Source organism: Sorex araneus, chromosome 5, assembly GCF_027595985.1.
Source record: "Sorex araneus isolate mSorAra2 chromosome 5, mSorAra2.pri, whole genome shotgun sequence".
Lineage (NCBI taxonomy): Eukaryota > Metazoa > Chordata > Mammalia > Eulipotyphla > Soricidae > Sorex > Sorex araneus.
In genome coordinates, this window is record NC_073306.1 from 135,211,008 (window position 1) to 135,347,883 (window position 136,876).

The 136,876-nt window shown below is 51.9% G+C and overlaps 1 protein-coding gene across 1 annotated transcript; it reads right to left on the reverse strand.

Moving 5' to 3' along the window:
• Window positions 1–22,693: 22,693 nt before the first annotated feature.
• On the reverse strand, window positions 22,694–121,223 carry BCAS1 (brain enriched myelin associated protein 1). The gene is made up of 13 exons (XM_055140408.1): window positions 121,115–121,223; window positions 118,134–118,215; window positions 107,833–108,392; window positions 80,708–80,845; window positions 78,917–78,961; window positions 76,549–76,683; window positions 66,662–66,841; window positions 55,091–55,132; window positions 46,629–46,802; window positions 35,082–35,147; window positions 30,401–30,709; window positions 27,928–27,998; window positions 22,694–24,174 (listed from the first exon to the last, which is right to left on the reverse strand). Exons 1-13 carry the CDS (start codon window positions 121,184–121,186, stop codon window positions 24,105–24,107), a joined length of 1,944 nt encoding a protein of 647 aa, XP_054996383.1. The 5' UTR covers window positions 121,187–121,223; the 3' UTR covers window positions 22,694–24,104.
• Window positions 121,224–136,876: the final 15,653 nt, after the last annotated feature.

The following is a 136,876-nucleotide window of genomic DNA, read 5'->3' on the forward strand; positions in this document are numbered from 1 at the left end:
CCCGCAGCCGCCCCGTGTCTTGCAATCAGAGCCGGGCAGAGAAGGGCTCTCCTGGGAGCTGAGGGAAGGGCAGCAGCGGGAGTCCCTTAAACCCCACCGCCGAGTCCGGAGCAAGTTCAACTCCATTAGCGATGCCGAGAGAGATTTATGGAGCCTTGGGAAGGCCTCGTGAAGGGGCGCGTCTCCCCGTGAAGTGACTGAAGGTTTCTGCTCTGCGCTGGGCTCGGGTCTCTGGCCAACCCTTGCTGAGTCATCACTATTGAACTGAAGACGAGAGGGGGGCTGCCCCTGAGCATTTTGGCAGTGGGGTTTGCCTCCTGGGTGTGTCCCCAGGGCCACAGAGGGCCGACAGCCCCTGACACTGATTCCCCACGCTAAGACAATGTGAGCATCTGCATACAAGTCTCGAGTTCTGGCGCTCCTTGGAAAAAAATAATCAGGGGACACTAGATGCAGATGCTAATAAAGCAACCCCACCTGGGACCGACACGCCTTGAGTTGCACGCCCCCCTCCTCTTTCTGGGGGGGTCTGTTGACCCAGGCCCGCTGTGCTCTTGGTGGGCTGCAGAGATTTCACAGAGAGAGAGAAAGAAAGAAAGAAAGAAAGAAAGAAAGAAAGAAAGAAAGAAAGAAAGAAAGAAAGAAAGAAAGAAAGAAAGAAAGAAAGAAAGAAAGAAAGAAAGAAAGAAAGAAAGAAAGAGAAAAAAGAAAGAGGAGAAAGAAAAAAGAAAGAAAAGAAAAGAAGGAAAAAAGAAAGAGAGAGAGAAAGAAAGAAAGAAAGAAAGAAAAGAAAGAAAGAAGGAGAGGGAGAAAGAGAGAGAGAGGGAGAAAGAGAGAGAAAGGAAGGAAGGAAGGAGGAAAGATGGAAAGAAAGAAAGAAGGAAAGAAGAAGGGATGAAGGGAATAAAAGAAAGAAGGAAGGGAGGGAGGGAGGGAGAAAGGAAGGAAGGAAGGAAGGAAGGAAAGAAGGGAGGGAGGGAGAAAGGAAGGAAGGAAAGAAGAAAGGAAGGAAAAGGAGGGGAGAGAGAGAGGGAAGGAAGGAAGGAAGGAAGGAAGGAAGGAAAGAAGGAAGGAAGGAAGGGGAAGGGAGGGAGAGAGGAGGGTGGAAGGAAGAAAGGAAGGGAGGGAGGAAGGAAGGAAAGAAAGAAAGAAAGAAAGAAAGAAAGAAGGAATGAAGGAAGAAAGGAAAGAAGGAGGGAGGGAGGGAAGGAAGGAAGGAAGGGAAGTAGGGAAGGAGAGAGGGAAGGAAGGATGGGTGGGGCGGAAGGAAGGGAGGAAGGATGGAGGGAAGGAAAGAAGTAAAGGAGGAAGAAAGGAAAGGAGGGAGAGAGGAAGGGAGGAAGGGAAGAAGGAAAGGAGGAAGAAAGAAAGGAGGGAGAGAGGAAGGGATGAAGGGAAGAAGGAAAGGAGGAAGAAAGAAAGGAGGGAGAGAGGAAGGGAGGAAGGGAAGAAGGAAAGGAGGAAGAAAGGAAGGAGGGAGAGAGGAAGGGAGGAAGGGAAGAAGGACAGCAAGCAGTCGGGAGCAGACTTCAGAAAGGAGGTGTGGGCCAGGCTGCGGGGCCCTGGGCGAGCAGGGCTGAGGAGGGAGGGGCCGGGGAGCAGCTCTCCCTGCGGGGTGTGAGCGAAGGGCTCAGGGGTGGCAGGACAGGAACAGGCTGTTGGCAAGTCTGGGTCCTCCGTGGCTGGGGTGCCGGCGCCCAGGCTCTGCCCGTAGGGGCTCCGGCTCCAGCCCCCCCACTGGGAACATCGAGGGCGGGGTAGCCCCCAGCGCCCGGGGATGTGCCCTCCGGCACAAAGCAACGCGGGAGGGACAGCAGGGCGGGGAGGTGTCCCCTGACACGCGGCAGGCCCCGGGGTCAGTGCTCGACTCTGGAAAGAACAGTAAGAGCAGGGGGCGTGTGCCTGGAAGGGGGGCTTCACTGCAGTCTGGGGCTCTGCCTGCCCGTGTCTGGGCTGCACTGGAGAAGTCCCGGGGCACAGAGAGGCAGGAAGGAACGGGGCAGAGAGGAGACCCAACTCTAAGACTCCGTTCTTGGAGTTCAATCACAGGCAAGTCCAACATGGTCCACAGGCAGCAGTGAGGACGTATTCTCCCCCCACAGACGGGACCCCAGGGCTGGGGAGATGGTGGGCAGATATCACTGTATCACTTGTCATCCCGTTGTTCACCCATTTGCTCGCGTGGGCGCCAGTAACATCTCCATTCATCCTTGTCATGTGCTAGTGTAGTCTGATGGCATACTGGGGCCTCTTTCAGGGTCAGGGGAACCAGGACCGTCTACCGAGCCTTTCCCACCCGCACGGCAGAGCCTGGCAAGCTACCCGTGGCGTACTTGATATGCCAAAAACAGTAACAGTGGGCAGGCACTTGTCTTATTTGCAGCTGGCCCCGGGTTCAATCCCCACATCCCATATTGTCCCCTGTGAGCACCGCCAGGAGTCATTCCTGAGGGCAGAGTCAGGAGTAACCGTTGACCACTGCCAGGGGTGGCCACCCAACACCAAAAAAAATACCCCCCAAAATAGGACCCTGCTGCCTTTGTGTGTACACGTACACGCACGCATGCGAGAACACACACACACACACACACACACACACACACACACACACACACTACACTAGACCATCTCTGTTGAAGGGGAACGCTGCCAAGGTCTGGGATCTCTGGTTTACGGACTTTATCTTTCAGCTGTTAATTACATGAACCAAGAAAGTGCATTTCTGCATCACTTGTGCAATTAAAAGTTAATTGGAAGCACATGCAGTTGGCCTTGTGCAAGGGCTGCCTCAGCAGAGCACGGATGGAAAACAAGACGACAACACCTCGGGAAGAAGCAGGGAGAAGGGGCCGGGCATTAGAGCTAAGGGGAGAGGAGCAGAAAGACCCCCAAGGGTGGGAGGCAGGAGAGAAAGTTCTTTGTTGGTTGATTTTTCACTGGGGTCACCCCAGCCCTCAGCACAAGGGCGTTTGGCTCCCCCGAGCACGGAGTCAAGCTCTCACCTCTCATTCCTGGATATGGAAGAGTCTGGAAGGGTTTTGGTGAGAAATCAGACTTGCTTGATGGGGCCACGTTGCCTCTGCACAGGTAAAATGTTGCCTGGGAAGAAAATGCACCTGGACATCGGAGAGGGCAGAAGAGTGGGCGCCGATGGACCCAGGAAGAAACACTACAGTTGGGGGGCTGGAGTGATAGCACAGCGGCAGGGCGTTTGCCTTGCATGCGGCTGACCTGGATTCGATTCCCAGCCATCCCATATGGTCCCCTGAGCACCACCAGGGGTGATTTCTGAGTTCAGAGCCAGGAGTAACCCTTGTGCATCGCCAGGTGTGATCCAAAAAGCAATAAAAAAGAAAAAAAAAGAAAGGCTACAGTCAAGGGTGAGGTGGATGGCGGGAGAGAGTCATTCAAACACAGGCCGTCACTCTCTGGTCTCAAACAAGGGCGACCGTGGGTGAGAGGACATGTTCTGTGACTGTGGCCAGTGGCACTTACTGGGGATGAGTCTACAGCCCCCCCCAGCCCTTCCATGGGGGGTGGGGCGGAAGCAGGAGGAACGTTCTCTCGTCCAACGGGCTTCTCTCTGCTTGCTGGGGGAAACGGGCGACTTTGTTTTTCATGCGTTTCTGTCGACACAACAAGTTTTTATCAAAAACATGATTGCTTTATAATTCCCCAGAGGCGATGTTTTTAAAGCCGTAGTTTTGAGGATCGTGTATGAGGGAAGGAGCCAAGCAGGGCAGGGGCCTGGCGTGGAGCCCCAGCGGCCTTTGTTTTATTTTAATTTTTATATTTTGCTTTTTGGGTCACACCCGGTGATGCTCAGGGGTTTTACTCCTGGCTCTACACTCAGGAATTACTCCTGGTGGTGCTTGGGGGACCCTATGGGATGCTGGGGATTGAACCCGTGTTGGCCGTGTGCAAGGCAAACGCCCTCCCTATTGTACCATTGCTCCAGCCCCCGCCAGCAGCCTGTAGAACTGCCTCCTTCCCACATGCCCCCGACCCTTTGGCCCTGATGTCGGATGTAAGGGCTGCACGTAATTAAAAGGACCTAGAGAGGGGTGGAAGCCCTAGGATGGTGGGTCGGGCAGGCGCTTGCCTTGCATGCATGCAGCTGATCTGGGTTCAATTCCTGAGCACCACCAGGAATCACCCCTGAGCATCGCCAGGTGTGCCCCCCTACCCAAAGCACCCAGAACGATCCACTTCCTTGACACTGAATGACCAAAGTCACCCTGTCCTCCTCCCCAGGGGCTGCTGTTTGTGCTTAAATTCACACGAGCAAACACAGGGCTCAAATTGGCTGGAGCTACACTCAGACAAGGAACGTTTTCCCCTTCTGCTCTGGCAGAGCGGAGAGTGTCAGGAAAAGCACAGTGAGAAGAGCCCTTTCTCCAGCACCCACGGACACAGAGCCCCCAAAACTGCAAGGAAACCCACGTGTCACCCTTCCCCTCTCACGCTGCAGCTCTGCGGCTTCCGGTCAATTCTGTGACTTCTTTGGTCTCCAGTTTTCTCATGTACGAAAACTCCACCTCCCATCTGCTGCCTTTGAGGAGTTGATGAAATGAAATGCATCCATTTGGTTTGATGGTTCCAACCAGTGGCTTGCTGGTTTTATTTCTCAATTTCATCATCATCATCATCATCATCATCATCATCATCATCATCATCATCATCATCATCATCCTGTTGATCGTCGAATTTCTCGAGCAGTCTCAGTAACATCTCCATTCGTCCTAGCCCTGAGATTTTAGAAGCCTCTCTTTACTCATCCTTCCCAATGGTGCAGCATTGGAGGCTCTTTCAGAGTTAGGGGAATGAGACCCATCATTGTTACTGGTTTTGGCATATGAATACGCCATGGGGAGTTTTCGAGGCTCTCCCATGTGGGCAGGAAACTCTCGGTAGCTTGTCAGGTTCCCCCAGAGGGAGAAGTCGGCTATAATAAGAAAATTTTATTTTCTTTTCAATTTTTTTTTTTTTAAATCGCTCTTGGACTGGAGCGATAGCATAGCAGGTACGGCGTTTGCCTTGCACGCAGCCGACCCAGGTTTGATTCCTCCTTCCCTCTCGGAGAGCCCAGTAAGCTACTGTGAGTATCCTGCCTGCACGGCAGAGCCTGGCAAGCTCCCCGTGGCATATTCAATGTGCCAAAAACAGTAACAAGTCTCACAATGGAGAGGTTACTGGTGCCCGCTCGAGCAAATTGATGAACAACGGGAGGACAATGCTACAATGCTACAGGACAATTTTCTTCTCACCCTAGCTCAGAGGCTGGAATAAGGAGAATGAGGTGGTTTCTCTGTAGAAACCTGGGGGGGCGGGGGGGAAAGACTCCTCCCTCTGGTCCAGCGTGGTGATACCTGCAGCCAGCGAATGAATGCCTTAACCAGAGCCCCTTCCAGGACGCCCCCTTCCAGCCACATACCCAAGTTGTCCGTGGATGAGCAGACCCCACGACGCCCCCTGCAGGCCAGCCAGGAAACAGCGCCTTCCACCTCTGGGCCGCCTCTGCCAGCTCCTCTCACAGGAAGTGACGCAAGCGCCTTGCTTCTTCCCTTTTCCAGTGCATTTGGAAATCAACCCAAACGGGAGAGAAAAAGCAATCTGGAGCGAGGACGTTACAACTTGGAAGCGCAGGGACTCGGACGCAGGCTACTTTGGTGACAGCTGGCTCGCCCAGGGGTGCAGGGGAACGTGTGATGAAGCGACCCTTCTGTCCTTGGCTGGGTGCAGAGACCCCCCCGCTCTGGATCCCTGGGGTCTCCTGGCTGGGAGGTGGGCGCTGGCACGCAGCTGCTGCCTCTGTCTGCTCGGAGGTTGAGATTTTGGGGGTGCTGCTATGTGGTTGCAATTCTTTCCCTGCACCTTTTGAAAAGGCCAACTTTGAGGTAACCCAAACTGTTCCCCTTCCTGCCACCCGCCCCCCAGTCTATCTTGGGTGTGTGGATTGTGGCTAAGGGTGATTTTTGTGTATTCCTGAATATATCAAAACACTCCTGGGCGGGTGAGGGAGGGAGGGATAGTACTGGGGCTAGAGCACTCGCCTTGGGCGTGGCTGACCCTGGTTCGAATCCCTGGCATCCAGCATCATTCTGTAGCACTGCCGGTGCTTCTCTTGAGCACAGAAGCAAAGAAATAGTCCCTGAGCACTGCTGGGTGTGGCCTAGCCCCCTTCCTCCCAGCCCACTCCCCCCAAACTCCCCACATCTCCTAACTTTCATTGAGTTGTTTTGGGAGAAATGGTGGCTTTAATTACAGGTGGGCGAGGGGAGAGAAAAACAATGCTTCTGAGGGAAAACGGGAACACGCCAAGATTTCATCATCTCATGTAGTTCGTTGTTTTTATTTTGTGTGTGTGTGTGTGTGCGGGGGGCATATCCGGTGGTACTCAGGGCTCTTACTCTTGTCTCTGTGTTAGGAATCCTGCCCGTCAGGGCGCAGGAGGTTGAATATGGCTCTGGGGATCCGACCTGGGTCGGCTGCATGCAAGGAAAGATCTCTACCCACTGGACCGTTCATTGCTCTGGCCCCTCCTGCAGCTAATTTTTAGAATTTTTATTTATTTTTTAGAGCCCGCCCTTAAAGCAGGGGGCCCATCTGCATTTAATGTTTTTGATTTCCCAACTTAGACATTTTCATTGAGAATGTATATCCTATGTTCTACAAATGTCTTTAGAAAGTTTACGTGCCAGATAAACTTTAGGTTAGGGCACTTGCCTTGCATGGGGCCAAACGGGGTCCAATCCCTGAGTCATAAAATTGTCATATAACCTAAGAAACTAAGTGGCCGGTCTATGACATAACTCTGGGAACACAAAGCATGACCTAAAATAGCACCAAAAAGGGCAGTTAAGCAGCCACGAGGTACTTTACTGAGTATCATAAAAAGCTGTTACGTCAGGTACTTAGTGATGATGAAATGATTGATTCAGGGAGATGAGATGATGGCAGTGGTTTTACCTCTATTTGTCCCGTCCCTTGGGATTTGGTCAATGTGGGTAGCCGGGAGAGGGTGCGCGAGTGAAAAGGAGACAGACACAGACAGACACAGGAGAATGAGACGGACACAAGAAGAATGGGAGCAAGCTCCAATTTTATTTCTCCTAAGCTAGTGTTTTACAATTGATTAGATGAGGAAGTGGGCAGAATGGGAGAATAGCAAAGAATGCAAACGTTTAACGAAACTGGATGTGGGCCCTGATGGCAGTTCCCCTGGGCATTGTTCTGCAACCTTCAAAGGGTACTTTGATATTTTTCCCAAGAAGCGGTTGTTCCTTGGTTACAGGTCAGTTTGTACTGACATACTGGTTCCCAGGCACTGGTTCCTGGCGTTCCCAGGCACTGGCTCCCGGCATCTATTACCCACAAAGATTAGAAAATAGATTGTAGTTCCATAATTTAAAAAAAGACAAAGAAATACATGAAGAGCAATATAGTAACAATTTCAGACGCTCGCCTACTGCACCGGCACGGAGGCCTCTGCTCTGCATAGACTGCATCATGGGTTTTTATTTTTTTTCTTTCTGGGTCATCACCTGGTGATTCACAGGGGTTCCTCCTGGCTCTGCACTCAGGAATTACTCCTGGTGATGCTCAGGGGATGCTGGGACTCGAACCCGGTTGGCCATGTGCAAGGCAAACGCCCTCCCTGCTGTGCTATCGCTTCTGCCCCAGATGCGGCATGTTTAATGATGTTCTTCGTGACGCAGGTTTATCCATAACTTCACTTCGCTCGACAGTGAAGAAGCTGAGTCAAGTTTCACCTCAAGCCCAGGGGCTTCGAGTCTGAGAACCGAGTTCCAGAACGTTCTTCACTTCTGCTGCACACGTCACTCAGACTGTAGGTGTGGGCTGTGCTGCCCAGAGTCCCGGGGCGGGGGAGAGCTCCCTGGACTTGGGGGTCTTCTCTGCTCACCCCGTGACCACGCCCCAGACCCCCACTCACCGAAGAACAAGTCCGTCCTGCTCTGATAGAAGTGGCCAGAAGTGGGGTGTCCCCCTGCCCCCGTCCTGACAGTTCTGGGGGGCTTCCACGTGCTTCTTCAGGGTGCTCAGAATTCCAAAGGGGACAGAAGGCGAAGGCCACTCAGCACACAGGGGAGCAAACAGCACGGGGAGAAGACGGGGGTAACAGCAGGGCTTGGTTTCACCCGGGGAACATTCTGGAAACTGAGTTTGAAGGATCGATTTAGGTTCCTTTGAGTGTAGATTTGTGCTGGGGCTGACTCGCATATAAATACTTGTCACTAAATACGAGGGACACACAAGCACCAGAGCAGACGACACCAGACCACACGATACCAGACCAGACCAGACCAGATCAGGCCAGACCAGGCCAGGCCAGACCAGACCAGACCAGACCAGACCAGACCAGACCAGGCTAGACCAGACCAGAACAGACCAGACCAGACCAGATCAGACCAGATCAGACCAGACCAGGCGAGACCAGACCAGGCCAAGCCAGGCCAGGCCAGACCAGACCAGACCAGACCAGACCAGACCAGACCAGACCAAACCAAACCAGGCCAGGCCAGACCAGACCAGGCCAGACCAGGCCAGACCAGACCAAACCAGGCCAAGCCAGACCAGACCAGACCAAACCAGACTAGACCAAACCAGACCAGACCAGGCCAGACCAGACCAGACCACATGGTACCAGACCAGACCAGACCAGACCAGGCCAGACCAGGCCAGGCCAGGCCAGACCAGACCAAACCAGACCAGACCAGGCCAGACCACATGGTACCAGACCAGACCAGACTAAACCAGACCAGACCAGGCCAGACCAGACCAGACCACATGGTACCAGACCAGACCAGACCAGACCAGGCCAGACCAGACCAGGCCAGACCAGGCCAGGCCAGGCCAGACCAGACCAGACCAGGCCAGGCCAGACCAGACCAAACCAGACCAGACCAGGCCAGACCACATGGTACCAGACCAGACCAGACTAAACCAGACCAGACCAGGCCAGACCAGACCAGACCACATGGTACCAGACCAGACCAGACCAGACCAGGCCAGACCACATGGTACCAGACCAGACCAGACTAGACCAGGCCAGGCCAGGCCAGGCCAGGCCAGGCCAGGCCAGACCAGACCAGACCAGACCCGACCAGGCCAGGCCAGGCCAGACCAGACCAGACCAGGCCAGGCCAGGCCAGACCAGACCAAACCAGACCAGACCAGGCCAGGCCAGGCCAGACCAGACCAGGCCAGACCAGACCAGGCCAGGCCGCACCTCTTCTGCTCCCAAGCATCTGGGAGGCTGTGGGTCTCCGTCTGTCACACTCCAGAGCCGACCGCAGAGCTGAGTCTGCTGGGGCAGCCTCGGTCCTTCCTCTCTCCCTGCCTCCAGCCCGCACTGCCACTCTCGCTTTCTGACTCGACCTGGAGCCCCCTCGCTCTCCCCCTCTTCCCTCCCCACTTTCTATATTTCTGCAACTCGGGGCCCCTCTCCTGCTCTCCACCCTCGAGGACAGAGGCTCTGCCCAGCTGCACGGCTGACATGTGGGGCCTCCAGGGCCCCCTGAGCCCCGCCAGGTGCAGTGCTCGCACAGCCAGCCAGGAGCACCCTTTGTCTAAGGGATTGTTGCTTCCAGGAAGTCGAAGGTGCGGGGTTCAGCGGTGGACCCGCTGTCCCTCGCAGTAGCATCTAATGTCCCCCTGTATTGCCACAGACATCAGCTTTCCTACTGAGACACATTGGCCTGCGGCCCACAGGTGTATGTACCCAGGGCTTCACTTCACGCGTGCATGTATGTCCTGAGACACAGCCATATGTTGCCCACATACTGACCACCATACATTACACGGGAGTGTGCATCCCCAGTGCATTACACCCACTGCACTTTATATGTTAGTGACCAATCCCAAACACACCGTATATTACCCACCTCAGACATTACACGGTGGTAAATAGACTAAAACACGTAATTATGCTGCCCACGTCACCCTCTGAATGTCACCATTTCTACCTGGGAGTGTTAATATATTATATGCATTGTGTTTTATATATTACTGGGCATATGCTCAGCTACACTACTATTTTATCCACATCACACACCAAACCTTAGTATATATACTAAGAAGTGTTCATTTATTATTTATGTCACACTGTACATATCAACATATGTATACTCAAGTATATTATCTACATTACACTGTCACTGTATCACTGTCATCCCATTGCTTATCAATTTGCTCGAGTGGGCATCAGTAACGTCTCCATTGTGAGACTTGTTGTTACTGTTTTTGGCATATCGAATATGCCACGGGGAGCTTGTCAGGCTCTGCCCCGTGTGGGCGGGATACTCTCGGTAGCTTGCCGGGCTCTCCGAGAGGGGTGGAGGAATCGAACCCAGATTGGCCACATGCTTTAATGTTTAAACTAAGATGTACTAGTAAATTACCCATACACCTCTTGCACATTAGCATTTGTACTTGGCTTGTCAATGCATTATATATAATTTATTTTATATATTATATATTATATATGTATATATACACACACTGATGTGTGCATGTTAATGTATCTCTCACATCAGAAAATGTATATATAAGATACATTAGCATGTTACTCACACCAGATATTAGCATACACACTGATACATTTGTGAACTACCTACATTGCATGCTATATGTTTGAGTGTGTATGTGCTCATTATACTTATGTGGAATATATGCATTAGTATATTCCGCACATCACCCTGCTGCCCTAGTGCAGAGACTGAGGCCCAGCTAGTGCATGGCCATTGGCCCAATGCACACACTGCGTCCCTGTGTGTTCCACGGACACTCAGGTGGGCCTCGGTGGCGGGCCGCTCTCTTAGACGCTCACCAGACCCAGCCCTTTGCTTTCATGTCCACACTCAGAAGCCCCCTCTGCAGTGTGCAGCTCTCACTACTCCCCACCTCCCATCTGCTTTCCCCGGCTTACCTCTCCCTGAGCTCTCTGCAGCCTGGGCAGGTGGTAGCTGTGGCAGGGCATGACACAGGCGCCACCATAACGACCACTAGGCATGCATTGAACAGACACGGTGGTCAGTTGCCACCAATGTTGCAGGCTTAAGCCCATGCACGCCAACCCTCGCTCGCAACTTTGGTCGAAAGCACGTTGAGAAATCGTTGAGAAATGTCTTTTCCAAGCACCCCCACCGTGGGGCTTTGTCTTCTTCCTTTCTTCTTTTTTTTCAATTTTATTTTTCATAAAGTTGTTCACAATAATTGATTACATTCAATATTCCAACACCAATCCCACTTACCCTTACACCTTCCCACCATTGTTTCGAATTTTCCTGCCAACATTCAGGCCTACCCCCCAGGCAGATGCTAGACAATATGTTTTGTATTGCTTGTGGCGAATAGCACGAGATGTCCTGGAATTCTCGAGGCCCAGCGGCATCTCTGTGGCAAGTCGCTCAGTTCTGAGATTCATTGGTGAGTCTCTGAATCAAGGCCCCTATCCCTTGAGGCCTGGAGTTGCAGTCACTGGTCCCGCGTACCTGGACTCTTCATTGGTTCTGGAGGATTGCTGCCACTGGGATTCATATGGGGCAGGTGGAGGGACAATGCCCGCTCCTGTCTGAGGCACCCGGCGAGGTTGGCCTGGCTCAAGGTCCGGAGACGTCTCTGGGCAATCTCGGTTCTGAGATTCATTTGTGAGTCTCTTTTCCTTTTCCTTTTGGGCCACACCCAGCAGTGCTCAGGGCTGACTCCTGGCTCTGGGCTTGAGAGGGACCCCGGTCGGTGCTCAGGGGACCACTAATGGTGCCAGGGCTGGAATCCCGGGTTGGCTGCATGCCAGGAAAGGGCCAGCCCCGCTGTCCCATCTCTGATCCCTCCAGAGACCCCAGGAGGCAGGAGAGGACTGCTGAGTCAGCAGGCCCCGCCCCCGGCACAGCAGCCAGACCTCTACCTCTGTCCGTATTTCCCTAGCGTTGTGGGCGGATTTACCGCTCTTTGATTCTGGGAAAGGAATCAAGCTTCTCTCGAGGGGCGAGGAAACTGGACACCACTCCTGGCTGTGCTTGGAGGGCCCAGCAGTGTCAGAAGTCGAACCCAGGTCTCTCCCAAAGCCTGTCCGGTGGCCCTTTGAATTGTCTCCCCTGCCCCGGGATTCAAGACTAAACTAGAGCTTCTCTAAGGAAACGGGGTGTGTGGATGCAGAGATGCATACTGGAATGAGCTGCCTCCTCTCGGTACTGGCCCCCAGTCTGGAATGGGGGGTTTCCCTCCCCTCCCCTCCCCTCCCCTCCCCTCCCCTCCCCTCCCCTCCCCTCCCCTCCCCTCCCCTCCCCCTCCTCTCCCCTCCCCTCTCCTCCCCTCCTCTCCCCTCCCCTCCCCTCCCCTCCCCTCCCCTCCCCTCCCCTTCCCTTCCCTCCCCTTCCCTTCCCTCCCCTCCCCTCCCCTCCCCTCCCCTCCCCTTCCCTTCCCTCCCCTCCCCTCCCCTCCCCTCCCCTCCCCTTCCCTTCCCTTCCCTTCCCTTCCCTCCCCTTCCCTCCCCTCCCCTCCCCTTCCCTTCCCTTCTTCTTGGCTCACACCCGGCAATGCTCAGGGGTTACTCCTGGTTTTGCGCTCAGGAATTACTCCTGGCGGTGCTTGGGGGACCCTATGGGATGCCGGGGATTGAACCTAGGTTGGTTGCATAAAAGGCAAACGCCCTCCCCGCTGTGCTATCACTCTGCCGGGGGTGGGGGGGGGGAGGAGGAGCTCTTTTCTCCAGTATTATAGATTCTGCTGCCCATCCAGGGCCCCCCTAAATAGCACCTGGGCATCAGGACAGAACACAGAAGGAAGGCACAGTGACTCCCCTGCCACCCCCGCCAGGCCTCCAGGCCCCGGGCTTCAGCTTTTCTGGGTGCAGAGTTTGAATCTTTGTCCCACAGAGGAGATGAGCTAGCTTCCCCGCCCAGCAAGTGTTCCTGTCCTGGGCCGGGAGGAGAAAAGTCATCTTCGAGGAACAGTCCGCTCCTTCTCTAGAAAAATCACGTTAATGGAGCTTTAATTACAGAATTAAAAGCCAGTTGGGGAGGGAGATGACAGATTAGCCTCCTTTAGGGCAAGGGGAAAACATGCCTTATGGATGATACATGTGCTCTGTCGCTGATAAAAGTGTTCGGGTCCAGCTTGTTCTTTGCTTCTTGACGTCCAGCTAATTTCTGTTGTCGGGGAATATATTTTCTTTGCTTTTATCCTCTGAGCTCTGTCAAGACGCTGCTCTGGTGTGTTTCTTCTGTGTGCCTGGAAGGAACGCTCTGTGCAGTTCTGGGTTGCTTCGCTCCATGTCAGTTGAAGGATGTAAATAGTGTTGGTTACGACTTTCCGTGTTTATTGACTGTCGTTTTGTTTGTTAGACACTCACAGGCATTTGTTAGGGTCTGCTATAATCGTGGATTTCATCCTTCTTTCTTTAAGACCAGGCAGTCTCTGCTTTACATGAACGAAGGCTGTTGGAGTTATTGTAGATTTAGAATTTTTTTTTAATTTGCTTTTTGGGTCACACTCGGCGATGCTCAGGGGCTACTCCTGGCTCATGCACTCAGGAATTACTCCTGGAAGTGCTCAGGGGATCATATGGGATGCTGGGGATCGAACCTGGGTCAGCTGCGTGCAAGGAAAAAAAGTCCTACCTGTTGTTCTATCACTCTGGCCCTGATTTAGAATTATTCTAAATCTCAATCTTGAGGATAATTATTGGATGCGACAAACCATAAACAATTCTAAATCTATAAACGTGTGTGTGTATGAGAGAGAGAGAGAGAGAGAGAGAGAGAGAGAGAGAGAGAGAGAGATTATAAAATCTATTAGGTCTCATCTTGCCTTGAAATCCACTTTTTTTTTTTAAAAAAACAAATCTACTTGTTTGTGAACTGGGGGCTAGTGCAGTGGCCGGGCACATGCTTTGCAGTGACAGATGTGGGTTTGGTCCCTGATAGCACATCCCGGAGCACCGCTGAGTGTGGCCCAGCAACTCCTAGCACCGCTGGCATCATCCTGGGGCAGGGTTAGGGAGGGGTAGGGATGCCTCCAGGCTCCTAAACAGCAGATAAAAAAGAACTGGGGCTGGAGAGATAGCACAGCTGGGGCAGTGCAACCCGGCCAACCTGGGTCAATCCCCCCTCAGATGGTGCCCCCCTGCACCTCCCCTACATCCCAGGAGTGACCTCAGTATGCAGAGCCAGGATTAAGTCCTGTGCACTTCCGGGGGTGTGGCCTCCAAACCAACCAACCAACCAAAAGCCAGCAGAGTTTGCCCGGGGTCTAGAGAGAGACTCCCTCTAACGACTCTCCTCTTGGGGAGGTCTTGGACCGCAGGGCGTGTCCCCAGATAAAGCGACTTGCTTCCCTGGACACCAGAATGCGTAACGCACTTCCTCCTGGCTCGAGTGTGCCGTGCAAAGTTCATTTCCATGCTTCTGGATGCTCCTCTTGGATGTTTGTCTCCCGAAAGCAGAGAATAATGGGGGTTTTACTTCCTGTTGACTTTGCACTCTGTCTTTTAATTGGAGTAATTTGTATGTTTATATTTAATGGACTTAGGAATAGGTGGCGAATATATTACTAGTGGTTTTCAACAGAATGCATTACGAATTCCCTGTCCCTTCTTTACAACCTTGTACACAAATGAACTTTCAGTTTGTTCTTCGGTTTCGTCTGTCAGCAGGTTTATTTCTGGGTTTCTTTTCCCTGCTGTTGTTTACAACTGTGGATTACAAATTTGTTCCTTGATTTAGTCGAGTCTAATAAGTTAGTGCTTTCTCTTCTCTGGCTACACGAGGAAACTAGAGTTTAATTTTATTTTCTCTTTGTTTGCCTTCTGAGATGGCTTTGTTTAGTGCTTGGGCCATGTCCGCTCGTGTTCTGGGATCGCGCCAGTTGGGGTTCACGGAGCTGGACACAGCTGGGGACTGAGCCTGGGTCAGCTGCAGGCAACGCCAGTCCCGCTTTACCCACTGGGCTCTCCAGCCCCCTTTGGCTGACCTTTGTGTTCTGGCTCCAAACAGCTTAAGCCTACAGTTATTTTCAATCCTCTGGGACATCTTTATGATTTTCCACACAATCAATATTTATTTTTATTTCCTCAGACCTTTATCCTCTGTGACTCTTTATGTCTTCCTAATTTCCTATTCTTCCTCTTGAGACCAGTTGCTTTCCCCCTAAAAAACTGTTTTGGGGGTTGGAGCGATAGACAGCAGGTAGGGCATTTGCCTTGCACACAGCCAACCCGAGTTCGATTCCCAGCATCCCATATAGTCCCCTGAGCACCTCCAGGAGTAATTCCTGAGTGCATGAGCCAGTAGTCACCCCTGTGCATCGTCGCCGGGTGTGACCCAAAGAGGAAAAAAAAAAAAGAAGAACTGTTTTGCTAGGATTGCTGGTAATGCATTCACTCAGTTTTGCTTATTTGAAAATAGGTTGATTTTGCCTTTCACAGGGATGGCAAGCTCTCTCTGGGCGTACAACGACAAGCCACCAGCCATGGTTCTGTGCTTCTTTATTTAAGGGGGTGGCTCCCTTAAATAAAGAATTGTCTGGGGGCTGAAGAGATAGTACAGCAGGTAGGGCGTTTGCCTTGCACGTGGCCAACCCGGGTTCGATTCCCAGCATCCCATAGGGTCCCCTGAGCACTGCCAGGAGTAATTCCTGAGTTCAAAGCCAGGAGTAATTCCTGAGTTCAAAGCCAGGAGTAACCCCTGTGCATCGCCAGTGTGACCCAAAATGCAAAAAATAAATAAATAAATAAATAAAAGAATTGTCTGCATTGCCCCTTTCCAGGGATGCCTGCTCGCCTCTAATCTCGAAGCCCGTTGACCCCGTGTCTGCTCCTGCTGTTGTGTCTTCCCCGCCGGTGACATGCCTGCCACAAGCTGCTTGCTAACGTGGCAGAGAAAAGTCTGACACGTGATTTTGCAGACTACGTATCGTTTGCAAAATCACTTTTGCTCTCTCCAGAGAATACGTGTGGGATCTGCTTGTGAGTTTAGGAATGAGAGACAGAGAAAGGCGGAGAAGGTTTTCTTGCTTGCTGGGGTTGGGGCTCAGCAGTGGACACAAGCCACGGATGCGGGGGGGGGGCCCTGAGTTTGATCCCCAGTTCCACACACATGTGCCCGAAAACACACACACACACACACACACACACATGCTACTCACACCCCACTAGAAGGGATGCTACTTGCAAGAGTGATCCTAGAAGCTTAATGCACATCCCTAGGACGAGGGAGACAGAGAGAGAGAGAGAGAGAGAGAGAGAGAGAGAGAGAGAGAGAGAGAGAGAGAGAGAGAGAGAGAGAGAGAGAGAGAGAGAGAGAAAGAGAGAGAGAGAAGGAGGGAGGGAGAGGGAGAGAGAGAGAGAGAGGAGAGAGAGAGAGAGGAGAGAGAGAGAGGAGAGAGAGAGAGGAGAGAGAGAGAGAGCAGACTGGTAAATGGCATTGTCTGAACATTGTGGCCCTAGAATTCTACATTCCAGTTTCTATTTATTTGTTTGGCTCCACTGGAGAAATTGAGACAACCAGCAACCAGAGAGGTCAATCAGCCAGTCTGAACTCACACAGCCCACACAGGTTCTGAGGGCTCCAGAGTGCCCACTTTTATCCACCAAACTTGATTAACAAAGCCCAGAGACTTAAAAACATTGTGGCTTGTAGCCACCAGAAATACACCATTGAGGGGCTGGAGCAATAACACAGCGGGTTGGGCATTTGCCTTGCACGCGGCTGACCCAGGTTCGATTCCCAGCATCCCATAGGGTCCCCTGAGCACCGCCAGGAGTAACTCCTGAGTGCATGAGCCAAGAGTGACTCCTGTGCATCTCCAGGTGTGACCCCCCCCAAAAAAAAGAAATACACCTTGGGGGATGGAGAGATAGTAGAGCTGGGGTGGCGCTGGCCTTGCACACGGCCAACTGGTTTGATCCCTGGAACCCCGTCTGGTTCCCGGAGCCCACCAGGAGTGATCCCTGAGCTCCAAGCCAGGCCTACGCCCCGAGCACCACTGGGTGTGGCCCCCAAAGCAAAAAACAACAGAAAAGAAAGAAACCTTAAAATTCTCCGCTGACATGGCCACTGTGTGCCACTTCTCAACATTCCCGAGTCCCCACGTAATACCCGTTGCACCGGTTTGTGGACCACGAGTTCTTCTCGTTGCGCCTGTTCTGGTCTGTTCTGCTCTGTTCTGTTCCAGCCCATCCTGTTTCACTTTGTCAGCTGGGCTGACCTAAACGATTGTCCCCACCAGTCTAGACAAACCACCCGTCCCCAAGCTCAATGACTCTCGTTAATGATTAAGAGAGTGTGTGGCTCTGATCCGCCGGACGGAGGGGAGGGGACAGCGGTGGACACACTGGAGGTAGCTGAAACAATTTTTTTCTATTGAAACCATCATCTTTGTCATGATTGTAACGATTAACCACCTAAAACATATTAAAATAAAAAAATGAAATATCAATAAAATAAAAATCCGAGAAACAAAGTCTTTTATTTATTTACAAATAGAAACCTGGGATCGTCTTTCACGGATTTGATTTCACTGTCTTGGCTTGGGGGCCAGAGCTGGCGGTGCTCGGGGCCCCCTCCCGGCTCTGCACCGGGACATGGCTCTCGGTGGGGCTGGGGGTCAGGGGTGGTGCTGGGGATGGAAGCCGGGTCGGCCACGTGCAAGGTGAGTCCCCCGAGCTGTGCCGTCCCTCCAGCAGCCTCACGGGGATGGAACCCCCAAACAGCCTGGCTCACCCACCTCACCTGGCCCTAACGTTCCTCACATGCTGAGCCGGTGGGGAGTTGCTTGGTCTGTTTGGGACCCGGCCCGGCCCCTGTCTACACTGGCAGCCCTGTGAACAATGATGCTGGCAGTGCTGTGTTCTCGGCTCTCTCAGCCCCAGCAGCCAGTGAAGGAAGAATCTATGTGTCTCTCTGGGGCCGTGTCAGCATGGAAGACTATTCTAGACTGTTCTAGACTATTCTAGACTAGTCTCGACTATTCTCCATCAGTCTGTCCCTTTTCCACAGTCTCAGGCCTGTGCAGCCCTGTGGGGTCAAAGCAAAGAGCCCTCTCCTCCTCCTCCTCCTCCTCTTCCTCCTCCTCCTCCTCCTCTTCCTCCTCCTCCTCCTCCTCTTCCTCCTCCTCCTTCTCCTCTTCCTCTTCCATCTCCTCCTCTTCCTTCTCTTTCTTTCCTCCTCCTTCTTTCTCCTCCTCTTCCTCCTCTTCCTCTTCTTCCTCCTCCTTCTCTTCCTTCTCTTCCTCCTCCTCCTCTTCATCCTCTTCCTCCTCCACTTCTTCCTCTTCCTCCTCCCTCCTCCTTCTCCTCTTCCTCTTCCATCTCCTCCTCTTCCTTCTCTTTCTTTTCCTCCTCCTTCTTTCTCCTCCTCTTCCTCCTCTTCCTCTTCTTCCTCCTCCTTCTCTTCCTTCTCTTCCTCCTCCTCCTCTTCATCCTCTTCCTCCTCCACTTCTTCCTCTTCCTCCTCCTCCTCCTTCTCCTCTTCCATCTCCTCCTCTTCCTTCTCTTTCTTTTCCTCCTCCTTCTTTCTCCTCCTCTTCCTTCTCTTCCTCCTCCTTCTCTTCCTTCTCTTCCTCCTCCTCCTCTTCCTCCTCTTCCTCCTCCACTTCTTCCTCTTCCTCCTCCTCTTCCTCCTCCTTCTCTTCTTCCTCCTCTTCCTCCTCCTCCACTTCTTCCTCTTCCTCCTCCTTCTCTTCTTCCTCCTCTTCCTCCTCCTCCACTTCTTCCTCCTCCTCCTCTTCTTCCTCCTCCTCTTCCTCCTCCTCCTCTTCCTCCCACTCTTCCTCTTTTTCCTCATCCTCCTCCTCCAACTCCTCCTCCCTTCCCTCCTCCCTTCCTCTGCTTTCTCCTCCTCCTCCTCCTCCTCCTTGCAACCCCCCCTTCCAGAATTTTCTGTGGTGTCTTGTGGTCGCCTTCAGAGACTTCGGGCCCGCCTCCTCTTCCTCACCATCTCTTCTCCATGGTCTCTGACGTCATATGTGTGCAAAGGAAATGAGTCAGTGAGTTCAAGCTCTTGGCCAGAACCCGCTTTTGGGAGGCACTGTGCTGGAGAACTGGAGAAATTTTAGGGTGAAGGGTCGAACCATGAACCTCAGCTGCTGTCCTGTCCTGCGGGGTGTGGCTTCCCTCCTTGGTACCCTCAGAATAGCCTCTGCCGTAGAGATGGGGTGGCGGGGCCCAGCTCCTGGCCGGTGGTGGTGTCGGCAGGACAGTGGGGCTTTGGGTGGCCTCCAGCTCCAGAAGGACCCCCTCAGGCTCGTTAGCAGGACCCACCACAGTGCTCCCTTTGTGCTCCTCATCCCAGACCCACCCTGCACCTCCCTCCCTTGTTTCCTTCCTGAGTCCCCCACCCTCCCCCGGTCCGCCGGTCTTGTGGACCCCCTTGGGATGACTCGCCCTGGTGCCCCCTTGCAGTATCCTGGGGGTGCCCATATGCCCCCGGCAGAGAAGCCGGCTCTAATCCAGTCAGCTCAGTGAACCCCCACCCCCGCCCCGCGCTGTTCTGTAAACCAGGACCAGTGACCGTGGGGACCCCCCGGGGGGACCTAACCAGGACCTCCCTGATCTTTCTTCCTCCCTGGAGTTAGCCCGATGCCCTCTAGAACCATTCTTAGGGGGTCCCTGTCACACAACACTTGGCCTGCTCTGTGCCATTGGGCACGGTTCCACCCAGCCCACCCCCCATGGCACCAGGATACTCCCCCCCATCAACAGGAAGGCGCAGCCCCCAGGGGTGGGACAGGAAGGCATCCCTGGGGTCTCTGTGACCCCGCGGCCCTGCCCAGCAGCTGGACCCCTGATGCTGAGCTCACACACAGACTCGAGGCCCCCCGTGAAGGCAGGTGGTTTATTTGGGCAGAGGCCAGGCGCGGGGTTCACGGGCGGCGGCTACTGGGGGCAGCTTCAGCTCTGTCTGGCTGCGGACCCTTGTGGCACCTCAAATTTGTCCCACTGATTGGTGGAGACTGAAAGGGTGACTTGTCCTCTCCCTGCCCCCCGCCCCGGCTGACCATTGCCTCCCAGTGTGGGAACACGGGACGGGGTGGCGCTTCCCCGGGGCCCGAGCAGGTCCAGCAAGGCTGGGAGCCACCAAGGAAAGCAAAGACCCAGACGGAGGGGGCGGGGAGCAGGGCTGCAGGGCTGGGGGAGGGGAGTGGGCAGGAAGCACGCTCAGAACATCTGCTCCTGGTGGTGGCCGGCCATGGGCATCAGGGACCAGGACACACACCAGGAGGCCAGCCGGGCCCCGGGTCCTGCCCGGAAATCCAGCCGTGCTGTCCCAGGGACGGGCCCAGGAAAAGCGACTCCTGTCTCGGCCTCCTGCCTCCCCGTTTTCTCTTCTTGCGCAAGCGAGTCAGCCGGGTGCCAGGATGGGGACCCTGAGGCAGGGTGGGTGGGTGGTGGGTGGTGGGGGTGTCCTACACGGGGGCACTGAACCATGGTCTCCGACCCCCAGGAAGGGAAGGAGGGGACTCGTTCCGCTGAATAAGCATGTTGGTGCCCACCTCTGCCAGTCCATGCCAGGACATACTAGGTTATGCCATGATGTGCCAGGCCATGCCAGGTCATGCCAGGACATACTAGGCCATGCCATGATGTGCCAGGCCATGCCAGGTCATGTCAGGACATACTAGGCCATGCCACGATGTTCCAGGCCATGCCAGGCCATGCCAGGACATACTAGGCCATGCCAAGCCATGCCATTTTGTGCCAGGACATGCCAGGACATACTAGGTCATGCCAGGCCATGCCATGCCATTTTGTACCAGGCTGTACCAGGCTATGCCAGGCCGTGCCAGGCTCGCTGCCCTGCTGCTGCCCGTCCTCTGTCTCAGGACTCTCAGGCCTTGCAGGTGCATCTGCACCCCCAGGGCACAGACGGAGGCGCCTGGGGTGAACCCCTTGCTCCCCCCATACAGCCTCGTGGCCTCGGCCCCGCCTCGCTCAGGCAGCCCAGAGCTGTGCGACCCTCCTCTGTGGGGGGCTGGGGGCTGCGGGCCCGTCCCCCCCATTCCATACTGTGGGAAACAAACCTGGCGCTGCTGGCGGGGCTACCCCTGGGGTCCGGGGAGCCCCCAGAGACGCTGCTCACGCTGTGTGGGCACAAGGCGCTGAGCTGAGCTTGGTTTCCCGCGACCTGCAACCCCCGAGCAAACCCGCCTGTCGCTTCCGCTCAGACCCGCAGGGCTCCCAAGGCCCTGCACCCCTCCCCTCCCCCTCCGCTCTCTTCCCCACCGCTCTAAGACCTCCCCCTGCCGTGCGGAACTACATGCGGTTCTTTCTGGAAGCCCCGTGGCCTCCCCGAAGGCCAGCCTCTTCCCGCCGCAGCCTAGTAGCCGTGCCCGGCGCCGTGCTCCGTTTTCTCTCCTCTTTACCGTCTTTCGGCCTGCCAGCTTGTCCCCCAAACACATGGCCAGCCACTAAGACCTGCCATTGCGTGTCAACCTGGACCCCGCCATGCTTGGGCAAAGGAGCTTTTCCTCTCTGAGCCTCGGTCTCTTCATCTGTAAAATGGGCAGAAGGTATGACTGTATCACTGTATCACTGTCATCCCGTTGCTCATCGATTTGCTCGAGCGGGCACCAGTAACGTCTCCATTGTGAGACTTGTTGTTCCTGTTTTTGGCATATCGAATACGCCACGGGGAGCTTGCCAGGCTCTGCCGTGCGGGCGGGATCCTCTCCGTAGCTTGCCAGGCTCTCCGAGAGGGGCGGAGGAATCGAACCCAGGTCAGCCGCGTGCAAGGCAAACGCCCTACCCACTGTGCTATCATAAGGAGGTTAATTCAAGGTTAAGAAGACAGGTCGTCACGATGCGCCAGGCCTGGCAGACAGCACTTTTTACATCAGCATCTTCCGAGGCGGTGTTTGGGCCGAACAACTGATGCTCTGCGATGAGGCACCGGGGACTGGGCCAGAGGTTTCAGGTGTCTCTCTTGTCTTCGAGCACTGGGAGGCTGGCTAGAACACAGATTGGGTGGGGCCCCACGGCCAGAGTGTTTGATCTACAGGGGCTGGAGTGGACGTGGGAACTTGTCCTTTGGATTCTCCTCAGGTGAGGACAGGCGAATCCTTCTGGGACTCGCCCTCAGACCGCTGGGCGCTCCCCAGGGCTCACCAAGCTTGGGACAAAAATACTCTCAGTTTTGGGGCTGGAGCGATAGTACAGTGGGAAGGACATTTGCCTCACACGCGGCCGACCCGAGTTCGATTCCCAGCATCCCATAGGGTCCCCCGAGCACCGCCAGGAGTAATTCCTGAGTGCAGAGCCAGGAGGAACCCCTGTGCATCGCCAGGTGTGACTCCAAAACCAAAAACAGAAATAAATAAAATAAAAACTGGGTTTCTCCTTAAAAAAAAAAAAATTCCGTTTAGAGCACAGGACACCTGCTTCCCAAAGGAAGGGGCCAGAGTCATCCAACCATGCTCCGGGGGTTCTCCCCCGGTCCAGGCATGGGCTGGTCACTGATGGTAGGGTTGGGGTCACAGCCAGGAAGGGCCAGAGTTTACGACATCACAGCCTAACAGCCCAACTTTGCTTTTCTGGGCGGGGGTTAGAGGAATTGGTCCCTTCTGTCCACAGGGTCCTCTGAGCCCTGCCAGACACTATCCTTGAGCTCAGAGCCAGGAGTAAGCCCTGAGCTCAGCTGGGTATGGCACGACCTCCCCCCCCCAAAAAAAAACCCCAAACCCTACCCAAAAACCTGCCCCTCACCCCCCAGCCCACCTCATCTCTGCTGGTGGGAGGAGAGTGAAACCCCAGAGGAAAGTGCTTTTGCCCCATTTCCTCGAGTCCTACTATTTCCTCCTTGAACTTGACTGCGCTCTGGACGCCCATAATCAATTCTGCAGAGCGGGCCGGGCCCACTTCCTGCTGCACCAGGGAGAGGAAACGTCTCCTCTGGGCAAAGGCCAGACCCCAGGCCCTGGAGTTAAGAAAAATACGTTGGTTAGTGACCCCCGGAGGGAGGAAGGAGTCCTTTGGAGCCACACAGCCTGGAAGGGCCCCTGGGTGGGGCCGACAGAGGCCAAAGCGTCCAGGTGTTGGCCAGTGTCCCCAAAAGGCAACGAGACAGCAGGCTGACTTGGTGCAGTGACGGACGTGGGGCTGTCACCGAGGCATCCAGAAGCTTCCTGAGCACCCGAGTCTCGAGTGCGAGATGTGAGACGTGACTAGGTTATCCCAACTCTGACATGGCAGGGAGTCCCCTGACCCCTGTGGGTTGGGCCCCTGACAGGGGGCTTCTGGGAAAATCGAAGGAGCCCCTCTCCCCTCTCCCAGGAAGCCAGTTTAGGCCAAGGGCTGCCCCCAGCCCCGGCTCCAGGCCCCCAACCAGAGATCTGAGTTACGAATCGGCCGAGTTTGCCGCTCGGGAAGTCACTTCCTTCCTTCCCGAGGGAGCTCACATATCTAGAGCATCCACGTGGCCAGGGGGTTTCTCTCCCCAGAAGCCGGTGTAGGGGGACCCCAGCGCAGCCTGGCTCCACGCCCCCTGCCAGCTGCTGTGTCAGAAGGACTTCCCTGGGCACGTGGGAATTGGTGAGTGTGGGGCTCTGGGAGCCCGCCTCTCCGTAGCTGGCCTCCTGGGTGGCTGGCACTCGGGCCGGGGGTTCATCGTTGAACTCAGTTTCCCCTCCCGCCCGAAAGGTGGAGTCCGGATGGCTTTGCCGCTGAGGTTCCACTCGGGTCCGTCGGATTGCAGAAGGACGTTTATTGAGGTCCTGATGACAGGAATCTGCTCCCTGGAGCCTGTAGGATGCACTCCCTCGTCTCTGGTCCCCGGGGAAGGATGCATGGGACCCTAAAACATCTGCACTGTTTGCAAACAAGTGAAGGGGTTCGGCAAGACAGGGAGCGGGGAGGAGGCGGCAGGGATGAAGGTCTGTGTTCAAAAGCAGGAGACTTTGCTGAGGCTGAGAGTTCTGAGAATTCCTCTCTCCTTCCTTCCTTCCTTCCCTTCGGGCATCTCTCCGTGTTGGGGATGCAGAGACTGTGCTTCTGTAGAGTGCCCTTAGCTGACGTCAGTCCGAAGTCCCCGCAGGGATGACCGGGAGAGAGGGGACGGGCTTTGCCCTCTGCTCCTTGGGTTACTGTTGGCTCAGCAGCTCTGCTTCTCCAAGGGCCACTTCTTCTTCTTGACCCTGGAGAAGCCCCACCTGGCCCAGCACCTGAAAGGGACATGAAATAGATCAATAAATACCCCAGGAGTGAGCAAGGCAAGGGAGTCCCTAACCCTAACCCTACCCTAACCCTAACTCTACCCTAACTCTAACCCTAACCCTACCTAACTCTAACCCTAACCCTAGCCCTCAGCCGCACTCCTCAAGGCCTGCTGTTAGCTGTGGGCTGGGTGTCCTGTGTGTGTGTGTGTGTGTGTGTGTGTGTGTGTGTGTGTGTGTGTGTGTGTGACAGATTCCTGTTCCCAATAATCCACGTCCCCCGAACTTTGCTGGGTACCCTTGAGGCAGGGGTGGGTGGGGGTCGTACTCTTGGGAAACTGTGCAATTTGGGATGAATTTCTCTTTCATGTGTAGGGAATGGCCTTTCGAAACGACCATCCACCAAACTGCCCGTCGGAGGTCGAGTTAATGCACAGCTGGAGCCCCAGGGATGTCATGTTTGAGCCCTCCCTGGTTTAGACTTCCTGCCTGAGAGATTAGAACCTGAGCACAGTAAATTTAGCACGAGATGGCTCCTCACCCTCTCGGCCAGGAGGGAAAGTGCAGTGGTTCAGGGGTGAGGCTTTTACAGAAGTCTCATTCCTGGGGCTGGTAGGTAGGGCATTTGCCTTTCACCCGGCGGACCCGGGTTCGATTCCCAGCACCCCACAGGGTCCATAGGGTCCCCCAAGCACCGCCAGGAGTCATTCCTGAGTGCAGAGCCCTGTGATCTGCAATGAATGTAACCCCTGTGCATCACCAGCTGTGACCCAAAAAGCAAAAAAGTTTCATTACCCCCCATGGGGTGGGGGACGGGAGGAGCCCCTGGCGTGCCCAGGGCCTGGAACTGGCCTCAGAGACCTCTTTGTCCATGCCACAGGTCAAAGGTCACCCTGACCACCCCCTGGTGTCGGGAGACCAAGGGATGCCAGGGCCCTGGTTTTCTCGCCCGCCCAGGACCTCCCTAGGTGCCCCCAGTGCTCTGTCCCTGGTCGTGCATCAGGGCCCGAGGCGGATGAGGCTGGGACAGCCCCTGACTCAGAATCTGGTGTCGGGCAGGTCTGCGGTTGCCAGCCCAGCTCTGCAGCTGCTGACCCGGCGGTGAGGGACAGCCCTGACTGCTGGACACTGGCAGCTGGCCAGGCCCACCAGGGGCAGGTGTGCCCCAGCACCCCAGACCCGGCTCTTGTCTTGATGCGACTTTTGTCGGCACATTTTCCCAAAGCCCTTTGCTGCATCCTGGTGTGACAGCGGCGGGGCAGGCCGCGCCTGCTCCCCCTCCTCCCGGCCCGCTCCCCCTCCTCCTCCCAGCCTGCTCTCCCTCCTCCCAGTCTGCTCTCCCTCCTCCTCCCGGCCTGCTCTGCCTCCTCCTCCCGGCCTGCTCTGCCTCCTCCTCCCGGCCCGCTCCCCCTCCTCCTGGCTTGCTCCCCCTCCTCCTGGCTTGCTCCCCCTCCTCCCAGCCTGCTCCCCCTCCTCCTCCCAGCCTGCTGCCCCTCCTCCTCCCAGCCTGCTCTCCCTCCTCCTGGCTTGCTCCCCCTCCTCCCAGCCTGCTCCCCCTCCTCCTCCCAGCCTGCTGCCCCTCCTCCTCCCAGCCTGCTCTCCCTCCTCCTGGCTTGCTCCCCCTCCTCCCAGCCTGCTCCCTCTCCTCCTCCCAGCCTGCTCTCCCTCCTCCAAGGCTGCTCCCCCTCCTCCCGGCCTGCTCCCCCTCCTCCTCCCGGCCTGCTCTCCCTCCTCCCGGCAGCTTTGTGCCTGCAGCTCCCGCTCCCTCCAGGCTTCTGAGGAGGAATCCCCGCTTACTTCCGGCTGGCTACACCCCCCTCCCCTAGCCCAGAGGGCAAAGGCCGCCCCCTTTGCCGCAGGCACTAACTTCCCCAGCACCCCTTGAGGCAGAGCTGAAACTCCAGCCCGGAGAGTCCTTGGCCACAGCCTGGCCCGTCTCCCCCTCTCCCTGCCCGGGTGCCAGGAGGGGCCTCTGCAGCCTCCTTGTCTGCGCTCTGCTGCAGGATCTGTTTTACTCACGCGTGTGCACGCCATTCCACATATGCACACAATGCATGCACACGCCTGTGCTGTGTGTGTGCTAACACACGAGAGCACACATATGTGTGTGTGCATGCCATCCCACATGCTACATACCTGCATGCATGCATGCCGCATGTGCACCACCTGCGTACCAATGTGCTTGTGCATGTCAATATACATGCAACTGTATGTCTGTGCACATGCCAACACACACCTGTATGTGTGTGCCATTAAACGTGTGCTAGCATCTCTGTGCTTGTGTACATGCCAATATACATGTGCACAGTGCACACATCTATATGTGTATGTGTGTGCATGTGTGTGCACATCTGTATGTGCATGCATGCATCACATAAACATCTGTATGTACTTGTGGACATGCAGTATATATGTGCACACATGTCTAAGTGCTTGTGTGATGCCAACATGCAGTGTACACACGTGGATAGGATGTGCATGCATGCCATATATCTGTGTGTGTGTGTGTGTGTGTGTGTATGCACCCATTCCACAGAGCAGTCTGGGGAATCTGGGAGGGAGGAGGAGGAGGAGGAAGGGGAGGGGGAGGGAGAGCACTGCCTTTACGATGTGGAGGACAAAAGCTTGTCAGATATGGACAATGAGAACTCCGCTTTACAAGTTGAAAATTAAAAGATGCTTTAAGAACTTTTTTTTATTAAATCAGGAAATGAAAGATACATTAAACATAATATCAGTCAATCATATGCTACTTGGAGTTACATTGTATTAGACTTATGGTCCTATTTATTTTTCTGTACAAGTATTAAAAAACCTCCGGTATTTGAATAATCTATAAATTTTTATTAGCTGGGATTACTGGGTTTACATCAGAGCACATCCTGAGAACATTAGGAAATTATAGACAGACTTGGGATAAGTGTCAGACAGAACAGATGAAGCAAGCCCCTCAGCCATCTGAGAAACATTAATCACGGAAGAGTGCAGAGACCAGATCTTTGTTAGGGATACAAGATGCAGGATGAAATGACGTCCCCTGGTGTTGCAAAATAAACCTGCAATCTCACTTGTTTTGTTTTCCAAGTTGTAATCTCGCCTTTCTCCCTGAGCTTCCAAAAAAGCAACTGTTTTCCCCCTTTTCAAGCCTTCTTCCAGCTGATCTGTGCCTCCTTGTCAGAAATGTTCAAGGACCCTACTTGCAAGCCAGCTCGCAGCCATTCCTTTCTTATTCCCCACACATTCCTTCCCCGGAAGTTGGCAACCTCCCAGCGTGGCCCTGTTCTTTCTCCTTGAAATGTGAACTCACGGATTTCCATCTCTCCTCTCCCAGCTTCGAGGAGCCCATTTCAATACAAAGCCTAATCACTCCCAGCAGGCGTTTCCTTTTCTGCAGCTAAACTTGTCACCCCTGTTTCCCGTAGCTGCACCCGAATGCATTCTGCACGCCCTCCCTCGCCCCCTCCCCTGCTGGGGGGAGGGGTGGCCACCAACTCTTCCGACCTAAGTAGTTAACGTGCTAAACCATCTTTACATGATTTACCAGGAAAGACTGGGCCAGAGACGTAAATAATACACCTCAATATACAACAGCGCGGGCTAATTTGTAGGCAGAGTTTCGCCGGCAGAAGACAAGATATACACATGGGCAGGTTGGGGAGGAGATGGGAGAGCGAAAAGGCGTCTCTGGCGGGAGGACTTGGTGGGGACGGGCTGGAGTGTTTGTTTACTTGGATTTGCCAGCGGGCTGGAGTGTTTGTTTACTTGGATTTGCCAGCGGGTCCAATGGAGACGGGGTCTGTCTGCACTTGGGCATCCGACATCCGCTTTGGTCCCTGGAGAGAAATACAAAGACGTTGGAGCCTGATGAAACAAAAACCAGTGATGGATCAGCCACCCCCCTGCCTTTTATTCAGCACATACTATGGGCAGGATCCTGCCTGGGGGAAATAGAATCTTCCAGGAGGTGGGGCCAGCACGAGCTCTCAGGATCTGTGTGGGTTCGTGACTTCCTAGCTGGCTGTCAGTCTTGGATGAATGAATGAACGTGTGTGGCTCTCCCCTCCCCCCCTTGAAATGAGGTGACAGGGGTGATCCCAGAGGGATGAACGGGGAGAAAGTGGTGTGAGCTGTGAGCTGGGCTGGTGGGGGCAGCCTCTGCCGTCAGAGCTCGCTGCAGCTTCCTCTGTTGCCTGGTTGTTCCCTAAAGCCGTGCCACTGTCGAGAGAACCTCTCTGGGTGGCAGGGCCACGCCCAACCAAGCCCTGTGGGGGTCTCCTGGTGATGTTTGAGGGGATCATGTGGTACCGGGGGTCGAATCCAGGGCGGTAGACCTCGTGGGCGTGAGTCTGACCAGTCCCGACCTGCCTTATTTACGCCCGAGACTCATCTAACATCTGCCCCCTCCCTGGAGAGGGACCTTGACACTGGCTGCTGTCGCCTGGTGTCGAGCGAGCGCCTGGCACCTTGTTGTGGGCGCCCTGTAGTGATGGAGGTGCTGGAGGCCACGGCGAGCCCTAGCAGGGGGTCTGGTCCGTGGCAGGCACTTCTCAGAGAGGGAGAAGAATGCGGCCAGTACCCACAGCGCTAGTGCCAGTAGGATTCTACTCCTCTGTAAGAGAGAGAGCTTCGTGCCTGCATTTGGGGGGAGCGGGCCAGCACAGGTGAGCACAGAAGCATCACCAGATCAAGATCCAGAGAGGCTGAGGGCCCTCCAATCCCCTCTGTGCCGTGTGGCGCTTCTTGACCCCTGACCCTCAGCCTATGATCTGGTCTTTATTGCAAACACTGGCTTTCCCGGGATGTGTATGTGTGTGTGAGCGTGCGTGTGTATGTGTGCGTGTGTGTGTGTGCATGTATGTATGTGTGTGTATGTGTGCATCTCTATATAGGAAATGACACAGGATAGTAGAGGATAATATAAATTAGCACCTAGAGAGACTACTCTATGATATATGTATTTATAATAGAGAGCAGGATAGGTCAACAGTAATATTTTATTATTATTATTAATATTATTGCTTTTTGGGGTCACACCTGGCGATGCTCAGGGGTTACTCCTGGCTCTGTACTCAGGAATTACTCCTGGCGGTACTCAGAGACCTTATGGGATGCTGGGAATTGAACCCGGGTCAGCTGCATGCAAGGTAAATGCCCTCCCCGCTGTGCTATTGCTCCAGCCCCCAACAGTACTATTTTATATACAAACAGTTTAAAATAGGGTGGCAGGGTGTAACTGAAATAGTAACTATAAATACTAAAACATTTTTAAAACTATGTTGCACATATGAGTAATAGTCTGATACACAGTAGTCAAGTAGACCACAGGGACGCATGGGGGATGGGCTGTAGATGTATCCAGAGTCTCTATACTATGTGCTGCGCAGGACATGTGACAGTGTGTCTAGATACTTAATGACAGGCTGGCGTCCAGAGAATGGAGATGAGCAAGAACGCAGTGGCATGTGGGCGGTGCTGCCGGGAGGACAGGGAAGAGCGCCTGTCTGGGACGAACGCTGGCACCTAGGATGGGGCCAGCACCGCCGTGGCAGCAATGCAGTGCACAGTGGACACGCAGGGTCCTTGCCATGTGCAGCAGCGAGCGCATGGCCACAGGGCTGGGGGACAGCGTGGGCTGCGCCTAGTGTGGGTTGACACAGTACCCGGGGCCCCTGCAGTGTTTACAGTGGGGATGCCCGCTGTGCCCTGCGTGGGCTGACACGGTACCCGGGGCCCCTGCAGTGTTTACAGTGGGGATGCCCACTGTGCCCTGTGTGGGCTGACACGGTACCCGGGGCCCCTGCAGTGTTTACAGTGGGGATGCCCACTGTGCCCTGTGTGGGCTGACACGGTACCCAGGGCCCGGTGCATATGCAGAGTGTGGAACTATGGTGCTGTGCCTGGGGTACTGAGTATAGCACTATGGGATATTTTCTCCTCCACCCCCCACCCCCTGAAATACAGTTCTGGGTCTCTCAGGGACCCCTATGTTCCTGTTGTCTCCACTGCCTTCGACCTGCCCTGGCCTTCTCCCTCCACTGGCTCTGCTGTGGCCTCCCCTAGTCCCCCAATCTGACCTCGGGGTTCCCTAGTGGCAAGGCCAAGGCTTCTCTGCTCTCTGGGCCTGGCACATAGTACATGCTCAATAAAGCCCTGTCTGACAGTTATGCAGACAGCCCCGCTGGCCCCGGGGTCCCCCTGGCCTGAGAACCCGGGATGAAGAGGGGACCGGACCCACCAGACTCTTGAAGAAGCCCCCGAGGGGCTGCCGCCACTTCTCGGGCCTCCGCGGGGAGCCGTGCCCGCCCCCGTTCTGCAGGGCGTTGGCAGCTGCCCCAGCAGGCTCCGGGGCTGGGGCTTCCTGCTTGTTCCCCTTCGGCTTGTTTGTCTCCGAGGCCGGGGCGGGGGCGGTGGGCGCGGCAGCGGGGGCGGCGGCGGGGGACTTCTTGTCCTTGGAGGGTCCTTCCTTGCCCTTCGGGGTTGCCGCTGCCGGCTCGGGCCCCGGCGGCGGCGTGACGACCTTCTCCGCGGCGGCGGCGTTGGACGTCTGAGGGTGCAAACAAGACGCACCGTTAGGGGCTGCAGACGGGTCTCCGTGGCCCGGGAACAGACCCGGAGACGCCTGCGCCCAGGGCTCCTGAGTGGGATGAAGCAAAGAAGGAATAAGAAGGCCTGCAGAGAGTGTTGCACTTCACCCAGGAGCCCCAGAGCCCTTCTATATAAGAGACCACTGACATGTTGGTAAAGGTTGAGCCTTGTGTGCCTTATAGATCATTTCAGCAGTTTTTCTTTTCTTTCTTTCTTTTTTTTTTTTGCTTTTTGGGTCACACCCAGCAATGCACAGGAGTCACTCCTGGCTCATGCACTCAGGAATCACCCCTGGCGGTGCTCAGGGGACCATATGGGATGCTGGGATTTGAACCCGGGTTGGCCGCGTGCAAGGCAAACGCCCTACCCGCTGTGCTATCGCTCCAGCCCCTCAGCAGTTTTTCATCACAGACAATACAAAATATATTATTTCGGTTCTGCTTTGGGGCAGTGATTGGGGGACCCCACAGGATGCCGGGTGTGGAACGTGTGTTGGCTACGTGCAAGGCAAACACCTTCCGTGCTGGCCTGTCTTTCCGTGCCGGCTCCCATCCCTAATTTTTAAAAATGGCTTTTAATTGAATCCATGACAATAGAACATTATGACAGTTTTAGGTATGCATCCAAAAAAGCAGTATGTAGGGGGCCCGAGTGATAGTATGGGGGTAAGATGCATGCCTTGCAGGTAGACAATCCTGGTTTGATCCCCAGCATTGCATATGGTCCCCTAAGCACCACCAACAGTGATTCTTGAGCACAGAGCCAGGAGTCAGCCCTGAGCACTGCGGGATGAGCCTCAAAAAACAGAAGTTATAAGTAAATAAAATTGGCATGTAGGAATGCCCTTCATGACCACGTCTGACTTGAGTTCTGGCATGAGCCCGTCATTTCACTGATGAAAGTGCTAAGACCAGTGGTTGTTTCGGGCTGAGGGCAAGGCTGAATGGTTGGAGCAGATGTTTGCCTGAGGTTCCCTGGGCCCTGAGCACTGAGCTGGGAGTAGCCCCTGAGCGCCACTGGGTGTGGCCCCCGAAACACAAGATCATATGACAGTTGGTTGTGAATGTCAAGCCTTCCAAAATAAAGTGAAATGTTGACAGTCTTCATGGCCACCCACAGGAAGAGGTGAGTAAAATCCCAAATTTCCCCTCAAAAACAGAGTAGGCAAAATATAGATAACAGGAAATATTTTTCCTCTTTTTTCCTTTTCCTTTTGTTTGTTGGACCACATCCAGGAGGGCTCAGGGATCACTCCTGGAGGGGCTCCAAGGACCCTGTGGGGTGCCAAGGATTGAACCTGGGTTGGCCACATGCAAGGCAAGTGCCTCCTGTTATTGCTCCAGCCCAACAACAGGAAACTTAGGACGTTGAAAATGGAAAATGCGGGGCTGGAGCGATAGCACAGCAGGTAGGGCATTGTTTTGCACGCGGCCAACCCAGGGTTCGATTCCCAGCATCCCAAATGGTCCCTTGAGCAAAGTCAGGAATAATTTCTGAGTGTAGATCCAGGAGTAACCCCTGTGCATTGCTGGGTGTGACCCCCCCAAAGAAAATAAAAAAGAAAGAAGGAAAAGAAAATGTAAAATGCTTCTCCTCCTCATTGACTTCATTGACTCATCGAGTTCAGACCTGGGGGAGTCTCAGCGCTCAGCCGGACCAGCCGAGGGCAAGAGGATATTCCCCCAGTGTGAGAAACCAGTTGGAGTGCAGCTTTGATAGGGGGAGACTGTTTGGGGGGGCTACGGAAAGGGGAGGGTGCCCAGACCCCCAGGGATGAGCCCTGGGGGGTTGAGGGTACAGTTCAGGTACATAGGGTCTGTGTGTTCCATGGAAACTTGACATGGCATTTTCTTTTCTTTTCGGGTCACACCCATCAATGCTCAGGGGTTACTCCAGGCTCTGCACTTGGGAATTGCTCCTGGCGGTGCCTCGGGACTGTCTGGGAGGCTGGGAATGGAACCGGGGTCGGCTGCGTGCAAAGCAAACGCCCTCCTCGCTGTGCTATTGCTCCAGCCCCCAACATTGCATTCTTCATGCCCAAGATGTCCTTGAAAAAAAAAAATGATCGACCTCAACATCTCAAAGCGTTGCTCCTGGCACATGATCAGAGCCAAGTTCCACCCCCGGCCACGTGGGCACCTTTGCCCGGGGACCATCTCGGATTCACTGAGTCAGGCACTGTCTGCATCCGCAGCTTCATGGGCAGCATGGCTTTGGGCAGTGGTCCTTTCGTGGCTGGAGTGCCCCAGTGAGTGGAGGAGGGCGGGTCTTCACCCCCAAGGCCTCCCTGGGCGCCAGCCCTCCTGGGGGGCAGGTTTCATTAGAAAAAGACGCCTCCGGGCTGGAGCGATAGCACAGCTGGTAGGGCGTTTGCCTTGCACACGGCCAACCCGGGTTCGAATCCCAGCATCCCATATGGTCCCCTGAGCACCGCCAGGAGTAATTCCTGAGTGCATGAACCAGGAGTGACCCCTGAGCATCGCCGGGTGTGACCCCCTCAAAAAAAAAAAAAAAAAGAAAGAAAAGACGCGCCTCCCAGAAGCCTTTTCTGCAGCCTGGCGAGTCCTGTCCGGCTTGGAGCTGAGACGGAAATGCACTGCGGATGTCCCTCACCGCCCCCCGCCCAGTCCCCTCTTGCCTGCGAGTGACTCAGGCCCCCCGCCCCCAGGAAACCCTCCGAAAATGCTAGAAACGAGTGGGTCCCATGCTTCGCCCTTTCGGAGGGGCCTTGTTGCCCCAAAGGCTGCCAGTTTACAAGCGAGGCTGAGAGCTCGGGGTCCCGGGTGGCACCAGCTCCACGCCATCCTTGTGGCTGATCCTGACGTGGGTGGACCCTGAGGAACGAGACCTCAATCAAGGAGCTCGTCGGAAGAAGCCAGCGTGGCCGTTTCTGGCTTCATGTCACACGTCCAGCCCCAGGACGCCGACTGTCCTGGTTTGTCGGGGAACCCGGACGTTCGCAGGCCAGCTGGGAGGAGGCGGTGGCCACCCCGGCTCAGCCCCACCAGCAGTGACCACTGGGAGATGCTCAGCTGAGCCGAGGGCCGGGCACAGGGTCCTCTTGACCCCCTGTACCTGGATTCTCCTTCCCAGCCCCGTTCTCCTGCTCCAGCCACTCACCGCCTTTCCACTCCCGCACAAACTTACGCTCCAAACAGAGCTTCGCACCTCAGCCCCCTCCATGGAGCACGTTTGGAGGGCAGCTGCCCCCCTGACCCCCCACCGCTCGGCACCTCGACTGCGCTCCTTGTGCTAGGACATGCCTGGGTTTGACAGGAGCCACCGTACGCGAGCAAGGCAGCGCCTCGTGGCAGAACTTCTCAGTCTGTGAAGACAGGGAAACGGAGGCACGCAGCAAGTGGGCCACCCCCCCAACCCCCCTCCACCCCCCCACTCCCGTTCAGACACACAGAGGAAGGGGATCCGAGCCCAGGCAGGGGGTGTCTGCAACTCAGACCCTCGGTACCCCTCCCGCTGCTGCCAACGGGCGAAGCACAGCTGAGAAGGGTGTTCCAGTGACCGAAGGCTTGAGGGAGAGGAGGACGAGCCACGAAAGGACCCTGTATCTAGGGCGTCAAGCACCGGCGACCCCGTTCACGAGAGAAAGGAGACAAAGCGTTGTGACGATGGTGGCGCGATGGCTCTTTAGAGCAGAGGATGGAAATGAACCTGGAGCCCTCACTCATGTCTTTGAGTTCAAGAATCCACCCCTGCGATATGCCAGGCACCGCGGTCCTCCCCGCACAGGCTGGTCCTCCCTCGACCCAGAGAGCGAGGGCAGGCGGCTCTGAAGTAAGTGATGCTTCACAGGGTGAAGCCCAGAAGCGGGAGGATGGGAGGCAGGGGTGGGTGGCGGCCACAGGAGGACGCAGCCCGTGCGCCAAGGCTGGAGAGAAGGAGGGAAGGGGGGACAAGTCTCTGCTAAAAGCAGCAGAACTGCTCTGGCGTCTTTGTTTTTTCTTTTTTTAAAATTTCATTTATTCTTTTTTTTTTTTTTTGGCTTTTTGGGTCACACCCGGCGATGCTCAGGGGTTACTCCTGGCTCTGCACTCAGGAATTACTCCTGGCGGTGCTCAGGGGACCCTATGGGATGCTGGGAATCGAACCCGGGTTGGCCGCATGCAAGGCAAACGCCCTCCCTGCTGTGCTATCACTCCAGCCCCTGCTCTGGCTTCTTTGGACCTGTGAGCCCAAGACAGTGCCTGGCACATGGCAGGGGGTGGTCTCGGGCTGGCAGAGATGTGAGCTGGCATGAGGTTTGCACCAACGTGAGGATGGAGTGGAGAGGCCCCCAGTGGCCAGCCGCCACCGAGGGGCTCCAGGTCACTTACTTGGCTGCTGGCGTCTTTCTCGTTTGTATCTTCGGAGTGAGAGGTCCCTCCGTCCCCCTTCACTGACTAAAATAACAAACAGACGACAAGGCGTTCAGCTCTCCCGGGCGCGGCCGCACGTGGGCAATGCGAGTTCTGAGAGGCACGACCTGAGACTTGGGTCCGAGGGCAGCAGGAGACGGCCAGCAGGCCAGTTTCACGACATTGGTCAACCAAGTCTCCCCCTGGCTTCGAAAAGTGATGACAAAAGTCGTGGGGTGGGTAGCTCTCGGCTAAGGTGATGATGAGGCGCGAATAGTTGAACCAGGAGGGGCTCGAACTTACTGTGCACAGATGGGCATAAAGCTGGCTGGTGTCCTATTGTCCCCCTAGGGTGGGCCTGGGCTATTTTTCCCCTAGAGGAGACCTGGGCCCTGAGAATGTCCATCTCATTGTCTGCGCTCTAGCGCCCCCTGTGGCCACTGGCAACCACTGCTCTCAGTGGGAGTTCTCCAACTTGGCTTCGATTTAACTCACCTGGGGAGCTCTGGCAATTCATAAAATATTTTTTAACATTCTTAATGATGAGAGTGAGGGTCAGATCACAGCCATGTCTTGTCAAAATCATCTCTGTGTGTGTTCTTTTTGGGGGGGGGCGGGGGGAAATAGGCACTGGTATTTTAAACCCGTTTAAGCGCTGTCAGCCTTCTTTGAGAATCCTGCCCGAAGCTGACAGTTCTCAACGTTTCAGCCCCGAGACCAGCAGCACCTGGGACCTCGTTAGAAAGGAATTTTTTTTTTTTTTTTGCTTTTTGGGTCACACCTGGCGATGCACAGGGGTTACTCCTGGCTCTGCACTCAGGAATTACCCCTGGCCGTGCTCAGGGGACCATATGGGATGCTGGGATTTGAACCCGGGTCGGCCGCGTGCAAGGCAAACGCCCTACCCGCTGTGCTATCTCTCCAGCCCCAATTTTTTTTTTTTTTTTTTTTTGCTTGTTGGGTCACACCTGGTGATGCTCAGGGGTTACTTCTGGCTCATGCACTCAGGAATTAGTCCTGGCGGTACTCAGGTGACCCTATGGGATGCTGGGAATCGAACCTGGGTCAGCCACATGCAAGGCAAACGCCCTCCCCGCTGTGCTATCGCTCCAGCCCCAGAAAGGCAGATTTTGAGACTGATTCCAGACCCGAGGAAGTGTAAACTCTCGGGGCGGGACTTGTTTGAATCCGGCCTGCAGGTGTGGCTGAGACACACGTGTGTGCATCTCTCAACGCTTTGACTGGCCACGGGGTCCTGTGTGCCCACGGTGGGCGCCGGAGTTTCGACTGTGGGCTTAGCCGTGCTTGAAGCTTGGCCCCTTACCCGGGCAGTCTGGGCTTGGAATATTCAGTCCTTATCTTCAGTTTGGACTCGGGACTCACCTTGACTCCTTGCCCACTACTGCGCTAGCACCTGCCGTCTCCCCTAGCCCTGCTATGCAGGGAGTGTTGGCAGTGAGGGCCAAAGAGGATTCCCGTGTCCCCCTGTTACTATTCTGGCTGCTCTGTGAGAGCGGCAAGACTCTGCCTGCAGTGCTCAACACCCCTTGGGGCACTCCTATGGGTCTCTAAGCTGAGACAGGGTGCTCCGTCAGGACTAGAGAGAGTGAGCATATTATTTAGGAAGTGAAACCACTTACAGCTTTAATTATTATTATTATCATTATTATTATTAGCATATCCAATATGCACGGGTAGCTTGGGCTACCGTGCGGGCTCGATACTCTCAGTACCTTGCCGGGCTCTCCGAGAGCAGGGGAGGAATCGAACTCGGGTCGGCTGTGTGAAAGGCGAACGCCCAACCGCTGTGCTATATTGGATATGCCAAAAACAGAAACAATAAGTCTCTCAATGAGAGACGTTACTGGTGCCCGCTCGAACAAATCGATGAGCAATGGGATGAGCAAAAAATTTTATTATTATTGTTATTACTATTACTATTATTATTATTTCACACCTGGCCATGCACGGGGTTATTCCTGGCTCTGCACTCAGGAATCACTCCTGGTGGTGCTCGGGGGACCCTGTGGGAAGCTGAGAATCGAACCTGGGTTAGCCCTGCGCAAGGCAAGTGCAAGGCAACCCCCAAATCACTTACAGCTTCTAGCGAAGTGTTTACCTGGTGCCTGGCACTGTGCTAATTGACAACAGAATAGCCGCCTGCTATTCTGATACATCGTGTCAGAATACAGAGACAGAGCGATGTTTTTCTCTCTCCCAGGTGATGGCCAAGCTCAGAGAATCAAGCATTGAGCCTGGAAGTCTCAGGCTAGGGAGTGAGGACTTGTCCCAGGCTTTATCTCCACGTTCCACACTCTTTAATTTTTTTTTGGCGGGGGTTGGGGGGTCACACGCAACAGTGCTCAGAGGCTACTGCTGGCTCTGCACTCAGGAATCACTGCTATGTGCTCAGGGGATCCTACAGGCTATTGGGGATTGAACCCATGTGTCAGCCCCATACAAGGCAAGCACCCTCCCTGCTGCCTCTGGCTCCGCATCGCTTCCTCTTGACATCCCCCAAATAAAAACCAGCCCCGGGAGGAAGGAGGCACCGTGGAATCCACAGAAATTGCCCAGGCATCTTCTGAAGCTACTTAAGCAGGAGAAACAACGAGTTTCCTAGGTCGGGATTGGTAAAGCTCAAACAGGAATGTTTGCAGGACACGCCCAGGGTTGGGGTCCACCCATGCTGGTCTCTAAGTACTAACCAGGGCTGTTGTCCAGTTCAGAAGGCATTGCAACGGTTTTGGGGATGGGAATTCCTACATCCTGTCCCTCACCCGAAATACCTTCCCAAAGCTGGCTTCGGGGGCACCTGGATGGAAGCTTTCTGCTGGCTAAGTGTGCAACGCATCTTTCTTCACCCAGCACCCCTGGGGTCCGGAGGCTTCAGGGATATCATTGGTGTGGATTTTACCAAGCTGTGTACCACAGGGCATACATAAGGTTTCCCACCCTCTGTATTCAATTTTTTTTTTCCTTTTTGGGTCACACCCGCAATGCACATGGGTTACTCCTGGCTCTGCACTCAGGAATTACTCCTGGCGGTGCTTGGGGAACCATATGGGATTCTGGGAATCGAACCCAGGACGGCTGTGTGCAAGGCAAACGCCCTCCCCACTGTGCTATGGCTCCGCCCCCCCCGCCCTGTATCACTGTATCACTGTCATCCTGTTGCTCATCGATTTGCTTGAGCGGGCACCAGTAACGTCTCCATTGTGAGACTTGTTGTTACTGTTTTTGGCATATCGAATACGCCACGGGGAGCTTGCCAGGCTCTCTCTGGCTCTGAGAGAGACAGAGGAATCGAACCCGGGTTGGCCGCGTGCAAGGCAAACGCCCTCCCTCTGTGCTATCACTCCAAGTGGTCTTTTTGTTTGTTTGTTTTCTTCTTTGGGGCCTTCTGCCTTATTTTTTTTTATAAGGACCAGTCTTGCTTGAGAAGATGGAGAAAAAAAAAATGGATGCCCTCTTGGAGATTATCTCTCCCGACAACCAGTTCTGGTCTCGCTCGAAGACCTGAGGAGTTCCTCTCTGGCCTCCAGAATTCCGGCTGTTGTAAGAATCCCTGCCCAGGGTTTCTGGAGTTTTGGAAGTAGTGAAGGTCCTCATGTGTCTGCCTCTGGTGACGGGCAGGACCCAGGGAGCCAAGGGAACCAGGCTCATCACACCCTGAGTGAGCGAGGAACCAGCCTCGCCCCATCCTGCCTCACCCCCAGGCCAGGGAGGTTTTGATTTTTCTGCCGTTGTTTTCGTCTGGAACGTGTTAGGTATCCTGCCCGTCGGGGCTCACTTTGCGTTTTCTCTCTCCCTGTCTTTGCCAGTCTGGGATCTGGGAGAGAGGCCTGACACGGGTCCTGGGTTGGCAGGAAGATCCACCTCCTCACAAAGAGGGTCTCAAATTTTCTCCAACGTTTCTCCATAGTTCATTTTGAACTATGTAAAGCAGTGGGGGCCACGGCAATAGTACAGCTGGGAGGCACTTGCCTTGCATGGGGCCGACCAGGGTTTGATTCCCGGCACCCCCTGGGGCCACCCCCCAAGCCCGTCAGGAGTGATTCCCGAGTGCAGAGCCAGGAATAACCCTTGAGTATCGCCAGGCGAGGGCCCAAAATGAACAGAGAAAAAAAATAATAAATTAAAAAGCAGTATTATGTGGGGCTAGAGCGATAGCACAGCTGGGAGGGCGTTTGCCTTGCACTCGGCCGACCCGAGTTCGATTCCCTGCATCCCATAGGGTCCCCCGAGCACCACCAGGAGTAATTCCTGAGTGCAGAGACAGGAGTGGCCCCTGTGCATCGCTGGGTGTGACCCAAAAAGAAAAAAAAAGCAGGATTATGTGAAAGTTCCTGGATGCCAAGTTTGCATTAAGGGTCTTATGAAACTCATCTGAGGTCTGTCCACCCACTTCCATTCTGTCTTCCTTTCTTTTAAGTTTTTGGGGCTCTCGGGAGACTGGGGTGCTGAGGATAGAGAATGACTCCTGAGGATAGAGCATGTTCTCTGCCCCCTGAATCCTCTCTGGGTCCCCCTCTCTGCTGCCTTTCACTCCCTCTTATCGCTTTGCTGAGCCCTCGCTCCGAGACGAATGGGAGTGATTCGTGTTGGGTTTTGCCTTAAACGATCCAAACCACAAAAGCTTATTTTTTCCAGCTGTCAAAAATAGCAGCGTTACTATAGAAAGAGGCGAAAATTCTTTCAGCGATTATTTAATGCGTTAAAACATGGGTAGTAAAGACGATAAGACTTCAAGCTTTTCCAGGGGGACATGAATTGGTCCACACACTTATTTTTTTAAAAAATACTCTGCCAAGAGTTTCTTTGTCATGGGATAGTAATAAATGTGATCTGAAATAGATATTTTTTTTCTTTTTGGGTCACACCCGGCGATGCACAGGGGTTACTCCTGGCTCTGCACTCAGGAATCACTCCTGGCGGTGCTCAGGGGACCATATGGGGTGCTGGGAATCGAACCCGGGTCGACCGTGTGCAAGGCAAACGCCCTACCCGCTGTGCTATCGCTCCAGCCCCTGAAATAGATATTTAAAATAGGGCTGGAGAGATAGCAGAAGGGTAAGATGTTGGACTTGGATGCATGGTTTAATCCCTGGCACCCATTTGGGTCCCCTGAGCACTGCCTGGGTAAGACCTGAGGAAGCCAGGAGTCAGCCCTGGGTATGGACAGCCCCTGCCCCCACCACATAAATTTAAAGTCAAAAACTAAAGGACAGAATTGCTGAGATGTTGGGGCTGGAGCGATAGCACAGCAGGTAGGGCGTTTGCCTTGCACACGGCCAACCCAGGTTTGATTCCCAGCATCCCATATGGTCCCCTGAGCACCGCCAGGGGTAATTCCTGAGTGCAGAGTCGGGAGGAACTCCTGTGCATCACCGGGTGTGACCCAAAAAGCAAAATTGCTGAAATGCTAATGAAAACATTGAACGCACAATTTAAAATTGCCTTTACATTTGCGTTTTCTCTTCATTAAATCAATTATTTAAAGAAAATCACCTTTTGCTAGCAAGGTCTAAACTCAGTTTGACATATTCATTTATTTTCCTTAAACAATAACCTCCCCCACCCGCCTCCTACACACACACACACACACACACACACACACACACACACACAAACACTGGCCAAATGCTATCTCCGTTTTCAAGTCTCAAGGGAATTTACCCTCATGCATAATTCTAAAAACATTAAATGCATTTGGGAGCCATAAAAGGTGTTTCATTTTCCAAATAAACGGTTGAGGCTGACTTCTGTCCACTTACACTCGGAGTAGAAGGGGGAGAGCATGGCAACAGGGGGAAGATGAATACAGGGTGGTCTCACTTAGCTGAGGTCTATAGAATACCGGCCGGGGAAATGTAAAAGAGGGTTGCCTAGAGCACCCTGGACCCCGGTGTTTGGGGAGGAGAAGGACAGAGAAGAAAAGAAATCAAGCAGGGTGGGGACGGGAGAAAAAGAACAAGAAGTAATGGGTGAGCAACCACCAGGGCTTACATGGGTGATACGGGAGAGTGGTTTAGCCATAGACCCCAAACACAGACTCAACACCCCTGAAAACAGGAGACTCATCTGCAACCGCTTGTAACCTGCCTGTCAAGGGGACAGGTGGGGGTGGGGGCGGGGCGGGGCTGGGGGTGGGGAGGGAATACTGGATCTTGGTGAAGGGACGCTGACTCTGGTGGTGGGATTGGTGTTGAGATATTATATGCCTAAAACTCAACGGAGGGTAACTTTGTAAATCACGGGGTTCGGAGAGCCTCTGAGGTGTGGGTGTGTGATAGTAGGGTTCAGGGCAGAGTTCAAAACTTATTTTCTTCCTGAGGCTTCATTCTCCATGAGTGCATCATGGGCTACCCCTGTGGGGGTTCATTACCGTATCCCTGTGTCCAGCGTCTAGCGGATGCACCATCATTTGTGGAACAGTCAATTAATGAGAGGCAAAAGAGAGAAAGAAGCCACATGTTCGTCAATGCAGTGGTTCATTAAAGGGTGATAAGTCTACAGTGTGATTCAAAGAAGTTCTAAAGACAGCATGGTATTGGGATAAAAACAGACCTGCGGACCAATGGAACAGAGTTGAATATCCTGTCACAGATCCCCAAGTATATGGCCACTTAATCTTTGACAAAGGAGCAAGAAATGCAAAGTGGAACAAGGAAAGCCTCTTCAACAAGTGGTGCTGGGAAAACTGGATAGCTACCTGCAAAACAATGAACTCTGACCTCTGTCTAATGCCAGGCACAAAAGTTAGATCAAAGTGGATTAAAGACCTCAATATCAGACATGAATCTATAAGACTTATAGAAGAAAATGTAGGCAGAACTCTCCATGACATTGAAGCTAAAAGCATCTTTAAGGATGAAACAGCACTGACCATGCAAATGGAAGCAAGCATAAACAAATGGGACTATATCTATAATTAAGAAGCTTCTGCATTCAAAAGAAACAGTGACCAAAATACAGAAAGAGCCCACAGAATGGGAAAGAATATTTACCCAATACCCATCTGATAAGGGATTAATATTAAGAATATACAAAACACTATAAGAATTGTATAAGAAAAAAATCTCCAACCCCATCAAAAAATGGGGAGAAGAAATGAACAGAAGTTTCCTCAAAAAAGAAATACAGGGACTGGAGAGATAGCACAGTGGGTAGGGCATTTGCCTTGCACTCGGCTGACCTGTGTTCGATTCCCAGCATCCCACATGGTCCCCTGAGCACTGCCAGGGGTAATTCCTGAGTGCAGAGCCAGGAGTGACCCCTGTGCATCGTCAGGTGTGACCCAAAAAAGCAAAAAAAAAAAAAAAAAAAGAAATACAAATGGCCAAAAGGCACATGAAAAAATGCTCCACATCGCTAGTCATCAGGGAGATGCAAATCAAAACAACAATGAGATATCATCTCACACCACAGAGACTGGCACACATTCAAAAGAACAAAAGCAACCAGTGCTGGCGTGGATGTGGGGGGAAAAAGGGACGCTCCTTCACTGTAGGTGGGAATGCCGACTGGTCCAGCCTTTCTGGAAAACAATATGGATAGTACTTCAAAAACTAGAAGTTGAGCTTCCATATGACCTCGCAATACCACTTCTGGGAATATATCCCAAGGGTGCAAAAAAGCACAGTAGAAATGACATCTGTACCTATATGTTCATTGCAGCACTGTTCACAATAGCCAAAATATGGAAACAACCTGAGTGCCCTAAAACAGACGACTGGTTAAAGAAACTTTGGTCCATCTACACAATGGAATACTACATTAGGAGAGTATCATGCTAAGTGAAATGAGTCAGAAAGACAGGGACAGACATAGAAGGACTGCACTCATTTGTGGAGTATAAAATAACATCACATGAGGCTGACACCCAAGGACAGTAGATACAAGGGCCAGGGGGATTGCCCTACAGCTGGAAGACTGCTTCATGAGTGGAGGGGAGAAGGCAAATGGAATAGAGAAGGGATCACTAAGAAAATGGATCACTAAGAAAATGATGGCTGGAGGAACCAGTTGGGATGGGAGATGCATGCCGAAAGTAGATAATGGACCAAACATGATGACCTCTCAGTGTCTGTGTTGCAAGCCATAATGCCCAAAAGTAGAGAGAGAGTATGGGGAATATTGTCTTTCTTAAAGGCAGGGGGAGGGTAGGAAAGGGGGGGGTATACCCGGGATCTTGGTGGTGGGGAATGTGCACTGGTGGAGGGATGGGTGTTTGATCATTGTGAGATTGTAACCTAAACATGAAAGCTTGTAACTATCTCACGGTGATTCAATAAAATTTTAAAAAATTTAAAAAAAAATTCAAAAAACCCCAAAAACCAAAAACCAAAAACAAAGAAGTCCTAAAGAATCAGGGGGCTCTACATTAGAGGCTGCAAACTTGAATGCCCCTAAGTATAAGGCCAGTAACAAATGAGTGAGCTGGCCACAGGGAGGTGGGGGATGGTGATAAATGATACAGCCATGCCTTTGGTGAATTTTGTATATTTGAATAACTCAAATGGGTGATACTCTAATGAGATTTTTTCAAAGGGATAAAAGAGTGAAGAGGAAGTCTGGGATTTTAGGTGAAATCCCCAGAATCGTGGGTGCATGGATCTTAAACATTCGAGTTCCAGGAATCACCCTTCTTTTTTGTTTTGTTTTTGGACCACACTCTGCAATATTCAGAGGTTCCTCCTGGCTCTGCACTCAGGAATCACTCCTGGTGGTGCTCGGGGAACCATAAGGGAAGCAAGAGATCGAACCCAGGTCAACCTTCTGCAAGGCAAGCTTCCTACCCACTGCACTACCTCTTTAGCCCTAGGACTAACCTTCCTAATGAGCAGTGAGTAATAATAACAGACATGATCTGTGAAAAATGTACTCTCTTTATCCCAGAGCGAACCAATGCCAAAGGATTCTTTTGTTTCCATCTTGTTCCCCAAAAAAACAGTAACTTCCCAGTTTTAATGATAGAGAATATACCCAAATAAGAATAAATAGCTCTGGAAGATGATTTTCTTTTTTCTTTTTCTTTTTTTTTTTTGCTTTTTGGGTCACACCTGACGATGCTCAGGGGTTACTCCTGGCTCTGCACTCAGGAATTACTCCTGGCGGTGCTTGGAGGACCATATGGGATGCTGGGAATCGAACCCAGGTTGACTGCCTGCAAGGCAAATGCCCTACCTGCTGTGCTATCACTCCAGCCCCACGATGGATTTATTTTGAATGGACATAGAAGGTGGTTTAGAAATTCCTTAAGTAAAGTAGATTCATAATGGCTGTTTGCCAGAGAAAGGTTTTGGGTTTCCCCCCACCCCCCGAGGTTGGGTGGACAGTGTATCTCAACTCCACTTAGAAGCAAGGAAAGAGGTCACTCTCAATGATTATAATGAGCATCTGGGGGATCCATTTATGATTCAGATGGGTTTCCTGAAATAGACTTAATGTTCTGTTCTTTCCTGACATTGAGTAACGTTTAGTTAAAAAAATTATATCTGAAAAAAAAAATTTATATCTGGACCCTCCACTTTCAGTACCACACGGCAGAATAAATGACCAGGAGTTCAGAGTGGGGGTGTCCAGCTGCCCAGGGCACCCCCTCCTTACTCCTTCCATCTTCTGTCAAACCCAACGGGAGGGGAGAATGACCGCCACCAACAGCGTCTAGCAGACTTGTTTCCAATATGCCTCGCTCCCACCGGGAAGTCTTGTCTTGTCACGTTTGGGGTACTAGAAAGCATTTCTTAACAAGTTGTGGCAGTGAAATTAGAGTTGCTTTTTCAAAGGATTAAACTGCTGAAGGCACAAGAGAATTAAAGTTTGCTTTCCATTACCGAGAAGTAAAACCAGTGACCTTTCACTTGGCTTTTTGCTTTTTGTCTTCCAATTTGGATTTTTGTGGGATTCTATTAAAGTTCCTGATGGTTCAGGTATTTAATACCCAAGATTCTTCATCGATGATGAAGATGTCTGTCCATATTCTTCCTGTTCTAACAACTAGGAGGGGGGACAAAATCACCAACGGAGTTCTGCAGACTCGCTGTTAGAAGGTCATGTTGTCAGGGCGGGAGAGGTCGTACAGTGGCTACATGCTTTACCCGCATGCAGCCGACTCAGGTTTGACCCCTGGAACCAAATCTGGGTTGCCCCAGAGTGACCCCTGAGCACAGAGCTGGGGATAAGCCCTGAGCACCACCACCTGTGACCCCTTTTATCCCCCTCCCAAACAGAAAATTATGTTGTCATTTCCTCATTGGAATTATATATGAATTAGCTTTGTTTACATTTGTATCATTTACATGGCAGCCTCAGAATTTTTCCAGGCTCAAGAAATAGTATAGGGGTTAAGGTACTTGCCTGCCTTGTAGGCAGTTGACCGGTATTTAATCCTGCATTCAATTGCAGGGTGGGCCCCTAAGCCCTCCACACCCAGAAATTTGTTTCAAAGTCAATATATATCACTGTATCACTGTCACTGTCATCCTGTTGCTCATTGATTTGCTCGAGCGGGCACCAGTAACATCTCCGTTGTGAGATTTGTTGTTACTGTTTTTGGCATATCGAATACATAAATGACTTCTTTTTCATTTTCTTGCTTTTTGGGTCACACCCAGCAATGCTTAGGGGTTACTCCTGGCGGTGCTTGGGGGACCATATGGGATGCCGGGAATCTTTTTTTTTTTTTTTGCTTTTTGGGTCACACCCGGCGATGCACAGGGGTCACTCCTGGCTCTGCACTCAGGAATCTCCCCTGGCGGTGCTCAGGGGACCATATGGGATGCTGGGATTCGAACCAGGGTTGGCCGCGTGCAAGGCAAACGCCCTACCCGCTGTGCTATCGCTCCAGCCCCAGGATACCGGGAATCTAACCCAGGTTGGCCACATGCAAGGCAAACGCCCTCCCCACTGTGCTATCCCTCAGCCCCTATAAATGATTTCTTACTTAATCCTTTCAAAGTATCTTATGTTGTAATGTGAGTCCATGTCTTTTCCAAGGGAATTTCCAGAAGAAGAAGATCATTTCCATAAGAAGAAGAGTGACAGTGTTCACCAGACATAAGAGGAGATGGTACAAGCACCCAGAAGAGTGGGAGCATTCCTTTCTAGCCTGGAGCTAGAGTGACCTCAAACTGAGGACCCAGGAAAGAGAGAGAGCAGCGGGGGTTAGCACCAGTCTCATGAACAGACCTCTTCCCCCCCTGTACCAGATCAGAGCCACAGACGGGCTTTCCCTCCCGACCCCCCTTCCTCTCCCAGGGAGCCCCCTGACAATGAAGCCTCAGCCCTGCTGGGACCCCTCTCCTTTATTCTCAGGGGCGGAGAGAGGGGACCCCTTCTTCTGGATGGCACCTCCCTGTAAGTTACCTCCTCCTCACCTCGAAGAAGACAAGAAGAATCCTGGTGGGTACCGAGTCAAACACCCCTGATCTCATTGTCCCTCCCAGCCTCAGTGTCCCTGAGCCCCTGGGTAGGTTCGAGTGAAGCTCGGGGCTCATCACACCCCCGAGGCCCCCAGCTTACCATTTGCCTGAAAAACGCCCTCAGGGACGTTCTGGAGGGTTTTCTCTCTTCACGTCTTAGTTTGACCTCCGTGGGCTCGGGGGCGGGCTCTGCTCCTCCGCCAAGATCCACTGTGTGCAAGTCAGACTCCACCTCCTCGCTCGCCTGCGCCTCTACTGGTGATTCACACACCACCTGGATTATTTTACCCGGTAATGAGACAGTGAAAACAACAGCAACAGACCCCCCAAAACCTGTTGGATCAAGCGGCGGCCCAGCTTGAGCATGAAGTAGGACCGGGAAGTGAGGTGACACCCATTTCCAATGAATCATCCAATAGACTGACTCCCAAGTGGCCAAATTCTTGATCCCCCCCATAAAACACAAAAGCTTGGACGGAAGCTCCCTCCCTGGGACTTCCTCAGACCACGAGTGTCTCACTTCATGAGGTCCACACTATTTTTGGTGGGCTCTTAAGGTCGCTTGTGTCGGGCTTGGGTCAACTCAGGAGGGGTCGTTTCCCCAAGAATCTGCCCCCAGAGATGGTGATTTTGACATTTCCCATGCCCAGTTCAGTTCCCTGTGACTATGGAAGTATCTTTGCTTTGTTTGGAGGCTACGCCTGGCGGTGCTCAGGGCTTACTCCTGGCTTTGTGCTCAGGGATCACTCCCGAGGAGCTTAGGAGACAGTAGGGGATGCCGGGGATGGAACCCAGGTTGGCTGCATGCCAGGCAGATACCGTACCCGCTGTCCTATCTCTCTGGCCCTGACACTGTCCTTTTGGCCGAGGAGAGGGGTAGAACCTTTCGAGGGAATACACTGCATCCATCAGGCTGGACTTCTCATGAATACATCTCCCACTTCCACCCAGATGAGTGGGTAGACCGTGACGGAATTGATGTTCACACGTTCAGAAGAAACACGAATGAAGCTAGAGAGCAGTGGCCAAGGCCCCCCAACGGATGGGCTTCTGGGATAACTGGGAGAAGGGGTGGGAAGAGGCGGAAGGTGCAGAATAGAGGGTCAGCCACGGGCGGAGGGGGCTGAGAAGGAAGGTCCGATCCACCGCTCTGAGATGGCCAATTCCGCTCCACACGTAGCATGCTCCATCTGCATGGGGCCTCAGGTACAAGCAGGGCGATTCCTGCCTTTGCAGGGGTCTCTGTCACAGCCTGGAGTTCATGGCCTTGAGCGAGTTCTAGAGTTTCCTTGTTTCAAGCAGCGATGGTAGACGACAACCCAACCTCCCTCTGCTGGCGCGGGTGTAACCCTGGAGCTAAGCATGGATGTGACTGCTGAGAGCATGGGAGATTTTTTTTTTTTTTAACAGGACTGGAGGGATAGCACAGTGGGTAGGGTGTTTGTCTTGCATGCGGCCAATCTGGGTTTGATTCCTCCGCCCCTCTCGGAGAGCCCAGCAAGTTACCAAGAGTATCCCGCCCGCACGGCAGAGCCTGGCAAGCTCCCTGTGGCGTATTCATTATGCCAAAAACAGCAACAACAAGTCTCACAATGGAGACGTGACTGGTGCCCACTCGAGCAAATCGATGAGCAACGGGACGACAGTGCGACAGTGCTTTAACATGAAAAGCATGCGTCAGAGATCACATAGGACCTGCCAAGCCAATGTCCTTGCTTCTGGCCTTTTCTTTCACCACCTCCAACCTCACAGAAAAGAACCCCGGGGCCGGTGGCAGCGTTGTCTTCGTCTTTGCCTGTGCCTGGTCCCCAGCGCCCTCCTCTGTCTTGCTTTTGCTGCTGGAGAAGGGATGAGGCACAGCCTGCTGGTGAGAAACCATCTTCCTTTCCTTTACCAGCGGTGCCGTGGGTTTGCAAGTCAGTCTGCGTGAAGAAAGAAAGACTCGTCTCTTCGCTCTCGTGGGAAGCATGGAGAGCGCGGGCGGGTCAAGCTGGCCGTGTCCTGAGAGGTCTCCCAGGCCATTTGCAGAAGAGGCTTCGTCAGCTCTGTTTTCACGTCAGTCTGGGACTCAGGCGCATTTCACGCAGAGACTGGAACAGAGCAAGAGATGGGGCTTGGCAGGCAAACGCGGACGTGGATTTGCACACCACGGTCCATTTCATTCAAGAGCGTTTCTGAAATACAAGCCTCCCCCACCAACGGCCTGGCATGGGGTCAGCCTGCCACGGGGGCAGACTGGCATATTCTTGTGCCCGCCTCCCTGGGTCTAGTCGCTGCTTCTTGCCATTTCTCAACTTCTCAAAACCTTTGTGTTCTGTTTTCTCCATGGGGGTAAATTGCGCTTCCAAAAGTCATTTTGTTTGACATGAAACCAGACAATGTCGGGGCTGGAGCAATAGCACAGCAGGGAGGGCGTTTGCCTTGCACGTGACTCACCTGGGTTTGATTCCCAGCATCCCAAAGGGTCCCCCGAGCACCGCCAGGATTGCAGAGCCAGGAGGAACCCCTGCGCATCACCATGTGTGACCCCAAAAGCCAAAATAATAATAATAATCACTGTCACTGTCATCCCGTTGCTCATCGATTTGCTCGAATGGGCACCAGTAACATCTCCATTTTGAGACTTGTTACTGTTTTTGGCATACGGAATACTCCACAGGTAGCTTGCCAGGCTCTGCTGTACGGGAGAGATACTCTCGGTAGCTTGCCAGGCTCTCCAAGAGGGGCGGAGGAATCGAACCCTGGTTGGCGCATGCAAGGTAAACGTTTTGATGCTGTGCTATCGCTCCAGCCCAATAATAATAATAATAAATAAGTAAACAAATCAGACAATGCATATTAGTGAGGAAGCGCCAATACTTAGTAAGCACTTCAATCCATCTTAATGGTTGTTACCACATGAGAGCTTGCTACTTTATGGACATGAATCATGGAAAATCATCCACCAGCACAAATTTATTATTTAGAGATGATATTAATAGCTACCTCTTACTATGCTCAGTGCTGTGCAAAGAATTTTTAATACTTTACCCCAGCAAACGTGACTAGGACAGGCGATCTTATGACCATGCTATGCTGCACAAAGAATCTGAATGATTGATGGGTCAAAGTTACTCCCTACGTAAGTTTTAACGAGCATGGGGCTGTCTGACAGAAACTGAATATCTGATGGATTCTTGACTCCCTATAATGAATAAGAAGTTTGAAAACACAGGTCGATTCAGTGGTTCTAAAATGACCTAGGAATTTGGGTTCTTGCTCTCCTTTGGCTCTGCTCTCCTTGGGATGCCTAATGTTCATCCTTTTTCATCGCTAGCTCATGGGTATAAAGTAGCTGCCACTGTTCCATTCATCACGTCTTTAACCCAATGTCCTTAGAAGGGAGATCATAGCCAGAGATTTGTGTTGTGGTTCCCCTACTTCAGGGTACATTTAATTACCAGAAGTGGCCATACCTTTAGGCTAATTAAGGCTAATTACTGGTGAAGAGAATGGGATTACTGGTTTAGATCAATATCAATCACAACAAAATGCTCTCGGTGATTTGGAGGATGGTGGAGAGCGAGAGCCCCTAAGCTTGCCTAAGAGCCAGGGAAAGGTTGGGAGAATAGGAAACAGCTGTCAGCTAGGTAATGACCCCACGCTCTGAGTTCACCGTGAGTCTGACTTGGAAGCAACCAGTTCTTCTGTGGGCATGAAGGCCTTAAGGAGCAATTACTCACACAATGAAACGCCCAGATTATATGGCAATGACTTTATAAATCAATTTCATTTGACGGCCAGTGGTTCTCAAGCCGGGCCTTTCCTAACGCCAAGAGGTGTCAACTCATAAATCTGAGGCCAGCGTTTCCATCCTTCCAAAAACGCAACTCAGGCGGTAGCCAAACAAGGAGGGGGCGCTTCTAAAGGCTCTCGAGTACACTTTGATGTCAGGTCAAGAAGTGGTCTCTTGGCAGCCAAGGAAAATCCACCGACATCCAGTGTGGAAATGTAAAAGTATCCGGGCTGAGCAGGGAGCTGATCTGCATAGACAAACATAAGCGTTTGATTTGGATTTGGACCATTTTCCACTTTCCTTCCAGGCCCCGGCTTTGGAAATAAAAAACGCATTTCCTTACTGAGGACTCAGGTCTGTGAAGGCACATTTCAATGTTGGGGACAATGGACATAATGAACACCAGGCTTGTGCTGTAGTTCAGAATTAAAGTCCCATTTGCTTCATTTCCACGGGGGATATTGCACAGTGTCACACACAGGTGGCTAATGGCTTTACGAGGCACCTCTTAGCAGAAGGTTTGTACCTTCGCCTCCTGTACTGTGTCTGGCCCACTCCTGAAATCCTGTTTCCATAGGTTTCAGAGATTGATTTACAGTAATATGGTTTAACCACCCCCAACATGGATATTGACGTTTTTACTTAGGTACAGCGGGGAAGGTGCTTGCCTTGCCTATAGCCAAATCAGATTCAATCCCTGCCACTGCGTCTGTCCTATATGCCAGACTCAGGAGTCATCCCCGACTACCACCACCTGTGGCCTCCAAAACAAAACAAGAAGTTTTTCTTTTCGAATCTTTCTGCTATCCTTCCTGCTTGGATACGGGATACGAATCTTCAGCTACCAAGACTTGGAGGGGATTTCATTCTTCTACCCAGCAACTATTTTCCCTTCTTCTCATAGCCCCTCTCGTTTTGCTGGCTGGGGGAGCCAATCCTGCCTTACCAGCGCTGCTCCATAATCCAGGACGAAGGTGCTGAGCAGGGTTCAAGCCAGTCAACCTGGTTTAGCTCCTGGGCCCCAGTGCTCAGGGGCAGGAGGATGTGGCCGCATGTTTCATTTCCGGGTTAATTCACTCTCCTTCCTGTGGAGAATGACAGCCACACCCATCTCCAGTGATGGTCAGGAAAAAGGGGTCCACGAGCCATGGAGCGGGACTGAAGGAACCCCTGAGAGCTTGCACGGTTCACCTGGGGGCGCTGTTTCCCTCTGTGGCCACATTAGCACTTCTGTGTCGAAGGTATTGATTCACAAGTGCAGACATGGAGACAGCCCACGTAGTGCTAAACATAACAGGCAGGGCATGCACGTGTGAGAAAACCCAATCTGTGCTATGAAAGTCACTGACCCTGGGCGCTCAGTGACGCCTGCTCTCACCCCTGTGACAAGCTGACCCAACAGAGCTCATGGCAACTCCAGGTGAGTCAACGAAAGAGAATCAAGGGCAGGCGCTACTGTTGGGACCCCTCCTGGCCTCTGGGCTGGGCGTTGTGATGTTGGAACCTGGGCCAGGTGGCCAGGCCAGAAGGATCCTGGGGAGGATGCAGCTTTATCTGAATCCAAGTCTCCTTTCGAGGGCTGAGAACCCATCAAGTCCATTTCCGTTTACGTGCAGGTGGAGCTGGGCTTGCTTTCAGCTTGCAACCGAGAGATGGCTTCCTAAAGCAGAGAAACAGCCCGTTTCCTCAACTGGGGGGAAGAAGAGACGCTTTCCCAATTGATTCGCACGTGGATTCTATGCACCCATGACTTGAGGGTCACAGTGGAGGGACCCTGCGATGTTGGTGGTTCGGAAGGACAGGCCCCCATGACTCCTGGAGCTCAGAGGAGAAACACTGATCTGTGGCCTGTGGCAGGCTGATTGTTCTTCCTAGCGAACACGGAGGAAGGCTGAAACCATTCTCTTCGGTGCTTCAGAAACACAGAGGGGCCTTGCAGGGGCTTCCGGACTGGCTTGGAGACTTTCTAGAGAAACTTCACAAAGCAAACAGAATCCTTTTGAGGCCATACGGTGCGTGTTAAAAATGCCCTTGTAGGACAGGGAGGCACACCTACTTTCCGGTTTTTCGGGGTTAGAAGGAGCACATGGTCCTGCTCTCTTATTTGGGAGGAAGAAATGACCCTCTTGGTTAGACGCACACTTTCTCAGAGCCAGCCGAGAGACGCACATTTTCAGCAGGAAATAGTCACCAACTGCTCGCGCCTAGTGTGACAGCCGCCACCTCTGAGCAAGTCTGGGGGGAGGTGGGCCTGTCCTGCACTGGCCTGGCCGGGGGGCAGCCAGGCGGCTCCGCTGCGGAGGCCCAGGACACGGAGTTCCTAAAGGAACACGCAGGGTCGCATTCTAATACGACGTTTCTCATGCTGCTGGTGTCTGGGTTCGAGTCATTTCCACATGGTATAACACACTCTTTTGGGGGATGGTTTTCCAATCAAAGTACTCACAGCCCTTCTTAGCTCATGGCTCATACAAAATGGAGTTGGGGGGCCAGAATTGATCCAATGGCGGTGGCTGGCACATTTCAGAAGTCCCAAGTTTTTTCTATGTCTCACATCACACCTGTCTGTCGCTCCTCAGAACCTCAAAGACCCCAGTGCGTAAATAATATTATTTTGGCGTTTTAATAGATGAGTAAACTTGAGTTTAGGATGTGGCATAGCCTGAGGGTGGTGGGTCACTACAGGCCCAGCACTTCCAATGTAAGGTACTTACTTAAAGGCTTGGAGAGATAGTCCAGTGGATAGGGTACTTGTCTTGTATGTAGTAAACCCAGGTTCAGTCCCTAGCACCCATATGGTCCCCAGAGCTCCACCATGGGTGATCCCTGAGCACAGAAGCAGGAATAATCCCTGAGCACTGCTGGGTGTGACCCCAAAACAAAGAAGCAAACACTAAAAGTAGTTAAGGTAGAAATACTGAAATGGGAACGTAGAAATCTTTGGCAGGAAAGCAATTCAGAGAACTTTTTGCCACATTGGTTTTCTTGAGTAAGTACTTTGCCTTTTTTTTTATCATAAATTTTCCAGCTTTTGTTTTTGTTTTCTCATAATTTTTCCAGCTTTTGTGTTATCTTTCAGCCTCAAGAATTCACTCTGGGGGTCGGAGCGATAGCACAGCAGATAGGGCATTTGCCTTGCACATGGTCGACCCGAGTCAACCCCCCAGCATCCTATATGGATTCCCAGGTACCGCCAGGAATAATTCCTGAGTGCAGAGTCAGGAATAATCCCTGAGCATCACTGGGTGTGAGGAGAAAAAAATAAAAATTCACTTTGATTCACGTTTACATGTTTTGGTTCAAATTTCACATTAGAAAATGAATTCCTCAGCATTTCCCACGTAGAGAGCAGCACTGCAGTTTGGCACGTGAGATGGGAGAGGCCAGGTGCTTCAGATGAGCATTTCCATTCTTTGGTTCCCCAAAAACTTTAAAGCTAACATGCGTGGGGCTTAACAAGCAGCTTCAAATGTACCATTCAGGGGGAGGAAACAAATCCGTCCCTCCCTGCGTGCTGCTGAACTAGAGACTTCAATGTTCTCCAGAAAATCAGTCATTCAAGAGAATTTTCTGGAATTATGAGCTTTTCTGAGCTATTAATTTTTGGAGAGAGAAGAACAAATTAACAAGGAAAAGAAAGAAAGGAAAGAAAGAAGGAGGTAACAATGGGAAGAAGGAAAAAAGGGGAAGGAAGGGAGGGAAGATGGGAGGAAGATGGGTTGGAAAGAAAGGAGGGGAAGGAAGGTGGGAGGAGGGAAGGCAGGAAGGAGGGAAGCCGGAGAGAAAGGAGGGAACGGGAAATCCACAACATAACAGATCTCGAAGATCTTCCTAACAAGAATTATAACCATTATTCTGATTTTCATTCCATATCACAGAAAAAAAATCATTTCTGGAAGCTCTTTGGATTTTTAGCAACTGCTCAACTCCAGCAATCAAATGAAAATGAAAAGCCCTACTTATGGCAAGTAGATCAGAGACACAGAGATGGAGTCAAACACATTCCGCTTTGGCAAAATGATAAGCCCCAGTTTCTAGTTTCCATACCAAGGAATCACACATTAGCTTTCCCCCCTTAGAAAATTCTGCCCAGACTGCATTTTTTTTTGGTGCAGAATCAAAAGCTCCCACGCCCAGGTGTTTATTCTACCAGGCAGACAGTCTGGGAATTCACATTTTTGTTAGCATCTCAGATAGACCCATTGCCTTCAGACATAAGTGCACCAATTGGCAGATTTTTGCCCGTCACCTTGGAAGATTCATGCCAAAAGAAGGGCGCTACGGCTCAGAGGAGAGACCCACAGAGCTGATTCTCCCGCCCAACACCAGCCGTGTCAGCATCTACTACAGCAAGATGTTCCCTTGCCCCTGGGCTACCTGGTTTGGGTACCGCTCACAGTCCAAAGAGCTCTAGGTTGCTATGGAAACCAAGAGGCAGGAGCAATCAAGGCAGAATGAAACAGAGGGAACAGCCTCATTGTCCCTTAAGGAAGCAAGAAGGTATTCCGATGTCTAGTAGACTCTTTCAGCCCTGAGACAGCGACACATCTCACAAACGTGTGCTCTGAGTTTGCATATAACTTCTCTTGGAATCAGCAGGCGTTACGAATATTCACCCGATGTTAGTTCCCCGTGACCCCTAAGCCTTTGCCAGGGTGAAAGAGTCTACAGCAGATGAATAGCACTTGGCACATGCAAGAAACATGGGACCCCAAGATGAAATGCCCAGAGGTCTGACAAGCCAGAGATGAAGGTGGAATGATTCTGTCATAGCATGCACAACTTACATTCTCCTCTGTACCTGCGGGGACCGGCGACTCTCTGCCTGACTATAAAAGGAAGATAAAAACAAGAGTCAGGATGGCACCTGGAAGTGAAGTATTCGTCGGGCTAACAGCTCTCGGGCACAACTGTGTTCATTGGCAGTTCAGGTTTCAAAACAGAACTTGAAGGAGGCGCACAGAGAAACAATACAGCCAGATTCTCAAAGCCACGCGTGTCCGGACGCAACCAAGGCAAAAGTGCACAGGTACAGCTGGTACACGGGTGTGAAAGAAAACCCAACCCCAGCTGGGACTGGGACCCAGCGGCTCATTGGTGTGTACGTTTCCTGGTGCCTGATGGAAAGGGGGAGGGAGGGGCAGTCAGTTATACCAATGATGTCATTGCCAAGTTGATGTCTGGCTTACGCCATTCGTTAGAGCAAAACACACAGCGACGCAGGACTGCTCCGGCAAGAAGTGTTCCAGGCCTTCACCCCAGAGTCCCTACAGGGCAAGCGAGCACCGAGATCAGTTGCAGTGTCCTCTCAACCCAGTGGCCAGTGTCAGAAGCTGAATCTCACGCCAGGCCTTTATTTTTTAGCTTGAGAAGGGAATATTCTCTCTCTCTCTCTCTCTCTCTCTCTCTCTTTCTTTCTTTCTTTCTTTCTTTCTTTCTTTCTTTCTTTCTTTCTTTCTTTCTTTCTTTCTTTCTTTCTTTCTTTCTTTCTTTCTTTCTTTCTCTCTCTCTCTCTCTCTTTCTTTCTTTCTTTCTTCTCTCTCTCTCTCTCTCTCTCTCTCTCTCACATACATGCACACACACACACACACATCACTTGCATGAGGCACTTTGCCCTCTGGGATTCTCCTCACACAGTGGAGATGGAGTGAGAGGTGTTCCTGTTTCAGCTGGGCTGGCTAAGCGGAGGTGGGAATGTTGATACGACAAGTTTCCCCAGCAGTGACGACTCCCAAGAATAGAAACCCTTTTCTTTTTGGCTACTGTGTACCTTTCTTTCTCCCCTTCAAACATGCTTTTTTTTCTGGAACATTTATTTCTAACTATCTTCTCCTGGGGCTGGAGCAATAGCACAGCGGGTAGGGTGTTTGCCTTGCATGCGGCTAAACTGGGTTTGATTCCCAGCATCCCATATGGTCTCCTGAGCACCACCAGGGGTAATTCCTGAGTGCAGAGCCAGGAGTGACCCCTGTGCATCTCCAGGTGTGATCCAAAAAAAAAAAAAAAGCAAAAAAAAAGTTTAATTATCTTCTCCTATGGAAGATTACTTAGGTATAATAGGTCCTTGGGAAAAAGGAAAAAATAAAGATGACTGAATTTTCTGGAAGCTCCTGCTTGTTGGGAAATGGTGGAGCAATCAGAAGAAATTGCAAGTCGTGTAGCTTTCTTGGAACTACACCCCTTCTCCCTGAGACGGTGTTGGCTGATAACACCGGGAGCAGAAAACGAATGAAACCACATTTTATAGCTGAACTTCCTCAGCTCTGATCTACCCAGGGCAGAGCGGCTGCCATGTTTACATCACTGTCATCCCGTTGCTCATCGATTTGTTCGAGCGGGCACCAGTAACGTCTTTCATTGAGAGACTTATTGTTACTGTTTTTGGCATATCCAATACGCACGGGTAGCTTGCCAGGCTCTGCCATGCGGGTTCCATACTCTTGGTAGCTTGCAGGGCTCTCCGAGAGAGGCGGAGGAATCGAACTCGGGTCGGCTGCGTAAAAGGCTAACGCCCAACCGCTGTGCTATCACTCCAGCCCACCGTGTTTACATGACAGACAAAACCTTCCCACTTTTTAGGATGAGCGTTTTCTTTTTAGTTTTTCCAGCCTTCTTTCCTGTTCTAATTAGTGATAACGAGACTAACTGGTATCTTTCAGTTTCCTGTGTCGGGGGCGTTTTTGCCATTGATTCTTTCTTCTGTCCCAGAGGAATCTGGGGACCTGGCTAGGGGACAGTGAGACGCACCCCGGGGCTCTGCTGACCTTCTGTTCCTGACTTTGATCTTTGGGATGGCACCCGGCTTCCAGGTCTTCCTGAAGTTTCTAGAATTGGCATGACAAATATTTTTATTTCCAAAGGAAATTGCTACTTTATATTGTCATGTAAAATGTAGTCATTCCTTAGATGGGGGATGAGTTCAATCACACATTTCTCCAACTTCAATATGCATCCATTTTTACATCTGTTCATCTGCTGCAGCATCACCTGGATTTACCTACAATAAATTTTTATATATTCACGCAGAGAAACACACTTTTTTGGCGTCTGGGCTGGAGCACTCAGGGACTCCCACATACAGGCCTGTGCTTAGTCACCAGTCTCATCCCTGGCCCTCACTCAAGTATATTTTTGGAAAGACATCTTATGATTTGAGGAAATAGACTGTTGAATTCTTCTGCTATAAATAAAAAGTATGTATTAAAATAATTGCAACGAAGAACAAACTTACTATGTTCTCATTCATTTGGAGGATTTTTTTCAGAAGGGAAGTCGGTGACTACTAGCACTGTGACAAATTCCTACTCATAGCAAGAAAAGATTCTTCCTTTTTATACGGAATCACTGTGAATGACAAAGCTGGAGAGCCATTCATGAGTGAGTTTGAGGCATACACCATTCCAATACCAGTTCCTCCACCAGTGTCCATTTTCCTCCACCAGTGACCCGGTTTCCCTCCGTTGTCCCAACCTGCCTCCCTCTGTGGCAGGTAGTTTATTCCTCCTTTCAGCATTCCGTTCTCCAGAGCGGACACTTCCCTCCACCAATGTCCTATTCTTCCCTTCCCTGGCCTCGTCTCCCCCCGCCCCAATCAGTAGAAAGCTTCTGGCTGGAAACCAGCTCTCCTCCTCTTCGTTCCTATTTGTTGTTCCCCTACTGTGTTTCTTATACCCACACACGGGAGATCATTCTGTGTCTGTCCCTCTTCCTCTAACTTCACTCAGCAGGATACTCTCCAAGTCCATCCGCGAAGCAGCATATTCCATCTGTACTTAGGGCCACGGAGTATTCCATTGTATATATGTTCTATGTTTTTTTTTTCTCTTTTTATCTTTTCTTATGGCTAAGTAGTATTCCATTGTGTTTATGTACCACGTTTCTGCATCCAGTCATCTGTTCTGGGGCACTTGGGTTGCTTCTGGATTTTGGCTATTGTGAATAGTTGAATTGTTGAATATTGTGAACAATGTTGGATATTGTTGCAGTGAACACAGGAGTGCAAGTGTCTTTTCTGCATCATTATGCTTTGAGGCCCTTGGTGCATATTCCAAGGAGTGGGATTGCTGGGTTGTATGGAAGCTCAATTCCTGGGCTTTTTTTCCCCTAAGGAATATCCATATCCTTTTCCAAAAAGCCTGGACTATTCCCACCAGCAGTGAATGAGTGTAGGACAGACGCGTCTTGCCGTCACCAGAGACATTGGCATGGAAGGACAACGAAGACCGTTTTCCACTGTGTGATCCATTAACTGTTCAGAACTGAGTCCTAAAAGTACCCAAACTCACTCTGCAAATTTGTGCCCCGGCACCTAGCCTTTGAGGGTACTGCATGCCAGTAGCTGAGATTCCTGTTTAGTGCAAGGACCCCAAATGGGTCACAAGAGTCCAGCTTCCTGTTCCCCCTTCAGTGCTGAACACACTCCAGAGAAAACTTGTAGAGGCCAACTCTAGAGCCTTTGGACTGTAGAGTCAAGGTTCATGGTCCAGCTGTGCAATAGAGAGTAAGTTACTTTCCCTCTCTGAGCCTCAGCCCATAGCAAAGCTATGTCTCTTAGGTCACAGGGGTACTGATAGGAAGGGATGGAATAAAGTAGATGGAGGGGAGTTGGGGCTGGAACCTCTCGTCCTCTCCCTCTCTGTCTCCATCTGCCTCTCCCTCTCTCCTTCTCTCCCTCTCCTTCTCTCCCTCTCCCTCTCTCCCTCTCTCTCCTCCCTCAGGATTCAGCCCTTCTGTCTCCCGGAAGTCAGAGTTCATGGGGTGGAGCAGGACACAGATGACGAGCCAGGAGCCCCAGGAAGCGTGTTCTGCAGTAGGAAGTTGGATTCCTGGGAGCCCCTCCCGAGGGACGTGGGAACCAGTGACTCTGGGGGTGCAGGGTCTCTGGGGAGCAGCTCCTGAGGAATGGTGGGATACAGTGGGCCCGGGGGCCAGCCCTGACAAGGGGAGCAATTCAGCCCCCCTGACTTAGCTGTGTACAGGAAGGAAATGCGCTGTGGGCTGCCTGGGGTGTTCTTGTTAAGGGGGCGACTCTGCAGTCCGGGGGGCGGGTGCAGGGGGATTCTCCTTCAGAGCACACGAGACACACGCTTCTCCGTGGCTTTGCAGGGGGCAGGAGAGCTGGGCGGATGGTGGGGGCTTGTGGGGCCGGTGGGTCAAGCCAGCTGGCTCCCGCTTCGGGCTCTGGGGCTGGTGGTGTGGCCGGGAGTATCTAACAGGGCCAGGCGGCAGCCCAGACTGGCTCAGGGTTTTTAGACTCTTGAAACTATGTGGGCAGAATGAGTTGGGGTGTGGACTTAGTCAGGCCCATTAATGGAGCGAAATCGCTGTGATTTGTTTCCTGGGCAAGGCACTTCGCACAGAGCCGCTCTCGAAGCTGCATTCAATGAACAATTTTTATGAACATTAGAGAAAGTGACAAAGTAAGTTAGACCCAATGAACTGAAACTTTTCCTAACTCCATGCCGCCTTTGAAACTTCCTTAAGTCTGCTCAGGCCAGAGTCCCTTATTGGAAATGTTACTTCTGCTCTCTAGAGTTGGTGCCAAAGCCAGACTGTGTCAGGGATGACCAAAGCTGGGCTGTGGCCAGGGATGCTATGGGTCACAGTTAAAATCGTGACGGCCTGCTCGATATCATAGGGACAGCCGTTGTTGCAAAACCCCAAATTCGAGGGTATCCTAATCCCAGTGCATTGTGTCAGATCTTGATGGTTTATACCTGGGGGTATTCTCATGAGTGGGGTGTGCAGCTGATAAACTTTCTAAGGGCGCTTCCTTGGTCACTGGTCCAGTTACAGATAGAAACGTGGAAGTAAAGGGCTTTTCCAAGGACAGATTCTTGTTGGTGGCCTACATCCTTTGGGAAATAGCCTTCATGAGCTTACATCTCATCATCCTGGTAATTTGAATTAATAGCAGTTTAAGAAGTAAAAACAGGGGCTGGAGCAATAGCACAGCTGGTAGGGCATTTGCCTTGCACGTGGCCGACCCGGGTTCGATTCCCAGCATCCCATAGGGTCCCCTGGGCACCGCCAGGGGTGACTCCTGAGTGCAGAGCCAGGAGGAACCCCTGAGCATCGCCGGGTGTGACCCAAAAAGCAAAAAAAAAAAACCACCACTAACAGACTCACTTTTCCTTAACCCCTTGACCACAAGGCGTTATATCACCCGTTCCTGAAGAAGGTCAGTTTCTACCATCAAATGCAAAACTCACAGCTTATAGCAGGCGGTGACCCCCGATCCCCCGTGTTGTAAAGTGAGTAAGTAAGAAGCAGAGGCAAGGAAAGTCGAGCACAAAAAAAAAATGGGGAGTGAGGGCCGCTGGAGAGATAGTACAGTGGGTAGGGCGTTTGTCTTGCACTCAGCCAAACAGGGTTCAGTCCCCAGCATCCCTTATGGTTCCCCAAGCACCACCAGGAGTAATTCCTGAGTGCAGAACCAGGAGTAACCCCTGAGCACCGCCGGGTGTGACCCATAAAGCCAAAAAAATAAAAGTAAAAACAACTAGAAACAAATATGGGAACAATCACAGCTCACGTGCGGCTGTGTGGGGGCAGCTATGCAGGGAAATTTTCAAGAGGGAAGCGGATTTTTCCAGGTCTCTGCTCCAACAGGATTGTCAACTGGGCCACCCTTTGAAGGAGCACTGGCCTTTGTGTCTATTCCTCTGCAGAACCATTTGTTATCCATCCTGCTCTACCCTCTGGATCCAGTGCTTGGAACCCCTAGCCGGACCTCACATCGAGAGTCTACATGTCCTTCACAGCTTACATGCTCCCTACATATATGCCCTTCACATCCTGTCTTCTACCTTTTTTTTGGGGGGGAGAGCACACCTGGCGATGCTCAGGAGTTATTTCTGGCTTTGCACACAGGGATCACTTCTGGTGGTGCTCAGGGACCATATGGGATGCTGGGGATCGAACCTGGGTTGACCACATGCAAGGCAAGTGCCCACACTCTGTACTCTCTCTCCTTCCCTCTTTCTGTCTCCCTTTTCCCAGGGCCTGAGGCACCAGCCCTGACGGATTCCCAGTTATTGTTTGCCAGGGGTTGAGTGATGGAAAAAGCCTCAGCAGAGGAAGAATGAGGACTTGGTCCACCCAGACTGGGGAAGTGCTCGGGAAGTGGCTCTCAGACCAGAAGGAAACTTGGGTAGAGCAGCTGCAGTGGCACGTCCCTTCAGAGGAAAAGGGATAAAAGGTCGGGCAAGTCCAATTTCCATTTCTGCAGCCCAGAAGGGCTTTATGGTAGGGCGGTCACTCAGCTCCACAGACAGAGAAATACACGAAGGTGCAGGTGGATCAGGAAACAGCCCCGAGGGCGCGTCTCCTCATTGAAACCTCATTCTCCTTCCAAACCAGAAACTCTCCCCGCCTCCTCCAGTGAGTGGACATCTGGCTGGCGTCTGGTGGTGTCCAAAAACTAACGCAGCCTCATGAACAACCATGAGAACCAAAATCCTATTAGAACTATTGTTTGCACGATCATATGTGTTGCTGTGGATTAAGACGCAAATAGCTCAGCAACTTCTCAGCAGAAACTTGAATAATAAGGTCCTTTGAAGAGCGCATTCAACTCTTAAAGGAATGTTTAAAATGCATCACATGGGAACACTTAAACCACAGACATCTTGCTGTGGGTAGGTTTTTCTGGAAGCACCGTTTTGACCGTAGGACAGCTGTTCCGAGTTCCCGGATTCCGCTGTTGTCTCAAGAACTTCGCTCTGAAGCCTAAATGTCAGTCCATACTTCAACAGTATCTGTCACTGTCCAGATGGCTGCCAGGATTTCTTCAACCAGTTTCCCCGGGGAATTCTAGGAGCCAGCACAGGAGTCTGTCTATGAAACAAGTAACCCAGAGAGCTCAGAGGAATTTCTTAACAGGCGCAGTCTGTTTTGACCTCTATCAATTGCTTTTTTTTTTCCTTTTCTTTACTCTTCTTTTGACATCCATCAGTTCTGTTGGCCCTGGATTCTACCCATCACTCTTTTGGAAAAGAACTCTTAGGTGCTTTGCCCTCAGTCCTGTAGCCCTGAAACGCAGCCATCTCTGACCACTTTCCCAGCAGAACAGAGCGAGGCTGAGAGGGTTGAAGTGATCCCTCCGTGGCTGGTAACTGTTGGAGCCTAGATAGATCCCATGCATCTGGATTTCAAGTTCACGTTACTCTTCTACCCCGTCATCCATCAGCCCCCAAGGAGGGCAGGGAAGTTCTTCCGAGTTATTCCAAATAGGTCATTTGCGTGCAGATGTACAGCTGTCAGCTGTCTGTATCCGGTTCCCTAAAACAGATTTCAGTCTTTCGAAGGTAGAGAGTGTGTCTCGTCCTGGGGTAGCCGTGCGTCTCCAGGGTCTAGCTTCTTTAGCAAAGAATCAACAGGAGTCGAAGGTGTTTGAACACATAACGACCAAAAATGAATCCAAAGAGTCAGCCACATTCCGAACCTAAGGGGTTTCTGGCAATGCTTGCCAGAGTCACATTTATCAGGTCAAAAGAGGAGTGAGAGGGGCTGGAGCGATAGCACAGCGGGGAGGGCATTTGCCTTGCCAGCAGCCGACCCAGGTTCGATTCCCAGCATCCCATATGGTCCCCTGAGCACCGCCAGGGGTAATTCCTGAGTGCAGAGCCAGAAGTGACCCCTGTGCATCGCCAGGTGTGACCCAAAAAGCAAAAAAAAAAAAAAAAAAAAGGAGAGTGAAAAATGTTTATGACGCCCTAAATGCGGGTACTGTGGACCCTAGAAAATGCACAAAGGTGTCATAACATGAACCTTGTTAACTCAGCCTTGAAAATTATTGCTAATACTCTACCCTGAGTACTTGGGGGTCATATACATCTCGGGGCTCCCTCAGTACTGTAACTGGATCTCATCCTAACCTAAGACAAGCATCCTTCCCATTTTGCAGAAGGAAAGGATGGAGTAGGGAGACAATCGTCCAAGACCACAGTGCCCTTTCACAGTCTGAGCCATGTGAGGTATTCAGGATCCTCTATTCCAACTCTTCCAGGCCCAAGGAAACAAAATATAAATGGGAAACAACTTAAATAAGATAATAACTTAATAAACAAAATAACTTAAATAAAATATAAGACTGCTGAGCACATGGCACCCTCCTGAACTCAGGATAACAAGGGGCATGTCTAGTCCTGTTCACTGGACATTAAACATTTTTTTTGGTGAGAATAACATCATTTGAAAGGAATTTCTCCAAGATTATGCTTGGTTTTGCTGTATTAATAAGATCCATGTCAGCCATCAAGACTGTCCAAACAACTTCTTGCTTCCTGTCCCAAGATGTGAGGGAAAAGCGCCTGATTGATGTTCAGAATTGCAGAATTTCCTCACCAGTTTTGTCTGAAGTCTTGTCCAGGAAAGGAGAAGAAGAAAGAGGGCTCAGTGTTTATGGCAAAAGTGTCAGCACTTTGTAGCGTTTCCCTTGGTTTGCTTTTCCGTTCACTGCAAGGATGCTCTGTGACCAACGCTTATTCCCGCAGAAGAAAGCGAGGGTCTGTGATTCTCAAACACACGCTCCCACGGGAAAGTGAGCAAGGGGACGGCACCCCAGTAGGGACACTTCGACGTTCTCAGTGCCTAGCGCTTCGGAGAAAGCACACACTCACACAGACACACTCACACACACTCACACACACACTCACACATGCACACACATGCACACATATCACACAGACACACTCACATACACACTCACACTTGCACACACACTCACACACACGCACACATATGCACACATACATACATACTCACACACATGCACACACACTCACACACTCACACACACACTGACACACACTCACACATACACATACACACTCACACACTCACGCACACATTCACACACACATACATATACACACACTCACACATACACAGACTCCCACACACACACTCACATACACACTCCCACACATACACTCACACACACTCACACTCACACATATACTCACACACATTCACACATACACAGACTCACACACACATGCACACTCACACATACACACACTCACACACACAAAATTTATTATAAGAATAGCGATTATTTGGACCAGAGAGATTACATAACTGGTAGTATGTTTGCCTTGCGCATGATCAACCAGGGTTTGATCCCCAGCACCCCATATGCCCCCCAGCGGAGTCTGCCAGGAGTAAACCCTTACCACTGCCAGTGGTGGCCCGAACACCCTGCTCTGCCCCAACCAATAGCTATTACAAATGTGATGGACTCTTCTCTCTTTTTTCCTGCTCCGAATGGTGATAGAAAGATAAGCAAGATTTGTGGATGATTTAGGTTTTCATTTCTCTTAATTTCATTACCTTATAACCTGCTAACAAGTAAGATTGAGTCAGGGTGAAATAAACAGGGACCCTCAAAGTTTTGTAGTTCTACCCGTGGACAACTTGTTATACTCCGTTTCTCAGCAAGATAGCTGAAATTTCAAAGAGGTGCCAACAATTCTGAGAAAAGTTAGAGCCCAGAGACCGGAAATGCAGCACCTGGCTATGCCCCGCCCCAAACTGGACAGCACCGGAAGTCAGAGGAGTGGGCGTGGCTTGTGATTCTATTTTCCAGAAACCAACATCCTGCACCCAGAGCCTCACTGGCTTCGCTTCTCTGACACAGGTACTGTTCATCTTCTCCGGATAACACAGAGGCTTACAGAGATGCAAAGACTCTCACCTTTCAACACACCATTATTTACTGAACACAGCACCATTCCTTAGGCAAACCGTTTCTATTAAATTGAATCACGTTTAAAACTAAATCGACATACTTACCCTGAACCAAGAATAGGTGAATCATTAATTTAAGTGCTGGCTCTGTTTTTTACCCCCTTCACACTTTGAATTTATAAATCTTGATCCATCTGTATGATTATTCACGTAAAAATATCTGATCCCCTCAGTCATTCCCCCTGGCCACCGACTCGTGCACGGGTTGCTCTTGGAAGTCACTCCCAACATAATATTTTTGAGAGAAGAAGTTTTGAAGTAAGAAATTGGTTGGCAAGGAAGAATGCTTTGAACAGCTTGCCCAGGAGTGTGGGCAGGGGTGGGGCTCAAAGAAAGATGGCTGCAGATTCAGCCCGGAGAAGGAATGAGGCTCAGAACGCCACTGGATTCTGGACAAGAGAATCAGCCTCTCCACGTGGCCTCTGGCTAGTCACCTGCTTGCAGCCTGTGCTGAGGCACATGGAGGTTTTGATGAAATGACAAAATTCAACTTTTCTAGCATATGCCCTATTTACAAAACACACCCCAGAACACATGCTCACTTTGGGGAGGGGGGCCCCATTCCAACAGGCAAGACCTCAGCATACCTTGGGTTTGTTAGACAACGATGCTGAAAAATAATAACCCAGCGTTGTTGCATAGTACACAGACCCGCCTGCCCCATGTTCTGCGTAACATGCAGCAGCGCCATCTAGAACAGATTCCCAGCCCCTCTCCAAGGGTGCCCCCCTTCTGACTTGGTTTCCTCCCAGTGCCCCCTCCCCCCACACTGTACCCCCATCCAATAAGCTGGCTTCTTAGCTTCATGCGGTAGACCCCCACTGGCATGACTGTTGCACCTGGTCCTGAAATATCCTGGGAACCCACCGAGGGCACTGTGGTCCCAGTTAAGAAATGCTCTTCTGGTGCTGGAGCGATAGCACAGCAGGGAGGGCGTTTGCCTTGCACGCGGCCGACCCGGGTTCTATCCCCAGCATCCCATAGGGTCCCCTGAGCACTGCCAGGAGTAATTCCTGAGTGCAGAACCAGCAGTAACCCTTGAGTATCGCCAGGTGTGACACAAACAAACAAACAAACAAACAAAAAACGCTCTTCTAGAGGACAAGTGTCAACGGTGGTTTGACTTTTCTGCCACAGAAAACGCGTGTGCTGATCACAGCGGGCGTGAGCTGGTGGGCACAAGAGTTTACAACAGGAGCACACGACAGCCACATTCCTGATGCCCCAACCCACCCAGCTGCAGAGACAGAGCGAGCGCAAAGGTGGTTCCTCATGGAAGGGAGAGCTGCTCCAGGTGGCCAGGAGGGTGCCCGAGGGAGATGTCAGGTCAGAGAGAAGATTCGATCGTGAATCACTGCCACCCCCCACCATGAACCAGAAGGAGTGCAAGAGCCACACGTTTCATTCATTCACGTCCTTTTCTTTCCCACCAAACACATTCCGCTGACACAGGCATTTCGTTGTCCCTGGAGTGAGACAGACTGTGACACAGGGGTGAGCCGAGTCACTCTGGGAGAAGATGTGAGTGTCCCACGGGGCCCGGGAGGACTCATCTCTCAGCCCGTCTCCCACACAAACACCTTCCCCATCTGGACAATGGGACTTACCTTTTTCCAGAACAGTTTGCCTAGAGGCAGAGACGTGGGCGCCCCCTTTTCCTTGGCCCCTTCCTTGGCTGGTTCAGTAGATGGAGGGTTCTTGGCTGCCCCCCGCGGGGTGTCCTGGGGGGCACAGCTGACCTTATCTGATTTAAGGTCTGTCGAAGTGGAGGGTGACTTTTCAGTGCCCTAGAGAGTTTAAAAAAGAAATTAGATCATCCCAAGATCTCAAAAGTGAAATTCCTGTCTGTAAAGTAACCTGGTTTCAAGTGTATTAATTTCTGTCTTCACTCTTCTATGTGTTTTCCAAATATCTTATATGGGTGAGTGTATGTTAAAAATTTTGTGAAAAGTCAAGATATTTTCTTTCTTTTTTTGTTTTGGTGGGGGGATGTTTGCGTTGAGGCCTCACCGACAGTGCTCAGGGCTTACTCCTGGCTCTGTGCTCACGGGTCACTCCTAGTGGTGTTTGAGGGACCATATATGGTGCTGGGAGGTTTACTGGGGCTAAGTGTGTACAAGGCGAGCATCTTAGCTCCCGTGCCATTCTCCTGCATCCATGTTCTTACGTCTGTTTGTTTGTGGGATTATTTTGTCTGTTTGGTTTGGGGGGTTACACCTGAAGGTAGTTTCCTTTTGGGAAAAATATCGAATCATTATTTATCATGTTCATGTGAGTAACTCATTAAGGGCAGGTGGTAGCAAGCAGCACGCTGCTGTTAGAATGTTAGTTTGTAGTGAGTCATTGGCTTTCTAAAGGTCCCAATCATAGATCCACCCGAACAAGTGACTTCCAGAAACCTCCAACACAGGCATATATATTGGTTTGTATTCTAAGGCTGAATAATTTGACGAATCCAAATTTGGGATTTGAAGAAGGGTTCAGATAAAATTTTTTAAAAGAGAACAATTTAATACAGAAGTTCTGAAAGGTTCCTGCCAGGATGCACTTTGGAAACCAGCAACCCAGGCAGTGAAGGAAGCTGGACTGAGTTCAGTGAACGATGCTGATTCAGGAGCGTCCACAAGTCCCCCTCTTCTTTCAGATGAAAGCTCTGAGGTGTAATTGACTAGTTTTTAAAGGACCGAACACTTCATGTATTATCCAATTTGATTCCCTTTTCTTTTCTCTTTCCTTCCTTCTCTCTTTCCCTCACTCTTTCCCTCTCTTCTTTCTTCCCTTCCATTCCCTCACTAGTGACCTGGTTGAAATACCCTTACAGATCACCCGATCACTCGTGGTTTGCTACCTACCCCCAAGTGGCATAAAGGAAGAGGCGGGAGTTTGAGTTGAGTCTCAGTTTACTCCCTGCCCTGCCACACACACTCAGTGTGACATGTGACTCCATCCTAGAATACAAGGATTATGGATCCATCTATTCAGGCGAATGCAGTGAATGCCGCCCACGTGCGCTGTGTGCAAGGTTCATGCGTCCTGGTGGAAAGAGAGGCTCACTAAACGTTTCCACAGATAAATTTTCCATTTATCTGTGATAAATGGAGTCTCTTGCTTATGCATCTGGCTGTCTTCCCCGGGGCCCCTCGGAGGGGATGGGCTCCAGCTTCCCTCCCCGCCCCGAGCAGAGCTCCCGGCAGCCAAAGACCTCTGGAACCCAGCCACAGCCATGCTCAAGGCCCCTCTCCACACGTTCAGACAAGCCTCACGCATGAAGGTACCGGGAGAGGAACCCAGGTGTGTGTAATCCCATCAACGGCCAACATCCAGAGACTTAAAAGCAAGCTCCCAGAAGCAATATCTTACAACCTACTTCTCCCTCTGGGAGAAACTGGCAAGCTACTGAGAGTTTCCTGCCCACATGGGACAGCCTCGCAAGCTTCCCATGATGTATCCATATGCCAAAGCCAGTAACAAGCTGGGTCTCATTCCCCTGACCCTGAAAGAGCCTCTACTTGGGAAGGCCGAGTGGAGATAGGCTTCTAAAATCTCAGGGAGAGGTTGCTGAGACCGCTCGAGGAATTTGACCATCAACAGGATGATGATGATGATGATGATGGTGATGATGATGATGATGATGATAAGTGGGGGCTGTGAGGGAGCAGGGGGGGGATTCAGGGAAAAAATATTGAAACCAGAAAACTCAGATAGTGCTGACAGTCAGAGAAGGGTCTCCTGAGAACGAGCCGTCTGGGATCCGGGCAGATGGACCAGTGGGGTCAGGGTACACCACGAAATGCAGGCGCCACGCAGGGGATGGCCTCAGCTGTGCCAGGGAACAGTTTGGTCCTCTGCACGAATGGCATGCTCTGTGCCAGGGAACGGGGCACCCTCCACAGAGCATGGTGACCCCCACAGGATGCCCCCCATGCTCTATTCAGGGAACAGCCTGCTCCACACAAGCTCACGGAACGCTGCATGCCGGGGGACTGCATGTTCCACACCTGGAAAAAGCATATTTCAGACAGGGAAGAGCAAACTACACACAGAATAATGCATGTGCCACAACATGGAACAGCATGTTTTGTACAAGGAACAGCATGCCTCACACAGGGAACAGCATGCTTCATACAGGGAACAGTATACTTTACACAGGGAATAGCATGCTTCATACAAGGAGCAGCATTCCCACATGGGGAACAGCATGCTTCACACAGGGAACAGCATGCTTCATATAGGGAACAGCATACTTTACATAGGGAATAGCATGCTTCATACAGGGAACAGCATTCCCACATGGAAAACAGCATGCTTCATAAAGGGAACAGCATGAGCACACAGGGAATAGCAAGCTTCACACAAGGGAACAGCATGCCTCATATACAGAGTGTGCTCTACACCATGGAACAGCGTGGTCCACACAGGGAACAGCATGCTTCACACAGGGAACAGCCCACTCTACCCACAAAGACTGAACACTCCAACCTTGGGCAAGCATTTGAGGAATACAACAGACACGGAAAGAGCAGAGAGGACCAGGCCCCATCACCTCCCAACTTCTTTTGCTTTTCTTTGAGAATTCTCGTCTGCTCTGGGATTGAGAACTGGGTGAAGGACATGTAGTGGTGGAACAGCCGATGCTCAAAGACAGTGGAACAAAGAGCACGAGGAGTGGTCTTCAGCAGAAGACAGGCCACAGCAGGGCTGGGGATCAGACAGGGAGGGGGCAAAGTCTTTGGTGGAGGGAAGCGCCCCCTCCCCCAGGAGGAGGTGGTGCTGAAGGGCGGGGAAGTGTTGTTTATGAGATCCTTCAGTAATGGTATTGTAAACCACAGTGCAAAAGCGTCTATTCAAAAAGGTGCCCCTTGTAGGGCAGACTGGTGGGTGGGAGGCAAGTGGGGGAGGGGAAACTGGTGGAGGGAAGTGGACACTGGGCAGGGGGTCAGTGTGGAAACAACGTGTGCTTGAAGCTGAATCACGGATAACTTCGTCATTTCACGGTGACTTAAAGAAAGAAGAAAAATAGAACCAGGTACTGTAGATACAAGGGCCAGGGGGATTGCCCCATAGCTGGAAGCCTGCTTCATGAGCGGAGGGGAGAAGGCAGATGGAATAGAGAAGGGATCACTAAGAAAATGATGACTGGAGGAATCAGTCGGGATGGGAGATGTGCCGAAAGTAGGTAATGGACCAAATATGGTGACCTCTCAGTGTCTGTGTTGCAAGCCATAATGCCCCAAAGTAGAGAGAGTATGGGGAATATTGTCTGCCTTAGAGGCAGAGGGAAGGTGGGAAACGGGGGGGTATACCGGGGATATTTGTGGTGGGGAATGTGCACTGGTGGAGGGATGGGTGTTTGATCACAGTGAGATTGTAACCCAAACATGAAAGCTTGTAACTATCTAATGATGATTCAATAAAATTTTAAAAATTAAAAAAAATAGAACCAGGTGAAACGGGGTGAATCTCAGTTGTATCTGTAAGCAAGGGAGCTTATGGGTTTAATATAGTGACGAGCCTGCACTGTCGTGACAGTAAATATGAGATCATTAATGACCCCACAGCGTTTGGATTAAACCATGGAGCTTTGCCACTGACATTCCAGAAGCTGGGATGGTCCAGCTCTGGTGGTGCCTTCATCGCCCCCTGGCCAGCGCCCCGGGCTTGCCCAACAGCCCAACTCTGGGCTCCGGGAGAATCCCTGGCACCTGCTCGCTTTATTCACCCATCACGCTTCCCTGCCTTGGCTGCTGGCCTGTCTTTCTTCAGTCTCCCATGGCCTCTCCTCGCTCTGCTCAGTCCCTGGGGCCACAGTCACCTCGACAAGATCTCATGTTCCAGCCCTGGACTTGTGTGAAGAGCAACAGTGAAGGCACAGCCCCCGGCACCCTTCAGAGCAAGGGAATGCTCTATCATACTCCCAAGAGTCCCGTGAGGAGGGGATGGATCCTGCATCTACTTTTGAGTTAGGAGCATCTTGGTCTTTACTGGGGGGTTAGTCACATCTCCCTGGTGCATGAACAAGGCGGCAGAGTTGACAACGGAATGCAGATGACAATAGCGAAGCCACATGACTGAGTGTGACTCTGTCATGCCCCCAAGGCCACATGTTTTCAACGTGGCTGTCACCTTCAAAGGACATGGGGACAGTGGAAGACACTGAACTTATTCTGAGGAGGGTGGATTTTTGTGAAAGAAGAAGTTAGGCCTGAAGTCGATGGTTAAAGAAACTTTGGTACATCTACACAATGGAATATTATGCAGCTGTTAGGAAAGATAAAGTCATGAAATTTGCATAAAGTGGACGGTCATGGAAAGTATCATGCTAAGTGAAGTGAGTCAGAAAGAGAGGACAGACATAAAAGACTGCACTCATTTGTGGAATATAAAATAACATAATAGGAGACTGGCACCTAAGGACAGTAGAGACAAGGGCCAGGAGGATTGCTCCATGGTTGGTAGCCTGCCTCATGAGCTGGGGAGAAGGCAGCTGGAGTAGAGAAGGGATCACTAAGTCAATGATGGCTGGAGGGGTCATTCGGGATGGGAGATGTGTGCTGAAAGTAGATAAAGGACCAAACATGATGGCCTCTCAGTATCTGTATTACAAACCATAATGCCCATAAGTAGAGAGAAAGAGGGAAATTCTCTGTCATAGAGGCAGGGGGAGGGTTGGGATGGTTGGGGGAGGGACACTGGGCACATTGATGGTGGAAAATGTGCACTGGTGGAGGGATGGGTGTTCGATCATTGTATGACTGAAAGTCAAACATGAAAGCTTTGTAACTGTATCTCATGGTGATTAAAAAAAATAGGTCTGGATTATCTATGACCCTTTTAAGGGCACATGAGAAGATTAACAGTAAATACTTTACTTGAATTTCACTCTCGATTGCCCTTAAATCAACCTATATCACAGAACGGCCAATCATAGCACAGTGGAAAATAAAAGCAACAATTTATTAATGCAATTTGGAAATTCATGGAAAAAAAAAGATTTTGGAGCCAGAGAGATAGTACCAGGGACGGGGTGTTTGCCTTGTATGTGCTAACCTGAGTTCAATTTCCAGTACCCCATGAGTGATCTCTGAGTGCAGAGCCAGGAGTAAGCCCTGAGTAAGCCCTGACTCCACCAGCAGAGTCCTCCCCACTCCAAAAATAACCCCCCAAAATTGTGCCTTATAGAACCCACAAAAGCCAACTCAAGGCTTATTAATAACCTAAATGTAAAAACATTCATCAAATGAAAAAATATCCATGTGGCATCAGGGGAGGGAAGAAATTCCTGGGCACAGGACAAAGCGGGGGGCTGGGCCATGACATCCTCCTTTGCCTTTGGGGGGCAGCTGAGTACTGTGGGCTTGATTCTGATTCCAGAACTGACAGGAAGCCCCACCCACTTTCCATATGCTTGTGGGTCAACTGGAAATGTCAGAAAAATAAAATTCTACGGGGTGGGTGAAACCTTCATGGATGGTGCAGAGGGTCAGACTGACCGCTCTGCCATCCGCTCACCCATGGCTTCTCTCTGTCTGAGGAAGGAGCTCAGGAATCCTGGGGAAATACAGCAGGGCGAGCCTCTTGCGTCCACAGAAGGATGGAGCAGAAGGCCGGAATGCCCATGAGTGATTGGCTGTGTGTCTCCCGGGACAGAGGACGTGCGACAAGCTCTGTGAGAGCACAGCTGCGGTCCTGGGCACTGTTACATCCTGAGCTTCTGCAAGTTCCGGTGGGCAGTCAGTTGGGGAAGGACTCTGGAGAGGGAGCTGGCCACTCGGAGCCCTGCTCTGTCCCGGGCTCATCAACCACCCTGGGCCAGGTCTTCCCCCTTCTCAGAGAGAAGCTTCCAGCAGAAGCTGGATTCATGCTCCTCATCTGCCTTGTGGAGGAGACTCCAGTCTCCCAGAGGTCGGCTTATGGGAAGGTGGCCAGGCTGAGTGAGGCACAATGGGAAGACAGGGCCAGGGAGATGGCTCAGTGGGCTGTGCAATGAGAATATGGGGCTGGGGAGATGACTCAGTGGGCTTCACAATGAGAAGATGGGTGCAGCGGAATGACTCAATGGGCTGTGCAATGAGAAGAGAAGGCTGGGGAGATGGTTCAGTGGGCTGCACAATGAGAAGAGAGGACCAGGAAGATGGCTCAGTGGGCTGTGCAATGAGAAGATGGGGCCAGGGAGATGGCTCGGTAGGCTGTACAATGAGAAAATGGGGATGGGGATATGGCTCAGTGGGCTGTGGAATGACAAAATGGGGATGGGGATATGGCTCAGCGGCCTGTGGAATAACAAAATGGGGCCGGGAAGATGGCTCAGTGGGCCTCGTGCAAGCTATGCATGCTCAAAGCCCGCATTTTATCCCTGCACTTTGTGTGCACTGGGTTCGACCCCCAACGTAGCCAGAAGTCACCCCCAAGCACTGAACCAAAGAGGCGGCCCCTGAGCACTGCTAGGTGTGGCCTCTTTCCCACACCAAAGACAAAGTAAACAAAACCCAATGAGAATAGGGGTGCCCATCATATCCGAATTTCAGAGCAACCACAAGCGAGATATTTGCCCAAGTAGGCCCCCGTTTTTGTCTGGAACACGCCTGTACCATATTATTTGCTGCTCATCTGACATTTGAATTGAACTGGCCACCATATTTTAGTGCCAACCTTTCCCAAGCAACGCCCGTGCCTTAGATTTGGAGAGGGCACATGGCAGTTCCTGACCTTGGTCTTCGCTAAGTTTACATCTCTCTTTCACATGAGGTTGTGTGTGTGTGTGTGTGCATGTGTGTGAATGCGTGAGTTTGTGTATGTGAGTATGTGAGTGTGTGAGTGTGCGTGAGTGTGTGTGTTGGGGGGGGGGTGGGAGAGTGTTCGTAAGAGGCAAACGTAACCTCACCATCCAGGAAGCAATGCCAGGGCTGCATAGCTCAGGGCTCTGGGAACAGCTGTTGGCCACGGAGCCTTTGGGGGCACTTCTGGGCATGGCCAGGATGCCCCACCCAGGCTTCCCTGTATGCACATTCTTACGGCAAAAGCCTGGAAAACGGGAGAGAGTTGGATGTGGAGGCACCGGATATAAATCAGCCAGGAATAAAAGATCCTGAGGCAGCAAGGGAAAGCTGGCTGCCTCATTATTTTGCTCGTTTATCCTACATTTACAACATTTACTCATCCCAGGCTGCTCTTTTTTTTTTTTCTTAGCTAAGAAAATTCTTCTAATTGGAAGGAAAATTGAAATAGAGGGCAATAAATCTAGAGGCTAACTAGGATTTGAAGGCACAATTTTTTTAAAACTGCAAAACTAGAAGATGATGGTTTGTCTTTGCACTTGCTTGGATTCCCCTGGTGCGGGCTCTAAATGGAGGATGAAGATGGAACCTTCTAGATTCAGACAGCAAAGCCCAGCACATGATCTGGCTGGCTGGGGTGAAGGGTGCGTTGCCCTTTCTGTTTGGAGGCCAGAATAATCCAAGAGGGAAAGGAAAAAGGCCACGGGCACAGAGCTGACCCAACCCCAGCACCCCTGGGTACACCCCTCAGACGGAAACACACCCTGAGCAGAACTCCGGGCAAAACGCTCAGCTCGGGGATGGACAAAGATAGTGTCTGTGTAGGGGCCTCGCAGAGAGCGACGCTTCCTCGACAGCACCCCAGGATTCATGGAACCCCGCCTGCCTCCCAGTACGGATCAGAGGCAGGATTTGGGGGAGTCTTCTGGGGGTTACTGAACCTGGGTGGGTCAGTGGGAGAAGGAAGAGGTTCTAGAAGCGCTCCCTGTGCCACGCACATAGGCCCTGCTGCAGAGAGAGCTGGAGTGTTGGGGGGTGGGTGGGAGGGACGCTGGCAGGGCCCACCCCTCAGGGTCCACACTCTCCCCTCCACCCAGGGACGGGGCCCACCGCCACTCCCCGCTGGCACGCGCTGCCAGCCCTCTCCTGCCTGTCTCTCAGGCACAAAACCAGCCTGTATGGAAATGAAGGGAGGCTTCATCACACAGCTTGTTTATGCAAAGACAGACCCAGCCAGGAGAAGACTCTGTGGGGCTTCTATTTGCACGCGCAGCCCCTGGCCTCTCACGGCCAGCTGGGGGGACACTTAATAAGCTCATTCAGCCGTGTGGAGAATGGTTGCTATTTTCAAACAAATTTTCAAGCACGCTGACCCAATTGGAGGATCCCTTTATTTATTTATTTATTTGTTTATTTATTTATTGTTTTTTGGGTCACACCCGGCGATGCTCAGGGATTACTCCTGGCTCTACATTTAGGAATCACTCCTGGAGGTGCTCAGAGGACCCTATAGGATGTGCGGAATCGAACCCGGGTTGGCCGAGTGCAAGGCAAACGCCCTCCCTTGCTGTGCTATTGCTCCAACCCCTCAGGCATCCTTTTAATGGGTGGGTGCAGACCCCACAGCGTCTGAGACACGGGGAGTGAGGGTTCCCCAGTAGAAGTCGGAGGCCCTCAGTTTGGCCAAGGTCACGGAGCTCCAGCTTGCTCGGGCTTCCTTCCCTGCTTCCTTCACTGTGGGCTTTTATTTGAGTTCAGTGTAAGCGGCGTTAGTGCTGGGCATGTGAGGTGGGGTGATCCCATTGTTATCTTGAGGTTAGAGGAGCATTTCCCAAACTGCAGAGAGCATGCCAGCGCTGGTGTCAAAGCCAGCTCATCCGATCGTGTGTGCAAAGGCCACAAATTGTATCAGTGTATCAGAACAGTGCAAGTACTTTTCCTTTCTTTCTTTTTGGGTCACACCCGGCAATGCACAGGGGTTACTCCTGACTCTGCACTCAGAAATTACTCCTGGTGGTGCTCGGGGGACCCTATGGGATGCTGGGAATCGAAGCCGGGTCGGCCGCATGCAAGGCAAACACCCTCCCTGCTATGCCATTGCTCCAGTCCCACTACTTTTCCTTTTTAACTCATATTTAGTCCTTCAAAGAATGCTGGAGGGGAGGCCTCAGTGACACCCCTCTCCTGCTGGCTAGTCGCTGTTTCTTGTTTATCACACAAGGTCCCTACAAGCATCTGTGCGCTTCTTACCCAGATGGGGTAACCAGGACGCAGCCAGAGGATAACGGTCACGAGCCAATTTTTGTTTTGATCCTCTCAACAGTAACTTTCCCCTTCTCCCTTGGAGAAGTGATTCTGGCTTGTCATGTCGGCTGCGTGACGTTTCTTTAGAAAGGGAACTTTGCCTAGCAAATGAGTTGCTACCAAAATAAAATATCAAGGATGCTAGTTGGCAAAACCCAGTGGCCTTTGGGAAGCATGGGGTTAGAGGCATCAACACAGAACCCTGGTCCACCTGGGGAAGAAACCAGACCTGGTGGCTTAGGATTTTGGAGATTTTTTTTTCCTTTGGAATCACTGAAATTTGGTTCCACAAGCCAATTCTCTCAATGACCTACTACCTATCCAGACCGCTTCATTGAAGAGGACCTGGGCGGAGGGAGGTGAAGACCAGGGTTCCTGCCCCCCTCACCCCCACCAAACACCCCCCCCATACACACCTTTTGTCTAAAGAGTTTCCTACAGGCCTGTCCCAGCCTGGGGCTCTGCAGCTGTTTTTTCTTGGAGCCTTTGGCCTGGATCGGGGCCGTCTTCTGCCCCATGTGTCCATCACAAACAATCTCTGCTTTGGATGCCTTTTGGCCAACAGCAGTCACAGCTTAGAACTTGGGTTTTTAAACAAAACCTGCATTTCCTGTTTTTTTTTTATGTGCATTTTCAAACACATCAGCAATGCACTGCTGGGGTCTCCCTCTCTCCCACTCCCTCCCCCCCATCACTTCCCCAGATATCCACATCTGGTCCTTCTCAAAACTCTTGAAAATGTATTAATGACCACGCAGAATAAATGCATTTCAAGTACACACTGATTTCCAACTATTTAAATTCAACCGTCGATTTAAATGACCCAGATGAACGCAGCTCCGTTTGTTCAAGACATTTCAGCTCTGCCGAGGTGACATCAAGTATCCAGAGAAGGTTATTTTTATTTATTACTTACTTATTTTTAGCCACGACTCAGCAGTGCTCAGGGCTGACTTCTGACTCTGTGCTTAGGAATCACTCCACGTGGGCTCAGGGAACCATACGGGGTGCTCAGGGAACCATACGGGGTGCTGGGGGTTGAACTCAGTTGGGCTTTGTGTCAGGTGAGTGCCCAACCCACTGTACTATGTCTCCAGCCCCTAGAGGGAGCTTTTTTTTGGGGGGGTCACACCCAGCGATGCTCAGGGATGACTCCTGGCTCTGCACTCAGGAATTACTCCTGGCGGTGTAATTCCTATGGGATGCTGGGAATCGAACCCGGGTCAACCGTGTGCAAGGCAAACGCCATCCCGGGTGTACTATCACTCCAGCCCCGAGACTGAAGACTCTAGAAGAACTGTGGCCATTGTCATGGGTGACCAATTACTAGACAGAACCACTGGCATGACCCTATGGCTCCCTGAGCAAAAATCAGTGAGATTTTCTCAATGATATGGGACCACCCTCAGTTGGGACCATTTGGGGCGGGAAGAATCTTGATGTCTGAGAGCTGGAGAGTGGAATCACTGGGTCATTTGGAAAAGCCACACAACCTCCCCCGTCTGCCCCCAGCCCCTGCAGCCTGTGTGACTTCAAACAACTCGAGACACAGAACCAAAGCAGTACCACTCGGACTCAACCATTCATCGAGCTTGACTCTAGGTGCCTTGTAGCCTGGGAATAATTGCACAGGAAAAGGCACGTAATGCCTTGGGGTAGACATTAAGTTTTCAGTGGAAGAAGACGGGAGAAGGACCAGTAACTAGAACAGTCTTCTCGTTCAGTTTCTTTCGCAGTGCGTATGGAAGTAGCATCAACTACCGCATGTGAATAATATTCTCCAGCTCATTGTCAGACCTCCATTCCATTCCATACTGAGCAGAGCAGATGCTCTTTCTTATACCCATCTTGTAGACAGTGAGACTGGAGTTCATATAGGTGGGGATCTAACAGTTAGCGTGTGGCCGGACTTCAGACCGAAGGGAGTGTCCCCTTCATAACTTAGTCTTTCCAACATGGGCGGCAGATGTATCGGCTTGGCCGAACCCTCTACTTGGCTCCAGTGTCTTTCTAACCACTTCCCCTTATCAAAAGAAAAGCGCCAGGCTTATTTGTCACCAGGCTCAACTATCCTTGTGACGCCCGTAAAATTTAAACCATGTGTTTCACTAGAGATAATCAGTTCTGTCAAGTGTACAGGGAAAACATCTCTAGGAAGCGGGGGATCCAAACAAGATTTATTTTGAGAAGCTTTGGCTGCATTTCGAGGTGACAGAGAAAATGCAGCATCTCGAGTGTCCTCACTCTGACACGCTCTTGCCTTTGGCAAGTGTCCAATGGTGACTACTTTACCTCACCAAACAATTGCCTTTGTGATAGAAATGGATTTTTTTTAAAAATGACATCAATGATCCAAAGAAAGTATTTTTGAAAAACCCAAAATATAGCAACCTCCTTCCTCATTCAATGTGGGCTCACCTCTTTGTCATTTTAGTGATTAAAGGGCGTAGACCATTCCTGGGTCTCTCTACACTAAAGGAGGGAGATGACACAGAACGATTCTTAGTCTGATCTTTTTCTCTATGGGAAATTAGTTCTGGTGACACGAGTTAGCCAGAACTGGCACACACGTCAAGCTTCCTACGAAAATGTTTCTGAAAACACTGAACGTAAATGAAATATTTTTAAAACAAACTAATAGCACCATCCAATTTCTAAATATGTCTATAAGTGCTAGACATACAAATATATACAAATATACAGTTCAAGAAATAAGGATGCAGACGCAATCAAAGCCTGACTCCACATGTAAAGTCATATGCAAACACATGTCCAGGCACCTACCTGGTCTTCTGGGTCTTTTTTTGTTTCCGCTTTATTAGGTGAAACCTTCAAAGTGTGAGAAAACCAAAAGTTAGACATTGAAGCACTTTAGGGTAATTTCATTTCACAGTTATATCTACTCAGTCTCCTGGTTCAGACCTTAACGAGTTCTTTATTCTCAATTCAGTTGGGTGGAAACACAGATTTCCGGTAAGACCTGAGTTTAAATGGATAGTTTATAGTCAAGTCCATTTGATCCTGCACATTCATCCAGAGCCTGACTATATTTGTTTTGGGAACTCGGGGGCCACACCTGGTGGTGCTCAGGACTTACTCTCGCCCTTAGGGTCAGGCATCACTCTGGGACTGACGGCTCCGGGGACCATATAAAGTGCCGGGATCGAATGGGGTAGGCAGGATGCAAGTCAAGTGTCAACCCTGTGGATCATCACTCCAGCCCAAGCCTGCCCATGTTTGACAGAGCTTCTCAGAAGCCACAGACGTTCCATCAACCTGACCACAGGTTCCAACCAATGCAGGCTCTGGTGAGTGTGCGTCAGCTTGGTTGTTCTCTTTATTTTATTTTATTTTATTTATTTTTGCTTTTTGGGTCACACCTGGCGATGCACAGGGGCTACTCCTGGCTCTGCACTCAGGAATTACTCCTGGCTGTGCTCAGTGGACCATATGGGATTCTGGAAATTGAACCCGGGTTGACCGAGTGCAAGGCAAATGCCCTACCCGCTGTGCTATCGCTCCAGCCCCATTTATTTTATATATATTGTTTTGTTTTGTTTCTTTCTTTTTTTTTTTGCATTTTGGGTCACACCTGGCGATGCACAGGGGCTACTCCTGGCTCCGCACTCAGGAATTACCCCTGGCTGTGCTCAGTGAACCATATGGGATTCTGGAAATCGAACCCGGGTTGGCCGAGTGCAAGGCAAACGCCCTACCCGCTATACTATTGCTCCAGCCCCATTTATTTTATATTTTGAAGTTGGTCTTTGGACAAAACTCAAACAACCTAAGGGTGTCCGGTTAACCGCACATACATGGAACGAGACTTTCTCTAAAGAGTCTGGCCCTGGGGTCTACCTTAAAGAACCAGAAAGTGAGCATCACAAGACTTGGTCCAGCTAACAGAGCAGACTGAAACCTAAGGAGATAGAGAAGGATTTCAACAGTTCGATCTGCCACAGAGTCACAAAACTGCTCTGATAGGGTCACACAATTAATTATTTTAAGTACCAATTCCATTGATGGAGCCTATTGATGCTAATAGGAACTGATGTTCTCACATTTACCCAGGAAAGCGGGTACCTCCTGAGTCTGTCTTCCTTTCCATCTGTCTTTCCTTACCCTGCCCCAAAAACCTAATTTTCTTTTTTTTTTTAATTTTAATTTTTTAAAAATTGAATCACTGTGAGATAGACCCTTACAGAGCTGTTCCTGAGGAGGTTTCAGCCCTACCGTGTGCCCCAACACCCTCCCCAAGGAGGGACTTTCCAGTTCTATTTATGATCAGTGCCCACAGGGCATCCGGTCGCCAGGATCCCATTACGACACAGCCTGTCACAGATCTGATGACCCATTGTCTTTGTCACGGGTCTCAACTCTCAGGGCTCCATCAGGAAAAGCCTGGGGTAACCCCGCGTCCTTACAAAGCCCTGGATTGTTGTCCCTGTCGCTCAGTATTTCAGCTGCAGCGGGGTGGAACCTGCATGTGACAATGGCATGGGGTTCGCATCCTTCTTAACACCAGCACAACTGGAGCCATGGCAGTGCCACCAGATGAGAAAGGAAGGGACTTACCAGGGCTTTAAAGAAGCTCATGATGAACTGGTTATTCTCTGTTCCTGTTGTCTGGGGCTGCGCCTCAGCTGGGTCCCGGGGGAGAGAGCAACTCACAGGACTGACTTCCGGTTCTTTCTCCTCTCTGGCAACTATGTCCTAGGGGCAAGACAGAGTTTTCACAGTTGCGATTTGTTGAGTGTGGACTGTCAAAGTCATGCTTTGCCTTCGCACTCTCCCCACCCCCCAGCCCCTAATTCCAGCCATATTTGCTCTTCCCACGGGCACGGAGAACAATCAGGAGCTTATGGGACTCGGGCCTCCTTCCCCTCCCCCTCTTAGAGGCACATTCAGCCTGCCAGAGGGATGGACATTGTTTGGAGCCGGAGGGTAGCTGTCTAGCTGTGAGTTACTCCCGACTCAGCAACGCACGCTGCATTCCACACAAAACCCCTTTTCTCCCAATTCTGCAGAGACCAAGTCTGAGGCCAGTGTTTTCCATCTTTGGGGGCTCCTAGTCAATACCCCAAGAGCACAACTATCATATATTGATTCCCTCCTTCCCCCTGGCCCCCAAGGACCAAGAGCAATGAAACATATCAACTAAAACCAAACAAAACCCAGGTCTGGTGGCTGGAGCAATAGCACAGTGGGGAGGGAGTTTGCCTTGCATGCAGCCAACCCGAGTTCAATTCCCAGCATCCCCTAGGATCCCCCAAGCACCTCCAGGAGTCATTCCTGAGAGCAGAGCCAGGAGTAACCCTGAGCATCGCTGGGTGTGACCCCAAAATTAAAATAAGTGAATAAACAAATAAATAAACCAGCTCTGACATTGGATGGTTTTAAGTACTAATTCCATTGGTGGAGCTTAGTGATGCTAATAGGAACTGATGTGCTGGAATTCACCCAGGACAGTGGGTACCTCCTGAGTCTGTCTTCCTGTCCCCATCAACTACCCAGGCAACCCTGGTCATCTTTGTACTCCTGACTGCAAGCCACCATCCCTGTGTGCTCGGACCCTGGATCTTTCTATCTGTTCTCTACTCAGCAGATCCTGTTACCCCATTCAGAGATTCCCAACAGTCCTCCAAGTGCCCACCGGGTATAGAGTTTCCAGTGTTGTCTGGGCTAGCCTACGTGACCATCTCCAATGGCCTGTGCCCACGTCCCTTCCCACTTCATTCTTTCTGGCCACCTTTCTTGGCGTCACCTAAATTCCATGTGCCAAAATCTGTTTCTAACCTTCAGGCTTTGCGTGAAAACATTCTTCCCCTCTGTCAAGCTGTGAGTTACTCCCACTAACTCCTCAAGCTGCCCGTGCTTCCTCCCCTGCCTTCGTCGTTTTCCTCAACACGTTACTTTTCCGTTTTAGCGAGGGCCACCCATTTCTTGATGCTCTCAGAATCTGCCCCTGTCAGAGCATCAGTTCTGCAGAGAAAGAGATTTGCTGCTCATTCTCTAATACTGTTCCATTAAACTCAGTGCTTCGGTTCCGGCAGAGTATGTAAGAGATGAATGATTGCAGATTCAGATTCTACACGTAGGAAGGTGTTTTTCTCCATCCTGCTGCTATTTTTACTTAACGAAAAGCATAGATGCGCCCCCCCCGCCCACCACCGCACAGAAAAATAGGCCTTGTTCTCTATATTCCATGAGGTGATTCCCACTGTATGTTGACCTGACTCCTTACTTGATACTTTTAGATGGACATGGTGGGCGTTTTTTTTTTTTAATAGTTTCACATCCAGGGTGTTGAAATGGATATCATACACTTACTGTGTAGATTGTTCACGTGCACTTATATTTCCCTCAGGTACATTTCTGGATGCGAAAATTCTGAATCAGGAGGTATGTGCATTTTGCAAATCAAAAAGTATCACTGTATCACTGCCGTCCCATTATTCAACGATTTTCTTGAGCAGGCTCCAGTAACATCTCCATTCGTCCTAGCCCTGAGCTTTTAGCAGCCTCTCTTTACTCATCCTTCCCAACGGTGCTGCATTGGAGGCTCTTTCAGGGTCAGGGGAATGAGACCCATCATTGTTACTGATTTTGGCATATTGAATATGCCATGAGGAGCTTGCCAGGCTCTGCCATGTGGGCAGGATAATCTCGGTAGCTTGCCAGGTTCTCTGAGAGGGAGAATTAGACAATACTCAAAAAATATACTTGCAAAACAAAAAATAAGTCAAAGGGAGATTTCACCCAAGAAAGTCCTGTGGGTTTGCTGTTGGATCTGAAAAATGGCAGGTTTGCTGGTGGGAACAGCAGGTGATAAGGAAGCCATGTCTAGGACAGGCCGTCCCCTGCCTGGGACGGTGGATTGTCAGAGGACCTTGGAGATTGGAGGGAGAGGAGGGGCAGACTCACATCTCACCTCCTGTCCAGAGCATCCCTCTCCTCCAGCCTCTCACGAAGTTCTTGCCTTCATCCTACACTAGGCATGTCCTTCTCTGCAGCATCTGCATCCTGCTACCCAGAGGCTACCATGACCCTTTTGTTTTCCTTACAGGACCCCTGTAAAGAGTATCCTGCCCGCATGGCAGAGCCTGGCAAGCTCCCCGTGGCGTATTTATATGCCAAAACCAGTTACAATGATGGGTCTCATTCCCCTGACCCTGAAAGAGCCTCCAAGGATGAGTAAAGAGAGGCTGCTAAAATCTCAGGGCTAGGACGAATGGAGACGTTACTGAGCCCACTCCAGCAAATCGATGAACAACGGGATGACAGTGTTACAGTGATACAGGACCCCTAATGGGACCCATGCCTGAGCTTGGAGCCCCCTCTAGAACCTTTGCAGTTCTGTCTGCTTTGATTATTGCTCCAATTATTGCATGAGATTTGGAAGCATGGCATTGAGAGTCCTGGGCTTGATTCTTCAATTTAACTCAAAGGCACTTATTCAGGAATACCAGTCAGGGCTTGCTCTTTTAAAAGCTCATATTATTCTGGACAAGGCCACCGGCCTTCCTATATCACCCTTTGTTATAGAGCAGCGGAAAAGAAGAGGCATTTATAATGTAAACTAAATACGTGGCTTCATTTAATTCTCACAACAACTTTCTGAGGCCAGTATTAGAAGGAAAAAATCTTTTGAACAGTGAAATAAAACTCGGGGAAGCTAAAAGCTCTTCTTTAAAGAACACATACCATGAGAGACGTGAATCTGGGGATTCTAAATCAGGTCTGTGGTCGACCATTGGTTTTGAATCTTTTTTAAACATCATGTTTATTTTTTCAAATAACTTTAATAAATGCAAGCATATAATTTTGCAGATGAACACTGCTTTATGAAAAATTCTCAAGTTGTGACTGATTTTTTTTTTTGAAAAATTGAACAACTTTGGCTCGAGTGTTTTTTAAAGACTTTATTTAGACACTGTGGTTTACAAAGTTGTTCTTAAAACAGTTATTTCGGGCATTCAATATTTCAACATCAGTCCCACCACCCGTGTGACCTTCCCTCCACCGTTGTGATCAGTTTCCCACCCACCTCCCAAGCCTGCTCCCTGGACAGGCACAAAATAATTTATCCTATATTGCTTATTATAATAAAATGGAAAATGGAATTATCAACACATAGTTCAGTTAAAAGAAAAGTGTGAAAATTGTTATAGTGAACAACGGGGTTATTAGTCACTACCTAAGGGTTTACTGAGCTGCCTGGTGCCAGGTGGGCCTTCTTCTATACACATTTATTTCTTCTTCGATACACATTGATTTTTGTGTATTGATCTTAGCTGGCTTCTAGGCTACTTTCCCATCGAACTTGCTGTGCCCCTCCTGGGCTGTCAGCGCTGGGGCATTTGGAGGCGTTGCAGGGCTGCATAGGTGGCCGCATGCTTCAAGAGCTCCGGGGTCTGTTGGATGGGGTGATTCTGGGCTTGTCCCCCTCTCGAGGGGGCCCCGGGGCCTGGTGTACCCATGAGTCCCATTAGTTCGACTTGGCATCTCTTCCGAGGTGAGTTGTGTCGCTGTGCTGTTTACAGGGTGGTGGCCGCGGGTGTGGCCGTTGGGGCTGCTTCCGGGAGTATGGGGGTCCTGGTTGGGGGTGTGGTGGAGGCTGCCTGCCCCCTCTCTGAGAAGGCCCTGGAGTTGTCAGCCTGAAAGCTGGTGAACCTAGGAGTTTCATCAGTGTGATTAGTCGTGAGTCTGTGGAGCTGGGCTGTCGCTTACACAGCGGCTGGGGGCTGGGGGTCCGGTTTTGAACCTTTTTTTTTTATAACTGCACTTGGGTCAGTTTGAGGACAGGTGATTGAAAGCCACGGGGGTCCACCCTTTGTCCCTGGACACCAACTCAACTAGGTTGAACACGCTCGAGAAGTCTTAGCCTGGTCAAACAGAGACAGTAAAATACACAAAACAGGAGGGTTATCCTCAGGGAAAATGATTTTTCACAGCTTGGATGGTTAGAAATCCATGATGGTGGCATGTTTTGTGTCTGGGTCACTTCTTGCCCCCCAGGCAGTCATCTTTTTGCCAGAATCGCTTATGGTGGAGGCCAGTGAGATCTCTGGGGGCGGCGGGGTGGGGGAAATCTCTCCTCTGAGGGCACTAGCTGTCTTCATGAGAACCTCCTCCCCAGGGTGGAATCATTCCTCTCACCGCCCAATCTCAGCACACAGATTAGGTTTCAGCACATGAATCGGTGGGGTGCGGGGTGGGGAGGCGGGGAAATTGCCGAAATCCAGTCTCTAGCAAGTGGCCAAAGTTGACACGATGTAAATCAAATCCAGACGCCAGAAAACCATGATCTCCACGTAGATTACATAGAGATGCACAACAGGCAAACTCTGCATTTAGAAAACTTCTGCTCCATCACTTTGACAAGAGACCCCCACGAGTGCGGCTTTCCACTCACTGAAAGGAATCCCGAGAGGAGCCTTGCTCGGACATCAAAAGGCGGAGGCAGTGCTCAGCATGAGTCCTACAGCAGCTGTTCCAGAGTCACTGGCACTGGGGCAGAAAGAAAGCCTGGCCATGCTCCCCCCCCCCCCCCAAAGCCCGCCTTTCTACCAGCTGTCTCTTCGCCATGGCGCTCCTGCCCGTCCAACACTGCTCTGGTCTCTCTTACTCGGAAGCAACCCTCGGTGAAGTCCGGTGCTTTTTGTTGTCGTTGAGATGCTGTAGAGCCTTCTGGGGAACACGGGAAAAGTTTTCCCTGCAAACTATTGGGATTCTCTTCTGCGCTTGGTGCCCTTTTGGGGAAAGGTGTTGCTGGGATGATCGTACTTCGGGAGGGCAGAGAATCGAGAAGAAACCCGTCAATTCCCATCCCGAAGACTCTCCTCGTTTAAGATGTCAGGGGACGGCTGTGCGTGACTGTGCCTAAGCCACCCGTCCCGCCTTCTGGAGCCATCAGTGGCTCTGGCACCGACTTCAAAACCAGCTGTCGCGAGGAGTCCTGGAGAGGACACGGAGGCCCCCCAGAGTCCAGCCAGTGTCCCTGAGGGCAGGATAGCCCTGGCCTTGCTCCTTGGGGTAATGAAACACAGAGGCTCCTGCAGAGCTGCCGCCTTGCTGCCCGCCAATCCCTCTGAGCCCGGATAAGTCTCTCATCTCTGTTGGTTGTCCTCTTCTCCCTGGCACCCCCCCCCCCAGTCCCTGTGGGCACCAGCTGACCTCTGAGCGTCCTAAGTTCAACCCCGAGACTTTGTACCTGTTTTCTTTCTGCCACAGAACTGGGCCCTCTGCCACAGAACCTGCCATCTAGTCCTTTCCTTCAACACCACGTTTTTATTGAGGTCTGTTTTTCTTTTTTTTAATTCGATTTTTGGGTCACACACAGCCCCTGAGGTCTGTTCTTAACACTCAACCTTATATTTGATTCTTCAAAAATGTTTACCTGGGGCTGGAGAGATAACACAGTTTGCCTTGCACGCGGATGACCCAGGTTCGATCCCCCGCATCCCATATGGTCCCCCAGGCACCACCAGGAGTAATTCCTGAGTGCACAGTCAGAAGTAACCCTTGTGCAATAATGCCGGGTGTGACCCAAAAAGCAAAAAAAAAAAAAAACGTTGAGGCCAGAGATAGTGGCTCCTCAATAAAGCACAGGCTCCACATGCGGGAGATCTGGGTTCAAGTCTCAGCATTGTGAAACATTCAAACAAACAAACAGACAGACAGACAGACAGACAGACAAGGGCTGGACCCAGTGGCCCGGTGGCCAGCAGGCCTGTGGCTGCAGGGCTGCGGGCCTGACTCAGGACTATGCCTGACACGCCCTCACACTTGAACCCCCTCCCTGGGTCTTCAGCACCTACTTCTCTTCTGTTTTGCTTTTGGGGTCACACCTAACCAAACTCAGGGCTCACTCCTGGCGCTGTGGTAGGGATCACTTCTGGTGGTGCTGAGGGACCCTACCAGGGTTGGCTGCATGCAGGGCAAGTGCCTCCACCCCCCCAGACTCTCTCTCTGGCTCCCACTCGGCTTCCGGCTGCAGAACTCTTCCCAGCATTCCTAGCACCTGCTCATCCCTAGCACACTTCACTGGTGCCTTCGCGGGAGGCGCTCCCCCCCACCCCGGGACACGGGGCCCATGTTTAGGGGCACTTTTCTGTCACCCCAACCTGGGCGGGCTTCCCTGCTCTCTCGCTGTGACGTGTGCAGTAGAGAGCTAGGTGGTCTCAAGTGGGGAGGGTGCGGGGACAGAGAAGTCCCGCCACATGGTGAAAGTGTCACTCCAGGGTGGGAGAGAGCTCGATGGGCCGGCACATGGCCCGCAGGCGAGAGGCCCCGGGTTCCACCCCCAGCACCGCAGAACTCCCTGAGCACAGCCGGGAACAGTCCCCGACCAGCCTCTGGGTGTGACTCTCAAACCAAAGCAACGACAAGAACAATTTCTTCCAGCGCTGGGTGCACGCTAAGTGGGTCCCCGGCACCACGTGGTCCCTGAGCATTTCGGGGTGCTCCAAGCACTGCCCCAAGCACCGCCAGGACAACCTGAGTCATTCCTGGCACCACGGACCTGAGAAGCCCCCCGTCTCTGAACCCCCTCACTGAACTACGAGCCCAGCGGGCAGAAGCACCCAGGAGAGCCCCCGGGGAGCACACGGGCTCCCGAACTGAGCTGGCTTGTCGCCCATTTCGGAGAAGATAGTTATTCAACGCCCACCGGAAGTCTGCCCCTCCTCCCTTGCACCCAACGACGACGACTACCCTCTCTGTTCCCGCCACCCCCCTCCCCTGCCACCTGGGGGACGGTCTCGTCCACTTTGGAAGATGCTGGTAGAACCTCTGCTTTCCCAGCGCGCCGAGTCATGGGATAGGAGAAGCTCAGTGGTTACTAACGAAGGAGCAAACTCACTGGCTAGCCTGGGAATCAATCATTTCCACTAACAACGACTCCAACTGCTATTCTAGCCCCGCCCACCCCACTGTGTGGCTCCTTGCAGGTGGCAGAGAGGCAGAAGTACCCGAGAGACAGATGCTATCCCCTCCCCTCCCCCCTCTCCTCCCTTTACTCCCCTCCTCTCTCTCCTCTCCCTCCCTTCCACTTTCTTCCCCTCCCTTCCCCTCCCCTTCCCTCCTCCCGTCCCCCTCCCTTCCCCTCCCCTCCCCCTCCCTTCCCCTCCCCTCCCCCTCCCTTCCCCTTCCCCTCCCTTCCCCTCCCCTCCCCCTCCCTTCCCCTCCCCTTCCCTCCTCTCCTCCCCTCCCTTCCCCTCCCCTTCGCTCCTCCCTTCCCCCTCCCTTCCCCTCCCCTTCCCCTCCCCTTCCTTCCTCCTCTCCCCCTCCCTTCCCCTCCTCTCCCTCCCTCTCCTCTGGTGGCAGTACTCAGGGCTCCTCCTGGCTGCAGGTTTGGGGGACCCTGCGGTGCTAGGGACTGGCCTGAATTCTTACACGTGGAGCTTGAGCCCCAGCCCACGGGTCCTCTTCTTGACCCTGTCTTTCTTCTTCTGAAAAATACCACTCAGGGGACCAAGGGGGCGCTGGGGAATTGAACTGGGATCTGTGATCACATGACCTGCCAGAAGCGATCCCTGAGCACAGAGCCACGACTTAGTCCTGATCACTCTGGGTGTGGCTCAGACCCACCTTCCTTCAAATAAATGAAAATTCCATTTCTTCTTGGACCATCGCTATTGCCAGCATTGTCCAGTCTGCGATGAGTGCCATCCCGCAGAGCCTGGTGGTGGCCATGGTCAAGTCTATGCTTACAAAATCCCATAGTATTTTGTATCGTAAGTATTATGCATTACCAATATGATAAATCAATAAATATTAAAACCTAAGAAATAATTTCATGAGCCCTGACAGGCCCCTTGCTATGGTTTATTACTAGAACCAGTGGGAAGTTTGATTTTCCTCTTTGATGCCCGTAATTTGAAATGCCTCCACTTTCCAAAGCATCCTATCATTTGTACTAATTTATATATTTATTATCTTAGTATAAACATCAAATCATATCATACCAAAGTGTGTAAATAACTTTGAATTTCCGTGCAATTCTATTCTACGCAAAGAGAGAGCGTTTCTCCCTTTGAAACACTTTTGTATTCAGTATGGTTTTTACTTCAAACGTTGCAATTTCCATTCCAAGAAGAATCATTTTAAAAACGTACCTTCTGTGCCTCTGCTTAACTTTCAAACATATGGAAGACATTGATACTGACTCTTTCAACGTCCTTCTCTGTCAGAACTCATCTGCGTCGGGTGGAGGGACTGTGTCTTTCCCCATCACGACTGATCTGTTCCTTCGTTGCTGCCTGGGTCATTTTTCCTCCCTCTCCCCGTCCACTTCCTATTAATTGGGGGTTCCTGTTGGGGTTGCTCCCCTCCTAGACCACTGCCTTTACCTGGAGTTAACATGAAACCCTATCTGCTTTACTCTGCTGTGATATGTATATATTTAAATAATATAAACATAAATATATATTATCTTGAGCACAGCGGGTAGGGCGTTTGCCTTGAACACGGCTGACCCGGGTTCGATTCCTCTATCCCTCTCGGAGAGCCTGGCAAGCTACCGAGAGTATCCCGCCTGCATGGCAGAGCCTGGCAGCTCCCCATGGCGTATTTGATATGCCAAAAACAGTCACAACAAGTCTCACCATGGAGATGCTACTGGTTGGTGCCCGCTCGAGCAAATTGATGAACAATGGGATGACAGTGATACAGTGATCTTGAAGAGTTATTAAGAAAGTGGCACATAGAGGCAGGCAGGAGGGGGTAGCGGCAGGGGGTGGGGGGTGATGGGAGGGAACCTGGGGACACTGGTGCAGGGCTGGGTGTCGGAACACTGTATGGCTGAGACCCAATCACGAACAGCTTTGGAAGGGCCTATCTCATGGTGAGTCAATAAAGAAAAGTTAAAAGAAGAAGAAAGTGGCGCCAAGAATAAAGTCGAGGGAGAATTGTTGTTCTGGGTTGAGTTGAGGTGTCGCTGGACCAGAAAACAAAAAAGAAGAAGCTGCTTCATTTCCGCCCACTGAGGCACTCATCTTCCCAAGCAACGGAGGATCCTGACTCTGCCGGGCTCTGCCTGCACCCCAGCCCTGCCCGGCCCACCCCACACCTGCTCCTGCCTCCCCCGCCCCCCCCGCCCCCAGCTGTGTGGAGCTTGACTTCTCGGCCAGGCCAGCAGCTGCTCTGAGAGTGTTGGGGAGCAAATGGGATAATCCCCAGAAGGGATTTAGAACAAGGCGCCGTGCGGCGTGGACATTCAGTGGCCACCAGTTGCTGCTGTTTCTCTTTCTGCCGCACAGCCCCAGAGCGGGCCCTGAATCACAGATATTCCTTCTTTTTTTTTTTTTCCTCTCTCTCTTTTTTTTCTGGAAGCTTCCTGCCTCCTAGTGGAAGAGGCTGGTAGGGCGGGCCAAGCCCTCTGATGAAAAGGCTGGGAATTAATTCCACTGCCGACTCTGAGTCGCTCTGTGGGGTCTCAATGCCTGCGCCCTGGGCTGGAGTGATAGCACAGCAGGGAGGGCGTTTGCCTTGCGCGGCCGACTCGGGTTCGATTCCCAGCATCCCATATGGTCCCCGAGCACCGCCAGGAGTAATTCCTGAGTGCAGAGCCAGGAGTAACCCCTGTGCATCGCCGGGTGAGACCCAAAAAGCAAAATGGATGAATAAAAAAAAATGCCTGCACCCTTTCCCTGAAACCCCGGCCCCAGACCAGTAACATCCGGATTTGAGGAGCTGGGACTCAGATACAGAGACTCGTAGACTCCTCCCGGAGTTTACCTGTGTCCACTATGCCTGAGGGGACAGACCAGGAGGCCGGGGGAGGCATGAGGCTAAGCCGAGTCTGTCCTGGGCCCTGGGGCCAAGGTCCCAGGTGGGGAGGTGGGGCTGGCAGAAGTCCAGCCTGAAGAAAGAGATGGAACAGCTCAGAAGAAGGAGAGAGTGCGGCGGCTTTGGGAGGGCAGGGGTGGGGGGTGGGGGTAAGAGAGTCAGTTCAACTAAGGTAGAAGGGGCTGGTAGACACGGGGCAGGGGAGCACCACAGGGAGGACAGACGGAGCCAACTTAAGAAGGAGGTTTGAACTAGAAATTGAGCTTCCATATGACCCCGCAACACCACTTCTGGGAATATGTCCCGAGGGTGCAAAAGAGCACAGGAGAAATGACATCTGCACCTGTATGTTCACTGCAGCACTGTTCACAGTAGCCAGCATCTGGAAACAACCCGAGTGCTGGCTAAAGAAACTTTGGTACATCTACCCAATGGAATACTATGCAGCTGTTAGGAGAGATGAAGTCATAAAATTTGCCTATAAATGGATGGTCCTGGAGAGTATCATGCTAAGTGAAATGAGTCAGAAAGAGAGGGACAGACATAGAAGGACTGTACTCATTGGTGGAATATAAAATAACATAATGGGAGACTGGCACCCAAGGACAGTAGAGACAAGGGCCAGGAAGCTTGCTCCATGGTTGGCAGCCTGCCTCATGAGCTGGGGGAGAAGGCAGCTGGGATAGGGAAGGGATCACTAAGTCGATGGTTGGAGGGATCGTTCAGGATGGGAGATGTGTGCTGAAAGTAGATAAAGGACCCAACGTGATGGCCTCTCAGTATGGGGGAAAGTGTCTGCCATCGTGATATAGGCAGGTAGATAAGAAAGGCCCTGGACAATGAAACAGGTCTTCAAAAACTTCTGGGAGGAAAATTCCAAGGCTGATCCACTTTGTGGATACGGATAAGACCCTGGGGAGATTGGACCCCTCCCCATGAAGGAAATTCTTCAAATTCCCTCAGACCGCTCCCTCAACCTGATTAACTTTAGTGATTCAGCCCAAAGAACATCACCACTTCCAACCTCGCTGGTAACCTCCTTAGCAACGGACTTTTACCTGGGAAGAAGCCCCAAGTGGGGGCAGGTTGGAGAAACCCTATAACAGCCACTTTGAACAAAGGAAGCGCGCGCATATGCTGCCCGAGCCCATGTGCTGCTTGTGCCCACGCGGCCGAGCACATGCAGTGTGTGAGCACACGTGTCGCCCGCATCTCCCCCCTTGAGATGTGTACTTTCATGCTTTCATGTCCAATGCTGGGATGTGTGTAGGGGCTCTCTCTGCCCTTGGAGAAGCCCGCGTTCACTCTTGAGTGCGTCTCTCTCTCTCTCTCTCTCTCTCTCCCTCTCTCCCCCTGCACACCTTCAAAACACCCTCCAAATAAAATCTATTTACTTCGCTGCTTGTCTATTCCTGAAATTCCTTTCTGCGAGGCGAGACAAGAACCCAGTAACTTTGGGTCCCGGGAGGCGGAGACGGATGGGGAGAAAGTGACCATCTTTCTCCTCCCTGCTTCACATAAGTCACCTGTGGGGCCCACTGACATCAATAGAGGCAGGGGGAGGGGTGGGATGGGAGGGGGGATACGGGGGACACTGGTGGTGGAGAATGTGCGCTGGTGGGGGATGGGTGTTTGAGCATTGTACGGCTGAAACTCACACATGAAAGTTTTGCAACTGCAGCTCACGGTGATTCAATTAAACAGAGACAGTAGGTTTGGGGCTCGGAGGAGCCCAGCTGAGGCATGGGGCAGAGCCATGAGGCAGAGCAGGGGTGAAGTTCCCCCTGAGCACCGCCGAGTGTGGCCCCTAAACCCAAACCAGTGAAGCAACCAAAGCTTAAGCTCAAGTCTCAGCCGGCCGGATGGAAAACTGATTCCTCTGAGAGACCCGAACTGGAAACGACCCAACAGCTTCCAGGAGCGTTTGCTATCGACTCACTCAGCTGCTTAGAGTCCAGAGAAATTTGCTGGGTGGAGCAGAAACTCTTCCCCAAGGGTGCAAGCCGCAGGCTCCGCCCACATGATGGTCTAGAACCGGGTGATTTGCAGGAACAGAGGGGAGGTGGGAGGGTGCCAGGGGCGAGAGGGCGAGAGGGAAACGGGCGGGCAGACACCTGCTACAGTGGGCTTTGGGGCGGGCCTTGGGTTTGAGTCCAGCTCAGGGTGCTGACCCAGAGGTGGGGCTGCCCGTTTGCAGACAGCTCTGCTGGGGGCGAGGGAGAGGCGGCTTCGGATGACTTCACACGCATGAACTTAACCTTTCAAGGTGGAAAAGGAGGTATTGGGCCAGAGGCCCATACAGTTATGGGTCCAGAGGGTAGGGCACTTGCTTTGCATGGGGCTGAGCCAAGTTCGGTTCCCGGCATCCCACAGGATCCCCCATGCACCGCCGGGAGTAATTCCTGAGCTTTCTTGGGTGTGGCAAAATTTTTTAAAATTTCATTTTTCTTTGTGTGTGCGTGAGTATGTGTGTGTGTGTGTGTGTGTGTGTGTGTGTGTGTGTGTGTGGCGGGGGAAGGGTCATGCCAGGCAGGGCCGGCTGGATCCAGCTGGGTCAGCTACTTCCAAGGCAAGTGCCTTAACCCCAGTACTATATCCCCTTGGAAATTTAAATTTTTTTCCCTGTGGAAGTAAAAAAATCTAAATGCTGGAAAACATTTTTTGGGGAGAGGCTGGGAAGATAGTTAAAGCAGCCACTTTATCAGGCCTTGCTAATAGGTGAATAAAAGAATTCAATTCCAGTAAAGAGTGATTTGGCATTATCCAAAATATCTTTTTTGCTTTTAGGGTCACACCTGGCAATGCACAGGAGTCACTCCTGGCTCTGTACTCAGGAATTACCCCTGTCTGGCGGTGCTCAGGGGACCATATGGGATGCTGGGAATCAAATCCCGGTCGGCCGAGTGTAAGGCAAAGGCCTTCCCCGCTGTGCTATCACTCCAGCCCCTATTCAGAATATCTTAAGCATACCCTCTTTTTTTCTTTCTTTCTTTTTTTTTTGCTTTTTTTGGGTCACACCTGGTGATGCACAGGGGTTACTCCTGGCTCTGCACTCAGGAATCACCCCTGGCAGTGCTCAGGGGATCATATGGGATGCTGGGAATTGAACCCAGGTCGGCCACGAGCAAGGCAAAGGCCCGACCCGCTGTGCTATCACTCCAGCCCCAAGCATACCCTCTTTACCCAATAATTCCATTCGTTTCCTTTCTGGGACACACCTGGCAGTGCTCAGGGCTGACTCCTGGCTCTGCGTTCAGGGATCACTCCTGATGGGCTCCAGGACCCTATGGGGAGCTGGGAATCGAACCCGGGTCAGCCATGTGCAAGGCACACACCTTGTCTACTGTACTAGCTCTCTGGCCCCCAGTAATTCCCCTTCTGAGAGTTGAACTGCTGGATGCAGCCCCCCCACCCCCACCCTGTCCTCAAATAAATAACAAGAGAACAGAACAGAGCACATTACACGCTCTGTAAATAGGATTATGCATTGATATTTGGGTTTGACAAAGAAGCCCTAGAAAGATGCCTTTCAAAATACAAACATTATCTACTGGGGGCCACTGGTAGATGCATCCGTGATTTCATAATTTACTTTTAACCAGTATTGCCCAGTAAAAATGAAAACAAAAGGTAGACAAGGAATTGCCATTTTCATAAAACAGCCAGAAGGCCCAACTGCCACCAGCCAGCCTGGGGAGCAAGTCAACTCAAGGGTCCCCCACCCTCACCCCGTTCTGTCCCACGCCTGAAATATTCAGGTTATGGGGAGGGTCATCTCCATCCTCCTCAGACCTCCAGATCTTTCTCAGCAAACAGAAAAATTTCAACAGCAAAACAAATGTTCGAGGAGAAGATATCTGGGAACTTTGAAGCAAACAAGTGTTCACGGTGTCGGCTACTTTTTCATCTGGTGGAAAGGCCTTGGTTCTCCCCCCCTCCCCGGCCCCCCCAAACACACACACATTTTGATTGGCTTCAAAGGGCAAACAGACAGGAACACGGTTAGGGGATTGCTATTTGTCAGGCTGAAAAACAGGCTGCCTTCTCATCATTTGATTCCTTCCAATAAAACCCAGATGGAGCTCCCGGCTTGTCCTTTCCACCAGACACGGGATTCCCGCCTCGGGGAAGCCAGGGCTGCAGGTGAAGGGGGCCCAAGTGAAGGCAGGAGGGTCCAGGCCCACCAAGGCCTGTCTGCGGGTATGCGGAGAGTTGACTTCCCTCAGCGCTGCGCACCTGGGGTGATGGACTGGGGGGAGGGGGAGGGGAACGACACAATGCAGAGTTGGTACCTAGAGGCGGCGCCTAACCCCGGTTTAACACCAGGAAGTCTGTCGGAAAGATGGAAGCACAGACACCCATCACCCCGCGGCCCCTTCTGTTAGAAATCTGACCCACAGCCTACCTGGGAGGGAAGTCCTGGCCCAGCTTCCCTCCCCAGCCACACAAAAGCCTCATTTGCGAGACAATAACGGTCTCCAGGCCTTTAGCAGGTCTTTTTACTTTTCCTCTTTTGGGCGCACAGAGCTGCGATCAGAGTCTGGGAGAGAAGAGACTGTTAAGAAAAGTAGACTGTTCTGTCTAGCTCCAGAACACAGAATGCGTCCTTCTGATTTGTCTAAGAAAGCAAGCAAACGAGTAAGTCCAGGGAGCGCGAAGGGCACAGATGACTGAAAATATGGAGGGGGTACTCAAAACACTTGGGATTAAAAAAAAATTCCGACAAAAGTGGTGAAAAAAAACCCCAAAAAACCGAGGAGAGGCTTACCCTGTAGGTCATCTGCGTTTTTATTTTCCCCAATGGTTCCTGCTCAATGCACATCAATGGGTCCCCCCAAAAAAATCCATCTTTAGAGTCCAGGGTGGAGTGGGGGGAAATGGAAAATAATACAAATAGCACAGGCATGAGGAATGCCAGCGATGAAAGGCCGTAAATAAAGCCCTTCCTCAAAAGGACGACGTCTCTTTCTGAGTGCTGGTGGGAGGCTAGTGCGCCTTCGCTGGACATCTTCCTGTTATTTATTTAAAAATATGCACATATTTAAATGTCAGTGTGATTTCCGACCCAGGCACTGCCCGCGCTCTCTGGACACTAGAATTAGTGTCGCTGCTTGGACCAGTCCCTGGAGCCAGTTTCCAGCCTCACAGTGCACCCTAGTGGAGGAATGAGGAAATGGTCTAATTTGTAGTTGGCGCCCTCCCTCCTTTTCACGCAAGGTGGAAGAACTTTAGACTCAGGAGAAAGCAGAGTTTCACTCACTGAGCAAAGGGAAACCTTGAGTGTGTCCATTATCCCAGCACTGGAGCCGCTATTGCTACTAATTTGCAGGTTGTAATTCCACAGCCCTCTTTATGGGTACGTGTGGTTAGGCAGATGGCCATCGTATTTCCCCCACCCCCCAAAAAGAATAATTCTTCTTTGATTACTTTGAAATGAGCTTTTCCTATTGAACACCAAGTTATGGCTTTCTCCAGAGGCCAACATTTCTGTTCTGATGTCATCCTTGTCTGCCATGCTCAGTGGGACTATGCTATACCCATAGCACATGCATACATGCATACCGCTGTATGTACCGTAGTGTACTATAGCCGTAGGGAAAAGCCCGCCTATGAATCTTCCAGATGGGCCCAGTTTATCTCTTACAAACAGTGCTGGAATTTTTAAAAAGGCCTTTTGGGTAAAATTGTGCTCATTCTGTCCATAAATTTCTAAACTTTGACTTGTTCATTGAAAAGCAGGTAAAGTTTAAGACTTAAAAAATTATATGCATGAGGGCTGGAGTGATAGCACAGCGGGTAGGGCATTTGCCTTGCACGCGGCCGACCCGGGTTCGATTCCCAGCATCCCATAGGGTCCCCTGAGCACCGCCAGGAGTAATTCCTGAGTGCAGAGCCAGGAGTAACCCCTGTGCATCGCCGGGTGTGACCCAAAAAGAAAAAAAAATTATATGCATGAGAGGGCCAAAGTGTTAGTCCAGTGGGGAGGGCGTTTGCCTTGCATGCAGTAGACCCAGATTTGATTCCCAGCATCCCATAGGGTCCCCCAAGCACCGCCGGGAGTAATTCCTGAGTGCAGTCAGGAGAAAGCCATGAGCATTGCGAGGTGTGACCCCAAAATGAATGAATGAATGAATAAAATTATATGCATATATGGCCAGAGCCATAGTACAGTGCAGAGGGTGTTTGCCTTGTATTTAGTCAATCCAAATTCGATCCCCAGCACCCCACATGCACCCAGAGCATGCCAGGAATAACTCCTGAGCACAGAGCCAGGAATATGCTCTGAGCATGGCTGGGTGTGGCCCCCGCAACAAACAAAAATAAAATAAAATAGTATACTTTTACACTGATATACTTATCTAGTGATCTAGGTGGTCAATTAAGACATCAGAGACTGAGCGTGTGCCTTCCTGCCAAAGATTTGCTAACAAACATCCCTGTGTGTCTACACACGCCAGGCACCATGCCAGGTGTGGGGATACCCAGTCATGCAGGAAAGAGTCTCAACTTGGGCTCACTGTCTCCATGCAGAAGGGTGATTATGCTAGACTCGGGTTTTTCAAACAACAGAGCGGGGCAATGAGTAGATGGGAAAATAATTTAGTGATTCAACACCACCATTAAAAGCTATCGAACAAAACAGAATAGAAGAGAGTAAGAAACAAACAACCCGTCTTGTTAGACGCTGTAAGAATTGAATTCCTTTGTGAATTCTTCACTTCATGCATGTGTGTGTGTGTGTGTGTGTGTGTGTGTGTGTGTGTGTGTGTGTGTATCGGGCCAAGGGGTACATTCTAGTTCTTGAGAGGGGTAGAGTCCAGTTTGCCTAAGAACCGCAGGAAGAGGACAGCCGCATCAATGAGCGGGTGGTGGGGATGAGGGGAGTGCTCCCCAACACCTGCTGACTCCTCTCGCCCCTTGATCTCCTCATCAGGAGTTGGATGGGAAGCATCTCCGGTTCCTGTCACGTGCAATCATCTTACCTGATCATCTGTTTTTTGCTGAAGAAATCTTTCAGACCCTCCTTGCACCTAGCACAGAGGCATGAAGCTCCTGTGTCACAACGGGTAGGCGTCGGAAACTCTTTGCTTGATAGCACCTTATGGTGATACCCTACTCAGAAAAGTGGTGGCCAACAAGGGACAAGCATGTGAACCAATTCAGTCCCTGAATTGGGGAAGGGAGATAGAAGCATCTGGATGCTGTGATGCTGTTGGGCCAATCTGTCCCCTTCCCCGTCTCACCCTTGAGAATTCTTCCAATGTACATTTGTCCCAGGAAGCCACTCTTGGTGGCATGCTAAATGATACTCTGCTCAAATCCAAAGGCATGCTACATACCAAACACCAAAGGATGCTAAATGATACTCTGCTCAAATCCCCTAGCATTGTGGAGCTCTTTGGTGTATTGTGTTCCTTGTTTCCAGGTTTATGACAATTTGCAAAAGAGGCTTTAAATATCTTGCCTGACAACTGTTGATTGCCCCCAAATTGGGAAGTCTTTCGATTGCCCCCAGTTCTGGCACTAGGTTTATTTTGTGGTTGAAAATAAAAGGTTTTCAAAAGATGGAGTGCAACAGACTTTGGCAGCCGATGGATTTTATTGTGTTTTTGCCACTGCTTTAGCCGTATGGCCTTGAATTATCAACTGAAGTTCTCCAAGTCCTAGCTTCCTCATCGAATGATAATAAGCATATCTGCCTTGTTGTGTTATTATAAGATATACAACACATTTACAACATAGTATAGGAATAGTTGTTAAAAGATGGGGATGTTTATTATTTTTTAAAAATCTTACCAGGTAGCTGGTGACCCCAGCAAGCTACCGAGAGTATCCCGCCCGTACTGCAGAGCCTGGCAAGCTCCCCGTGGCATATTCGATATGCCAAATACAGTAACAATAACGGGTCTCATTCCCCTGACCCTGAAAGAGCCTCCAATACGGCACCGTTTGGAAGGACGAGTGAGGAGAGGCTGCTAAAATCTCAGAGTTGGGACGAATGGAGACATTACTGGCGCTCGCTCGAGCAAATCGATGACAGTGATACAGTAACAGCTGGTGACCGGTAGAATGTGACTACACAGCCAACTTGTTCTATACTGAGCATTGCTGTTGCTGCAGTAAGCATTTCAAATGTTTCTGTGCTAACTGTTTAGACCCATGCCAGATGTTTCTATGGGCAAAATTCACAGAATTTTTCAAACTTAAGAGTTTTAGAGCTGAGAACCCGACTTAATCCCAGACTTGACTGATTTAAGATGGACTTTTTGGGGGACTTGGCCGTTTCCTTTATCTATGATAATGGACTGGCCTCGTGGCTGTCAGACAAACAAAACAAAATTAAAAGCACACAATTCACATGGCCTTCTAAGTCTAGAATGAGCTCATGCATTTTTAAAATTTAAATTTGTGGAGAGCTTGCTATCTCCGATTTCAGCGCATACCGACATTTTTAAAGAGCATTTCCTCATGAAATAATACCCAGCGTCCCATCATTACTATCTTATTTTAAATGACTGGTAAGATCTGATGGCCGGCACGCATCTTTGGGGGTAGATGTTCTTTCTTTGTTTTTTAGCTCACATCAAGTAACTTGGTTTATCTGAAACTTTGATTTCTTCATCTGTAAAATGGTAAAACGACAGGAATCCCCTTGTAAATTCTGGCAATTCTATGTGATGGTTTCTTGAAATTGATTTTATCACAGAATTTGACTTACCCTACTACAGGCCAAAAAAAAAAAAATGCAAGAGGGATTTGTGTCATAGGAAACCACCCAAGGGTGGGAAAAGCTAGTGTTTTGTGGAGAAGTTGGCACTTGAGGCAAAGTAATTTTTGACAAACACACAAAGAGATAAAGGAGGAGAAAATGCTGAGCAACAGACAGTGCGGGCGGGGGTCAGATATTGGCTGTGTCAGGTGGAGAAATTTCAAGAACAAGAGGAAAATCAGGCAGAGGAAAGGTTGGGAGAGCCTGAATGATCAGACTGAGGAGGTGGGCTTGTGTGCGTGCACGTTGCAATGCCCTTCTCCTCCAAAGCATTCAACAATCCTTTTTCTTTTTCTTTCTTTCTTTCTTTCTTTCTTTCTTTCTTTCTTTCTTTCTTTCTTTCTTTCTTTCTTTCTTTCTTTCTTTCTTTCTTTCTTTCTTTCTTTCTTTCTTTCTTTCTTTCTTTCTTTCTTTCTTTATTTTTTCTTTTTTTTGGGGGGGGTCACACCTGGCAATGCACAGGGGTTACTCCTGGCTCATACACTCAGGAATCACCCCTGGCGGTGCTCAGGGGACCATATGGGATGCTGGGATTCGAACCCGGGTCCACCGCGTGCAAGGCAAACGCCCTCCCCGCTGTGCCATCGCTCCAGCCCCTCCAGCTGTTTAATTTTTTTTTTTTTTTTTGCTTTTTGGGTCACACCCGGCGATGCACAGGGGTTACTCCTGGTTCCACACTCAGGAATTACTCCTGGCGGTGCTCAGGGGACCCTATGGGATGCTGGGAACTGAACCCAGGTCGGCCTCGTGCAAGGCAAACGCCCTACCTGCTGTGCTATCGCTCCAGCCCCTGCTTTTTTTTTTTTTTTTTTTTGTCACACCCGGCGATGCACTGGGATTACTCCTGGCTCATGTACTCAGGAATTACTCCTGGCAGTGCTCAGGGGACCACACGGGATGCTGGGAATTGAACCCGGGTCGGCCGCATGCAAGGCAAACGCCCCTCCCTGCTGTGCTATCGCTCCAGCCCCCATCATTCTATAACTCTTGCACCCTCCTTACAAGTTTTTTGAAATCCAAATTAGGATTCGTGCCTGGGGGCATGTACAATCCTGCTTTGCTGTGCACTTGTGTCAGTCTTCCTGCGCCTTGCCTGGGGACTTTAGTGGCGGACTACTACGGAAGGGAAAGAAAAAAAACTAAAAGGTGGGGCCAGAGACTAAACACCCAGGATGCGAGCAAGAGTTACATTTTCTTTTGTTCAAAAGGCAATGCCTCCGTACCTACGACATCCACAGGATGCATAATGTCAATCCCTGCCTGGAGCTATTATGATTCTCACTTTCCCAGTGAGGAAACTGAGGCTCCAGAGGAGAGTTACCCCGCCCAAGGTCATGCAGTGAGTGGAAGCCCGTGGCAGAGCTAAAACCAATAGCACCCGACTGTAATGTTTGTGCTTGAGTCATTCCCTCACTTTTGCTTTTTGGATCACACCCAGCTGTGCTCAGGGCTGACTCCTGGTTCTAGGCTCAGGGATCACTCCTAGGAGGGCTCAAGGGACCGTTTTCTTTCTTTCTCTCTTTCTTTCTCTCTTTCTTTCTCTCTTTCTTTCTCTCTTTCTTTCTCTCTTTCTTTCTCTCTTTCTCTCTCTCTTTCTCTCTTTCTTTCTCTCTTTCTTTCTCTCTTTCTTTCTCTCTTTCTTTCTCTCTTTCTTTCTCTCTTTCTCTCTCTCTTTCTCTCTTTCTTTCTCTCTTTCTTTCTTTCTTTCTTTCTTTCTTTCTTTCTTTCTTTCTTTCTTTCTTCTTTCTTTCTTTCTTTCTTTCTTTCTTTCTTTCTTTCTTTCTTTCTTTCTTTCTTTCTTTCTTCTTTCTTCTTTTTTGAGTCACACCTGGCGTGATACAAAGCGGTTACTCCTGGCTCTGCCCTCAGGAATTACTCCTGACAGTGCTTGGGGGACCATTTGGGATGCTGGGAATTGAACCCTGGTCGGCCACGTGCAAGGCAAACGCCCCACCCGCTGCACTATCGCCCCTCCAGGGACCATTTACGATGCTGGGAACCAACTGGGTGGGCTACATGCAAGGCAAGTACCTTATCTCTGTGCTATCTCACTGCCTTGATGCCTGTGCTTTTAACCACTACTTTAGGACTCCGTTTTGTTTTTGCGTGGGGGTCACACCCAGCAGTGCTCAGGGCTGACTCCTGGCCCTGCACTCAGGGGTCACTCCTGGCAGGGTTCAGGGACCGTATGTGGTGGCAGAAGCACAAGTGTCCCACCACCCTCTCTCTCCAGCCCCGGGCATCTTGGTTCTTCCAGCCCCGTCCTCCCAGCGGGCAGGCGCGGGCTGAGTGACCGCGAGGTAGGTGGGGACAGACTGTGGACAAAACGGATGAACTTTTGGCTTTTGCTGCTGGTGTCAACGGCGAGTGCGGCTTGGGGCAGCCTGGACTCGCCAGGCCCAGCGAGTATCCCAACGGCCACGGTCAAACTCAAGCAGCCGCGTAGGAGGGGCCCCTGGAAGTCGGGAGAGGGGAGGGTCTCCATTCCAGGCTAAAACTCACCCATTTGGACCCACGGGAGGGGGAGGGGAGGCATTGGGAGACATTGTGACTACTTGGACCACAGCTGATTTTGGGGGGTAACAAAAAGCTCAAAGGAGAAAGAGAGGGAGGGGGAGGGATGAAGGGAGAGAGAGAGTCAGAGAGAGAGAGAGAGAGAGAGAGAGAGAGAGAGAGAGGGAGAGGGAGAGAGTAAGAGAGAGAGTCAGAGATAGAGAGTGTCAGAGAGAGAGTCAGAGAGTCAGAGAGTGTCAAAGAGACTAGAGAGAGAGAGACAGATATGCAGGAGAGAAAGCTAAAACACAGATTACTGCCCTTCATATCTGTAGCCTGAATTAACTAGGATCCAGTTATCACCTTCCTGCTACAACTTGCCTCTCACAGACTGCCCGAATGATCTAGAAGGATGAAGGCCATGAGTTATCTTTCAAATATAAAAGAACAACGGCCGAATGTTATTAAGCGTTTAGAAGAAAAGGAATCTTCTTGTTTAAATCCCATAAATTGGTGCTTTGGTAACAAGCCCCTCTCACCCCCCTCCCCCTGCCCCCCCCCCATCCTGGAAGAACCAGTTGGCCACAGAAATGCAATGTTAGGCAACTTTTAAAAATTATGAACTGATAAAGGTCCAAACTGCATTCCGCAACCCTTTTCTTTGGGAATCAATCTCTTAAATCTGTATCTCACAGATCTGGTTCAGTGGTGGGGAGCAGAGAAAAATTGAAAAAAAAAAAAAAACAACAACCCTCATCTCTGCCAACACGTTGGTTTGTGTGAATCACAGCTCAGAGAAATCTTTCAGGCATATAATTTATCTTTTCTTTGGCCCGTGTAGTCAAGGCTTCATTTGTGCATGAATCCTGGCCTTGTTTTAATGATACTATGCTCTGAATGTAGTTTTATAAGGCACAAAAATAAGATTGTCGTTCTGAAAACACAGAAGATTTGTGTGTTCCCCACCCCCGCCCCCCACCCAGTGAAACGGGGGGGCGGGGGGCATCTCTCTCCCCATTTGTGCCTGCGCGGGTCTGTGGCTGGAATTCCAATCCAGCAGGAGCTAGCAGGAGGGCAGCTGACAGGCCGGAGCCTGGTGTCCCCTAAGAACTTGGGGATGAATACACAGATATTTCTCTCTGCACGGGGGAAGCCGGGGAGCGAGGCTCTCTCTGTGACACTTTCTGAGGGCTGTGCAGAGAAGAATGTCACAGAGAGGCAAATGCCCCACCCACTGTGCTATCGCTCCAGCCCCTCCAGGGACCATTTAGGATGCTGGGGACCCAACTGGGTGGGCTACGTGCAAGGCAAGTACCTTATCTCTGTGCTATCTCACTGCCTCGATGCCTGTGCTTTTAACCACAGCTCAATATTTGAAATGCTGATGAGACTACTGAGAAGCAATGACAGTTTGGGGTGACAGGCAAACAGGCACGGGTGTATCTCAAAAAGTGACTACTGTATTCAGCAAGGACGGCCAGACAGGGTCAGCTGAGAGATTATTCTGATTTTTTTTTTGGGTCACACCCGGCGATGCTCAGGGGTTACTCCTGGCTCTGCACTCAAGAATTACTCCAGGTGGAGAGAGAACAGAAAGGGATGCCCTGCCACAGTGGCAGGGTGGGGTGGGGGGGGAGATGGGACTGGGGAGAGTGGGAGGGATGCTGGGTTTACTGGTGGTGGAGAATGGGCACAGGTGAAGGGATGGGGTCCCGAACTTTGTATGAGGGAAGCATAAGCACAAAAGTGTATAAATCTGTCACTATACCCTCACGGTGATTCACTAATTAAAAATAAATAAATTAAAAAAAAAAAAAGAATTACTCCAGGTGGTGCTTGGGGGGACCACATGGGATGCTGGGAATCGAATCCGGGTCGGTCGCATGCAAGGCAAACTCCCTCCCTGCTGTGCTATCGCTCCAGCCCCTACTCTGATTTTCAGCTCACACCAAGCCTGAAATCTATCAGACTGAGCCCACATTCTCCACCCAAGTCCTCATCTCGTGCCTCACATCTCCCTTTGGGATTCTTTCCTCGCCCTGAAATGTGTCCCCGAGGTTCTCTGTCAGGGACACCAACTTGGCAAAACCTGGCTCCAGAGTGTCCCCACCCCCTTTTCCTAACATGGGCGATGAATGACTTGGGTTGACCCAGGAGAAGGAAAGTGGCTCCTCAAAGCGTCTCAGCCGTAGACTAGCCTTGGGACACAGGCCCAGTGACGAGACCTCCACAAGAGTTTCCCCATCTAGGGCCAGAGAGAGAGAGAGAGAGAGAGAGAGAGAGAGAGAGAGAGAGAGAGAGAGAGAGAGAGAGAGAGAGAGAGAGAGAGAGAGGAGAGAGAGAGAGAGAGAGAGAGAGAGAGAGAGAGAGAGAAAGAGAGAGAGAGAGAGAGACTATGGAGGTGAGACACTCGTCTCGCATGCAGCCAACGTGGGCTCAATCACTGCCCTGCAGATGGGCCCCCAGATACCAGTAGAAGTGACCCTTGAGCACAGAGCTAGAAGTAGTCCCTGAGCACAGCTACGTGAGCATCTCCCACCATCCTCCACCCCCATACCATTTCTAGAATAGTCATGAGTATTGGTGCCATGTTCATAGTCCTTAGTTCCATGGTATGAAAAGCCCCAAAACTTCTAGTTCCTGATTTTTTCACGGCACAGAATGTTTCTGGCCAGGGGGGCTCATGCTCCTGAGGTCTGGGCAGTCTCTGACCCCTTGGCCTCCCCGACCTGAGCTCTTGGCCCTTCAACCACGACAATGTCTCTCTTCTTTTCCTTGGGCTGGACCCAGTCTCTGCCCTCCCGGCTGCCCCAGGGCCTTGTGCCCACGGTCACCCATGTCACACTCAGTAAGACAGTTTCCGACTGTCCTGGAAGAAAACTATGCAAGTGGTCCTGTTGGTAAGGATGCCTGAAGACATTCTGAGACCCAGGTTTTGGAGTCAAAATGTACAAGACAAGAATGCAGCAGTGATGAGATGGGCCCCAGGGTCACTGACAGAAGGTCAGACATGGAGACAAGGAAAAGACCATTCAGAGAGGACCAGGGGCAGAGGAGGTGGCATGCTGACACAATGGAATACTGCTCAGTTATTATTATCATTATTGTTATTGTTATTATTTTTGCTTTTGGGGTCACACTCGCCGATGCACAGGGGTTACTCTGGCTCATGCACTCAGGAATTACTCCTAGCTGTGTTCAAGGGACCACATGGGATGCTGGGAATTGAACCCAGGTTGTCTGCATGCAAAGCAAATGCTCTACCTGCTGTGCTATTGATTCAGCCCCTGCTTAGTTATTATTATATTTTTTAAGTGCACCTCTTCCCATTTGTAGCAAAATTGATGCTACTCAGGAAGATTGTGGGAGGCAAAGACAGACAAATGGGATCCCTCAAGTATGGAATGATTGCAGATGTGCACAAAGTAAGGACAGAACTGTTATGAAGCCCCCCCTAAAATAAAAATTCACCATGGGGTCCAGGGAGAGAGCATAGGAGCACACACCTGACTTGGTTCCAACGAGGCCCCACGGGGCATTGTGAGGGGTGGTCCTGGTGACCCCTGGCACTGTGGGCCGGAATCATGCCATGTCCTTGAGTGTCTGCATTGGATCTCTGCCCAGGTTGGCCGAGTATTGACTAGGAGTGAACCTGGACCCCTTAGGCATTGCTTTGTAAGTGAATAAGCAAACCAGTGGACACTGACAGAACTAAGAGTCTCTGGACAGAGGGTGTGGAGGGGCAGGAAGAAAGGACCCAAGAGGAGTAAGAAACGATATACACCGATTTCAAGTGTTTTTAAAAAGAAAGCAAAATAGGGGCTGGAGCAATAGCACAGTGGGTAGGGCATTTGCTTTGCACATGGCCGACCAAGATTCGATTCCCAGCATCCCATATGGTCCCCTGAGCACCGCCAGGAGTAATTCCTGAGTGCAGAGCCAGGATAACCCCTGAGCATCACCAGGTAAGACCCAAAAAGAAAAAAAAAAGAAAGCAAAATAACCAGAAGGACAAGGGTAATAGCCTTATTATCTGTCCCCAATTTCAACGACCCAGAATTTTCAGCTGGTACCCAATAATCACAATATACTTCTTGACACCAACCTGGATATATTAAAGCCACAGATTAACGCAATACTTCATTTTCCTTAAGGAACATCACAATAATAGTAATATGTGTAGAGTGCATGGCACGGAACAGGTATAACGGAAATATATATCACGTGGCAAACAATAACCAGGACCGTGGTAATCACTGGTCCAGGCCCTTGGGGGTCCCGCACCTCATTCTTGATTGCTGCATGGTGATTTACAATACTGTCCATGATAGTTTCATGTATGCATTGCTCCAGTACCACACCCATCACCTGCTTCCACCCACCAATACCCCAAAGACCTCTCCTATCTTTTGCCTTCTCCCCCCCTTAGTTTGTGGGAGGAACTAGATCAACAGCCACAACACAAGACCTCATGAAATAAAACATTCCCCCCACCACCCTCCCTTTCTCACCGCAACCCACAGGCACTTGACTTTATTGCTGGCTTTGAACATCACTCTCGTTTAAAAGTCTATGAACTAGTACCTTCCCATACAACGCATCAATTTATAGGTCCTTCTTCGGAAGTACAACATGTTTTCTTTCGGTTAAAAGCAAGCACACTTTGCTGTTGTCGTTGTTTGTTTTTTTTGCTTTTTGGGTCACACCTGGCAATGCACAGGGGTTCCTCCTGGCTCTGCACTCAGGAATTACCCCTGGCGGTGCTCAGGGGACACTATGGGATGCTGGGGATCGAACCCGGGTCGGCCGCGTGCAAGGCAAACGCCCTCCCTGCTGTGCTATCACTCCAGCCCAAGCAAGCACACTTTTAAAGATAAAAAGGAATTTGTCTTTCTTCACTCAAAAAAAGACCAACTGGTTTGGGGGAATTCTTGCTTTTTTGTTTTTATTTGTGGCCATGCCCGGTTGTGCCCAGGGCTTATTTCTGGCTCTGAGCTCAGGAGTCCCTCCTAGTGATGCTTCGGGGACCATATGGGATGCTGGGAATGGAACCCAGGTTGGCCGCTCGCAAGGCAAGTTCCTTACCCTCTCTACTATCTCTCCAGCCCAATCCTTGCTGGTTTTTTTTTTTTTTTATCTAATTTTGACAAAGAGCTTCAGCTTCTTCAAGAAGAGCTAATGCATAAGGAATTTTCCCAGAGCTGTAAAAATTTCTTTCTCTATTTCAGCTGCAATATAAGGCAAAAGACAGTTTCCAGCCATCTGGGCTGGGATCTCAGGGCTGGTGGATGCGAACAAGGCCAGGAGATCTACAGGGCATTGGAGATGTCCAGGTACCACTTTTTCCCACTGCTGATGCCTTCCCTCCTCTGCCAAACCAGGGATGACCGTGCACCCGCCTCTGCCATATTTGAGAAACGCGGGGACCAGTTGCGTGCACACACCCTTGCCCCCTCCTCTCACCCACACAAAACGGATGCCCCCGCAGTTTTAGGTCTCAGCACATGTTTCTGCCCACAGAGCTGGGGTCTGAGACCCTCGGCTGAATATCTTATCTGTTCAGCGGGTTGGCCGGGCGGTTGGGGTTGGCTGAGCCGCATCCACACCCCTGGGGGCCCCCCCACTCCCCTCAGCACCCAGCACCTACCGTCTGGGCAGAGCCATGGTTGCACTGCGTGGCTGGTCCCGGGGTGTCGGCGGGCTGGGCTGGAGGCTGGAGGCTGGCGGCCTCTGGGGTGTTGTTCTCCGAGGGTGCCTTTGCCTGTCCCCTGTCCGGCTTGAAGAGTTTGTCCAAAAAGCTGGAGTCCTTGGGCTTGGCGGGGGCTTCTCCCCCCAACTCTGCACGGACGGAGCTGCCGTCTCCGCGGGCCGGGCTGCACTCTGGGCTTTTATCCGGGTCGGGCCGGGGTGCAGCTGCCGCCGGAAGACCCGGGCTCTCACTTGGGTCTTTGTTCCCCGGAGGCTTCTGGGGGCTGACATCAAGCGTCCCCGGTGCCCGCGATGAATCCGAGGCGCGGTCTCGGGTACGTCCTGGTACAGGCCGAGAGAGAGTCAAGGAGAAATTCGATCTAGCAGCTGGTGGCTGGGTTCTGGCTTCTGGCCCGAGATTCTTTCCGCTGGCCTTGGCGTCTGCGCCCGCGCCGAGCCCCATTGTCGGGGGGGAAGAAGCGTCCCCAGTGTCCTGCTGGACACTTATTCCCAAGTCGACTGTCAACATAAACACACACAGCGGTTATTCAGCCGAGCGAGGAAACTCAAGGGTGCCTAATGCACTGCCGGCGCCGTCCGCACAAAGCCGGTGTAGACGGGACACCACGCCGCCCTCCCCGCCTGCCCCCTGCCTGGGAGCCACAGAGCAGACGGGGTGCTGGGGTTGCTGATGGAGAAGAAGGGAAGCCAGTCTCCGTGTAAAGCATACAGCAGGCGCTTACTAGCAACACTCGGAACTGTCACCACCCTTGGTCATCTGGGAGAGGTCAGTGGGCGTGGTTCCAGCTGGGACACTGAGCTGGGGTTCAGGGTGGGGTCTTTCCACTTGGTCACTATTCACCTTTGGGGGGGGGTGTCGTTATTTATTTATTTTTTTTTGGAGGGGGTCACATCTAGGGGTGCTCAGGGCTAACTCGTCTCCCTGTGCTCAGGGGATCATTCCTGGTGGTGCTCAGGGGACCTAGGAGATGCCAGGGATTGAACCTGGCAAATGACCTTCCCTCTGGCCTATCTCTCTGGCCCCACATGCTGGGTGATTCTTTATGGGGATGCCCACGGTGTGTTTGCAGGGTCCTGGACAGCACCCCCAGCCTCTCTCACTAGACGCCTGTAGCGTCCCCAAGTGTTGCATTGCCAGGACAATCACGACTATCTCTGGACTTGGCCACATGTCCCCGGAGGCGGGGGGGGGGGGGATACAGGAATCAACCCCAAAGAGATCAAGTCACAGTTCGAAGGGTGCATCTGGGTGTTTTCACCCTCGGGGTGAAGTCTGGACGGAAAGTCGGTGAACGCACACGATGAAAGACAGCAGCACCCACGGGCCCTGCCACGGGGTGGGCGACTCAGCTGAGAGGCAGGAGGGGTGCTGGGCTCTGTCGGTCATTTTGAAAAAAGAAATTTGGAAAGTGAAAAAGTTACTCATGCGTACTGGAACCCAAGCCACTGAGTTTTGATTTCCCGCTAACGAGAGCCAAGAGCAGGGCCCGCACCTCACCTCGACACTTGGTTCTCGGCCTCAGGAGCACGGGGGCAGAGTGGGGGAGGGAGCGGGCATCTGGGCCGCGCGGGTGTGACAGCCACGCTGCTGCTAGGGGGTGGGGGAAGTCACAGGGCTGCGGCCTCCCACAGCTGACCAGGGCAAGGGAGGTAGCGGGAGTGGGGCCGCCCTCCAGGAGTTGGGCCACGGGCCAATCTCGTGAGACTCTGCGACCGGAACTCTTTTTTTTTTTTTTTTTGCTTTTTGGGTCACACCTGGCAATGCACAGGGGTTACAGCTGTGCCTAAAGCTGTTCTACTGCATGGCTGATAACAATAGAATTTTTCTTTCTTTTTTTAAATTAGTGAATCACTGTGAGATACAGTTACAAACTTACAAAGTTTTGTGTTTGCATTTCACTCATACAGTGAAGTTTACCCATCCCTCCACCAGTGCCCATTCTCCTCCACCAATGGTCCCAGTATCCCTCCCACCACCCCCATCCCATCCCCCACCACCCCACCCTGCCTCTGCGGCAGGGCATTCCCTTTTGTTCTCTCTCCCGTTGGATGTTGTAGTTCGCAATAGAGGTATTGAGTGGCCTTCATGTTTGGTCTATAGTCAACTTTCAGCACACAGCTTTCAACCTGAACGGGTCCTCCCGACATCCTCTACTAGGTGCTCCCTTCTCTGTCTCTGCTGCTTTTTCCCCCAGCATGTGAGGCCAGTTTCCAGACCTCCTGGTCCTTATCTCTACTACTCTTGGGTGTTAGTCTCCCACTCTGTTACTTTATATTCCACAGATGAGAGAAATCTTTTTATGTCTGTCCCTCTCTCTCTGACTCATTTCACTTAACATGATACTTTCCATGTTGATCCACTTATATGCAAATTTCATGACTTCATCTTTTCTAACAGCTACATAGTATTCCATTGTGTTTCTTAGTCATCTGGTCTTGGGCACTAGTTTTTTTTTTTTTTTACAGATTTTGGCTATTGTGAAGAGGGCTGCAATGAATATACGAGCGCAGATGTCATTTCTACTACACTTTTTTTTTCTCTCTGGGATATATTCCCAGGGGTGGTATTGCTGGGTCAAATGGGAGCTCAATTTCTAATTTTTTGAGTAGCACCCATACTGTTTTCCAAAAGGGCTGAACCAGTCGGCATTCCCACCAGCAGTGAAGGAGAGTCCCTTTCTTCCTACATCCACACCAAAAACAGTTGCTTTTGTTCTTTTGGCTGTGGGAAATAGAATTTTTCTTAAAGATGCTATGGCACGCGCCGTTCAAAATCAAGCACGTGGCATCCCACAGCCACCGTCACCTAAACTCATCGGCCCAGTGTCCCCGGCTCACGGCTCTCCTAGGAAGAGACGCAACCCAAGCTCCTAAAATTCATAGGTACCCTGGTCTTCTGGCTGAAAACCCAGGGACGCCTTGGGGAAGTGGGCAAGCCTGGTGCCCACCCTACCGCAGCTCCGGGAGCCACCCCCATGCCCCACACTGCCCCCATGTCAACAGCCGGATTCACTGATTCGTGCCTGACCTCTGCAGAGCTGCCAGACTGACAAAGGTTCCAGGTACCCCAGTTTTCAGGCTGAGAACTTTGAGGGGGTCTTCTCAGAGTGGAGGCTGGGCTGCCTCCCCACGACCCCTTGTACTTCTGGAAGCCCCAACAGCCACAGCCACATCCCACAACGGCCACGGTGCTCACTCATCAGCCCAGTTCTACAGACCCCGGAGCTCCTGGAGTCGTAGCCACACACGTGGCTGCGAGACCCCCTCCGAATCCCACACTACCAAATTAGGTGGGAAAGTAGCACAGAAGCCAACTGAGCTCAACAAACAGAACCGATCACCAGAAGGCTCAAGTGGCAACAAACAGTAAATCCTCAGACAACGACTTAATGATCCCATGGTGAGACATAACAATTTCGCAGATTCTTTTACTGCAGTATTTTTATAATTTCACTGGCTATTTAGTTGTAATGAGCAATAAGAAATAAATCGTTTTGTCCCCGCTGAGGGGGCGGGCTGGGGTGGTAGGTGGGAAACTGGGGACAATGGTGGAGGGAGGGTCCCCCTGGCCGTGGGATGGGGGTTGGAACATTGAACGCCTGTAAGAACTGTGTTATGAACAACTTTGTAAACCACAGTGTTTAAATAAACAAAAAATTAGCACATATGCAGTGATTTGGGAAAAAAAATGGGGGATTCGTTTGTTGGTCTCTGCTTCATTGGTCAATTATAGCAATCATCTGTTCCCTTGGTGAATTGTCCTCGGCTTTGAAGTTTGTCTAGGAGACATTGGAAGCGGAGGAAGGTGGTAAATGAATAAAACAGGAGCCGGTGAGGGGCCGGAGCGATAGCACAGCGGGGAGGGTGTTTGCCTTGCATGCGGCCGACCTGGGTTCAATCCCCGGCATCCCATATGGTCCACCAAGCACTGCCAGGAGTAATTCCTGAATGCAAAGCCAGGAGTAACCCCTGAGCATCGCTGGGTGTGACCCAAAAAACAAAAAGCAAACAAACAAACAAAAAAACAGGAGCCGGTGAGAAATATGAAGCACCTACTTGCACTTGATTTTTCTCAATAAAAATGAAGAAAAAATTGGAATCAAAGAGATAGTACAGCAGGCAGGGCATTTGCCTGGCACACGGCTGACCGAGGCTGGATCTCTGGCATCCCATATGGTCCCCCAAGCACCATCTGGAGTGACACCTGAGTGCAGAGCCAGGGGTAAATCCTTGAGCATCACTGGCCATGACTCAACCGCACCCATTCCCCACAAAAAGGACATTTTTCATTTAGGGAAAGGAGCTGACAGTCAACAGAAGCCTTAGAGAAACGTTTAACAAAAGACTAAGATATTTCTGGAAACATGAACGCACACAAACACACAAAATGCGTGCTTGAGCGCAGTGTGTGGGGTAAAAGGGTCCCGGCTTTCTGCTCTTGTAGAGACGGGGCTGATTCCACACCTTCCTGGCTGGGCTGTGGAAAGAACCAAGAGTCCCTCCCCGATGACTCGCTCTGAGCCCCAGGGTCCTGCAAAAATCCTCGTGAGAAGCCCAGGAGGAATCTGGCTTCCATCAAACAAGTTTTCTCATAAAGTAAACAGATGACACGCCAAGGGGACTTTCCAGGAAAACAATGTGTAAGAGTTGGCAGCAGTTGAGAGAGAGAGAGAGAGAGAGAGAGAGAGAGAGAGGAAGGGAGGGAGGGAGAGAGGGAAAGAAGGAGGGAGGGAGAGGGAGAGAGAGGAAGAGGGAGAGAGAGAAGAGAGAAAAAAGAGGAAAGGAGAGGGAGAGAGGGGCTGGAGCGATAGCATAGCGGGGAGGGCGTTTGCCTTGCATGCTGCTGACCCGGGTTTGATCCCCGGCATCCCATATGGTCCCCCAAGCACTGCCAGGAGTAATTCCTGAGTGCAAAGCAAAGCCAGGAGTAACCCCTGAGCATCGCTGGGTGTGACCCAAAAATCAAAAAAAAAAGAGAGAGAGAGAGAGAGGGAGAGAAAGAGAAAGAGGGAGAGAGAGAAGAGAGAGAGGGAGAGGGAGAGAAGAAAGAGGGAGAAGGAGAAAGAGAGAAGAGAGAGGAGAGACAGAGAGAAGAGAGAGGGGGAGCAGGCATGCAAGGGAAGCTCCTTGTGATGCAGAATTGATTTCTCGTGGGATCTCTGGAAAACCTAATATTGCAGAGACGGCGCAGGGGGCAGCTGCACTGAGGAAGGATGTGCTTGAGAGTCTGTTCCCAGGGCATCCCAGGTGAAGCGTTCATTGTGAAGGGCTTGGGCTGTGGTTCAGAGGACTCGGGTTAACTTTTAAGAAGTCAGAATGGGACCCGGGCCAGTTGCTGATATTTCTCTGCCCCAGAGTGTCTGTAAAACGGGCAAAGGACAATATGCCTTTGACAGAGTGTGGTGATGAGGATTTAAGGGAACGCTTCTAATCAGGGGCCTACTGCAAGTTGGGAGGTGCTGGGCGTTGGGTGAACTCTAGCTATTCTGATGATATTTTTTATATTGTTCTTCCAGTTTCTGGTCTATGTTACTAAATATAAGTCATAAAGGAAGGAATGATTCCATTGGCTTAACTACAAAATTGTGTCCTCAGAAGAGACTTCTAAAGATAGTAAGGACGAGAATTGATTTATCCCCAGATATCTAAAAATCTGGCCAGGAAAAAAAAAATAAAACCCAAAGCCACGAATGCCAATATTCCTGAAAACCAAGTATTCTTAGTCCAAGCAAAGCTGCTCTAATCGCAGATTTAACACAAACACATGTTTGTCTTGAAATTGCCAAGGAAATGCGATCTTTGGTGTGTTTCTTGTGCCAAAGTAAAATTCTTCTCTTGGTACAACTGTCAAGAGACCAGTTAACCATCACTGGATGCTTCCCAGGTGCTGTGCACTGGGGCAAATGCTCTCTGCAGCCAGAAATGCCCTGTTCCGGCTCATCAGCAAAGTGATCAGTGACGGCCACCACAACCCCCATTTCCAGGCGGGGGCAAAGCCAAAGTCCTGCAAAGTCCAGCTACTCTCCTTATCCCATCCAGCTCTGGAAAAGTGGAGTCTAGGTTTGACCTCAGGCTTGCAGATTCCAAAGTTCCAATTCCCAGCAACGTTGGGTGGTAAGAGCCGGAGCCACAGAGAGGGAGAGAGGCAAGAGGAAGAATGACTGGCTCATTGCAATCGTGGATTTTTTTCTTTTTTGGCAAAATGATATACATAGGAAACAAAAAGAACTGGAGCATAGTGAGTAGGGCGTTTGCCTTGCATGCGGCCAACCCGGGTTCGATTCCTCCGTCCCTCCCGGAGAGCCCGGCAAGCTACCGAGAGTATCCCGCCTGCACGGCAGAGCCTGCAAGCTCTCTGTGGCGTATTTGATATGCCCAAAACAGTAACAGCAAGTCTCACAGTGGAGGCATTACTGGTGCCCGCTCGAGCAAATCAACAAACAACGAGATGACAGTGATACAGAGCTACAGTGCAAGAAACAAAAATCCACAATTTCTCTCATCTGGGAAACACTGGTGTGTGATTTTATTTTTTGGGGGATCACACCCAGCAATGCACAGGGGTTACTCCTGGCTTTGCACTTAGGAATTACTCCTGGCATGCTCAGGGAACACTATGGGATGCTGGGAATCGAACCCGGGTTGGCCACGTGCAAGGCAAACGCCCTCCCCGCTGTGCTATCACTCCAGCCCCCCAGTGGTGTATGATTTTGGGGGGAATGGGGGTTGGGCCACACCCAGCTGGGCTCAGGGCTTGCTGACTCCTGGCTCTGTGCTCAGGGGCCCCTTGTGGTGGGGTTCGGGAGGACCTAAGTGGTGATGAACTGGGTTGTACTGGGGTCGGCTGGATGCAAGGAAAGCGCCTTAACCCCTGGGCTCTTTCTGGCACATGTAAAATAAAAATTAGATCAAGTCATCCCTTAGCACGGAACTATTCAAAGGAGACCTGACCACACTGAGTCCCAGCCTGGCCCTAAACCCCCCACTCCGCCCCTCCCCCCACTGCCCACACTCCAACTTCCTGTGCTCCCCAAAGCCCCTCGCACCAGTTGCTCCTGTTTGCTCACGTCTCCCCAGAGACCTTTCCAGGGCTCACTCACTGCCCTCAGGTCTCAGGGCTGACTGTCCGTAAGCCCACTCACCCCCACCCCCCGAGGGGTCTCAGCAGAGCCTCTGATGGTCATTATTAATTCCCCTCTGGCTTCTTCCCTCCCCCCCTTGAGTGGGGGCACGGAGAGCAGTTTGCTTTGGGCTCCAGCTGCACGGCAAGGCTTGGCGTGTGGGAGAAGGCAGGCCTGCCACGCGGGTGGGGATGGAGAGCTGGGTGTGGCACCCTCGGGCCAGGGGCAAAGATGGGGGGGGGGCGGTTCTTCTGAGGAGTCCCGGTCTAGCCCTTCCTGGGTTAGAGAAGGAAGCAGCAACTGGGGTGGGAATCTCATGCACACAGTTAAATGTCCACTTCCACAAATCGTTTCTGGCTCTACCTCTTCCTATGGACTGCAGCCATAGCACAGTGGGTAGGGCATTTGCCTTGCACGTGGCCGACCCGGGTTCGATTCCTCCGTCCCTCTCAGAGAGCGCGGCAAGCTACCAAGAGTATCCTGCTCGCACGACAGAGCCTGGCAAGCTCCCCGTGGCGTATTCGATATGCCAAAAACAGTAACAACAAGTCTCACCATGGAGACGTTACTGGTGCCCGCTCGAGCAAATCGATGAACAATGGGATGACAGTGCTACAGTGCTACCTCTTCCTATGTGCCACACTGCACCCGTGCGCTCATCTGTCAGGACAGTGAGGAGAGAAGGCAGAGGTGGAATGCAGACGAATTGCAGAGGGAAATTGCAGATCTTGCAACAAGAGGCAGGAGTTCACCTCCGTGTCAAGCCCTGGGTCCCATATGACAGTGGCTTGGGGAGGGAAAGGCAGGGGGTTGGGTTGGGAGGAGGAGTGGAGAGTTTGAACAGTTCCCCCAAGAAGGGGGAATGAAAAGGGAAGGCGGGTGATGACACAGACGGTCTACAAAAGAGAACTATATTTGAATATCAAAGGGTTACCCGGGGCCCTTGGGAAGCCTGAGGAAGACCTCAGAAGGGCTGCGCGAGCTAGCCTTCCCGGTCAGGTGCCTGAGCGGAGCGATTGGCACTTCAAACAACCACGCGGGCTGTGTTGTGTAGATGCACTTGGGGTTTCAAAGGTCTCGAATAAGGATGCATGTGACAGATCTCGGGCTTGAAGGAAGATGTTAGTGAGATTTGAACATTTCCCCGAATGCTCAGATTTCACGCTCTCCTTCCTCAGATTGAAAAGCCAGATGTCCGTGCCAATTCAAAATGCATCAGAAGGAAAGAAGGGGCCTAGGGGGCAGGGGGGGAGAATTCTCTGCTCTCAGTGCAACACAATCCGCCCGGATCGCAAGCGGTGGACAGGCTGGATTTCAGCATTCCGCAGGTCCAAGGTACCAGCTATTCCCATGCCTGGGAGAACGGGCTAGAGGAAGAATGTTCTAGAATCTCGGGAATGGTGGCTCTGAGTCTGAGCAGGCAAGACCATGCTTGTGGCCTTAGGATTTCCCCTCTGCTCCGTGCTCCGTGCCTGCAGGGTTCTGGAACACACAAGGGGAATTTCCACACAAAGCTAGGCTTTGCTCGACGCAGAGAAAGTGTGGACTTTGGAGACACGCTAGCTCTGTCCCTTGGACTATTTCCTGCAATGGGTAATGACACACTTGGTTTCAGTCCATCTCAGGGAGGTCTAAGAGTAACAAAGCATGCCTTGAGAGTAACAGCATGCCTCGAGGGCTACTTCTAGAATGGTCAGTGGGACCCATTCTAGGTGGTGATACTTGGGGGGTGGGGACTATGTCAGGGCAGGGGTCGACCCTCGGGACCCTGCCTCAAAGCTCGTCTTTGAGCTCTCCCACGTCCCCTTAACGGTGCTCACTACCCAGACTGATCCCTCTCTCAGCCCTGCCCTTCCCTTTCACCCTCACTGCCAGGAGCGCTCAGCTGTGGTCCCGTGTGGCTCAGACTTCGACCAATGTGTGACGTGAGCTTGTCGGGTCACACCTACAGAGGTGGTGTTTGTTCCCACTGGTTTTGATAAAAATCGGATCACACCGGAGTTCTTTGTTGCGCTTAGACATCCCTGAGATGAACCCACCTTTGGCATCACCCGTTTTCTACATTGGAAGTCTAACCCCTACGGTGCGAACGTTAGAAGGCGGGGCTTGGGGGGGGGGGATTAGGCCAGGAGGGTGGATCCATCACGGATGGGATTAGTGGCCTCATGAGAGAGGCCCTAGGCGTCCCCTGTTCCCCCTTCACCACGTGAGGACACAGGGGAAGAAGAATCACTAAGAGGAAGAACCAGACAAGCTGGCACCCCGGGCTTTCTCGGGCTCCAGAGCTAGGAGAAATAAATGGTCTTTGCTGAAGCGACGGACCCTCTAGTTTGGATGGCCAAAGACAGCCGTACTTGGCCTTCCTGGTTAATGTCTCCAAATATAGGTCTTTTAAAATTAAATTTTTTTATCATGGACTTACTGGTTTCCAACAGTATGGAATTTCAGGGGTCCCCTTCATACCCGTCCGTGTGATTGTCCACCCAACTCCACAGACGCCCCCTGCTCCTTCTCCCCATTCTTCCCGGCAACCATCACCATTTTCACTGAGCCAAGGAGCTAGTGTCGTGCATTTATTTCCATCGTTTTGGTTTTTTTTTTTTTTTTTTTGCTTTTTGGGTCACACCCAGCAATGCACAGGGGTCACTCCTGGCTCATGCACTCAGGAATCACCCCTGGTGGTGCTCAGGGGACCATATGGGATGCTGGGATTTGAACCCGGGTTGGCCACGTGCAAAGCAAACGCCCTATCCGCTGTGCTATTGCTCCAGCCCCCCTCGTTTTGGTCTTACATGTGGCCGACCCAAGCTCGATTCCTCTGTCCCTCTCAGAGAGCCCGGCAAGCTACCGAGAACATCCCGCCCACATGGCAGAGCCTGGCAAGCTCCCTGTGGCGTATTCGATATGCCCAAACCAGCAACAACAAGTCTCACAATGGAGATGCTACTGGTGCCCGCTTGAGCAAATCGTTGAACAACGGGCTGACAGTGCTACAGTGCTTACTCCACATACAAGTACCCCCCTGCAGTCTGGAAGGTTCTGTCATCGCAGGGCGGGGCCCCCAATGCTGGTGTTGGCAAAGGCAGCCCCTGGCGCCCGTTTCTGGCGTGACACCCACCTTCATCGTAGCAGTGAACCGAGTGTGTGGACACCACGGTCACCAGACCCCCGTTGTGCTCCTGCTCGTCCCCGGAGGCCACCTGGAAGGAAGCAGGGGGCACTGTCAGTTGGTCCTCAGGGGAGGGGGAACCGGAACTGAAGGTCGTGTCTCCAGAGCAGGGCCAGGAGATGACCCTGGACACGGAGGCAGCGGAATCTCTCTCGTGTATCCCCTCGTGTCCACCAGCCTGTGAGGAAGAAACAACCCTCCCCCACGCCCCCAAGCTCAGGTCCTGATGCGGATGGCTCTTGGGGGCCATGCTGACCTCCTGGGGTGAGCCCGTTGCACAGATGCTCTGTCCTGTCCGTTTGGAAGTTGGGGGCCAGCTGTCTCCCGCTGGCTTCCCATTGCACCCTGGCACCTGTTTCAGGGGCCCCTGCAGGAGTTCCGCCTCGACTGTCTTTTTCCCTCCTGTCATTGATTGCAAAAATTGATCAATTGGTGATGCTAAGTTGATCGACTCGGTGGTGCTAAAGGCTTACTCTTTTAATTTTTTAATTTTATTTTTATAAAGTAGTTCACCATATTTGGTTATATTTAATATTTGAACACCCATCCCACGCCCATGACAACTTCCTACCACCATATTTGGGATGTTCCCATCCTAAACCCCAATCCCTGCCCCCAAGGAGAACAGAAATAATTCATTTTGTGTCGTTTGCTATGAATGAACCATTGAAAGCGATCCAAAAAGGTTTCCTTAGAGGAAAGCGTGTGAAGATTGTTGTATTTCATCCAGGGGCCGTTAAGCCCTTCTATAAGAGTTTACTGCATGTTGTTGAAGGTTGAACTCTGTGTGTTTATCTATATTATATATACAGACATATGTATCTGTAAAAATATATTTCCCACTGAGATTGATCGCCTTTGACTTTAAACCCCACCAATACGGTGCGCTGCTTTTGGGATATGCGTGGTGTGAGGAATGAGATGTCGCAGCTGCGTGGTAGGGACTTACTCTTTTTTTTTTTTTTTTTTGCTTTTTGGGTCTCACCCGGCGATGCACAGGGCTTACTCCTGGCTTTGCACTCAGGAGTTACTCCTGGCATTGCTCAGGGGACAATATGGGATGCTGGGAATCGAACCCGGGTCAGCCGCGTGCAAGGCAAACGCCCTACCCGCTGTGTTATCGCTCCAGCCCCAGGGACTTACTCTTGTCTCTGCTCTCAGGGATGACTCCTGGCGGGAGTCGGGGGACACTCTATGGTACCCGGGATCCAACCCGAGCCAGCTGCAGGCAAGTACTCGCTGGACTCTCTCCCATCACCTGCATCTAAAACGATTCCCTCTGTGTCTCCACGCGGCCGTGCACTCTCTCGGGAAGGGGGGAGGGGCAGGAGGGATGGGTCACCTCATGTCATCCTCACCTGAAAATCATCATTCAGGAGTCCACCATCACTCTGGACTCTAGTCCTAATCCTAGGCGACATTCACTATCGATGACTTGAGGATGCACTTGGAATAGCATCTGGAGTTCCTAGGTAGCCCTGAACTCCACTGGGAGTGGGGACCCCCGACCCCCAAAGAAAATAATTGTCTGGAGACCCTTGGAGGAGAGGAAGCCTGCCATTCCCGGAGCAGGAAGCAGGCGTGGTGGGGCCTCTACCTGTGCTTTTTATTTTTATTTATTTATTTTTGCTTTTTTTTGGGGGGGAGGTCACACCCGGCGATGCACAGGGGTCACTCCTGGCTCTTCACTCAGGAATTACCCCTGGCGGTGCTCAGGGGACCATATGGGATGCTGGGATTAGAACCTGGGTTGGCTGCGTGCAAGGCAAACGCCCTACCTGCTGTACTATTGCTCCAGCCCCCTACCTGTGCTTTTAAAAAACATTTTTAAAGCATTTTATGCTAGAAGCCTGATTCCAGGGATTATTGATAGTTGCACTTTGGGCTGGTCCCATTCTAACACCCGCCTTGCCTCGACTGTCCGCCTCCTCTGCCTCTCCTCTCCACCTTTCTGAAACACGCCTGGAGTGCCCGTGGTTCCATGTCAGGGACTTGCTCCTGGCTGCGCTCTGGTGGGGGTTTGAGGGTGGGGGGGGGGAATGTGCAGTATTGGGGGGAACAAATTGGGCCTCTGGCAGAGGAAAGTGACAAGGAGCCTGCATTTTATTTATTTATTTATTTATTTATTTATTTGCTTTTTGTGTCACACCTGGCAATGCACAGGGGTCACTCCTGGCTTTGCACTCAGGAATTACTCCGGGCGGTGCTCAGGGGACCATTTGGGATGCTGGAAATTGAACCCAGGTCAGCCGCGTGCAAGGCAAACGCCCTACCCGCTGTGCTATCGCTCCAGCCCCGGAGCCTGCATTTTATTTATTTTATTTAATTTATTAATTAATTTATTTTTTATAATTTATTGATTTTTCAATTAGTGAGTCACGGTGAGGGTACAGTTACAGATTCACACATTTTCATGCTTGTTTTACCCTCATGCAATGTTCTAGAGCCCATCCCTCCACCAGTGTCCATTCACCACTTATGAACCCAGTATCCCTCCCACCCCCCTATCCCATCCCCCCCACCCAGCCCCGCCTCTGTGGCAGAGCATTCCAATTTGTCCTCTCGCTCTCCTTTTGGGTGTCGTGGTTTGCAGTAGGGATATTGAGTGGCCATCATGTTCAGTCTCTAGTCTGCTTTCAGCACGCATCTCCCTCCCCGCTTAGGATTTCCAATCTCATTTTACTTGGTGTTCCCTTCTCTATTTGGGGTGACTTTCCCCCAGTGTGTGGGAGCCTGCATTTTAAAGCAGCTCTCCTGGTGGATTTGGGAGGTGAAATAAATGCACAGGAACAGCAGTAGCCGAGGACGGTTATCAGGTCAGTGTGTGTGTGTGTGTGTGTGTGTGTGTGTGTGTGTGTCACACACACGTGCACCCCGAGGAGGCTCTCAAGGAGGGTGACCTTGTCCCGGATGCTCGGGGCCCTCCCTACCTTGTGTGTGTTCGTGTCTGGCTCATCCTCTTGGTCTTCGACTCTCCGCGGGACACTCAGCTGGTTCCCCATGGCCCCTGTGGCAGAGGAAAGTTTAGAGAAATGGAGCCCAAAGCACACTCACGTCTCCCTGCCGCCAAGGCTGCCCGCACAGGGACCAGCCCCGCGCTGCCAGGGCTTGGTCCCGAGCCCCAGAAGGAACCACGGTGGCTCTCTTGGGGGGGGTGGGGGGAAGAGACGGGGCGCTTGGACTCCTGCATCAGAACGGGAGCCGGACAGAGCCCGTTCCCAGCCCACGGCGGGGGGAGGGGGACCCTTTATCCTCATGAAAAGTTTGTTCAGTGCAGCTGACCCTTTCTTGCCTCTTAACCTGTCGCAGCTGTTAGCATGAGGAGATGTTCGCAAAGACCACCATTGAGAGGATGCTCCTTTTTCTATTCTGTGCTCCTTGGGCAGCCCCCCTGCAAAGCACGGGCATTTGTTTCTCTGGAGCACTCAGCAGCGTTTGCACGGATGTTCCTTTGACTATGGTTTTAGTCATTCATTGATGAAACAGCGACATGTGGAGCGCCAGCTCTGCACTTACCCCGTGCCAGGCACGGGCCCACAGCTGGCAGGTCAATGAACAAGACTCGGCACGCCGACGGGCCAGGCTGTGCTCCAGTGGGGGAGGGGCGGGGACCCACACAGAGGCCGTCAGTCCACACACACACACACACGGACCATTGCCTGCCCTCTCTTTGCTTCTGCCGCTGTCTGTCTGTCTGTCATTGAGTTACTTGCATGAGTCACTTGCCTCTCTATACCTGCCTTAAGTGCTATGAGCACCCAACAGACTCATGCTTGCCTGGTGGCAGTGCCCAGCAGGCTGGTAGCCAGAGACAATGGCAGTTGACTCAACTTGGAGGCAAAACAGAAACAAGGATCAAACATGGGAGCTGGAGCGATAGCACAGCTGGGAGGGCGTTTGCCTTGCACTCGGCCAACCCGGGTTCGATTCCCAGCATCTCATAGGGTCCCCCGAGCACTGCCAGGAGTGATTCCTGAGTGCATGAGCCAGGAGTAACCCCTGTGTATTGCTGGGTATGACCCAAAAAAGGCACACACATACACACACACACACACACACACACACACACACACACGAATCAAACATATCAAACATGGGTTCTGGAATGTTCCCTGTATTCTTCTCCAGTAGGGACTCGTATCTCCAAAAGCCCCTCGCCCGCCCACACCCCAGCACACACTAGGGTACGGGGTGAGGGGCTGGCACCCAGGTTACTGTTCCGACTCTGCTTCCAGGGCCCGACTCTCGCAGCTGCTATAAAGAAGGGCTGCCCTGGGACCTAGAAGTTTCCTTTCCGCACCCCCCTGATTCCAACGGAGCGCACGTACGTGGAGCGCACGTACGTGATCTCTGCTCCCGCTCTGAAAGCCGGCACTCTGGGCTTGTGGCTGAACCCAGGAGCATCCAAGGCCTCTGCCCTCGGTCTGGGGGTCCGCGCTCGGGCTGTGAACGCGCTCAGCAAGCAGAATGCACCGAGGACAGGGCTGCAGGCCCCGGTCTCTGCCTAAGAGAATCTGAGACGTTTCAATGTTTTCTAGCCAAGGCTGGCCGTGGCTGAAGCCCACATCGGCACCTGTGTCCTGGCGGAATTTTCTAGCTATCCCCACCCGGGTCTGTTTACTCGCCGAAAGCCACCACCGCCGCCACCTCGCAGCAGGGCAGTAGGGAGGGAATATTCCTCCCTCAGCACAGGGCCGGTGGGGCAGAGCTGGGCAGAAATCCAGCCGACTGTTTCAGGCGAGCTAGTGTTGGGCTTTAGATTTGTCCGTGGTGGAGAAAAATCAGAAGAGGCCTGCACTGTCGCACTGTCGCACTGTCGTCCCGTTGTTCACCAAGTTGCTTGAGCGGGCGCCAGTAATGTCTCCATTTGTCCCCATCGTGTGCTAGTGTAGCCCGATGGCGTATTGGGGGCTCTTTCAGGGTCAGGGGAATGAGGACCATCATTGTTACTTTTTTTGGCATCTGGAGTACCCTACGGGGTAGCTTGCCAGGCTGTGCCGTGATTTGTAAGTAATTCCAGCAGATTTGTAATAATCCAGTTTATTCCTGGCATGAAACCAATAAGATAATGGTACCATTTTTACCATTTTATAGATGAAAACATTGAGGCCTGCAGCTTCAATACCATGGCCAAGGCTACTTACAAGAACACACACACACAAGATCATATTTTCATAAATCCAACGTGTCACAATTATTTAACAATGGGTTTCCAAATGCTTAAAGCTCCAATGTCGCACTGTCATCCTGTTGCTCATCGATTTGCTCAAGCGGGCACCAGTAACGTCTCCATGGTGAGACCTGTTGTTACTGTTTTTTGCATATCGAATATGCCATGGGGAGCCTGCCAGGCTATGCCCTGCAGGCGGGATACTCTCGGTAGCTTGCTGGGCTCTCTGAGAGGGACGGAGGACTCGAACCTGGGTCGGCCACGTGCAAGGCAAATGCCCTACCCTCTGTGCTATTGCTCCAGTCCAACAAAAAGCACTTAGGAATGATCCCAACCGAAGAAGTGAAATGAGAGGACCGTAGCTTTATTTATTAGTCTGGGGGCCACATCCGGTAATGCTTAGGGACTTAAAGCTGCATTATTCTATATGAACTCAGTGCGTTTAATAAAGGCAGTGGAGGTGATGAGGAATCTCTGGGGACGGGGGAACTGTGACCTATCTCGAGAGGAGGGAAACTTTCCCCAGGCTGGCTGGAGATCCCACTGGGCCCGTCCTGGCTCATTCTCAGGAGTCTCTGCAAACTCAGGGCCACTGGGACTGAGAGAAGAAACGTCCTCTCGCACTTCTATTGCCCCAACCATCCAGATTCAGGCCACGTGACTTTCCCCAAACGTGGGCCTTGAAATCGCTCTGGCCCGCCCTTCCCCAGTTGGGAAAACGCAAGGGATTACTGCCACCTACTGGCCGACAACGGTATGAGCCAGAACAAGCTCAGCGTGCAGGGTTTCGGCAAGGGACGCTTTTGGGGGCGCTTAGTTAGCTGCAAAAGCGTTTGCTGAAAGCTGGCAGGAGAATAGCAGGTCCTCTAATGCCACAGAAAGTAGATCGCTCATGACGCAATAACGAGCCACCGTCTCACGCGGATGCAGAGCTTGCCTGGTGCAAGGCTGGGTCTAAACAACCCCCCACAGGGTGGGGGAGAATGCAGACCACCCCCAGGGTCTCTGGGCAGGTGATGGAGCCTCAGTCTCTGCGTCTGTAAAATGGGCTACTAGTTCCCCTGCAGGGAGGTGGCCATGAGCACTGAACATGCAGTGGGAGCCACAGTCGGGGTGTTCGTCCTTATGGTCCCCCGGACTGTCAGCCCCAAGGCCAGCGCTGGGCCCTGGGCTGAGTTTCTAGCAGGTTTCCCTCCGGGTCAGGCTCGGAGTGCCTCTGTGCGCAGGTTGTCCCTAGAGTGAGGCCGGGGCCTTCCCGGTCTGGGCTCAGGAAGTCCTGGGCCGTGGTGAGTCCTGAGACGCGAACCACAGGACCCCCCGCCTCTGGGCGTCCAGACCAAGCTTTTGCCATCGCAGGGCATAAAGAAATTCACTCTGGGCTGGAGCAATAGCACAGCGGGTAGGGGGTTTGCCTTGCACGCGGCAGACCCGGGTTCGATTCCCAGCATCCCATAGGGTCCCCTGAGCACCGCCAGGGGTGATTTGCAGAGCCAGGAGGAACCCCTGTGCATTGCTGGGTGTGACCCAAAAAGAAAAAAAAAAAAAAAAAAAAGAAAGAAAAGAAAAGAAATTCACTCTGAGACCCGACTTCGGGGCCCTCGGGAGGCAGCTCCGGGTGAGGGCATAACCCGGGACTCTGTTTCCCCATTTCATCTGCTAGATGGGGCCGTGCTGCCACGCTGGGCCCAGTCGGATGCTGGAATTTTCTCTGTAGGAAGGAGCGGCTCTGGGCTTCAGAAACCATGCGGGGGGTGGGGAGGGGGGCTGTGTGGGCGGAACTGCCCCGCAGGGGACAGTTGGAAACACCTGGAGACAGTTGAGGCTCAGGATTTAGCGTGGGAGGCTGCTGCCCTCTAGTGGGTGGAGGCCAGAGCCGTGACCGACATCTTCCCTAGCACCAGCAGCTACCGGAGAATGGGCCCCCGGGTCCCCTTCACACTGGGTCTTGCTGGGAAGGTCAGGGGGGTGCGGCCAGAGGGACCCTGGTCTGGGAGCTCAGCGGGGTTTTTCTCCACCCACCGAAGAGCAGCCGAACGTCTCCTCATGATATTAAAAAAAAATGGGGGGGCTCTCCCTTCTTTTAGAAATAAACTTTCTTGGGGCTGGAGCGAGAGCACAGCGGGGAGGGCGTTTGCCTTGCACACGGCTGACCCGGGTTCGATCCCCAGCATCCCATAGGGTCCCCCAAGTGCTGCCAGGAGTAATTCCTGAGTGCAGAGCCAGGAGTCACGCCTGAGCATCGCCGGGTGTGACCCAAAATGCTGTCATCACTGTCATCCCGTTGCTCATCGATTTGCTCGAGCGGGCACCAGTAACGTCTCTATTGTGAGACTTGTTACTGTTTTTGGCATATTGAATACATCATGGGTAGCTTGCCAGGCTCTGCCGTGTAGACAAGATACTTTTGGTAGCTTGCCGGGCTCTCGAAGAGGGACGGACGAATGGAACCCGGGTCAGCCGCATGCAAGGCAAACTCCCTACCAGCTGTGCTGTTGCTCCAGCCCAACCCAAAGTGCAAAAGAATAAAATAAAATAAACTTTCTTTATTTCCTTTTTGCTTTTCGGGTCACACCCGGCGATGCTCAGGGGTCACTCCTGGCTCTGCACTCAGGAATTACTCCTCGAGGTGCTCAGGGGACCCTATGGGATGCCGGGGATCAAACCTGGGTCTGCCGCGTGCAAGGCAAACAACGCCCTACCCACTGGGCTGTCACTCCAGCCCCCACCACGCCCACTCTTATATCTTTCAGGCCCTGGCAGATCTGTTCTTGCAAGAAGAGATCAAACTTCTCCCTGGGTCTGGAGGGGCATCTGGTCTCAAGTGAGTCATGTCAACGGTCAACTCTCGCGGCAGGAGGACTTGGGGCAGGGGCCTGGCAGTGGTGAGGGGAGAAGGTGCTACCTCATGCCCACATGTCACAGTCCCTCTGCTCTGGGGTCTGAGGGCCACTCCGGACATCCCCCGGGGATCCTGACTCTCTGGAGGAACGACAGCCTCTCCTCCCGGGTGGAAGGAAGGAAGGAAACGCCCCAGGGCTGTCCAGACGGCAGACGGCCGGCTGAGCGTGGGGCGGGAAAGGGGACGTCCTGGTTGGCCCACAGGTGACAGCGTGAGTCACTGGGCAAACAGAAACACCTCGGTCCATGCCGAGGAATGCGGGTGAGCCCTGTGCAAAGCCGGGGGGGTGGGCAGGGGTGCTGCTTGGGTGTCACGGCTAGCAGAACCGGCTCGCACTCGGGGGCCGCCAGCCCCGCCTCTCCTGGACCCCCACCCCAGCAGGAGCCGGTTCCAGGAGGAGGCTTGGTGCCGAGAGGGGGCACCCAGGGCAGCCTCCGGCTCTCCCCACGTCCTTGCCCCCTGTGTGTGGGACTGCGGGTCCAGCAGAGGGGCTGCAGGGGGTCCCCATGGGGGCGGCATCTCGGCAGGGGGTGGGGAGTTCGGTGGCTAGTGTCCAGCTCAGGACACACATCTGTCATGGCCCCAATGTGCTGGTGCTTTGTGTTGCCACAAACATCCCTAAGGAACGTGGTGCCAGGAAGGCCCCAAAGGGCCCCCCGGGTCAGGCCAGCGAGATTCGGGGAGGGCGAGAGCTATGCCCAGGCCGAAAGGCGATGATGCCCCCCCAAGCCCCAGGGCTGGGAGCTACAGAGCAGCCCCCCGAGAACCAGCCCGGACCCCTGCACCGGAGAGCTCGCCCTGGCTCGGGCCGCTTCCCTTCCAAGTCACCTTCCTGCTCCCCGGGGCCCTGGTTCCCGCATGGATAGAGAAACTGAGGCTTGGTGGCAAGAAGTACCAAGTCTGTCAGGTCTGTCTCTGCATGTGCGCCCTGAGCTCAGGAGCCCCGAGTGGGGTGACCGGAACAGAGAAGCTTCCCCCATGACACCCCCCATGCCCACCCACCAGCCCAAAGAGCTGACGAGTGAGCGAGGGTTTGAACCGGCTCCCCGGACTCAGGCTGGTGCCGTGACAACCAACCCAGGTTCCCCACTAGCAGCTGATGTGCCGGGGAGGGGGCAGCACCCGCACCCCCCGCCCCCGGGCCGTCCCTTGTGACTCCCCAATCCTGGGAACCAGCTCTCCTGGGCTCTTGCAGTTAGAGGCAGTTTTTCCTGCACGCGGGAACCGGCTGCATTTCAGAACTCTGCCTGGGCCCCGGTATAGTAGAGGCACACGCCTGACTCGGGTCTAGGGGACAGACGGACACGCCCCACACCCGGAAGCCCTGAGCCCTCAGGGCCACAGCCCGGCGGTCTGGCGGTCGGGCGGGACGGGAAGGGAGGGGTCCGAGGTGGCACGTTTGCAGGCTGGTGTCAGTTTTATGGGGTGCCAGGAAGCTCGGCCCAGGAGAAGTGCCTGGTCTCACCCAGCCTTTACAGCCCCGCCAAGCGGGTGCTGTGTGTCTGGCCCACACCCTCCCCTCCCCTGCATCCCGGCTGCTTCGGTCTGCGTTTATCAGCTTAGAATTCGTTCCTTGCAAAATAATATGTAATCCTCCCTCATGGCCTGTTTTTGGGGTGTCTCTTTAATTCAACACCCCCGGGAGCACCTCAGTCCATCCTGACTCTGCGGGTCCCGCCCGCCTCCTCCCCCAGCCTCCTCCCTGGGCCCCCAGCATCTCCTTCCCATGGACAGTCCAGAAGAGGTGACGAAAAACGACGGCAAGAATGCCAGCAATCGGGCTGGAGCGATAGCACAGTGGGTAGGGCGTTTGCCTTGCACGCGGCCGACCCGGGTTCAGTTCCCAGCATCCCATAGGGTCCCCTGAACACCGCCAGGAGTAATTCCTGAGTGCAGAGCCAGGAGTAACCCCTGTGCATTGCCGGGTGTGACCCAAAAAGCAAAACAAAACAAAACAAAACAAAACAAAAAACCCTGGGTGGGCAAGGCTAGTACAAGGCTAGTGCTATCTCTCTGCCCCCCTCCTAACAAATCTTAAAGACAAGATCTGGGGGGGCCGGAGCGATAGCACAGCGGGTAAGGCGTTTGCCTTGCACTCGGCTGACCCGGGTTTGATTCCCAGCATCCCATATGGTCCCCCACGAACCGCCAGGAGTAATTCCTGAGTGCAAAGCCAGGAGTAACCCCTGAGCATTGCTGGGTGTGACCCAAAAAGCAAAAAAAAAAAAAAAAAAAAAAAAAAACCAAAAAACAAGATCTGGGGGTTGGAGCTAGAGCACAGTGGGTAGGGCATTTGCCTTGCCGTGGCCGACCTGGGTTCGATTCCCAGCATCCCATAGGGCTCCCTGAGCACCGCCAGGAATAGTTCCTGAGTGCAGAGCCAGGAGTCACCCCTGTACATCACCAGGTGTGACCCAAAAAGCAAGCAAACAAACAAACAAAAAGAATGCCAGCAAGTATTAGCAAACATTTACCAGCAAGTATTTACCAGCGAGTATCAGCGAGTATTCACCAGTGAGTAATGCACCAGCGAGTATTCACCAGTGAGTAATTACCAGCAAGTATCAGCAAATAATTTGTAATTTACCAGTGTATTCACCAGAGAGTAGTCACCAGCGAGTACTTGCCAGTGAGCACTAGCGAGTATCCACCACCGAGTATTTACCAGGGTGTATTTCCGACTAGCTTGGGGCTCTTGTGCACTGGCCCCCTGGGATGCTCCCTGGGTCCTTGGCAAACTATGTTCCCATTTCACAGATGGGAAAGCCTGAGGCTAGAAAAAGGCAATCGCTGCCCCAGGGTACCCAGGCTGCTTCCGGTGGGCAGAGACAAGCCTGGTCAGCCCTGACCCCATCACCCGATCCTTCTAGGCAGGAAGCAGACTTCCAGAAGACAACACGAATCCCCCCCAGAGTCCCACAGCCGGGGTTCAGACCCAGCAGCCCCCTGGGAGGCCGGTGGCTCTTCCCAAGATGATTCATGTAAGAGCGAACCCCACGGGCCAGCCCTCCCAACCTCTCCGCTTCCTTGGACATTCTCAGGGCCGCAGACTCTGAGGGGGTCTCCCATGACTGCCCCCCCCACCCCCCACAGGCACTGACCCCAGGCTCACAGTTGCAAAGAGGCTCCAGAATCCAGCCCACTGCAGCCCCTCTGGCCCGCACTGTCTCTGCACCCTGGCACCAGCCCATTTCACAGAAGGTCAAACTGAGGCTCTCCCGCCCGCCAACTCAGGACCACAGCATGTCCCCTCAGAGAGAGGAGCTGGGGTAACCTCCACCCTCTCGGCCCCTCTCCCCCAGCCTCTGTATGCCCCCCCGCCGGGCCCCCACAAACCTCCAACTCTGCTGGTCTGCCCTGGGAGCGGTCACTTCGTGGACTCCGGCCGTATCTCGGGTCGCGTCTTCTGCCGGGCAGCCGGTGTTTCTTGCAGGTGCTGCCACCACGCCGGCCCCTTCCCTCTGCTTCCTGGTCTGTGCCGTGCAGCTGGCCCGGGGCAGAGCAATCACTAGGGGCGGGGCCGCGTCCTGCCCCTCAGTGGACACGCGGCCCTGGGGCCCGGCATTTCTCTGAGAGGTCTGAGGCGGCTCCCCTGGGGGCCCCCCTGTGCCCCCCGAGCCCGCCCTGAGCTCCGGGGCGCAGAGCCGGGCACACGCGGCCTGTGAGAGCGGCAGGTGGTTCCCTGCCTGCAGTCCTTCCCCTCCACACCCAGCCCGGCACCCCGTCCCCAGAGGGCCCCGGGCCCGGGACGTAGGTCTCTGGGGACAGAGCCTGGCGTTAAGGGGACGTCGTGGCTCTTCTCTCTGGGGAGGCAGTCCCACAGCCCGAGGGGCCTTGCGCTTCCGGCCAGATTGTTGCTTATCAAAGTGTCTCACGGGGCACCAGGTAGGAGTGTGGGAACTCAACATGCCAGCGGGGGGCGGGTGAGCTGGGGGTGGGTGGGGGGGGGCTGGAGACTTGCATGTGGGGGGCCCTGGTCTGATCCGTGGCATCGCCTGCCCGAGGACCATCACTTTGTTGAAATACCTGGCCTGGCTGCTGGGGTCTGGAGCACCCCCTTCGGGGACCTCAATCTCACACACACACACACACACACACACACACACACACACACACACACACACACACACACACACACACACACACAGAGCAGCGCCTGAAGCGAGAAACTCCAGCGAGGGCGCCTCGTTGGACACACGCGGGCGTTGAGTGGGTTTGCTCCGGAGAGCTCCGGGCGGCCGGGCAGAGAGGGAGATACTGCGCAGGCCCGTGACGCTTGGTTCCTGCAGAAACATGCAGGAGAAATGCAGAGGGGTCATTACTGTGGCTTGACTTATTAATAGGCTCATCCACGCGCCCTGTGTGCCTCCTGCATCAGCGGGGGTTAAATACAGGCCTGGCCTCTGGCAGGGGATGAAGCATAGTCATTGCATGCACACACACACACACACACACACACACACACACACACACACACACACACACACACACACACTCCCAGCGTGAGCCTCATTAGCCCCTTTCTGGGATCAGCGAGGAGGGGACGAGGACTGCTTCCACCGAACGCCCTGTCCACGCACCTGCCTTGCCCCACTCTGCAGCTCCAACTGTCAGTCACAGAGCCCGGGGGCCAGCAGGGCGGGGCTCTGCCCACTGCATTAACAGGAGCCAGCAGGACACTGCCTGGGCTGCCACGGCCACTCAGGTTCTTTCCGGTTTCCTTCTGGGCCAGACACTTGTCTCACCACCTCCAAGGAAGGACCCCCTTGGCCCCAGACAGCCGAGCTTCGGGCTCACCAGGTTGCAGCACCGACAGGTATCACTACACCCCCGCCCCCCCCCCCCCCCAAATGATGTAGGTGCTGCCCATGCTGCCTTCTGGTGCTCAGACTGCACTTTGCAATGGGAATCTGGGGAACCCAGGTGGACAGGAATATTGGGGTGCAGGCATGATATCCCATTATATAGAATTTGACTGGCAATTTATTTTGCGCATTCCTGAAAGAAAATTAGATGTGGCTCCCATCTTAGGGAAACCGGGTGACATTGATTGATTGATTGATTGATTGATTGATTGCTTTTTGGGTCACACCCAGTGATGCACAGGGTTTACTCCTGGCTCTGCACTCAGGAATTACTCCTGGTGGTGCTCAGGGGACCATATGGGATGCTGGGAACTGAGCCTGGGTCGGCCTCGTGCAAGGCAAACGCCCTCCCCGCTGTGCTATCACTCCGGCCCCAACCAGGTGACATTTAAAAGCTATGGAAAACATGCCAAGGAAGCTCTTCCATTTAGGCCCCTTCTGTGGCCCACCTAAGAGCCCCCCACATCCCATGAGCATCCACCTCCCCCCCCCCCACCAACCACTCTGTTAAAAAAAAAGAGCAAAGAAGAATCTATACTTTCTCTTTGACACCATCCGACACACTGGTTCAGAACTGAGTGTCATCCAGGGAATCATTTGGGCCCTTATTACTCTGGTGATTTAATGGTCCTCAGAAGCTCACTTTCTTGGTTTATTTTCAATGAACTCTTTTGGTTTTTAAGCCACACCTGGGCTGCTCAGGGGTTCTTTCTGGTTCTGCACTCAGGAGTCACGCCTGGCAGTACACTGGCACCATATGGGGTCCTGGGGATCCTGGGGACGGAGCCAGGCGACGGCCTACCCATTATACAACTGCTCCAGCCCGTAGGAGCTCACTTTAGATAAAATGTGAGACTTTTCTTCCTTTATCACCATTGGTACATAATAATAATGTGTGAAATGACCTTTGTGCGCTATTAATCATTTAGTTTTTGAAGTGAAAGTATTTGTGTCACAGCGTGGAGGCCTTCCGGCAGCTGGTATTATACCAAACTCTTTTTTATTTTATTTTATTTTGCTTTTTGGATCACACCCGGTAATGCACAGGGATTACTCCTGGCTCTGCACTCAGGAATCACTCCTGGTGGTGCTCAGGGGACCATATGGAATGCTGGGAATCGAACCCAGGTCGGCCGCGTGCAAGGCAAATGCCCTACCCGCTGTGCTATCGCTCCAGCCCCCATACCAAACTCTTATAGTGGAACAGAAGCAACGCAGAATGTTTTTCTTAGCTCCTACACGTATTCTTTGAATCTAGTTTTTCAATGATTCCTACTTCCTATTTTTCAGATGAAGGGAAACTAAGAGTGTTGGGGACGGGCCTGGACACCCCCCGCCTCTGTCCCTGTAAATGGGGGCTGGGTGCGGGGGAGGCCTAGGCACCCCCTACCTTAGTTCCTGTAAACGGGAACAAGTATGGAGAAACTTGGCCTGAGGGTGAGTCATCCCCTGACAGCCGACCTTGACAGATGGCCGAAGGGCCACCATGCTCTGGCGGCCAGCCTGGAAAGGGGGTCGAAGGGCCACCATGCTCTGGCGACTTGCCTCGTGAGAAAAGTTGAAGGGCCACCATGCTCTGGCAGCTGGACTCGAGAGGAGGCTGAAGGGAGGGTTGGCTCGAGTCTGCCATGGCCATGCTCAAGGCCACATCTGCTTTCCCATGTTTCTCAAGGCTGAGAGAAGGAACCGAAAAACAAGTAATATTGGCAAAAACAAAGTTGCCTGCACCGCTTGACTAATAATGTTTATGCCACTTATGTAACCTGCTGATCATTGCTAAAATAAGACTATAAACCCGCTTGGATTTCAATAGACTTGCTGTATGCTGCATATTGCATGCAGTCCTCCCTAGCCCACTCAACTCTCAGTCCCTCTCTCCGGCCGAGGTTCAAGTTGGCCGAGCAGGCTGCGACATAAGAGAATTGAAGTGAAGCTCTCAATGCACGTGATGGAATGGACTTTCAAACTCAGATCCGATATTCGTTGAAATGCTGTGAGATTATCCGATATTCGTTGAAATGCTGTGAGCCTTTCAGACCAGCCACCAACTTGACGAAGGTTTTGCCTCTCCGAGCACATTGGCCCCATAATATACACAACCAATAATGCAGTCCTAATTTTCCAGGCTGGACACCCCCGCCCCCAGCAGGAGCAACGAGGGAAGATCTGGTTTCAGACTCTTCGGATCGGTCATAAATGCTATCCAGGTGAGCCATATTTTCATCCAAATGAATTCAGTTAATGTTAGCAACTAGATCATCTTGGAAGAGAAAAAGAGTTCCCCCAAAAGATATATTTTTATTCTGAGAAAGGGGCAGTATGGTTTTCCCTTTATTTACCAACAACAGAGTGACATAATTTTATGGACTCACAATAGTTGAAGACTTGATTTCTTTGAATTCCAGAAGGTGGAAGCTCCTTTTGTATCTGGACTAACTCCCTCCTAATACCATCTCTGTTCCATTCTTTCACTCAGACAGTCACTCACCTCACCTCGCTTCTCATTCCCATACATTCAAGCACCCAGTCATTCATTCATTCATCCATCCATCTATCCATCTAACCTCCCATCCATCCATCCATGGATCTGTCGATCCATCCATTCATTGTTCATCCATCATCCATTTTTGATGCGTCTGTGAATCCATCCTCCATGCATTCATGGACCCATGTATTCATTCTGGATCTATCCACTCATCCACCCATTCATCCATCATCCATCCATCATCCATCCATCATCCATCCATCCATCATCCATCTGTCATCTATCCATCCACCATCCATCCATCCAGCCTTCTTCCAATACCCATCAAGCACTGACCATGTGCTGGCACTGTACCAAGTGCTGAGAATACAGACATATACAGAAGTGAATGAGTAAAACATCTGTGTGGTTATGAAATGAATGAACTGGAGGGTGCCCAGTGGGTGGTCACCCAACGCAAAATGTGGCTGAAGAGAAAGCACCATCTTTCTCTGAGGTGGGGAGACAGGCTTCCTGAAGGAAATCACACAGCAGAGAAGGTTCGTTTTCAATTCAGGGGGTGGCAGGGAGGGGTTGGGTCACAGTCAGCAGTGCTCAGGGAGCACTCTTGGTGGTGCACAGAGGACCATATGTGATGCTGGGGATTAGAACCAGGGTCGGCTGCATGCAAGACAAGTCCCTTACCCCCTCTGCAATTGCTCTCCCGTTTCGAGGTGAGAGAAGGTTCTGCACGGAACATGCGAGGCCCGGCAGACCCAACCCTCCCGCTGGTACAACACAGTGCAGGCACCTGAGCCCCCAAGTTGCAGCTTCTGGGGCCCGCCACACCCTTGTACCCGTGTTGACTCTTCTGTTCTTCCCACCCCTGCTGGCACACCCATGTCCAGCTCTGTGTTTTCACTGGTGTTTGCATTCTGCTCTTGGCCGAATCTTGGTCAATATTGTCTCAGTTTGGCACCCGGAATACAAGCCCCAGCGTTACTCAGAGCAATTAAACTCCGGGGTTCCGCCCAGAGGGGCCCCTGCACCGCATTCCTGTGGAGCAAGAGACGGAGCTTTTCTCCGGCTCATCCCTGCTGGCCCGGGGTCTCCCGTGGACCATAAACGCAGATTGATTTTGTAGGCATGGCTGGAGCGATAGCACAGCGGTTGGGCTTTTGCCTTTCACGCGGCCGACCCGAGTTCGATTCCTCCGCCCCTCTCGGAGAGCCTGGCAAGCTACCTGTGCGTATTGGATATGCCAAAAACAGTAACAATAAGTCTCTCCATGACGTTACTGGTGCCCGCTCGAACAAATTGATGAGCAACGGGATGACAGTGACAGTGACAGTATGGCCGGGAGGGCCTCGGGCTTGTGGCTGAGCAGACTGACACAGGGTTTCCTTTCCGCATCTTCTTGGCAGCCCCGTGAGGCCATGATGCACCCTCAGCTGTTTGATGGTGATGCCAAGGGTCTCGGAGCCTCGTCTGTTTCCTTCAGCCGTGCGAGAAGGATGCAGTTTTAGAGCACGGTGCTCTGCCCCCCTGAGCCCGGGGCCAACACAAACCATCACTCCCAGCACCAGCATGCCCGGTACTGGTTTTATTGGCAAGCTTGGTGAAATGACCTGCAGCAGCAATAACCGTGACAATAAAAATGATTCGACGTGGGAAAGGTGGTGTGATCTTTGGTAAGCGACTTTTTCCTCTGGGCTTCTGTTTTCTCGGCCTGTGGAAAGGGAGGGTGATTCTAGAGCCTGGCTCCTAGAGGTTTTATGACGATCAGCTGGTTAATATTTGAAGTACCCAGAATGATTCCTGTCTAAGAGTCAACATAGAAATGTGTGTCACAGAGTGAAAGGTAGCTAAGCAGTAGAGAGCCAGGACACAGAGCAAAAGGCAAGAAGATTTGGGTTCCCAGATGAGCTCTGCCACCTCCTCTCTGGACAGCTCGGGGCGACTTCCTTAACCTCTCTGGTCTTCTGTTTATGCGCTGCTGACCTGGGGTCAGAAGACTTTGTCCCTCTTAGGACGGTTGGCGTTGAAGTGAGAGCTGCCTACTGCCCCTCAGGCTTCAGGGGTCGGCCTACTCAACATAGTTATTTTATTTTAATTTTATTGTAACTTCAGCTCCAATGCAATTGGTCAAAATAAAAAAGCACAAAATTGGAGTCACATCAACTGCACACAAAGACACGCACAGATCGCCAGCCGGGCCTTTCCTCCCCTCTGACATCCCCTTCAGGACAGCGCCTCTCCAAGACAGAGGCCAGCTCGAGTGACTATTATTTTTATTTTTTAAAATTTTTTATTTTATAAGGTAGTTCACAATATTGGATTACATTTAATATTCAAACACCAATCCCACCACCGTGATACCTTCCCACTACTATATTTGGGATGTTTCCATCCCGAGTCCCAATCCCTGTCCAAAGCACAACTGAAATGTATTATTTGTAATGAAAAACTACTAAAAATGCTACAAAAAAGTATCCTTAGAGGAAACAGTGTGAAGATTGTTCTATTGTGGCAGGGGCCATTAAGACATTCTTTAGGGGGGCTGGAGCGACAGCACAGCGGGGAGGGCATTTGCCTTGCACTCGGTCGACCCGGGTTCGATTCCCAGCATCTCATATGGTCCCCTGAGCACCGCCAGGAGTGATTCCTGAGTGAATGAGCCTAGAGTAACCCCTGTGCATTGCCAGGTGTGAACCAAAAAGAAAAAAAAAAAGACATTCTTTAGGATATCACTAACATGTTGTAAAAGGTTGAATGATGTGAACTTTCATATACACATCTGAAAATATGTATGTATGCATATATATATATTTATATATATATATATTTCCCTCTCTATGATTGGTTACCTACTCTTTGTACCCCATCAACTGTGGTGTGGTAGGGATAATGGGGTCAGGAGTGTCTTATGGTGTGTGGTGTGGCCGTGAATGCGGGCGCGTGGTCCAGAAATACATTCACTCACACTCACACACGAGCCTCGTGTGTGAGGCTGGGCCCAAAGCTCAAGTGACCTTGACACGTGCCCTGAGTTAATATTCCCCGCATTTTAGAAATGTGGGTTCTGAGTCTCGGCGACTTGCTCAAGGTAACCCAAGAGCGAGGCGGCAAGGGTAGTGCTTGAGCCCCCGGCCACCTCCTCTTCCAGGGGACGTCAACACATTCCAAGGACACAGGCTGCTTGAGTCTGAACCTGGCGCGTGGTGCCTCGTCCCCCGCTGCCCCCGAGCCCTCAGCTGTGTGGGGAGAGCGGTCATGGGTGCTGTCAGGGCAGGG

Bases quoted from the DNA above. Each gene is read 5' to 3' on its own strand.
- BCAS1 (XM_055140408.1), bottom strand. From the start codon at position 121,186: ATGGGGAACCAGCTGAGTGTCCCGCGGAGAGTCGAAGACCAAGAGGAT. The intron at 118,216-121,114 runs GTAGGGAGGGCC...GCTTCCTTCCAG, and splicing joins CAGACACGAACACACACAAG to GTGGCCTCCGGGGACGAGCA. The intron at 76,684-78,916 runs GTAGGTGCCTGG...GTTGGCCAAAAG, and splicing joins AAAAAGACCCAGAAGACCAG to GCATCCAAAGCAGAGATTGT.